The sequence below is a fragment of the Brienomyrus brachyistius genome, chromosome 13 (assembly GCF_023856365.1).
Source record: "Brienomyrus brachyistius isolate T26 chromosome 13, BBRACH_0.4, whole genome shotgun sequence".
Taxonomy (NCBI): Eukaryota; Metazoa; Chordata; class Actinopteri; order Osteoglossiformes; family Mormyridae; genus Brienomyrus; species Brienomyrus brachyistius.
In genome coordinates, this window is record NC_064545.1 from 17,012,676 (window position 1) to 17,134,571 (window position 121,896).

The 121,896-nt window shown below is 46.6% G+C and overlaps 2 protein-coding genes across 5 annotated transcripts; one reads left to right on the forward strand and one right to left on the reverse strand.

The window, feature by feature from the left end:
* Positions 1-23,788: 23,788 nt before the first annotated feature.
* Positions 23,789-93,533, forward strand: LOC125706109 (semaphorin-6D-like). 4 transcript variants are annotated; one of them, XM_048972645.1, is made up of 19 exons: positions 23,789-24,039; positions 82,581-82,741; positions 83,072-83,183; positions 83,323-83,383; positions 84,212-84,274; positions 84,385-84,486; positions 84,576-84,666; positions 84,844-84,963; positions 85,411-85,499; positions 86,033-86,250; positions 86,365-86,496; positions 86,751-86,906; positions 87,019-87,192; positions 87,421-87,561; positions 87,889-87,966; positions 88,058-88,116; positions 88,410-88,466; positions 88,996-89,163; positions 90,116-93,533. In XM_048972645.1, the coding sequence occupies exons 2-19, from the start codon at positions 82,630-82,632 to the stop codon at positions 91,423-91,425; spliced, it is 3,243 nt and encodes a 1,080-aa protein (XP_048828602.1). In that variant the 5' UTR covers positions 23,789-24,039; positions 82,581-82,629; the 3' UTR covers positions 91,426-93,533. The 4 variants fall into 4 exon arrangements, with proteins under 4 accessions (XP_048828602.1, XP_048828601.1, XP_048828604.1 ...); XM_048972644.1 differs by lacking the exon at positions 23,789-24,039 and adding an exon at positions 78,090-78,338; XM_048972647.1 differs by lacking the exons at positions 23,789-24,039; positions 88,996-89,163 and adding an exon at positions 78,090-78,338.
* A 20,159-nt stretch (positions 93,534-113,692) lies between these two features.
* LOC125706191 (myelin expression factor 2-like) lies at positions 113,693-121,614 on the reverse strand. Its single transcript, XM_048972767.1, has 18 exons — positions 121,417-121,614; positions 120,517-120,719; positions 119,745-119,797; positions 118,776-118,783; positions 118,584-118,677; positions 118,286-118,477; positions 118,044-118,197; positions 117,680-117,729; positions 117,505-117,565; positions 117,254-117,385; positions 116,596-116,637; positions 116,377-116,463; positions 116,152-116,223; positions 115,212-115,286; positions 114,980-115,048; positions 114,682-114,839; positions 114,290-114,341; positions 113,693-114,086 (listed from the first exon to the last, which is right to left on the reverse strand). The coding sequence occupies exons 1-18, from the start codon at positions 121,515-121,517 to the stop codon at positions 113,923-113,925; spliced, it is 1,767 nt and encodes a 588-aa protein (XP_048828724.1). The 5' UTR covers positions 121,518-121,614; the 3' UTR covers positions 113,693-113,922.
* Between the last annotated feature and the right edge of the window lie 282 nt (positions 121,615-121,896).

The window sequence follows — 121,896 nt, forward strand, 5'->3', positions numbered from 1 at the left end:
TCCCTAACCCTGCACCCGCCGGCGATCGGGTCCCATCACCCCGCTGTGCATGCAGGCGGTGTCTGACGCAGCCCACACCTGCTGTGCCGAAACCCACACACACTGTCACGCACACACACACACACACAGAGTAATGCGCACACACATACACACACACATGCATATCTTTGTGGGGACTCTCCATTCATTTCTATGGGAAAAACCCTAATCCCAACAATGACAATTTTAACCCCTACCCAACCTTACAGTCAGTGATTTTTATAACACTGAGATTATCTTTGTGAGGACCAAAAAATGTTTTTAATCATGTTGTGGTGAAATCTGGATATAATGCAATGCAATAATTACAAAAATGCTGTACATGCACAGCTGCATGCGCGCACACACACACACACACACACACACACACACACACACACACACACACACAGTTACACATATATACACAGTCACACAAACACAGTTTCTGCATGCAAGGGCACACAAATATACACACAGAGTCACAAATTCACATATACACAGTCATACACACGCACGCACAGTTGCATGCATGCACACAGTCACACACAGTTGCATGCATGTACACAGTCACACATATACAGTTGCATGCATGCACACAGTCACACACACAAATACATGGTTGCATACATGCACACGCAGTCACACAAATACACGTTTGCATGCATGCATGCACACACACAGTCACACAAATACACGTTTGCATGCATGCATGCACGCACACAGTCACACAAATACACGTTTGCATGCATGCATGCACACACACAGTCACACAAATACACGGTTGCATGCATGCATGCACACACACAGTCACACACACATATACAGTTGCACACACACAGTCACACACACATACACGGTTGCTTGCATCCATGCACACACGAGCTTAGCCCACAGCCAGCCAAGAGCATCTCTTACTTGACACGAAGTACACAGCAGACAGCAGTGGGGGGGCGAAAAAATAGAGTGGACTCAGCACCCCCCCTCCCCACCAAAACATGATATCACCAGCATCAAAGCCATATGGCCGCACAGAGCGACCTGACTGGTTGCTTTTATTTCCCACTTTGTTATGTACGCCATGCTGAAGTTGCGGCTTTGTCCCACTTACTCTGGGACTACTGACCAGCAGCCTCCACACAGATCAGTACAGGCCTGTGTCTTTTCCTGCACATGCCCACTGTCCCTGTCACTGCTCACACCTCCCCCCCATGGCACCTGTCAGCATGTCACACCCCAGAGCTCCACCCACATCAGTCCAGACTTTCCCCAGTTCATAGATATTATTACCCTGTTTAATGATAAAACCACTTATTTAAGCCCGACTGAAAGCACTCACACAATGATGCGGCAAGCTGGGGGGAAGAGGGCACATTGCTCACCACCAGCCATCAACCTAAAAAAGTAGAAGACATTTTAACTAACTGTCATGGGGGCTTCTCCCTTATGAGCAAACAAAGGCACAGTAATCCCCTGCACAATGTGGGGTACAAACCAAATAAGAGTGCTGTCACTCCGCTCATTAACTTTCATTACCCAGACCCCACTTTTGCCTGTGGGGGGGGGAGGGGGGGGGCAAGTCAGCTCCAGGTGGTGTTAATAAAATTCTGTGGGGTTCCTCCGGCCAGCAGGAAGAGAGTAGTAACAAAAGCCATACTGGGAGTTACTGAACAGGACCAACTCTTAACACTGGATTAGCTCAGACAATAAAAAAAAACCCAGTACATTGTTATGGCTCCCAGAATTCCACTGTCCTCCATTACCAGTGCCTGGACAAACTCACATCGCTCGGAGGGAGAGGGCCTCTAAAATTACATTTGCAGTGGATGCCGGCACAGACACAGGGCACTTCAGAGCTGCGCGATCTGAATTAGGAAAAGGATTTCTGACCTTCAAAGAATTAGTCCACATAAATCCAAGAGGAGAATTTCACTTAAATGGAGTAAATGCGTGGAGGAGAGAGCAAAGCAGTAAAAGAAAGAGAGTAAATAAATCCAAGAAAGACCTTTTATACTGAACCTCTACAACAAGAAAAACAAGAGACCCTCCCTTGGTTCATTAGAGTGGCCTCCGCCATGGCTGACCGTACTGTAGAGGAGGCTGGTTCTGACCACGGAGAAGCGCCTGACTGTCACTGTGATGGTACAGATCAGCACGCGCCATGAACCAGCCTCAGCACCAGACATCTGGACGAGGAGGGGAGCGAGTGAGTGATGACAGCTTCCTGTCACCTTATATGGGGCTGGAATTTACAGCAAGAGATGAGGGGAAGGCAAAAGCAACAATAACAACGACAGAGGCACTTGACTGACTGCGATTCTGCCCTGTCTGAGACAAACATGTACATATACATTCTTTATTTGGGGGCAGCTTGGGAAATACAGGGAATTGAGAAGCCATGCCAGTTTTGGGTCTGGGAGAAGAAAGAAAGCAGGGGACTCGTGGAAATGAGCAGGAACGGCATTCGGCTGCTGGCTGAGCGCATGTGGGCAGATTTGCTGGGAGTGGTTGGCGCAGGGATGAGAAACTCGCTTCCTCGGAACCCTCATGACTGGGGGGGGGGGCAGCATAACCAGGTGCACGCATATCGCTGACAAGCCAAGGTCAGCCTGCCAGCCAAAACGCCGCTGCAGCAGGCATAACGGCTCCAGACCAGGCCTTTGTGTGTCAGTAACACAGCACAATAACAGGTAAAACCATTGAATGCCAACTGCGAAGGGTAGTGAGAGGTATGAGGGATACAGAAGCAGAGCTGCGACCCAAAGATTACATGCCAGACCAGGAGGCTGCCGTTGTGCATTAGGCAAAGTGTTAAATTTAACTGCAGCAATAAATAATATCTAAGAGCCATAAAGGAATAAAATTCATACTAGGCTGCTCTAGAGAAAGCCACTTGGGAGGTAAATAATTATACTGACAACACTGAAGTGGCTGGTGTTCTCCGGAGCAGATGCCGTGGGTGGTGTGGTGAGATGCCCCCCCACACATGCTGAGGACCCTCGAGCTTTGGCGCCTCCCCAGCACTCACAGGTCAGAGGTCAGCGTGCAAGACACAAGCATGACGATAGTAGCGGTGGGCAAAAATGGAGGGAGTGTTAGCAGACCAGGGCTCCTTGTTTAGCCTGAGGGGGCTCCTGACTGTCGACCAGGCAGAGCAGAGTGCCACGTGATGGGTCACCCTAAGCCAGCTTTTCGTCATCCATCAGCTTTACGGCCCATAACTCCAAGCTCCCCCCCACATACCCCCCTTGCCAAGTAGACGGGATCATCCATCAGGAGTGGATAACATCTCTCCCTGCCTAATGGAGGTATACGTCTCATACGCTCCTCTCGTATACCATGGCATCATCGCCAGGAGTGGGTGAGGAGTTGTTTGTCCTGTGCTGTCAAATTGTGAGTGTGGGGCTGCCTCGCAGCATGAAAGGCGCAGGCAGATCGCAACTTAAGCGCGGCTGCGACATTGCAAAGTTTTTCTGCCTTTCGGGGGGTGAAGCCGACCACATATATTTCTCCACGATACAGAACATTTTTCACTTGAAAGAAGCTTAATGGAAAACCTAAGACGGCGATTTCCATTATATGTTGTAGAGGAGGTAGAGAAAAAGGGAATCGAGTAGCGAGTGAACAAGACAGACATGCATTACACTTTCTTGAAAATGTATATATTTTTGTACAAAACCGTGTGACATTTGTCAGTCAACACTGACCAGAGTCCAGTGGGAGAGGGAGACAGGCTCTTGGACAACTGCGAAATGACTGAAAATGCGAGAAAATGTCACAACTTTGGGTTTGGCTTTTATGCACAAAGCTGTGCTCAGAGGAGAATATAGCTGCTCAGTTTTCCAGTGATTTTCGCCCCCCCCCCCCCACCCCCCACCCGCTGGGCTGCGGAGTCGCTCCTCCGTGGGTGACGGAAGAAATCTCTAACTGTCATTATAAAAACGGAAGATGGCGATGAGTTCATTAGCTGGGACTAAAGGGGCTGTTGGAGGGGGGGAGGCAGGTGACGGCAGGGGGTGTCCGGGGGCAACACTTCCCCGAAGCCCCCTGTTGCTGCTCTCATGGCAATGGAGCGAATCGACAGCATCGTTAGTAGCATCTTAATACTTTTCTTAATTAGGCTTAATTTGGCGCCATGGGAGGCAGACCCCGGAAAGCGCTGGAACGCAGAGGCGTGCACTGGTCTCCAGGCACGTGTCATAGAGGACCGGGGTGGGGGGGGGGAGCTAGAAGACAGGGGCCGGAGGGCGGCCTTAACGCTTGGGGTTTACAGTCTCTGTCTGAGCAGACAGATCACAATGGCCAGTGGCTGTGGTTAGTGCCTCACTACTCCAACCTCCCAATGCAGTTCCAGTTACCTAAAGCCAGTGGTTCTCAAACTCGGTCCTCGGGACCCACTGCCCTGCTTGTTTTCCGGCTCTCCCTGCCCTACCCACTGCTGATTACCTGGATCAGGTGTGTTCAGTCAATCAGAAGCTGAAGGATAGCTGGGACTTGTGTGTGGGGCAGGGATAGCTGGAAAACCAGTAGCGCAGTGAGGACCGAGTTTGAGAACCACTGCCTAAAGTCAAGGTACTGCAGATATTTTGTCTGGACACTCAAATCGACAGTTTGGTGCTTCTGCCAGTCTAAGCAGGTCATGCAGCCATCGGGCAATAAAAAGAAAACAACGTTTCTCCTCAGATAAAAGGGACTCTGGGAACCGTGTGGAATGACAGTCACACTGGTGTCTCCCATCACTATTCCTATTCCCCACTGGCATGGAGAAAACCCACAGCAATGTGGGCGAGGCATGCGGCTGAATCCGCCCCACGTTCCTGTGGGAAAGGAAAGCAGGTCAGGGATCAGAGAAGATACACAAGGCAGCGCAAACAGGGCCTGCCTGAGCAGCTCCCCACCCGGGGCTGGGTCCAGCTGAAGCGTTTACCGTTTGCGTGTCATGGAGGCCGGAGCACGTTAGCATCAACACGCAAGAGAAGCTCTGTTCCAAACAGAAACTAACAGCACCGGTTAGGACCTTTCAGACGATTTCTAAAAAGGCAGCTGTCATTGAAATGCCAGCACAAAGCTGCAAGTGTCTCTGCGAAAGCAAAGCATGGGTCATTTCTTCAATTCAGATTAAAGGAATAACCAGTGTCTACTTTCAGAGGGAATGAAAAAAATAATACCGCACTTTGGGTTTGTAATTATGACACAAAACATCACCGACAATCAGACAAAACTACATAGTTAAATTTTATATTCATAATTAGAGAACGCTGATTTCAGAGTCACACCTGCACTGCGTCTTTAAATGTTGGCGATACTGCAGCAGAGAGTGGGAGTGGGGAAAAGATCATTGATCAACTTTAAAAAGATCAGCTGGCAATTTCACACGCGCTCTGTACTGGCTAGTGGTGGGGTTACAGGGCTCAGCCAGTGTCCTTACAGGCTGTGCGAGAAAGCGGATTGACGGGGGCATGAATCATGCTTATTGGCAGGCATGAGTGGCTGGGAATGAGTGGGACGGGGAGTTTCTAGAACATTTTACTGCTTGATCTGTGCATCACATTCCCCCTGAAAACCCTGATTACCTTACAGAGGCCTGATTTAGGGGAGAGTCTGCAGACTCATTTAAAAAAACAAAACGCCGTCTTGCAGTAAGTAAGCCTGCTGAGCGGACGGTGCTGGAAACATGACAACACATGTCTTGCAGACACTGAAAAAGCATCCAGCCTGCTGTGCTTTAAGCACCAGTGAGTTAACATTAACTGTTAAATAGTTCAGTCGTTCTTCAGCCTTTCCTCTAACTTCATCTTCATAAATATACTGATTTACCATTTCACTGCCTCAAGAGACATACTGCATATTATAATTTGTTGGGAAGAAACAGCAGTGTTACATAGAGTTCACAGGGTGAAATCTACCTGCAGCACCTGATCTTCATAAAATCTATCTTAGGGGGAAAAATCTGCAGGGAATCCGTAAAAATGGAAACAGCCGTGACATGAAATTCAATCGGTCCATGTTTAAGTTTTTTTAAGCATTTTTTTTCATATTGTTTCCTTCCATTGGCATAACACTGCAACTTTACCATAAACAATCATTCGTGTTCATGAAACACTGCAATATGACATTTCAATTACACTGCAGAGATTTGATACTGGGAACACAGGGGATACATGAGAAATAAGGGCACAAGTTTATGAACAAATAAATGCGTACATAAAAGCAGTGTTTGGGGTCGTAAACGTGGGTCAGCATGGACTGGGCATGGTGTCAGATGTACAAAAAAGAAAGCCTGCTTACTTGCAATGCATCCATATTCAACATACCTGACAGAGAATCGGCAGCTGCAGGTCAGGGACCCTGGGGCAGACACAGGAGCGTTGTCTCAGTGTGTCCCACAGAGTAAACCATGCATACCCCCCCCTGGGGTGGAGGGAGCCATCCCGAAAGTGACAAGACGGCCACACGTGGGCCCAGACAAAGCCGGCCACCAAGCCACAGCAGTAGGTGCCTGCTGTTTCCCAAACATCTCCGACCAGTGCAGGGGTCCAGCACAGAAACAAACACCTACTCCAGGACTAGCAGACTGTCTGAGCTTCAGTCTGTACAGGAGCCCCAGAGCTCCCCATCATTACCATCGTCAACACTCAATGGCAGTGATTCTCATAGTACCAATGCACTGGAATACTCTTGAGCCTGTGGTTAATTACCATAACTATTATTAGGCAATGAACAAAATTCAGCGGCTTAATATTCTGCTGTATTGCGTTTAGGGCTGTATTTCAGATATAAGCTACATTATATTAAAAGGGCAGAGCTGACGATAACAGAATGGGTCAGAGAAAAGAGGGAATATATGAGAATGACACAAACCTTGGAAAATGTGAGCAATAGGAATTCTTACAGCAAAACCTGGGGAATACTCTCAGGGAACACTGTCATATACGCTCAGAGAACACTGAGGTATACTCTCAAAGAAGACAGATATATTGTCAAGATAACTGAGGTGAACTATAAAAGATGACTGCCGTACACTCTCAGCAAACACTGCTCTCAAAGAAGATTGAAAAACACTCAAAAACACTGAAGTATACTCTAAAAGAAGACTGAGGTATACTCTGAACAAAGAGTACTATACATTTTACATCTGCTCTTCAGGATCCACCTCACTGCCCCTCCACCTGTTCTTTCATCCAGGTAACCATTGCATCAGCACGTATCTAGACCAAACCAGGCCTCTTGCTCAGTCTGCTTTGCCCTACTGTACATTTCCCCTGGAAATGGGGTAAACAAGGTCCATATTTAGAAGAGCTCGGAGAACACCAGTCTATGCTCAAGAAGCACAGGAGGCATCAATGAGTCTTCCGGGGAAGATCATTTAACACCGGCTGATCACTTGGGTATAAATTATCGATACACCAATAAACCTCACAACTCTGAAACACTTTAAATAAATACTGATAAAATTAAGGCAGTAATTACTTATTTGTGCTTGCTGTCCACCCCTGTAAACAGACGTGAGACTATACATTGGTCTGAGAGTCATTTTTGTTATTATCCTTAATTTCAGACCAGGGGTACAAACCACGGTGATTTTCTTGATGTGTGTCCATCTCCCTAGTCTTGAGGGAGATGTTCACCAGAAAGCTACTCCTCAGGAGGAGTTTGAGAACCGCTAACAAAGGTACCAACAGTAAGGCCGGTAACGTAGGGGTTCAATGTTCTCATACATTTTTTTTATTTTTATTTTATTTTTATCCATCCATGAAGTTGAATATTTTCCGCTATTCAAGGTACCCCCGACTTGGGAACCTCACTGGGTGATTTAACACAGTAACCACAAAGTCAGGGGGGGGTTATTTTACTGCTGGAGTCCTGAAACCAGCTATTTTAACACCTCTAAAAGGTGTAAAAATATCCCATCAGTAGCTGACCATTGGGTAGGACGACACCTTGGTGAGTCCAGTGCAGACAAGAAGGTGTTTGCAATGTGCCTTATGTCTAGTCATACAATAGTTTCCCTTGACAGACCCCACTGAAAGGTCACGGCCACCCGGTCCAGATCCGCATGCCAGTATGCTGCTCCAGACTTCTCCCAGTTGGTCTCCATTACCCCCTCCCCACTATACGACGCACTTGAGTATACCGACGTGCTCCAGGGGTGCTGTTGTGTGGTGACGCTGCCTCGACCGCGACATGTCACACATGGAGCGAAGGGACATGGGGCTCCTTGCTCTCTGGCACAAAAGCACTCCGTTTGATCCCGAACATGCCTGTTCACGGTGCTGGAGGAACTGGGCCGCTGCCATCGAGAAGAAAAAAAACCCATGAAAACCACTTCTCTGCTATTTGTGGAAATGCTATTTCCTGGACTAATTTACCAAAGCTGTTGTACTCTAATTAATGCGGCTCGATATTGACTGGTAATCTCATGCTGTGATAAATAACACTCCACTTATCTAAAACCCATTTTTACCTAATTGAATCAACACAGGATCAAAAAAAAAAACTTTTTTCGTAATCCAACTGTTTTTAAGTTTCACCATAAAATAGCTGAGTAGAATAAGACAGAGATATCAAGAAGGACACAGCCACTTCGATCGAACCACCTGACCGGCCAGGCTACAATGCGTGTCGGTTTTCTGGACTCCTGTTCGGGTCATGTGGTGCCCCTGCTGATCTATAGATGTCAGGCAGAACACTTTACTGGTACCAGCGTAATTGACTTGTTTTCTAACAATCCACTGCATCTCCAGTGCTGATGGATAGAGAGCTGCTCCCCATGCATGCAGTAGAGGTCACGTTTTACTGTGATCCCAACAAACCAGTGCTACCGGTAGGGTATTCACTTTAACACAGAAAGCTGTGATCATGAGATAGTGAGTGATAAGCTGCCTTGATTATGGGTGAGCTCCTCTGAGGCCATACGTAGAATTGAGGTGGGGGAGGGGGCACACTATATCAATAATTCATCAGGAGAGGAGTTCCCCTAACGCACCCAACCCCCCGTGACTAAACACAGACGCTGCATGCGGAACAATCAAATCGTACCTGCGTGCATCTGTAGCAGCTCTGGAGCACGGATCCCTGATTGCCTCTTGTGATTTACTACCCATGAACCCATGCGTCACACCAAGCTGATCACAATCTTACACTTCACGCCCGAGCCAACAGCTTGATTTGTCAAGAGACGAACTCCGCAGCCTGCCAATAACACCAATTCCTACTGAGGAGCAGAAATAATGAAGCCAGCATCAAGTTGATGTTCCCACTGTTTTCTGAGATTAACAGTAAAGATTGGGCCCTTTTAATAGGAAAAGAGACGACGAGAGACCACCTTCAGATGACCCCTACTTTCCATCCACGATAGATTGTCCTCATCACTGCTTTAGGAGAAGTCAGCTGTGTATGTGGGGGGGGCAGGTTCTCCAATGTCTGCAACTCTGAAGAATAACGGTATGAGTTATATTTACTCTCGACACACAATTAGTGCCTTTTTTTTTTTGTGGGTACCATGTGGAGGATGAATCAGCAATGTAACGATGGGCTACAAAGGGTCCTCTTGCAATGCAACCAACAATGTCCACCGTAGCCTAAAATACTCCTGCATACCTACAGCTGTCTGGTTACAGATCAAAGCATCGCGTGTAGGTGGTTGGTGGAGATTTGATTATCCATGATTCCTTACATGCCCAGAAGAAGAATCTAGATGCTGGTGAAGACAGGGAGATGCTGAAAAACATCCAGACGTATACTTATGGCGGACAGTCACTTCCTGTCTCTATTGACCAGTTTTACTAAATTCATTGTGGTCCTTTAACCATGTACCACAGTGTAGTGACAAAGAGAATGAAATAAACTGCACTGTGGCGTCCCTCTAAATAGCACTGGGCCGGGGTGGGTAACATGACGTGAGATTACAGTCGCATCCGAGGTGCCGCATGAGACCCATCTATGAGGACAGATTATCGACTGGCATATTGACTCGTATTGATTGGAGACATGGAGGAGCCTAAGGTCCTAGGATGTTGAAGAAGAAGCATCCCACCCCCACCACCACCATCAGCCCCCCTTTCACACGGTCACTCATGATCGAGGAGTCAGACAGCAGACGCTGTAGCCCAATGGCAGACACAGGAGAGCGATGAACTTCACGGCTTTCTGCTTTCCTTCAGTTTCTTGTGCTTTCCGGCAGATTCACCTGTGCCAGCCGCTCACCTTGTAGCAGGAGCACTAAGGAAATGAGCTGTGAAATGAGGATGTATGCAGCCTTCCCTCAAAGGTACCGGGATACCGATTCCATAACACTTCAGCGGCTCTGGGTCGCAAGGGAGCCATGCGATCAAACGGAAACTTCTGTTTGAGCGTCTGAGCCGGAGTTCTCTCCTGGTGCTCATGGGGAAGAACAGAATCTGCGTGGCGTCCGGCACTCATCTTGAGATGTTATGGGGCGTCAAGAGTCGATAGCAAAAAAGGGGCACATTAAGAAAAGTTAATTCACCACATCACTTGGAGTTTTTTTTTTTTTGCTGTAGTGGGAGCAACTCGAATAAGGATGAAAGTGCCAGGGGTTGCTTCGCAGAGATGCTCTCTTGTCCACTGGTTAAATAACATCATCATCAGAGTCAAAAGGAGGAACCCAGAGAGACTCCTCTAAGCATTTCATAAAGTGCTGATTGCATCTCTTTGTCTTTGGGAAGGATTATAATTGATCCTTTGCTCTTGCGTTGTTCATACACACAGAACCTCAGGGGAACAGGTACGCCACTCTCCTTATGATTTATCATCAACGGCTACATCATAAAAACACAGCACTGCATAATGAAAGCATATCCTTAGCTTAACAGTATTGCTTTCCAGGCCTGGGACAGGAATGTTTATACATCATTGACTTTTTTTGTTATTGTTCTTAAGATTTGATACAAGAAAATGCAAGGAAATTAATTTATAAGGACAAAAAAAAATAAAATAAAAAATTGTAGGACAAATCTTATTACTTCAGGTCCATGCCTCGAAAACTAAATGAGTTTGTTCCTACCTGTCTGAAAACAACATTAAGTAAACTAAAACAATTTATTCTAAAAAAAAAAAACAGTCTTACTTTAAGGTCAAGAACCCATTAGCAAAGCCAAATATATTTTAAACAAATAAGTGCATGAGACGATTTGTACAAGAAAATGTATTTCCCGCACAAGGAGAACCTATTGAGATGTCACCGGGAGAGGCAGAGGCACGCACAGAATGGCAATTAGGCAAATACAGCTTTTAAAGGAGACATAAAACAATTCAAACTCCCACAATACCAAGTCGGCGAAGGGGAATGAATTCCTCATGCATGTGGAATACGATGTCGGATTGATAGTGTGCCTCCTTTGTCTTGTTTGGCCTTGCAATTCCACACTTAGACTCTCAAAGAAATGGGCCATATATCAAGATGCTTTACGGTTTTACACACCATCCCCAAGATCCCTCTAAAATTCACCGCAGTTCCTACCTCAGTCCCAATTCCTATGTCCCTCTTTGTCACATCAGTTCCTGCCAATATGTGAAACCGTTGTTCCAAGTAACAAAAAAAAAACGGGATTAAAAATAGGAGTTGGACGAACATACAGCAAAGTCTGATTAGTTTATTCCTTTATTTACCTGCATCGTTTAAATGGCGATGTGTGATCGCCAGCTAACACAATGAAGCCTGGTGAACATCAGCCCCAGTGCATTCCAGGCTCCTGTATCTCTGCCTTCCATGGAGGAGCGCTGAACTTATGGTCTAACCCTGTCTTCTACTGTGCTCTGTTGTCAACAAGATAGGCTTCAAGGTGCCGATCAAGCCTCTCAGGGAATGTTCAGGAAGGACTGGTGACGCTAACCATACTTAACATCCTTATTATTTTGAATATATTTTCTGACAATCAGTCACCGTTTCGTATTCTGTTGCAGGTCATCGTCGACTTCCGACCATGATCGGTTTCAACAAATCGGTCGCAAGTCAATTTCGTCGTAAGTCGGCCATTTATTTATATTAAAAAGTGCTATCATCTTTAATTCATGTTGTTTGCAGTTTTTTTAACCTCTTTAACCTTAGTTTGTTGTCGTCAGTGACATGCAGCATTCACATGTCTTACCCCTCCAGATACAGCACCCTAGGACAGTCTTTCATCAAGACAACACTCGTCCACACACAGCTCGTGTGTCTATGCACTGCCTGCGTCATGTTGAGATCCTCCCATGGCCAGCCAGGTCCCCCAATCTTTCCCCAATAAAACATGTGTGCAATCAGCTCAGATGTCAACTCAGACCCAGTGCCAATCTGAAGGATCTCGAGGGCCAGTTACAACAGCTGTGGGCCGACTTGCCGCAGGAGAGGATACAACGGCTGTATGACTCCCTTCCACACCCAATCGCAGCATGTATCCAGGCCCAGAGGGGTGCCACACCCTACTGACATGGGACCAGCAGTGTGCCCATACTGCCAACTCTGTTGTCCATTTGATCTGATATTAAAATCATTGCGATACTCTCAAGACCTTTCACCACGTGCAGATTCAATTCATTTCCACCACTCCGACTGGGTGCTTAACTTTTTTTTTGCCACTGAGTGTGTATTTTTCCCCTCTAGGGCAACTGGAAATTTCAATATCTCTTTTCCCGTAACAGCATTCATGGCATTTCCAGTATAAATTCATTTGACTTGTTCCCACAACCCTTCACATATATGGGACATCTGAAGTACCGAAAAAATCTCTCCAAAGTTAAAAACAAACATGTTAAAACAGAATAAAAAGTCAGGAGTTATTACTGCTGGCTTTATATGTGCTTCTGGTGGAGTTGGGTGCCAGAGATGCAGCTGAAACACACTTTGGCAGAGAACTCTTTGCAGCCTATCAAATTTCGATGGTTAAACTCCTGAATTTCCTGGTCATGGTACGTCTAGGAGTCGGTACACAGCATGCACACAGAGAGCAGGCTCAGTGGAAATCAATACGATTTTTGATCCCTTTTAGATAATGTGCTTCACATGACTAGCACTTTCTGTTGTTACTTAAGCCTGATTTGAGTGTGTCACTTGATCACAGGCGTGTCATTCTGGGGCAACACGGTGTTCAACCCACAGGAGAGGAACACCAGAATCCGTCATGTCCATAGGTCTAACAGATGATGTCGGTATAAATCAGAGTCAGATCTCCTTAGCTTGAGGAGGTCATAGAAAGGTCATAGAGTGAGAAACCGCTGATGATTGATTGGTTAAAAGATCTGAAACAATTAATTTATTTAAAGGTAAATTCCTTGCAAGGATATTTTACCAGACCTTTCCCAGATCAGTATGGCCTTAACTGGCTTTTTTAGACAAGATGATGGTGAAGAAACAAGCTTGGCAGGCATACAGTGAGTTAGTGTGTAAACCAGAGGTGAGGTCCATGTACTCTGTAGAACATATCATTATAGAAGAGCTAGGAACGCCGCAACCTAGAGGGATGATCATATTAATATGTTCGCACTGTCGCATGCATCATCTGCAAGTCCCCTACCCACTGCTTAGAATGCAGCCCAAGGGATCCTCTTGGAGCTTACCGGTATCCTGCCTGGATGGAGATCCACCTGTCCCAGGGATTTTAAATTCTACACCTCGTCAACACCCCCCTTCCATTTGCCCACAGCCAGGAGTGAGAAGACGTCGTCTAATTTATGCTTGACCACGTCTTCAGGAACACAGCTGGAGAGATTCAAGCGCAGGGTGCATCTAGTCGGCATAATTTGTCGCATTTTTTAATATTTCACTCTGCATAATCATAAAGATATAACCCGTCCCTTACAAAACACTATATTCTGTGGTAAATTCGGAATCATGGAGATGGAGAGGAATTATCGTGAGTGAATGTGGTCTGAAAGCAGGTGCTACAGTACGATATTAAACAAGAAAACGTCAAAGAGAAACCTGTAGATTTTAAATATATTGTTTGAAAACATGCAACAATCCAAACATCCATCCATCTTCCATAACTGCTTATATAGCACAGTAGTGCAGTGACCTGGAGCTTATCAGAAAAAGTACAGAGCACAAGGCAGGGGACAACTGGGACAGAGTACTGCTCCATCACCGGGCACAAGGCAGGGGACAGCCAGGACACGGTACCCCTCCATCACCGGGCACAAGGCAGGGGACACCCAGGACAGGGTACCCCTCCATCACCGGGCACAAGGCAGGGGACAGCCAGGACAGGGTACCCCTCCATCACCGGGCACAAGGCAGGCGACACCCAGGACAGGGTACCCCTCCATCACCGGGCACAAGGCAGGGGACAGCCATGGCAGGGTACCCCTCCATCATCGGGCACAAGGCAGGGGACAGCCAGGACAGGGTACCCCTCCATCACCGGGCACAAGGCAGGGGACAGCCAGGACAGGGTACCCCTCCATCACCGGGCACAAGGCAGGCGACACCCAGGACAGGGTACCCCTCCATCACCGGGCACAAGGCAGGGGACAGCCATGACAAGGTACCTGTCTCTCTCTCTCTCTCTCTCTCTCTCTCTCTCTCACACACACACACACACACACACACACACACACACACACACACACACACACACACACACACACACAGACAGACAGACAGACGGACAGACAGACAGAGAGAGAGAGAGAGAGAGAGAGAGAGAGAGAGAAAACCCACACATGACAAGTCGAACAAGCTGACCCGACAGGCGAAGCAGGTGGCTGGATTCAGACCTCCAGCTCTGGAGGCACGATGCTACAGCCCTAACCACCCAGGCTCTGTGCTGCCACAGTCCAAATGTCAGCTTTTTCATTTTTTCATTTACATATTTCTGATATTAAACTAAAGTTTTAAAACTACTGGATGTATCACTTATCATGCATCACAGCTAGTAATGTTTTATGCCCCCCCCCACCCCCGCCCCCCACATTGATCCATGTCGCTGACTCTGGGAAACTGCTTCACCTGTTGTAAATATTGCATCTTACCACTTAATTGAAACAGCACACCGCTGCACTCCAAAGCAAGTATTGGAATTCATTTACGGGCCGCTCTTATCAAAGGCACCGAGCGCAGGATGCGGAGCGTCATAAATCACAGGAATTAAAACAACGCAGAAGACAGACCAGCCAGCTCAATCTGATCGAGCAGCTTGTGGGTGAGTTTTGCAACACTGAATCAGACTTACCCCCAGCAGACAGAGAGACCAGCTCAAACAGAGAATGACTGGCTAAAGTCTCTGCTCTTCTGACATGTCTATTATTCTTATGCTTACGTAATTCTGAAGTTAGCTGAAATGGAATTGAAAATGTGACTGAAATTCAAATGCAATTCAAAGGTAACAGATTGTCTGTGCAATAAAAGAGAGACACTTTATTTGCTTGAACCAAGACTATGCCGCTAAAATAGCTACAGACACAGGTGACCACAGCAATAAGACAATATTTTCCTTGTTATCTTGTTAATGGCTGTGGAGTAATTCAATCAAACAGCCTGGGTTTACAAAGCAAAACGCATAAAGCGGAATCCCATTGTGCCCAAGGTTACTGAAAGGCAGCATCGTTTTGTCACTATAAAGAGAGAAAAGCAAGGATAATGCTTACAAAGGGAGAGGCTATGACCTCACTGGGCCGTGTATGGGAACACATAGCAGAGGAAACACTCTTGGAAGGAAATGGCCGATCGGGTTTGAACTGGTTATAATGGACCGAGCCATCTCAAGGCGATAGAGGCAGTGAGGTTGTGGAGCTTCAGGCTGAAGTCTCTTCTGCAGAGATCGGGCATGGACAGAGTCACACGGCAAACCACACCTGATCTCACCGCCATTCCCAGGGTTTCAGGTCGTGTCAGCTCTGCACGCCCACCTGCAGGGGCACCAGCCTCATCTTCCACGGAGTAAGGCTAAGTACAGCATTAGAGGCACTAATGAACGTGGTATTACTCTAAGCCGGACCCTTTAGAAGGACATTTAAAGGCTCCAGTGAAGGGTTTTGTGCCGCTACATGCTACATAGTGTGCCTAGGACATCGATCGCCGCCCGCATGCACCGGAAACACCCCGCCCCCCATTCTAACAACCCGCCCTTTCTCAGTCACAGAGGAATCAAAGACACTATTATCTAACTAACGGTAACTGGGTGGGGGTTGATCTCCGCGGTACACAAGCGGAGCGGTCCTTTCATTATCATAATCATGGGATTACTGTAATCCCAGATTACAAGCGATCCAAGGCAGTGCGTCCTTACTCCACTCACTGAACATCACCATTTTAAACAGGAGGAATACAGGGCTCCTTTCTTCCCTCTAGGTGACCTGTGCTTCAGAACCCGACTGGCATTCGCATAGGGCTCCTTCCCAGAGCCACGGAGACCGAGTTCAGGAAAAAATAAACGAAAGCAATGACTCACCCTCCATCCCACTAATGCCGGGGCCATGGAATACATTAAAGGGAAACAAAGGGGGAGAGATTTTTCCTCAAAACCCCTAAGCGGAGGAGGAGGAGAATGAATATTCCCCTCACTTGCATCACGGCACCAGCAGCCGCTAATTACTTGCTAATTATAACGCAGCTGGACGGCAGAGAGTGTTGTGAACGTGTCATTAAATGGGGACAAAATAACAACAGCTCTGTGGATGGCCAGCGTCGCAGGCCAGGAGTGTGGCAGCCGTGCAGCAGGCTGCGGACGTGGGGCAGCATTGGACAGGGGGGGCGTCGTGCTGTCCCAAGTAACCAGGCAGTTATTCCCACATAAAATTCCAGAAGGTGGTGGAGGGGCCTACATCCCAGCAAAAAAAAAAAATGTCTGCTAGCTGCCGTTAGTGTCGGGTGGAAGAGCTGAACACCCGCTGCCTGCAGGGATGTGTATGACACAGCAGAAGCCAACAAAACAGGTACACTCAGCTTCATCAGACAGCATCGCACGAGACACCCCGGGCAGTGAAAACAGAACGCAGAGTTAATTAAGAGTTAACACTCGTTAAACCAGAAGGACTGGTCCAGCCAACGTGCCTGTAACGTCTACATTTGGAAACTAATCCTTGCCACATGTTCAGAGTAACTGTACGAAAAACTAATCAGCGCACTGCCGAGGCTCAGCGTTCCCGAAATCATTTTCCAGGTGCTTTTCAACAGAGATCTCCAAATTGCATGCACCCCCCCCACACCACCAGACATTGCGGAGGTGATGTTAATGGACCGGCTTTGTGACATTTTGGCACGAGTGACGAGGCTTCGGCAAAAATTACTCTAAAGTTACTATTTCAGACACAAACCCTCCGGCGTTTCCAGCCCTTCGACCAGACCCTCCCTATCCAGGGCTTTCTGGCAGCGTTCTGTGTACCACACACAGGACATGTTCTGCGGTTGAGTCACACTGGAAGTGAAGCAGCAGGTGCAGCAGGAATGAGGCAGGAATAAAGCTGCCAAGCTTTTGGAGCCGAGCGAGGAAGGAGCCCACCGTGCAGAATACCGTGCGGAACGCTGTCCCAGACACTCCGTATGCCGCATCCCACAATCGGGGTAGAAATGCACCCCGATCTCAAGCGAAGGATGCGGCGTACAGCACAGCCCCGTGCCCCTTCATCGCACAAAAGCTCTTCCGGTGAAAAACTCACCCTGAAAGCTGTTTAATCTTTATTATCCTGGACAAAAAGGGCAGCGACAGAGCGGGTGACACGCAGGGTGCATGTGACCTGTGCCCTGCCACAGTGTTTGACACCTCATTTCAGTGCCTGCCATGCATAATGCACCCCCCCCCCCCTCCCGAAAAAGGGACGCATTCTCATTCAGTTGTCACATAAGCAGATTCAAAGGCAATGTGTGCCCTAGCGCAGTGGTTCCACACTCACACACAGGTTTGTAATTATATCTTTGTGGGGACTCCATTTATTTCTATGGGGAAAATTCTAATCCCAATATGAAAACCTTACCCGCTACCCAGACCTAACCTTAACCAAAAGTAACCAAACTAAATACGAGACTTTTGGCATTTTAGTTTTCCCCCCGCTCCAGCGGGCAGGTTCCCCAGTGAGGGCAGGTTCCCCAGTGAGGGCAGGTTCCCCAGTGAGGGCAGGTTCCCCTCATTAAGAGATAGTCAGGGCCGCAGGGGGAGAAAGCTTGCTGACTTACGGCAACACTCTAGAGAGACTCGGCTACGTCAGGACTGCACAGTCCCAGCGTCTAAGACAGAGGGCGCTCTGGAGCATGGAGGTCTGACCGCTTCTCGCTGCGCTGCGTTACCACTCTCAGTGAGGAAGGTACACATCAAAAGGGACAATCGACTCCACATCTCAGGCAATCCACAGGCTGTCATGGTAACTGCGTTTCAGGACACAGCCTCTGCTCATAACAGTATTCTTCTGTAAAACAAAGTTTTCCGAGACATATGGAGCAGCCCATTCAACTGTGTGACGAGTCAGTATAGACCATTAACAGTCAACTTTACATCCTACATTTCCTTTATTTATTGCCAATAAAACTCATTTAACTATAGTCTAGATGTCAGTAATATAATGAAATTACAGTTGTACCGATAACAGTCAGGTGATATTTTCTTGAAGCACAAAAGGACTGGACCTCCCAAACAAAAAATGTTCTGGACGTCATCTTCATAGGAACATCAGCTAGGTTGGCTGGGACTGATATGGTCACACCATCAACAGGAGCTGTCGTCAGGGCAGCCGCCTGAGCCATTCAGAGCCATTCTGGAACATTCTGCTTTGATATATCTTCCTTGGCCCGTTAAGTGGGAAAACCAGCCTGATTCTAGTTGTAAAGTTTGAAACCAGACATTGTTTTGGCATGTAAGCCTCAATGTCGGCTACAAGACGCGTGACCAGATCTCAGAGCCGTAATGGGTGTCCGTAATGGGTTGGTGTAAAAGTCTATCAGACGCAGGCCACAAAGGACCTTTGTTTGGCTTTTATGCTAGAGGAAATGGTTTTTAAAACTGAACTTATATTAAAGGGGGCAGCCATTTACCAAAATAGAAGTCCGCTAAGGGATGTAGCAGGTTGCTCTTTGCTCTTTTTGGACTTTCAAAAGAAAATTTAAGTCACTCCACGCTCATAAAAATACTTAGAATCTGGTAGTTTAGTGATGAATGAAGCAATCAGAGGCATGGTGCGTGGGGACATGTAGGAAAATGAATATCACACTGAGCATACATGGACCTTATTCCTCTGAAAAGGAGCTTTCCAATAACCTTGGCTGTTTGAGCTTAAAGCAAGGCATCCTTAACCTCATGGAGCCGTTAAATGCAGCAGTGTGAGTTTAGTCTAAATAGAAGAACGCTAATTTCACCGCGCGACTTGAAAACGGCTCGCAGGCAGCGCACTTTCCTACCTGTTATAGAGGCCTAATGATAGGCATACTTAAAGCCACAGCTCATTTCAAGCTCACATAATCATCCGCTCCTCTGCGCTAAGCAGATTTCCGTCTTGCTAGTTTTACAACAATGTGCACGGCACTTCATAAACTCCCACGTGGTTAACGGAGGCCTGTAGGCACGGTGCTCGCACTCGCGGCCCTCTAATGGCAGAACACCGTCAAGGAAAGCGTAGAAATAAGTGACAGAGCATGCTTTGCCGTCCCACGCACTGTTTGGAATTGTAATTGCCCACTTAATCTTTCCATGGTGTAATGAGTCCGCAGCTACATCCATAATCTATAGCTGGGGAACTGAGATTAAGGTCCAAAGTGGCAAATCGGCAGATTCGTATGCAAAACAAAGTGCGGGTGAGATCTGCATTAGCATCACCGGCAACCAGAGACCTTCGAGGGTCGGGCTAGCGCAGCCAATCGCGCAAGCCCCTGGTGCCATTTCTCTGAAGATTCCTCTGGGTTTCTGTCAAGAGTGACTCTTTCTTCCATTATAATGGCTCTCTCATCGACCCCCTGAGGTCGAGATACAGCTGCAGTGGGATTCATTCACCAAGGGTCAGGCGCCAATGAGAAAAAAACTATCCCTATTTAAGGAGGAGAGATCTGATAGACAGGACAGTAGGTGGGAGGGGTAACGGTGTGCCTTAGGGACAGCTTAGTGGTCGGTGTCCTCACTGCTGTCGTCCCCATAAGGAAGCCGGACAGGGCTTCCACATGCAGACATCTGTCACACGTCACTGACACTACAGAAGAAGGTTTTACGTCAAAGCGTACTAAACAGCTAGCTAGATATACAGTACACTACACCACCAAGGAACTCCTGGGGTTTTGAAGTATATACAGAGCAAAAAATCTACTGCCACACTAACCTGATACTGAGACTTGTATTTCATGAGGGAAGATTAGGTTTTTCCCAATTAATAAAGAACCTGGTTAATATTTAATAGACTACGTTCGCTCTGAACGCGTAACTCTAGCGAAGCGAAAGTTGGCTTCCACACAACGTGTCAGGAGCAGGGAGGCGCTAACAATGCTACTTTAGGGGCAGCGATGTCCGCCCCCCCGGGGTGCCTTGGAAGAGCAAATTACACGCCTTCGGACATGAAAGGAGGAAGTCGGTTCATATGCAGATCACCCAAGGGGCACCTTGAAATGTCAGCAGGCCCACTGTGTCTCAGCCAGCCTTATTTACATGTAGGCCCAGCGTCGGGGGGGGGGGGGGGGGGGGGGGGGGGGGTTTGTGGCTGGAGAACGACTCCATCTTATTAATGTACGCTTAGCAGCTGTATTTATAACACATATACCAGACGAATAAAGGAAAAAGAGGAAAAACTCTGCACCCAGCAGAAGTGTCAGGAAACCGCCTCCCCCCCAGGCACGGGGCGCCTGCTGCTGTTCCGAGTGATGGGCCAACGGGGGGGACGGGACCCTAGACACCCATCTGACCTGCCTGAATTAAATATTCATGAGACGGCAGGACGGCGCTCACACGGGCACTGCGCGGTGTGAGGCTGCCCCCCGCCGTGGGCCCTGCCCTCGCCCCGCAGGTGGCCTGCGTGGCGGGCCGTGACGACCCCCCCCCCTCGCCCCTCTCTGTGGCAGCACTTCAAGCTGTAATTATTCTTGTTTTGTTTTCCCCCAGTAAAGGCTGGCACAACATATATTAGTCAAGCAGCTTGATACGTTCCTAGCTGCGGCCCATAATGCATATGGATTATCAGCTTGTGAAAATATATATATGGTGTGCATGTCATTTGTATCAAATCGTCGCTAAATAATAATCATGTTGGTCCCCTCCTGCAGTTGCTCTCGAAAGTGATCATAACGCTGAGGCATGCTGAGCAGCCAGCAGCTACACGTCACCCTAAACCAGATCGCTAGAAATGTCTGCGGTTCTTTACTGCCAGATATCAGGGTTATATATCATGAGAGGAGATGGGATTTTTTTCTCCCAATTAATATTGAACCGGATTAATATTTAACCGCTCTCTAAATATTAAAAAATATATATATTCGGTTACGAAAAAAAATGCATGCTATACATATAATTTTATACATTGCGGTCAAGTAACAATAACGATGACAGTAACCCCGTGCAGTTGCTCTCGAAAGTGATTTCCGACTGCGAGAAGACAAACACACCATCGTCTAAATGACGCAGCTGATGGAAGAGCATGGTCCACTGGTAACGGAGCCAATAGTATGAATGGCAGCCACACTGAAAACCAGCTTCCTTTGTCATCGGAAACAGTGTGGAGGATTTCCATGCTCCATATTCCTGTTGGACTGGACTCGTATGAAATCCCAGGCAGGCGTGGAGGTGTCGGAGCCGGCTAAGCGTCTTTTCTTTTCTGGATCCGTGGCTGATTGAGAGCTTCGGGTCTCTGTGGCCGGCCAAGCGCGGATAAGACACTGTCTCCATCTCACTAGCCCATTTGTTTTCCATTCGGGTAGATGCCAGCGACATCGGACCTACATCCCCAGCACTCCTCCGAACAAGAAGCAGGGCAGGGGCACAGGAACGGAGACCAGGCACACCCATAAATCACGGCGGGAGCGACACAGAAGCCTCATGCATATGCAGCCACGCCGGGCCTCGCCGCACACACGTGTCACAGCCCGTGAAGAATGTGAGCCGTCGGCTCCGTTTTGCTGGCCGGAGAGTTAACGATCCATCTGGGAAGGGAGAGCGGCAGGCACTTTCGGGCAGCCGCAACAACCACACACAGAAAGCACGCGATGCCCAATAATGAGAAGGACCTGAAGGGAGACATCTCCCCCCAGCAGAGAGGAGAGGCTGTGACATGACAGAGGAGAGAGCCGGCTGAGGAGGAACACGGCTGCAACCAACAAGTAACAAAGCCGGCCTGATGATCGCAAACGTAGATGACGACAGCTCTGCTCCTGGCTTTTGTCAGGCACATTCATGACAATAATGAGGGCTGTTTTTAATTCTGTAAGACGACCATGTTCAAGAAATCTGACATAGACCACCACTGGTCAAGGAATGGAAAGAGAACATGTTAACAGTGCCACGTCACCAAGCCACGAACCTTCAAAGCAGAGCGCATGAAAATCACCACTGCCCTCATTACAAGAAACACTCCTTGTATCACACTATGCCATCGGGATCAGAAAATATTACCGGGCCGCAGTGAGCCAGAAGGGGGCGCCAGGAAGCACAGTGCACAAGGTGCCCCCCCCCCGGACGCCATGCACACACACACTCACACGCTCCAAAGGAAATGTTGAAGGAAATCCAGAAAACATGGGGAAAACATATGAAGTTGACACATACGCAGTGCCTGGGGCGGAATCAGGCCCAATTAGAAGCAGGTTTAATTGAGGGGGTAGCCAAGAGATTTTGATGTTGCATTTGAGGGATTCTCCCTCATTCATGGGAAAAGCATTGCTATTCCATTATATATTTAATCATTTTTATGGTGTAGAGTTTTAATGACCAATCAGAATTTAAGTAAAAGAAAAAAAAGTTGTGTGGCATGTCAAACACTTGTAGAACCCGCTTTTTGATTGGTTAAGGCAGTGTCACAGAAGTGGGTGGATGGATAGATAGATAGATGGATGGATGGATGGATGGATGAGACAAATATTGACAAATATGTGGGAATAAATTATGACGTAATGACGTCATGTATCACAACACACCCATGTAAAGCCCCTTGGGGAGACTATGTAGTGATGTAGTGAAAAATTTTATTGAACTTAACTGAACTGAGCTGAACTGAATTGACTCTGTCGCACCTGTGAGGTGTCAGAAAAGCCGTCATGGTGGTGCTGTTTGACAGCATCGTTAACATTATCCATACTTTCAAAACTTGAAAACTTTTTTAAACAAAAGTGCTGACTTACTACGAAATTTGCTGGGCGAATAGAGCAATAAACAAAGTAGGCTGCACATTTAATTATCAAGCGCGCGCAGTCAATACAGGACGCGCCGGAGAGTAGAGGATGAATCACTTTATACAAAACGACAGACAGGCCTAAATGTCAACATATCGAAAAATTTAGCTGGGAACGAGTATTATTGATGCCAAAACCATCTTTTCTGAAACATAATGGAAACAGATGGCGGCCGTCTTAATTAGTAATTGTAATCAATGCGCCTATCAGCACGCTCCAGAAATTCTGATCATAATTGTAATTCATTAATGAAGTATCAGAACAGAAATGGATCAGTCTTTTTATAATGACCCATTGTCTGAATACCTTATCTTTTATAAACACATAATATAACGTATTGCTCCGTGGAAAAACAAAGCATCCGCTGTGTCCATTTACATTGGTTTGGGGGCAAAAAAGGAGAAACAGATGACGGCATTATCCAGACGGCATTATCCAGATAGCTGAAGACAGCCGCTGCGTAAAGCGCGCTTGGACCGGGATGCGCTCCGCTCCCCGGAGCGTCCAGAGACTGGCGGTATACGGATCGGCGGTTGCGAGCTTCGCGGAGCCAACCGAGGGGGGGAGTACGGACGCAAATGTGCGCAAATCCCACAGGAAACTACAACCACAAAAGAACGACAGAAGAAAACAAGCGGACTCCGTTACCCTGAATCTGAGACTTTGACAACTATTAATCATCGCATCCCCATATCACTGGGATTCCGGGAGAGGCGCGTCCCTTTGTTTGCCGTGAAGTAAGTGCATCTTTCGATCCACCTGTCTGTCTGCTAATGGCACACCGTGGTGCCAGAAAACTTAGCGTTGGCGTGTGATTGGAGATCGGTGGTTTCGTTCTCAATCAGCGTGGTCATTGCTTATACTCTTACTACACCCGCTGCCTGTGGTGCGATGCATCGCAGTTGTTCACAAAGCGAGGAAGCGGAGGATGAAGAAGAGTATGGGAAGGGGAGGAATAACTTGTTTTCGTAGTGCACGTTATCGGTATATCACCCGTACTGCCTTAAAATTACGTGTATAACAACATAACAAAGCTCGGGAAACGGAAACGGGCAGCATCCACACAAACTGCGGGGCTGCCAGTTGCATACCCAGCGGACGCCGCGGACTGGCCATCAGCCGCGCTCTCTCTTTGTGGTGCCTCTTAAATTCCCAGTCGGAACAGCGTTTGCGGATCAGGTTTCTGCTTCTGTTGACTCAGGAGTGTGAGACCAAGCAATGTATCCAAGGCCTGATTACAGTGACTTTAGGGCGCATGAATAATTTATGGGTTCCAGTTGTAAGCTGTTGTACATCTGAAAAGCAGCTAAGTAACTTGCAGATTTCATGCATTATGATAATCGTACACATTTTGGCGTAAGTAGAAGAAAGGCAAGTTAAGGATTGCCAGACTTCGGGTATATTGACAATAGCTATACAGGGATTTTAATACTGGTGTTGGTTCAGCAGAAATTGTTGACACCTTAAACTAAAGGAAAGTGGGAGGGGTGGGATGGAGGTTGTTTGTTTTGCCCTGAGTTTGCTTGTGATAGATGAGGGAGAGAAAAAATTATGAGTAAGTACCCTTCCATCAGAAAAGGACACCGACTCCTGGCTGAGGGACTCTCCGTACAATGCTGTGTTTCTCTTAGCCCCGTTAAATAGGGTCTCTGGTGTTTTCTGTCCTTTAGCCAAGATTTGCTAGAAGATGGGCTCTCTCTACAGTCTGCCGGGTCCCAGGCCTGCCCGCCGGAACCACCCTTTTCAATGAATTATAAATGCAAATGAGGTTCCGGCAATTTCGGTTGCTATAAACCGGTAAAGCAGTGACTAGCGTAATGAATGCCTCCGTTTATCAGGCCGGAGAGCTTGCTACTGAGCCCGACGGCTTTCTTGGTCTGAAGAATCGATCCGTGGCCATCGTCCTTTTGGCTCAGAAGGAAATTTTCTCCCCGGAAATCAGATTGTTTTATTAATCCTGTTGCCTAGACCTCTCTGGGGATGTAGCCTTTATTCCTGCTGTACTGTATTGCAGCCCTACTTTCTCATGCCTATTTTTTCCTGCACATTTTTACAGTTAATTAATGTAATGTTTTTAAAGTTGACCACAGAAATATGGCATGTAGCTTGTTTACCACGAATGCTACCTTACAATTTCCAACTTGAGCAAAGAATTTTGTTTCGTTCTACTTTTGCTTTGTCAGTTACTCATTCATTGGAAAAAAAACAAGAATCAATGTATGCTCCTTCAGAGAAATGTCATGTTTTAACTGCCTGTCAGCTTTTGGCACTCCTGTCTTCAGTAAGGGCTGCCTCTTTAATTAATCTCGTAATAATCTTCCTCCACGAGGCAGCAGCCACAAAGGCTTGTTATAAATTCTGAACCTAGATGAGCTCTCTGATGATCCTGCTGCTGCTTCTACGCTGGCCCATGATCTTGCTTGGCACCCTCTTGGCTTCCTGTCCAGATGACGGAAGCACCACTGTACCGTTACTCTGTGATATGACCTCTTAAATCCTGCAGTTCTCTGACTCCCCACGCTGAACGCTGTATTATTTGTTTGATCTGAGGTGATTCGCTCAGCCTTATTGTTTACTGGGTGGCGGTGGATCTGCACACGCAGCCATCATCTAAGCCCGTGCCAGTGAAATTCACACCCGCAAGGCGACCCTCTCCCTCTGAGGCCTCATACATACCCCTTCATTAATTATTTGCTTAAGTCGAGTCTTTTTGTCCTGAGTGACATCCAGGTGATTATTTTTATTGAAGCCATTCAGCTTAAGGTACAAAGAGTGCTTGAGACGGCCATTTTCATCCCGGGACTCGAGGCAGAACTGCACAATTAATTTTCACTCAGTCTCTGTACCTTCACCCCCTCCTCTCCCCCCAAAAAGACTGCATGAAGGAAAATACCAAGGAAAGATTCAAGGGACTTGGAGGATTTCTGTGAGTGTCTCTGGCAAAGCCTTGGCTGGGCATTGTTGTGGTGGTGTAGTAGGTCACACACCGTTCCCTACGGGTGTCCCTCAGCGTCAGGGGTGTGTCGCCAGCTCAACAATATGGAAAACATGCGGAGCACACAGCTGTCGCGGCCAGCAGGACCTCCAGCCCATGCGCATCGGAGGTGAGCCATGGCGTAGCATCATCTCATCTGTCTGAGAGGTCTATCGCAGCAAGGATCCCTATCACAGCGGGGAAACACACGCAGGGCAGGAGAATCGGTGCGCCACATAGCCGCGCGATCTGCAGCACACTCGCATGCGGAAGGCGGATAGTGGCTGCCAAGTGATATGATCTGTGTGTGTGTGTGTGTGTGTGTGTGTGTAGACCTGGTATACTTTACATTATGGGGACCAAATGCCCAATTTTTTTGGTCCCCACAAAGGGAAATCCAATTTCATAAAAATCTGCAATTAAAAAAAACTAAAAATGCCAAAAACTTGTATTTTGTTTCTTACTTATTATGGTTAAGGTCAGGGCTGGGTAGGAGTTAAGGGCGTCATGTTGGGATTAGAGTTTTCCCCATAGAAATGAATGGAGAGTCCCCACAAAGATATAATTACAAACCTGTGTGTGGGTGTGTGTCGAGGGGGCAAGCGCCAAAGTGAACACATGACCTCCGAGAAAGGTCAGCTAGCCTCATCCAGTATCCGTGCCCAGCCCCGACAGACACCTACATCTGCTGGGGGCCGGGGTGGTGGGAGGGACACTTTTGAAGGACGGGCAAACGGTCAAGGACTCTCAGGGTATACAGATGGCACACTTTGCGATGGACATAACACACCTCACTGGCCTGAAACTGCGAGAGAGAGAGAGAGAGAGAGAGGCCAGACTCCAAGCTGGTTGCCAGCCGTGATGCAGTGCAGGTTACAACCATGGTAAACATTCAGCAAGTGAAAGTAGAAAAAAGTAGAAAACATAAGTCACACTAATCGTAAACAGATATTTAAGAATAGAAATGAGCGGAAGTTTCTGCTACGGGCAGTGCTTCTTTTTTTTCCCTCTTACTTCACTTCTCCCCCCCCCAACCCCCCAGGGTGATACAAGTCTTTACCTCACCAATGGGACTCTGAGCCCTCTGGCTTCTGGTCAGTCATTGGATGACGAAGCTCACTGCTCTCACTGCTACCCCTGGTTTCTAGACGTAAATCAATAAATGGCAGTATTGGTAGGTATGCAAAATGAGACACATAGCTGATGCAACTGGCCAGATATAGCGAGAGCTAAAGTCTTTTCTAATTCATTTGTCATGGAATACTATTACATTACAGCAGAGTGGTCATTGGTTTATAGGAAAATATCTTGAAGGGGAGCATAATCGGTCGTTTAATGAATTTTTTTCACTCTGCTAATATTCCATCTGTACAGTATTGATTTTCTTTCTCTCCATAATGTCTGTTTATCCAAACTGGTCACCCTGAACGCATTGAAACCATGTCGCAGAACCAATTTCATTTTTAGAATTGATTTTATTTGATCGCAAATAGTTTCACTTGCTTAACATTTTGATGGAAAACATTTGGATGTCCGTCCTGTGCTACACTGTAATGCTTGTCGTGATGAAAGTGAGCTATCAGTGATTTCACTAGTATAACATGCATCACTGGCAAAGAAGTCTTATCTGATAATTAGACATAATCCATATGGTACTTTACAAGCATATAAATAATTCATAGTATGGGAAGAACGCTAAAGGCTAACACCTGTATCACCCACTTAACCAATGTGTGTTTAATTGCCTGCGCAGAGCCTGTCTGGCTTGTGGACTGACAGGCAGCCCGTCTCAGTTTTACTAGTGTTTTATGGCCTGAAAGTCGTTTCTGGCTTTTTAAATCTAACAGTATTTAAACCACTCCGATGTCCTGATAGCACACTTAAAAGCACATTTAAAGCAGTGAATACAAACATTATATACCTGTAAGTCATAACACTCGAGATACAATGATAACAACTGCAATGTGTGCATGTAAACACAGCATTCTGGTTGATAGACAGAGAACTGGAAGCCCCTGGATGCTTGGTACACTGATCTGGAGTCAGTACTTGGCTTTGTACAGCACTGGATCACGTAAGACTGAGAAATGGGGAATTTTCCTGTTTCTGAGAAATAAAGAATTTTTTTTTTAGAACACAGAATAAGCTGAACACCTGTGCTAGATGCAAGTGCAGGGTCAGGACTGGTATTTCATCGACTTTCCTCACACCCAGCTTTATACCGGGGGGGGGGGGGGGGAGTTGTCCTGGTGTACAGGAACCATTCGGCTGCCATACAGAGGTGGGGTCAACCCTGTGTGCTGGCAGCCTCACATGTTCATGACTTATTTGAGTGTCACTCAACACTTGCCTCTCTCCCCAGACTGCCAGGCTCACAATAGCCTCACATGATTTGTCCTGCAAATAGCTACAACAAAATGAAAAGCCAAATGGAATTCAGAACTAAGGCAGCAGGGCAGGTGCAGAGGGCAACATCAGCAGCAGCATCTTTCTGATTCTCTCATGTAATTGATAGCAGCGGTTCCTGACTGGTTCAGCCTCATGACCCAGATTTTTCCTTGGTCATTAAGACCCAAATATTGAAATCTTTGAACCACATTTATTTAACAAAAAAAATCGTGAAGTAATAGTAAATAGAACATTGTTCAGTAACGGTGGCACAATGCCGTCATGCACTGTTGAAAACAAGTCCAGCAATTTTTAACTACACATTCTATGACCCAGTCGGTCCTGAGACCCACTTCCGAGTCGCAATCCACCAGATTAGGAAATTTACTATTTACTACGGTTTACTAAACATGTATTTTTTTGCCACCAAATAATCACTATGTCACTCTCCTTCTCTCAGAAAAAAACTTTTAAATTTCATACACAACATAGCTTAATTATTCAATGTCTCATAACGACACCACGACTGACGCGAAAAATATTCAAGGGGGACTCTCTAGAGAGAAAAGTCCTTAGTTCTCAGTTATAAATAACATCACAAAATAGTGGGAGGGGGGCCATAGCTCAGGTCTGTTTTTATTAGGGGGTCGCTGATTTAAGAATGCCTGAAAGCCGCTTTCTAAGGTAACTGAATAAGAAACCAGTCCATGGGCTCCAGAGATGTTCATGGCAATGAAAACAAACTTAGATCAGCGATGAGGTTCCCAGCATCTCTCTGCACAGTGCCACCTCCACAGTCAGCATGGACGTGATTATTAATGCCTCGTTGCACATAGACGCTACCCTCGAGCCGATCCCACGCAAATGAACCTCGCTCTGAACTTGGAGGCTCCCGGATCCCTGTTGGGGCGGGGCAGGGGAGTTCGGGACACCGCCGCGCCGGAGCGATTGGCGTGGGATTTACGTGCACGTTCCTGAGCTAATTAGTGGCGGTGATGGGCGCCGCCGCCGTGAGATCTCGATGGCAGAGCGGCCGCCTCCGTGCCAGCGGGATCCGTGCGGGTGAGGAGGCAGGATATATACGAAAACGAATGCGCCTCCTCACCCCCGTCCCCACTGTCAATGTGCGACTGTGGGGCCGTTCCCAGCCTGGCGGGACACCGAGGCAGTGCCGTGTACCCTGACAGATTAATCCTGACAGAGACCTACCCCCTCCTCCGCCCCCCCCCACCGGGGGTTACTCGACAGCTGCCATATTTAGCCAGAGGCTGCTGAGATTTACCTGCTAAGCACAACCTCCACAGGATGGCCTGCACCCATACCCCCCAGAGGGCTTCTCAGTTGGCACACATGCCCCAGCTACCCGCGACAGATACGGGGCTGGATCTGAGGCCAGTTTATGCTGGAGGCAAGTATCTAACACTGACCTGTTAAGTGATATTTCACCTGCTGCCCTTTACCTTGGTATTAGAGTAAAGTTTAGAGGTAGATTCAGCTGTACTTTTGGCAAATGCCTCTTGCTCTGGGACACACTATTCCTGTGTACATGGGGCACGGCTCAGGGTAGGTTACAGACTGGCCAGGGCATGGATACCAAGTCCCTAAACTAGGGACATTTCTTCCTGCTCGGGCGCAGAATTGGTGCGTCTGGCATCTGACAGAGCAGAACGCAGACGTCAGTGGCCAAGTGCGGAGGTCACGTGTCCCAGTCAGACGGGGACGGCATTTCCAGGGCCCACAGCCCGAGCACGTGCGAGACGGACGGCTGAGCATTCTGTCCTGTACTGGACCTGATAAGGACCAGGCCCGAGGGAAGGTGAGATACCGTCCATAAATCTCTGAGCTTAAAAGCACCATGTTCAGCACTGCAGTCTTCTGTACCCCAGGAATGACTCTTCACTGAAGAGGAACTGTCTGTCTGCGATATCTCAATACACCCCAGCATGTACAACTACAGTGTTGGGTGATGTAGCTTCACAAAAACTTCAAGTTTTCCAAACCTCACACAAAGTATTTGTACAAAATACTCAAAAACTATTAAAAAAAACTGGGATCTATTACTCATTAATGTGTTTTGGTAGAAATTAACCTTCCCCCAGAATGGATGTCGATCTGAAGACATTCCCTGATGTCAGATGACAAATTTCGGTCTTAACTATCCATGGCCAGTGCTGTCAGGAGAAGGTCCAAAAGCACTTTCCATTTGCTGGCCTGGTACTGTTGACCTGGAGCTCCTTGCCATAGTACATCCCCAGTCCTTCCCTCTGTCTCACAGACACCTAAACACACAAGCACCCACATCCTGTGCATGCAGTCCATTATTGCAGGATCCCAAGAGAGTTGTGCCTCTTTCCTGTCCCGTACTAAATTGCCACTGTGTGAAGGGTAGCAGCCCCTCCCAATGCATGGCAACCCCTTTAGCGTCCCAGCTCATGTCTACCTGATCTTGGGGAGGGACTCACAGGCTAAGGGGTCCTAATCAAGTCCACTATCATGCATGCCAGACTCGCACACAGTGTCAGCTTAAGTGTACCTAATTGGATGGTTCCGGAGAAAAGGGAAGATAGGTGTTTTGTTACATGTGCACCTTTATCGACCTCCTCCCAATTCAACCTGCCCAATTAGCGTGACAGACTACAATCAGATAATTATGAAGAGCTGTGGTTAGTACTGGACACAGGACACTAATGATGACACATAGCTCTTTAAATGCACAACAAAGCGGCCTATAGGCAGGGGAGGCCATGCAAACATGCCAGGGCTCTTCTCATACACTATGGCACACTGCCGTTACTGTTAGCATTACTGCTGTAATTACTGCTGGCGTTACTGCTGCTGCTGGTATTACTGCTAGCGTTCCTGTTGGCACTGCTAATGGTGTTACTGCTGCGATTACCGCTGTCATTACTACTGCTGTTACTGCTGACGTTACTGCTAGTGGTACTGCTGCAATTACTGCTGACGTTAGTACTGGGGCTACTGCTGCTGCTACTGCTGCTGGCATTACTGCTAGCATTTAGCTGCAATTACTGCTGGTGTTAATGCTGACGCTTCTGCTGCAATTACCGCTGCCTTTAGTGCTGCCGTTAGTGCTGGCACTACTCCTGGTGTTTCTGCTTCTTATACTACTGCACTGGAGTCCCCCAACAGGAAGTTTATGCACTGAAATGTGACATACCCCATCTGCCTTCTTTTTTTTGTACTTTATGGCTTGAAGACACTGTCCCCAAACCCACAGAAATTTAACAGAGCCACCTTTTCCCCATTGCTGGGGGGGGGGGGGGGACGACAAAATTTTTTTAAAGACCTCCACCGCTAGCTTCCCCACACTTCAGAACTTGGCCGCCTTTGGACAACAGTGCCTGAAACTCCAAACTGAGAACCTGAGCCAAGGCCAGTGAATTCCCCAGTTTTTCCCTCCAGGTGAACAAAGACATTCTCTCAGTCAGTAGTCAGACTCTGGACCCGTTGAAGCACCTTCCCAGAGACCCAACATTCTCCACTGAGTGTCTCGCTGTTGGAGTTGTCTGTCGTCAAGTGGCATAATCAGATGCTGTGAACATCTCAGAGCCCGATTCTCTGGAACGCGACTGGTTCAGATCTAGTCATCTTCATAATCTACCTTTCAGCTTTCATTATGGTGGTGGACTTGATGGTGAGGAGATTAGTGGCCCTTGACTGATAAACTGATAACTGCAAGAAAAAAACCAATCACTCTTAAAATAATACTTTGCATTCACAGGCTATTTGAGAATTGTGATTAATGGACTAGGGCATCACCAGATAAAATGGTAATTAAGGACTAATTATATGTTTAATAATGCCTGCTTAAAGCCATTTTCTCAGAGTAAGTGGATTCCCACTTTTTGTACTGAAAAATAATTAAGCTCTTTGTTAATCATTTTTGTATGGTTGGTTTAGTAATAATTAAAAATATATTAATAAGAGCATTGTCTGCAGCATCTAGCAGCAGAAAGCGCTGCGGTGAGCGGCTGGCAGCCAGAAGGTGTCGGGCTCTGGGCGTCAGGTGGGAATAGCCGGGAAGCGCATTTGATTGGGCTTTTCGGGTTCTGTAGCCCGCTCTGCGGTTACGGGAGGCGCGAGTGCCACCAAATTGGCTTTTCCGCTGAGCACGGATAATTGAAAACCCTCCAGAGATTAATGAGCAGGAATCACATGGAGTCCTAACACCTGACAAGCCCTAAACCCCTCTCCCCCCCCCCCCCCATGCCTTTTTCACATCTATAGCTGTAATAACCTGGTCACAATTTGACACGGATAGGATCTCCCTGGTAGGTCGACTGATTCATCCGAAGTGACATTTATTTTTAGGTATGATTAAGTACTAACAGCAGAGGTGGAAAGTTCAGGTCCAGAAAATACAAATCCACAACGAGATTTTGTTTCAACCAACCGGTCAAGTACTCTGTGAATGTGACTCTTTAATCTCAGCTGGTTGGTTGAAACAAAATCTTGGTCTGAATTTGTACTTTCTTGGACCCGAACTTTCCACTTCTGACACCACACTAAATCCCAGCTCAAGCACAGACAGAGCATGTGCCGTGGGTCCATGAGACTGACACAGCTCAAGGAGAACGACGCCGTATGGGCTTCCAGGCCCAATCAGATTCCCCACCATCTAGCCCAAGTCACGCAGCTACTTTCCATTGGTGCTTGTAACATGAATTGCTGTTGCTTAACTAACCATGTCCAGCTCATCGATTCCCCTGAGATCACTGCGTATTCGCAGTGTGTGGCTGCACATGCCACACGGCCTTATGTGCGCAGGGTTCTTTGTCCTCAGGGGGATGGATTGTTGATATCAGGTCGGTCCACAGAACAGCTGTCTGTTTATGTTTCCTAAGATTCGCAGCAAATACAGCGAGAGTTTTGTTATGAATATAGAGGCTCGCTGGGCAGATTAAAGCCTGCAGTTAAACTGTTTGACCTGCAGGGGTGCTGTCCATCAGTTTTACATGTACACATTGTAATCAAAAGGCGTGTAAACAGAACTCACTGTGTTTGAAAATTATTTATTTATCTTGGTTTTTTATGAGAATCAAAGTTTTATGTCCTTAGGAACTACTGGAAAAAACAAGGGCTGTTTTCTTGTACATTTCCCTTTTGACTCCCATGACGGAAAAGCAGCAGCCCCCCCCCCCCAGGGAGCACACCGCTTCCCATTATAGAAGGCAGGCGAGCTGCCTCAAATCTCTTCCTGGTGGGTTAACCCATTTTCAACACCCTCCAACCCCCTCCCACCTCATCCACATGGGTGCCCCCAGCCAGCTTTGCATGTGCAAAAGCAACATCCAGATTGCAAATCCGTGGTCCCCCCCGCTTTGCCAAACCCCTGTCATTTGCCGCTGATCAATTAAATAATGGTTTTGTGCAATTGGGCCTTCCCCTGTGTCGTCTTCCCATCTGCACCCTGGAGATAAACAAGATTCTCCAGCAGTATCTGCTGCTGATTCTTTTTTTGGGTGTTTCTCACATACGATGAGCTGCCAGGTTACAATTAGTCATGTTCTGCTCCACAATGTTCAATAGAATCAGGTGTTCTCATACTCGGCGAATTACTGATATTTCAAATGCAGCGAATCAAAAATACTGGATTTAGGAGTCTGCAAGACACACATCGCATCACAAATCCGGCCTGTGTGTGCTAACATGGCAGCGAGCCTAAACATGCACCACAGTGTGGGATACAGTGGAGCACGACAGCTGGAGAAGTATCCACGGGACGACATTCCCGCCATGGAAGTGCAAAAACACACTGTCCCACACTGATGCTTACTGTTATGTACCTTGTAAGTAATGGACCTTTTTAGGCAACATACAGAGGGGGGGGGGGGGGGCGGAGCTTGCCAACAAAGAGAGCTTTCACAAGACCTACAGCAAACTTGTGCTATATAATATTCCTGAAGACTAGCATTTCTGGTTACCTTAGTCTGCAAGACCCATCCCCTCAAAGCCAGCCAGGTTAATTAAGCAGGGCAATTCAATTACGTAATTGAAAATTGAGCACTGGAAGATCTCTCGCGTGCCCTGACATTTCCTATGTCTATTCAGCGGTGTCCCTCATACCTCCCCGACATCAGATCAGCACTAATTGAACTCTGTTCCATCATCCAAAGCCTGACTCACTTCTTCTAACAAGCAGTGTGCGATACACCCCATACCTGCAGATCTTTCAGTCCGCTACCATCCACGGGCACTACACAAAGTTACAAGAGTTTCAAAGCGGCTATTGTTAATTCTGTCCTTTCATCTGATATTACTCTTTCAGTACCCCATCCCCACCACCACGTCGCACACACACACACACACACACACACACACAGACACACACACAACAACAACAAAATTAGAGGCACACTTATGAATAATTAAATTGAGGAGCAGAGAGCCAATTTGGTCTGTCAGGGGATGAAAGGCAGCAACTTGCAAAGGGGAGCATTCACCTAGGAAACACAATGGCGTTAAAAGCGGACAAATCAAAACGTTTATGCAGACACGGGAGTTAATTCGTCCTCTGTGAGTATTGATGTTCCAGCTCTGCTTGAAGCGGGGGCGTCTCAGCCATGCTCGTTCAGAGTCCGTGCGAGACTGACTGTTAGTCAGAGAAGCCCAGGCAGAGCCAACCCCCCTTTTCCTCATGTTCTTCCATCTTCTCCTGCCTGTTTCCTTTTTTTTAATATATACTGGCAGTGGATCCGTACAGATGGGCCAGTGTCCTGGGGCCTGGCGCATGGCACTCCGCGGGCCTCTCCGGCCGCCGTCCACCGTCTGTTGACACCACCCGTGAGACCTCCCTGAGGCCGTGGCAACACGCTGCAAATAGACAGCACATGGCACTCCTGATTTCCGAGGTGCTCCAACACCACTCCATCACCAGGGTTACGCCGTTTGTGAATAACTGTAAACTCCCTGATGGCATGGTCAACGTTATCGTGCTTTCATTGGACAGTTCCAATAACAATCACAAATAAACAGACAATACATAGTAGTGGAAAATAGAAGGGTGTGTCTGGACTCTGCCTCTAACAGGGACGTGCCCTGAAGAGGACGTAGGGACTCTGTCCCTAAAGGGGACATCTGGACAGTGCCCTGAAGAGAACGTTGGGACTCTTTTCCCTTTGTGTGTACCTTATAAACAACCACGTGTTAAAGGGAATGGCATGTTAAACGGATATTTCCCATCCACCGGGCTGAAGTGTTTAGCAGCACGCCCACAGTGCCCTGGGATGGCGCCCTTCCCTTAGGACCTTCAGGCCCTCATCAGCCAATCAGATTTCCTTGATCTCTGATACCATTCCAGTTTCACAAAGAGATATTCCCAAGTCAAAAAGGAGATGAGATCTGAAAAGAATAAAGGGGATTCAGCTCGGGCATGACGCTAGAGGTCCCAACACAGAGGTGGTGACAAGTCGTTGGATGTCAATCAGACCGGGAAGCTTTGTGTTTTTACCTCTGAGCTGAGCACCCAGGGCTGGCTTTGTCTTTCTCTCTGCCATAATGACATGAGTCTGTCATGCTTGTTTAATGGACACACTGCAGCTTTGTTCGCTCAGGCCAGACACTCCACTGCATACCGTTTTGGCCACAGATATGACACACACACAGACACACACCTAAATGGTTGACTTCCATGCAACTGGAAAGAATACAAACCCACGGCGATAATGCTCTAGGGCACAAGTCCCTTTAGAGATGCAGAATTTCACCCCGGAAACAGAGAGGCCTCTTTCCAGAATGTTTATCTGGGACTTAAACTGTAATCGGATATTGAAGCAGCACCAGGCCGCAGCTGGACATCAAACAGTTTATATCTGTCAACTTTTTAACGTTCCCCTAAAACATAGCCGTACTTAGTCTCAGTTGGCAGGCACACAAAATGGATTAAAGTCCTGACTGCATTTTATTTATTTTTTTTCTATGCACTCCATAAAATAACTGCTTATATTCTGGATGAATGAACCTCAGGCACAGTGATGGGGGAAGTTCATACTTCATCACAGATACTTCCGCAGTTTGTAGGCTGAGAGCCACTCATAGTTTCTCAACACACAGATAAGCTCAGCAGTGACATGAAACACGTATGACCTCCAGACAAACACAGGTTTGTAGTTATATCTTTGTGGGGACTCTCCTTTAATTTCTTTAGGGAAAACTGTAAACCCAACATGACAACCTTAACCCCTACCCAGCCCTAACTTTAACCATCAGTAACCAAACAAGATACAAGACTTCTGGCATTTTTAGTTTTTTGATTGGATTCACAGATCTTTGTGGGGACCTGAAAAATGGTGCCCACAATGTCAAAAGATTTTTATTACATTGTGAGGGACATTTGGTCCAAACAATATAATATAAACATAGTCCCTGTGCTTAGAAGACCTAAGTTAGATTTGAATGTGCAGGAAAATGATACTGCAAAGATCTTTAATATATAAAGGGTCTTCTGTGAGGCTCCACAGGAAAATCGCTGAAGGAGAGAAGGAGAAGCTGGTCTTTGTGTGTTAGCCTGTGAATAAGACCCATAGACCCAGAGCAAATTATTTTTGGCTTGTTAATGGGTTCAGGGGAGTCCAGCTCAACAGTTCCTGAGAGTTCTTCACTTTCCAGGCTCTCCACCATGTTTAGCTTTATAAAAAAAAAGAAAGAATGAAAAACAAGTGCTGGCCAATCAGCTTCTGATTGGGGTAACTGCTCACAGTTTGGAAAGTTAGCAGCTGGCTTTGCTCTAATGGGCAGTAATGAGTGTGTGCGAGTGTGTGTGTGTGTGGTAAGTGATTAGCGTTAGCATAGCATGGGCAGCACAGCAGATTGTGGTGGAAGCACTACATCTTTTGGCAATTCCTTAATCACCAATTATCCTCTATACAGTCAGAAGACTTAAACCCTGGTCACTGGAGAATAGAAGCAGGGAAAAGTAAATAAAGCCAAGCATCTATGACAGCAATACTGGTCTTTGGGCTAGTGCTGTCAGCGATGACAGAGGACGTACGGGCTGGAACGGGGTTGCTCCCGTAGGTGATATTGAGAATGTTACTCTTTGAGGACAGCCATGTTCAAAGACACTGTATGACTGTGGTTCTTGTAGATTTTTGCAAGCCAAAGCTTGTTGGTTTCATAAGTTCACATAAAAATTACTGACTGCAGGCTCCCCTGAGTCCACGTAAATATTAGCCCTGTTCTGGAAGAATAATGAAGCATGATATAATTTTATGACAAAACTGGTTCGTGCCTGTGACAGATAGATAAGTTCAGAGCTTAAGGAGAACCAAGCGGGTTCCTTTCACCTTATGAGTGTCTAATTTGTGCCCTAAAACCTGTCAGCCTCTGGTTGACAGACACCACCAAAACATTCAGAAAACCAGGTGCTGAAAGAGGGGCTAAACTCTGCTCTGATTAGTGCTCAGTTTGACCAGCTTGCATGGGGGTCATAGAGGTGACCGCTCCAGCCCTGCTCTCACTTATTAAGCCAGTGATTAAATCCCAGCTGTGGGGCCTTGGGTGCGGACTGCTGCCCGACTTGTCACTGACTCTCCCACCTGCAGACCACCCCACCACATGACTAAAGACCCCAAAGATTATTTTCATCAAGCAGTAGAAGGCCAGGTGGTCCACCAAGGGGAGCTGAAGTCTGAGGCCTGGCTGCTATGAGTCTGCCCAGCTAAAGGGGCCTTACAATGTTCAGTCCTTTGGATTAATTAATTTGGATTAATAAATACAGAAAGTAAACAAGCATACAAGCTATCAGCTCGTATGTGAACTACAAATGCTATTGTAAAACTAGGTGTATACTACATGCCAAAAATTGCTACAAATGTCTATACATTAGTATTTTATAAATGTAGATCCTCCCTCAAGTTCTTACCTGAATGACAGGACTAGTTTAATAAATGCCAGTGTGTTTTCATACATACTGCAGGTGTTGTGAGAGAAAAGGGGCCAGAGAGCATTCAGCCGGACGTACGTCCCTGGGCAGTGACAGAAACATGCTGCTTCCCCCAGTGTTTCTCCTGAGAGCTCAGTCTCCTCTCCACCAGCTTTGTTGTGGATATTGCGTTTCAGCTGTGCCCCTGGGATTGCACTGGATTTTTTCCGGGCCTCGGCCGAGCTGTCGGAGTGCGAGGGAACGTGCTGCTGCGCTCTCCACTGCATAGTTTTCGGAAGCGATTAGTCTCCAAACATGTTCTCACACACCCTGACTGAAATCCTCTGCAAAAAACATTACATAAAGACATCTAGGAAACATTTCATCATCGACAGTCCATTACCAGTGTCTTACTCCAGCTGTAGAAATGCAAATATTTAATTACATATGCAAAATATATGCTTGCAAAAAATAAAATAAGCCCCAACATCACCTAAAATATTTTTTCAGTGAATGGTGTAAATTTGAAGGGAGGTTTGGCTGTTTACTGGGGCTTTTATTTAATTGCCTGCAGGAAGGTGGCCCCCCCATAGTGATAATCACCCCCCCCCCCCCCCCCAACCCCCTTTACCCAGCCACCCTCGCATTCCATTTTTTTCTGATTGGAGAGGGAAAAGGGGGCTTTGACAGCTTCTGGCCCTGGCCCCCACCCCACCGGGGGCCTGTACCAACCATTCAGACGCTGTCCTCTCTGGCTGAAGCCGGCTTTGGGGGCCCAGGCTGGGCATGAACTGAACTGGGGTTAGAGAAGGCAAAATGGAAGACGACACAAAAGGGCACCATTGCCACAGGGCGCCTGACGCTGCAGCCGGGAGTCTTTGTCACGACGCTAAGATCAATGCAGTCCCACTGAGAAAGGCACATTGTACTCCATGAAAAGCATCATGCAAAGCCAGTTAATAAAAATGCCAATAAAGCTTTTAATCCATTGTACCAATTGTTCCCTTTACTACAGCAATAAAAAATAATAAAAACACATTTTTAACAGCAACACGGAGCAGCATCCAGTGCTGGGAGTTCAAAGCTCCCATGTTTAAACTCCACAGAAAATGCCTGCACGTGTCCGAGACAGATGATCAATGAGGCACACTTTAGAAATCAAATTACCTCAGGAGTCAAGAAGGAAATTACTTTAAATGCCCTTTTAATGTACGTCAGACCTCCCTGTGCAATAGCACAAACCTAATGTGCTTCAAAGCTTTGCTGAAGCTGGCTGATATAACTCAATATAGTTCTCAAATGGATGGTAGATTCAGCAGAGCACGTGGGTTCGGGGTGTAAATGGAGCCCTCGGACAGCACGCTAGATTTTACGGGAGAGCTCAGAAACACGGTAAAAGACTAGAGAGTTGATTGCATAGTGACCCTTGGTGTTAGCATTTACTGACACTACTTTCTTTGGCTCTGTTCCCCAGACCTGTCCTGGACTTGTGGTGCACAGAGACTGTGCTGCCATCGTTAGCTGCGCACAGAGACTGTGCTGCCATCGTTAGCTGCGCACAGAGACTGTGCTGCCATCTTTAGCTGCGCACAGAGACTGTGCTGCCATCGTTAGCTGCGCACAGAGACTGTGCTGCCATCGTTAGCTGCGCACAGAGACTGGGCTGCTATCTTTTGCCGTGAGGCCACTTGTCTGATTAGGCTGGAAATGACGTCTCCCAATCACTCTTCCACATATTTCATATATATGGAATAAAATCCTAGTTTGGGGCCTTAGAGTAAAACAACAGGCTGATGGAAAGTAGGGAAATGCTATTAAAGCAAGTTAATATGTGGATTCCTATCCAATGGGGGAAAAAACCAGTCATTAAAAACCCATGTTGATGCCTGAAAAAGACACATTTTTTCTAACCATAATCCTAGCTTCAGTTCGCTAACCCTAATTTGAGGCCTTGGGGTGATATATCAGGTTGTTGGACAGTAGCAAATATGCTACTAAAGTATGCTAATCTATGGTTTCCTATCCTATGGGGAAGCAGAACTGTCATAAAAACACAATCTCATTTCTAAAAATCCCATAATTTTTCTAACTCCAACCCTAGCCTCAGTTTGCTAAGCCTAACCCTAATTTGGGGCCTTAGGGTGAAACATTAGGCTGTTGGGAAGTAGGAAATATGCTACTAAAGCATGCTAATCTGTGGTTTCCTATTCTATGGGGGACAAAACCAGTCATAAAAACCCATGTTGATGCCAGAAAATGACATTTTTTCAAACCCTAACCCTAGCCTCAGTTCGCTAACCCTAATTTGAGGCCTTAGGGTGATACATCAAGTTGTTGGACAGTAGCAAATATGCTACTAAAGTATTCTAATCTATGGTTTCCTATCCTATGGGGAAGCAAAACTGTCATAAAAACACAATCTCATTTCTAAAAATCCCATAATTTTTCTAACTCTAACCCTAGCCTCAGTTTGCTAAGCCTAACCCTAATTTGGGGCCTTAGGGTGAAACATTAGGCTGTTGGGAAGTAGGAAATATGCTACTAAAGCATGCTAATCTGTGGTTTCCTATTCTATGGGGAAGCAGAACTATCATAAAAACACAATTTCATGTCTGAAAATGCCATAGTTTTTCAAAGCCTAACCCTAGCCTCAGTTTGCTAACCCTAATTTGGGGCCTTAGGGTGATACATCAGGTTGTTGGACAGTAGAAAATATGCTACTAAAGTATGCTAATCTGTGGTTTTCTGTCCTATGGGGAAGCAGAACTGTCCTAAAAACACAATCTCATGTCATGTTTTCTAACCCTAACCCTAGCCTCAGTTTTCTAACCCTAACCCTAATTTGGGGCCTTTGTATGATTGTCAAGTTATGGTAGATTTCAACAGCTCAGCTTTTGCCCAAACTTGAAAACGGCCAGTTCTAGACTGAAGGATGCAAAGGACAACTCAATTATCATCTTCTGTATTTAGAAGCAAGATTAGTTCAAAATCCATTTATGTTGATAACCTTTAAGGATAAACAACAGAAAACATTGCTTAATAGGTAGAATCTACGAAAAAACTAAACATTTATATAAACAGTAGACTCAAACTTAAACATAAACCATAGTTTTTTTTCCCACATCCATAAACTATAGCTTCTAAACATAAACGTGCATACAGGAAATGATGTCTCCCAATCGCTCTTCCACAAATACCATATTTACTATCCTGGGGAAACGTGGATACAGGAAATGAGATGCCTCAATCGCTCTTCCATATGCACCATATATACAGCCCAAATGAAGCAATCATACAGGAAATGAGATCTCCCAATCACTCTTCCACATATACCATATATACCATTCAGGGAAAATGCCCATTCAGTACAATCTTCATGGAAGACTTGAACCAGTGTAGATCACAACTTCATAATCTCCAATGAAAGCAGTAAGAGGCTTTGGGCCTGTAGGCATGGGAGATAACTGTCTCGATATTCTGGCAGGTTGGGAGTAAGCACACTGCAGCGTTTGTTTGACTAACTGCAGCTCACAGGCTACGTGTTACGGAGGGCAATGGGCTCCACATATAAAACCACAAAGACTGGCTTCCCAGTGTGCATTTAATCAGTGTCTTTCCCTTCAATTCATGTTTGTAATACCTCATAATTGGTCTGTATTGTGCAGCCCTAACACCATATCCCAATATTTTTAGGCAGAATAGCAATACATGATTTTATATTAATATATACATATATTTTATAGCAGCTACTGTGACTATCACAGATACTTGATTAAAACAAAATGTGGTCAAAATACAGGGTTTCCTTCCCTGTTTGCAAATATACAACTACAACAGTTCAGCATATATATTTTCATTATTTCAAACAGAACTCTCAAAACAAAGACAAAAATAAATGATGCCCCCATCAGTGTTGCATGGGTGAAATAAAGCAGCTACAACATACTTTCATCACTCCACAATGTCCACCAATGGACTTTTCCTTCTCAGTTTAGCACACTGCTCTCAAAAAAAGGCAAATGTTTAAAACCTATTTGGCAAATGGCTCTAAAAACAAGCCTGATAAGCTATGAAAGTGCATTTAATAACTGGATAGAGCTTCCTGTTAGCTCTTAACAAAACAAATATTGCAAATTACGATATTTTTAACCTGTTGTGATGTTTACGTCCTGGAAGGAATACTATTAGTATCTATTAAATATCTTTAATACAGCCCTAGTTTTATTGCACAATAAAAGTGTGAAAACAAATGGTATCATATCATGTTATATCTCATTTTGAATACATACTGATATACCGTAAACATTTCATATACCGTCCAGCAATTTATCATAAATTAAAACAAAAAAAAAAACACAATAAGGACAGGAGTGCACTTTCAAGTAATTTAACAGGAACACAGAAACCATAGATGGGCGAGCTTTTAACAGTCAAAGCTACAAGATCGACTGAATCACAATTAACAGCACTTACAAGCCGGTTATGTGTGTTGAAGAAGAGGGTTACAATTCTGATATTGGTTTCCTCACTGGACAGTAAATAAGTGATTCGAGTGATGAAAGGCCTTTTCGTCATATAAATAAACCTCAGTAGAGGCCTGACGTGAGGAGGATCCCCACGACGACGTAAACACGCCGCCACTCCCGACATACGCTGTTGACTTGAGTGTTTTTCATCCTACATGGATGCGTAATTCCGGAAACGCTAATCTCAGGCCGTTTAACCTCACAGGACTGCGTGATCGATATGGAGCGCGCCAGCCGCCCCTGGGCCTCGGCATGCCCTGAGCGTCAGAGGTCAGGCCTGGCTTGGCACTCTAATGGAACCTGATGTATGGGATGGTGGCCCGTGGCTTGACTCGGCTGCTGCGATTCCCATGGGACACCCCTCGAGGAGGGCTCATCAGCTAAGTGTCACAGTGGCATGTTACAGCACGACTCGTCAGGAGCACGCCTCCCCCGTCTGCACACCCACGTGGGCTCTCGGCCTTGTCCTATGCCTTGTGCTGGCCCGGAGATTTATACCCTCCCAGTTAACATCCCCAAGTGCCTACACGGGCACTCCAAAATGTCTGGTAGCCAGCATTTCATGGATTCAGTTGTTCACCGTTTAATTATTTTATGGCCACTGAGAAAATCACACACCAGCAGTAATGGCATGCAGGAAGCTGCTGTCTGTGACGCATTCCCGTAATGGAGTGTGGTGCTATAACAAATACCATATTAATTTTGCTGCTACTGACTGCTTTATTTAGTACCAGAGAAATGGTGTGGGTGAAACAGTGAGAATCGAAAAGCAGCTACATCTGATCCTACTTTCTTTCTAAAGCAGCATTTCCCAATCCAGTCCTTGGGTACTGCCAGACATGCCATGTTTTTGCTCCCACCCATCTCCTGTTAGGGATCTAGGAGGGAGCAAAAACGTGGACCGGCTTTAGGTCCCCAAGGACTGGATTGGGAAACACCGATGTAAGGCACTCCAAAGGTCCCCCATACTTAAAGGAGCTTCATTTAATGCTTTGCAAATTCTGACATAGTTACTTCCCCAATTCTTATCTAAGGGGTGCTTTGGAATAACATTCAAGGAAAGGAAGAGTAGGAAGGCTTAGCGAGTGCAAGGCTCAGCACCGAGAAGGTCACTTTTGCAAATTGGGTTCAGTAATCTCCAGGCACATTGCTGACCCTCTGGGGGCTGACTCCAATACAGCAGATTAAAGCCAATCACGTGCGTGGAGATTAGTCAGCAGTGAAATTTTGGTAAACTGATAAAGAGAGGTTGTACTTGGTCTCCTTTAATAAGACTTGTTAAGCTTAAAAATTGTTCTGGGCGGAGAAGGGATCATGATGCTCAGATCAGTTTTTACTGCATTACTGAGCAACTATTTTTTGGTTGTGTTTTCATTCTTTTTTTGTTTTATGTAAGATGGTTGACACCATGTTCTAGGATGGCTTCTTTTAACCAACAGGAACAGACGGTACCAATCAAATCCCAGGTTTTGAAACAGGCCACTCGCAAGACACAACTCATGTTCAGCACCGTGTTCTTGTGTGAGACAGTGGCCATATCCTACCTACTCAAAACCCAGTTACAAAAAATAAAATCAGGAAAAAACCGGTTCCAGGGTGCCCATAAGCTACAGCAAGAAGTAAAATTATCTTGTGACCAGAAGCTGGCGAGTTCAAGAAGCAGTGGTCGACTTGTGTTATTTGGTAAATATTGAGCTGCATAATAAATTAGGTGTGATTTGTGTGAGCTCTGTAACATATGGAGTATAAAAGCTTTCTCTAAATACATAAATTAGTTCAACTATTAAAGACCCTATGAACTGAGTCATATGTGACTCAACTCTTGGACAATATTCTCCAAATTGGTCACCATCTCTCGGCCTTTTCAGCAAAACAAAAGACAGCAGGAAAATTGAGCCTATAGCACAGAGCAATTCTAAGTACCTAGTCCTTAGTGATAGTGTGCAAAGAAAAATCAAGCCACCATGTCTTGTGAAAAGCCAGAAAACCTCATTCCAGGGAAGGCCGACAGGCTAAACAGGCATGTTAATTAGGTACTTTGTTCTCTAAATAAGGTCATCTAAATTTCATCAACAGCTTTGGTGAACTTCCATATTCCGTATGGCAGCCTTTGTGTGTGGTTCCACTCCTCTGTAATGATGCTCATCAAAGATTTAGACTCCATACAAGGATCAGTGGCTGCTTTTTGTCCCCCTTTAACAGTCATGGCATGCATGGTCAGTGGTGTGTGCTGGAGAGTGCTGTCCCGCTGGACGAGCAGGCCAGTTCACTGCTTCAGTCTTTATTCACCAGTACAGTCGGCATACTGGTCAACACAATGGACCGTTAATTCCAGGTCCAAGACCAAGTTTCCATAGGAAAATAAATCACCTTGATTTTTCCCAGCATGTAAAAGTTTAACAAAGAAATGTAAATAGCAGTGTCTGCTTAACAAGGAAGCAGCCACTCATAAAATTCATTGTCATCCCAGCAATTCCAGCTTCACAAAATACATAAAGTTTACACAAGCCAATCAAGCAGGAGCGTATTGTTAACATTTCATATAATTGTGGTAATGTGGCAGAAAACAATTTCCTTGTTTCCAATCAGCCACCCCAGATGTACATTTGATTAGTTTGATTGAAAAACAAGTTAGATTATCGCCATGTAAAGATCTTTTTTTTTATCATGTGGTTGCTGTAAATAATGACAGAATGACTTTTTAAGATACTCATGGGAAATCTGCTACACTCTCTCTCTCTCTTTCTCACACACACATTCAGTGTTTCATCTAGCCCAGATTCAGGTAGCTTGTCAGCCACATTAACCAGGGGCTGATAGGCAGCACCGAAAGGTCCAGTGCGAAGACTATGGGCCACTACCCTTTAAAGCTCTCAGATCTCATCACATCTGTTGATTGACGATATCTGTAGAGGCTAGAACCAGCCTCTCAGTGTGTGTGTGTGTGTGTTACAAAGTATAATTCCATGTCAACAGGAAGTCCAACTGAGCAACCTTACACTGTTCAATGACATGGGACATACACTCCTGAAAGCCGTTTCAGTCTACCACAGGGTCCAGTTACCTCCTGTGTGTGTGTGTGTGTGTGTGTGTGTATATATATATATACGTGTGTCTATGAAGGCCGGCGAAGAAGATCAAATTCACTGCTTGACTGCTCTGGCCTATTAGCTGCAGTTGCAATGAGAATGAGCTGTCATGAATTCAACATGGTTTTCTGTAGGATTTCATTAACTGGGTGGCTAAATAAATCATTAAAACAAGCTTTTGCCCAGACTGGAAATGATGTCTTGTTGCTCAAATAAATACCCCGACCGCCAGAATATGCTTAGTGCTGATTGCAAGACAGGAGGAGTGTCTAAGAGGGCAGACGGCTAATTTGGAAATCCACTCGACTCCAAAACAGCTTCCACACTTCTATTTCATTAAATAAAAAAACCAAGAGAAGACTTATGGCAGATGTGCACACTGAGTAAGGGTAAATTAATGTTTGTGAGTCTGCATGCAGACCTATCAGGTATGACATCATAATTGCCCTGACATCACAGCAGCAGACCTCCAGCCGGACTGAATTGCATTATAGATCTCCTGTCGTCAGTGACAATTCCATCAGCAGCCTCGAGCTTGGACCACAGAAGGCCTCTGTCTCGAACTGTCAGAATTCCTGCTGTTTCCATCGACTAAGGTTGAAGTACTTCCATACGTTCTCTGGGCTGTCTCGCAACTAACCATGACGTGTGACAGATGCAGGTTGGAGGTAGTGTCAGACTACAAGCACCTACTCCCTCAGAGTACTCCTAAAGTGGTGTCTCGTTCTGGGCCCCGTGTCACAGGGCGGTGATGTGGTTCTAGCTGTAACCATGTAGGACAGTGTTTCCCAATCCGGTCCTCGGGGAGTCACAGACGGTCCACATTTTCGTTCCCTCCCAACTCCCACAGCAAACACGTGGACATCCTGGGAGGAAGCAAAAATTGGGACTTTCTGGCAGGGAGCTGGGAGGGAGCAAAAATGTGAACTGTCTGTGGGTTCCTGAAGAAGGGGTTGGGAAACATTGACGTATGAAATAACCGATTTCCCTAATCTCCATCCGCGTCAGAGTCCTCATCATCTAACACTCTCTCTCCTTATGATGAAAACGCCATGCTGGCTTGCAGAGCCTTGACGTTAGCCGCCGCCAGCCGGAAAGAAATGACACTTTTTATATTAGGCTGCCAGAGCTTTCGGAACTGTTTCTGAACAAATTAAAATTTCCTCACAGCCACGTCAAAGAAGGCTGACGCGTGCGTAACAGGTCACAGAATAGCCCACAGCGACCCTGAGGAGCAGCACGCAGCACTATTACACACACAGAGGAATATTTGTTTGCCTGATTATCTTTAAAGCATGAATGTCCCAGCGGCTGATGAGCTAAAGAATCTGCACATCACTGAAAGTGAAGAGCAGCGGCATAAAGAACCAACGGAAAGCAGCGCTCACTCCCCGCGTTCCCTTGGGCCACTCGCTTTATTACACCTCTCATTTTCACCAACATAAATAATTCATTATCAATCATTTGTTTTACGTTATAAACTTCTAAAGATTGCCTATCGCCTCCATGAGTTAAACGTTAATTAGATTTTACGTGGCCTTTTCCCCGGCACGGCCAGAACGTACACTTGGCTGGATTCAGACTGAAAGTAAATAAACCAGGCGGCCAGCATGAATGTTGTTTACGCAGACTTTTTTCTGTTTTCTTTTTTTTTTTGACCCAGTGGTTCTGGTGGTAAGCAAAACCCCCGCTGGGATTTCCCCAGTGGAATTTGGGTGGCCGGGATTAGCGTGGTGGTCACAGCCCAGCCAGCTCCACACGTGGGCAAATGACAGCGAGGGGGAAGTTACTGGTTCTGGCTGGGGTACTGCTGTATTACCTTTCGGGGCTATTGGGTTTCCTTTTACAGTCCGAAGACACACTTTTCGGTTTAACTGGTAGCTCAAAATCGCCATCAGTGTGGAACTGTAACTGTAACTGCATCTTTTGATATGAACATTGTATCTTTTCTAGCTCACTTTATATTGCCCACATTTCATTATCCATTTATTAGTATTTGCATAGACTGTGCCTTCTCTAAACCTACTTGCACTGCTAATCTAACAGATTATCACTTTATATGGCTAGAGATTCATGCAAATTATGTTCTTTCTCAGCCATGCTTGTCCTAGGATTTGATCCAGCAGCTTAATGCTGAACGTTTAAGATTCCAAACCAGGCCTCCTCAGTACTGCGGCAACCTTAGGGGAGCAGAAGCACAAGTCAGCATTGCCCTTTTCTCCTTGGCTTGCAAACCACACCAGGTCAATATCACGGCTGTTAAGTGAATTACAACATCTTGTAGACACAGTGTTTTATCGAATGGCACAGTAACGGAACGGGTGATGAATCAGGGCTGAGGGAGACTGGGGGCACTCAGGAGGAGCGCAGCACACCTTGGCATGATGTCAAATGGGCAAATTATCTAAACAGAGGCGGCAGCGATCTCCTGGTGAACCGATGCAGGCCTGCCCTGTCTGCTCTACGCAGCGACTCCACCGATATCCGAAGCACGCTGATCATTTCTTATTCAGAATCCCTCTTGCTGAGAACAGACACAAATAAATAATGAAACTAATTAGCCACAGATTCTTTATTAAAGATTTCTTATTAAAGTGCGGTTTTGAAATTGTACATATATATATACACACACACACACACATACATATTATATACACACACATACATATTTTTTATATATATATACATATACACACACACATATATATATATATATATATATATATACACACACACATATATATATATATATATATATATATACACACACACATATATATATATATATACACACACACACACACACACACACACACACACACACACATATATATATATATATATATTTATATATTTATTTATATATATTTATATATATATATATATATATATATATATATATATATATATATATATATAAAATCAGCCAGATCTGGGAGTGGAAAAAATTGATAAGCATGGAAAATTTCAATTATTTTCATGCATATCTAACAGAAAGAACAGAAAGTTTAAAATCCAAACAGGATTAAGAGAGGAGTACCGTGCCATAAAATAAGATACCCTTTCCACAAAAAAACTGAGAAAAACAACTGTTCTTACTTGAATTTAAATTGTACAGATAAGTAACTGTAAAGATAAAGCAAGCACACAGTTTGGGTGACAGAATCATAAGCTGGGATAACTCTGTGACTCCCTTGCAGAGGGAAGTAAATAGTGCAGCAAGTGTCCCCGCAGCTGTGAAGTAATTCTGATTCCCGACGGCTAATGCTAATAACGAGGGAGAGCAAGACGATCCTTCAGCAGAGAGCAGTTAGAGGACCTGGGATTACAATCTGCCCGCATGTGCAATCAGCAGTAGTGCTGACCATAATGCCACCCCCTCCCCCCGGCCCCCACACCCGTCACCCAAAGCCATCCCTGCCAGACAGCCTGGAGAAAAACACTACAGGCACACATCAGGCCTGCATATAGCCTTTTGTGTGGGCGGGTTCAGCCAGGAACTTCCTTTTTACCTTATGCCTATTGTTGTCGGCGGAATACTACAGCCGCAGGCCGTACTATCTACGGCGAGTGAGCTGCAGGCGGGGATGGGGGGGGGGGGGGGACGTTTACTCATGCCCCTCGTGAGTACAAATCACTCAATGCACATCAGACTGCTCTCGTCAAGTTCATCTAAAGGTTGGGAATGTCGCTCATCGGATGGCACTACGGTTCCCGGGAAGCCGCTGTAGATCCGCGATGACACAGCACATCCGCGACCCCGCCGCCTCAAAGCCCATCAAAGTGACACGGCATCGCGCCCCATTCACTCCATTACAGGGTGCTGTGGCCGCGGTTCCAGCATCTCAGTCACTCTCTGATGGCAGCAAGCAGAGCTCCAGCAGGAATAAATGAACGGCACAGTGTACAATAACCAGGTTTCAGCATTTTCAAATGATCTCAGCGTAGCTGCAAATCACCTCCATCACATCATATTGATTGGAAGTTTACTTCTCTCTTTCTCAGTGGAAGGAGCGGCATACCAACACATGAAAGCAGGAGGAATCAATCAAACTGGCAAACAGAAGCAGACTGACAGGGCCCATGATTGGATTCTATTATATTTGTCATTTAGCTGAATACTGTCACATCTAACAGCTAAATAAAACTCTAACGGCCTCGCCTGCTCTTGACGTTGTTTTTGTTAGATATTCACATTAAAGGTGTGTCATCTGTTATCTGGGTAATGTTAATAGTTCGAGATGCAGCGGTAATGCATCGGTTTATCGTTCGGGTATGACTCCAACATGCCTCATACCATTGCAGGTAGGCAGTCACGAGGGACAGATAATAGGCATCAGTCCAAGAGAATATTCTTAAAAATCACCCCTGGCAGCCATTAGTGAGAGCCGTGCTGGGTGTCGTGCGACCATATCCGTCCTGTAAGGCCCAAGCATGCCGTATTCCCCAATTTGCCCTAAGGCCCCTATAAATCAAGTCTATGCGTTGTCAAGTACACGTGTAATTCAATTTCCCATTTTGTCCAAGCGAGCCCTCCCTCATGTAATCCCAACACAACGTGGCAAGTGACGGGAGCAGCAGACCATGGAGGAAAGTTGATGGATGTGGTCCCTCTGCATGGGGGGGTTGAGGATAGGGGGGGTCAGGGTCCTATGGATGTGGTCTGTTGAGATCCCAGTGAGAAACGAAGCAGCTGAGACACTGGGCAGCGTAGCATTACTTCCTTAAACAGGATGCCCCCTGGCTGCCCCCCCCCCCCCCCATGTCTCCATGCTGCTATTAGCGGAGGTTTCTCTTGTTAATGACCTGACAGTGTTCTTCTCCTGCAGACTGCGAGAAGCAGGTGCGTGGTGTTTCCAGCTCACAGCGTGTCACCCGGCAGGCTGCGTGCACTGTGTAAGGAGATGCAGGCATCCGGCTGAACTTTGACCCTAAGGTGCTGGACATGTTTTTAGTTCATGAATGTGAGGATGAGAAGGCAATGGATGTGGCCAGAGTCAGATGTTGGGTTTCTAAAAAAATGTCTAAAGTAATTTTTTGTGCATCATTTTTCTGCTACCCTGTAGACATTAGCTATTGTTCATATGTCCTTTTCCAAGCTTTCCATCCATCACAACAGCTTCTTAACTTTCGTGTTTTTTTGTGTGGTGTGTGACTCCTTATCCAGTCACCATTACGATGCCTGCTTCTGGTCACTGCCCCAACCAGAGGGATTCTCTCAATAAGCTGACATCTTTAAGCATGGCACGGCTCCCTCTTCCCAGACCACATCTCGTTAGCTGAGAATTCCTGCACTATTCCCACGCTTTCTCCGCAATCTGCCATCTTTGTTGTCCCTCCGGATCAGACCTGACGGTAACTGCAGTTGATCAGACAAGCCTGTTTTTTATTTTTGTTCTTTCACGTGTCCTGGACACTCGTGTTTCTCTTGGAAAGCCGAGCACCTGAGCACCAGCAGACCTGTCTGGGTCGTATCCTGAGATCAGTAAAAGCGGATTCATCCCGAGAGGCATGCACCTGCTTTGACACCTGACCTCTCTGAGCCAGGGGTCACCCACACAGAAGGCAGGGAGAAGGTCAGCTGGGAGGTAACGCTAAAGTAAGGCGTGTCCCACTTCCTTTAAGAGATCATATTAATGGAATACATAGATATACTGGGAACCTGCAGCAGCATTGCTGGCTTAGCTATTAGCCTGAAAAGCTAACGCTATACCTCTGTGAATAGCACCAGACCTTCGCCAGCTCTAATTAGCCCCTATCACTGGCCAAATTATTTGACTATCATGAATACATAAACCTTGATTGATCGCATATAAATCATCAGTACTCAGTCTGCAGATTCATTAAGTGCTGCTTTTATTAATGAACTTCAAATTGGGCAACTAATACTGGAAAAACCCGTCCACACACAGAGCACTTTCTCAGAACACAGTGCAACCAGAGACACCGAAGGCCAAGGCTCTGGGCGCGGCTTTCGTTTCTCTCCCTGTTTTGTGGTTCATTTCTTTTTATTGCAAACGGTTGTGGCATGCTGTACAATTACGCAAACAGCACAGATTTACAATGTAACTATTTATCAACCCTTTGACAGCTCCTCTTATCCACAAGTATAAGACTTAATGCAGGCAGTAAACGTAGATTTCAGGCATGAGTCAGACCTCGACATTGTTTGGGTTCACCATTCGGACTCCTGTTGTATTTATGAAGCAAACGAGGCACTTGAGGCAGGACCCAGATGATTCTACTTTTGTATTAATCTCTCAGGCAAACCGCTGGAGGGCAGGGGGGTGTTATTTAATTAAACCACTGATAAATACGGGTGAACTGAGCAACTTGGGCAGAACTAGTGTGGTGGAGTCACGTTCCATTAATGGTATTCTTCTTCCTCCTTTTCCAAGTCCCTTTCTCCTCGGCACTCTTATCTACATGGAAAAAGCAGTTTCCTTGGGGCGGGGGGGGGGTCGGTAATGTCAAGAATATGTCACTGTGCAGTGACGTGTTTCGGATGGGAGCCCTGTTTTGTGAGCTCCAACAGATCCATCTGTCTGGTTTTTGCTAATCACTCAGCGCCTGAGATGAGAAGAGGCAGGAAAGGACTCCAGGTGTGACTTGACGGCCTTCGTCACTAACACAGGTCTGAGACACAGTTTATCGTAGCGTTTTTGGGAACCAGCCAGGTGGACGATTGTGTGCGGAAGCTGCAAGGTGTCTGATGGAGACAGCATGTCCCTTTGCAGACCGGCTGATATACTCGCAGCCCTCGCACAGCAATCAGCAGGCTAATACCAAGCTCTCGAAGGTGACAACTACACCAGTACCAGGGCTGTGGGGAGGTTTACATGCCCTGTCAATCGATCACTACGCTCTTCCCATTGGCTTAAATCATTTTGCGATTGACAACATACTGACTGCCTCATTCCTCCTAGGAAAGCCTACGTTAAACACTATGTAGGGTAGTTCATCCTAGTTCATTTTGCTGTATCACGGAGAGTGATTCTGGCACAGAACCACCTGCTCCTGTGAAGCTGCAATAACACCTTTGCTTTTTACTGAGCTTTAGGAAGTGGGGCTTGGCAGGACGTTACAGCTTGCATATGGCAACATTTCTTGCCAATGTCAGAATGTAAACATGAGCCTCCTCTTGTCTGTCTCCCCTTATGTGAATGGCATTTGGAGCATCTTCACTGTGCCTCCGTATCAGTACGACAGCAATATGTAATTCTGTGAATGTACTAATAATATCCTTCCATCCCCCGCATTTAATATGCACAGAAAGTTAAAGACGCATTTTAACCTGAAACACCCTCATGGTTCATGAACACACGCAGGCAGAACCTTTCCAATAAACAAAGGCATCCAGAATTGTGTCCCACGTCATTATAATGAAATACATCATTATAACAATTCTAGTATAAAACTTGCTGGTGCCCATATACACATAGGTTCTGGTCGCTCATTAACCCAAACGAGCCTGCCAGACTGTTTTCCTTTTGGCTGCATTCCACAACAGTTGCCATAAATATGCCTGACTGTCCCATGAGCTAACAGGAACGTTAGCGGATGCTAACAGTAAGAGGATGGGGAATGACCAGAGCGGTGTGCAGGAGTTATCGCGGCTGTCACAGCTAAGCGATTTCTCTAGTCCAGTTTACCCCATTAATGAACCCCAAATGCTGGCATCAGTCTTTGGTAACAGCAGTCTAAATGTTAGAACATAAAAACATAAGAAATTTCCAAATGAGAGAAGGCCATTCAGCCCATCAAGCTCGTTTGGGGAGAACTTAACTAACAGCTCAGAGTTCATTAAGAAAAACGGCTGGAGGCTTCACACGTCACAATGTAGTCTATCCAAGACCGGTCTCCGCTCCACTTTGTTTTGCAGATACTGTATGCATCTTCCAACTGCTTTTCTACTATTGAGTCTCATGGAGCCTGGAGTCTATCCCAGTACATAGGGCACAAGGCAGGGAGACACTGTGACGAGATGCCAGTGCATAACACGTACACACACATTCTCTCTCACCTGCTGTGGGAAACCTGGAGATGCCAATTCACCTAATTGCATATCTTTACACTGCGGCAGGAAATAAATACAGTACAGGAAAAACATGCAAGCATTCTGACACGGAGCAGAGGTGGGATCCAGAGCCCCAGGACTGGTGCCGTGGGGTGACCACTGCTACCCACTGAGCCATTATGCTGAGCTGTAGGTAACGCAGGGAATAGGGCTAAAATAACATAAATGGTTAAGGCCTGGGCAGGATGCATACACCACAGAAATCGCCAAGAGCATCGTACTGAAGAGGATGCCATTACATAGAACAGCTACGGGAACTGCTGTAACCAAGGTCAAGAACAGTCAGGTTGCCAGAGTCAACAGCCAGAGTGTCACATGACACTAGGGTCATAGAATTTGATTGCTAAAGGAGCATAGCTAGACACGGGGAGTTTCTGAAGATGCATACTCAACCATACTCGTGTTCCCACGTACCCGTTCAATGCCATCTTCCATCCTGAAAATCAGTTCCAGTATAAAATAACAGTGCCGAGGACGGTGAAAATCCCTGAATGTCATTGTTGCCCTGCCCCAAATATCAAGAATATATTGGTTGCATCATTGCCAAATTAGAATAATCCCATGATTCCTTGCAACCCAATGTCTTTCTTGGGAGGCAAGTTAACAAGACCGCTCTGGCCAAGATCACAAGTACGATCTGGTATTGAGAAACACCCAGGAACAAGGTTAACCTCAAACTGTGACTCAATTTTTCAGAAACAAGTCCAATTACAATTAGTGACACTCTGATAAATGAACAAAGCATAAAAAATCATAGAATCTGCAGGCAATTAAAAGAGCGTACTATTTGCACGCAGCACAGATAACTCAACTATTACGTAACCTAACATAATGCGCAGTCTCATTTTAGGGGACCGTTATGTGAGATGCGTGGAGAGCAGCACGTTGGCAGTATGACACTGGGTGCGGTGGCAATCAGTAGGGGGCAGCGATGATGCGTGGGGTGGCTCTGCCAACAAATCGGTAAGGGGTCTGCAAGCTCGCTGGTCATCTGTGCTGGTTCTTCACACAACAGAAAATCAGCAGATGCTGCGACGGATTCCCCCACTTGATCAGGAAAAAGGCATCGCAGGGCTCTAACACGGTGATCTGGCTTGACTTAGAAGCCTTTAAACGGACTCTAACCTGCTACAATAGTGCCACTAAAATGTCATAAAAAGATAGAAAGAAAAAATGTAGGATCCACATGTCACTCGGGAACACAGAGCTCATATACGACCACGCTGTCACTCAGATGGAAAAACCGGCTGAGGCGGCCTTGTGGCTGATGGGTAGAGCACAGCAGAGCACTACACACTCTGGAGCAGGTCTGTTGAGTCACTGCCTGGCCCGTCATGCCACATGGCCGTAATCGACACGCCCAAGTAAGCGCCCACCTTGTTGAGGGAAACCTCATTAGCTTCCCCGTTTCCTGGCCCCTTTCCTGGCCCGCGTTGCCCTCGTACGCCTCCTCGGTCCAACCCTGCGGGCTGATCTGCGTCTTAGAAGGCAGCCATGACATCAAACGGGTTGTGAGGGAGGGGAGGGGCACGGTGTTGCTCAGCAAAGCTCGCTTCCCGGCATTGGTGGCCTTAGTGCTATAATTACGCAGAGCGTGATGCAGCCTGCTTCAGAGTTTCTGAGGAAGATCGGCCACAGTTTCTGAAATGCGTCAGGGATCCATCCATATCGTGACGAAAGTGCACCCATGTGGAGGCTCCTCCCCCAGGCATGCATACGTTTGTGTGCTCTTATGGACACACCTAAGCTGTATGTCTATACCTCTGCTTGAAATGAGAGCAGCACAATGAGTGTGTCATATCCCAACTATAGGGGATGGATGTCACCTTGGGGGCAGAAACAGATAGAATTCCTGAGTGTTAAAAGAGAAAAGGCATCGCAGTGTAAATATTTTGCCAGGCACTGACTCCCCTGATCAATAATTCTCTCACATGAACTAGAGCTTTGTTGACTCTTCGCGCCGTCGCCACAGAAAACAGAGGGGTCACGACAGAGGCTGTATTTAGATGACCTGCAACGACTGAATATGTTCTGGTCTGAGCAGAGAAGAGTCAAAGGGTCGGGTTCTGTGGTGCCAGCTTGGGCCAAAATCCGAGGCTTAACAAGCCGCTGTTCAAACAGATTTGAACCCGCAGTGATCAGGCTGCCCTCAGAGCCGCAGTATGGAAATGCGGATCTCAGTACAGCGCTGGAGAATAATGGCTGGTCTGAATCTTCGTAGACAAGGAGAACATTATGTGAGCTGTTGGGCAAACAGATTCATGTATCAGCTGTATTTGCCAAGTTATATTAAACTAGATTAAAAAGCCAAAAATGGACAAGCTCAGTGATGCCCCCCATTGGGTCACTACTGGAGCATAGTCTCCCCTGAGTCTGAGGGAGGTGCATGGGTGACACTCCTCCCCCCCAGAAAACATCTGAATATTATCCTGACTTTGCTGGCCCCAAAACCGGGGGGTAGCCCATGAGCAGATGGCGGAGAGCGTTACACCACCAGAAGAGTGCTGGAAGCTATCGCGTCTAGACAACCAACGTGACGAGGACCGGGCGTGTTCCTCCTCAGACCAGGCCCTGCTACAAAGTCGGCCCCTGAGGAAGAGAGTGAGAGGCACTTTGACAGTGTATGCACCCCGTGAAGATCACGCGGTTCTCCTGTCCGTATCCAGGCAGTGTGGTCCCACTGGAGCCTGGCTGCTGTGACATTATGCGAGCAATCAGCTCGCAATTCAGGCAGCGGAGAGCGAGGCTGAATTATGGCTGGCGGGGGCCCCAGGGCACATGGGAGGCACGGCACAAGCCTTGTTTTCTTGAAGGATGCAGCCCGTAAATTAAAACGCAGCGTGCCAACGAGGGCTGCCGCCCCCGCCTGGCAAGTGACACAAAGGGTACGGAGGCCGTGAGCGGGCTGCCGCTGTGCTGCCGATTCCCTTGCACTCGCACAAAATCACAATGGCTCATTAGCCATGAGAGGTCAACCACCGATGTCAGAAGGAAAAACAGGTGTAAACAAACACAGAGACAGACACACTTCGCTGATTACATCACGGTGTGAATTTCCAAGCATGTTCCTCACAGAAAATGGAACAAACAGGTCGCTGTGGGTTAAGCTCTCGACAGTGCAGGGTTAGGGTTAGGATCCTTCTAGTGAATAAAAAGGACATCCCGCAGGTTCTCTGGTGAACCACACTGGGATTTGCACTAGAAAGACGAGGTGAGCGGAAATATAAACCGAACATGAGTAAAATCTGTAGTTTAGACCAGATACTTCCTGGTTAAAAGTCCCACGACAGTGTGAGAGAACGAGTCGATTCCTGTAAGTCCCCCCCACCCCCACCCTCTCTAAGCACACCTTCCTGGGAGCGTTGTCCTCCGAGTCTCCCCAACATCCCTCTCCACACGCTGGAGGTCAGAAGGTCGAGCTGTGGTCGTAATCTGTCTCTAAGCAGATTTAGGTGATCGGTACATCGCTGTCCCACCTGAAGCTGCATGATTAACGGCAGCAAGGATCTCCCGAGTTCGGCCTCTGGCTGTGTCTGGCTTTGTCCTCCTTCCACCCAGGGCATCACAGTTCCTCAGAAGAATTCCTTTGTGCTGTTTGAATGGAAGCACAGGGGACTGTCCCTCATTCACATGGCCCACAATGAGGTCTGTCCTTGGGCAAATTCAAGAAAGGGTGATATATGTGAGCCCCCTGAAAATGCCCAGCCGCGGTACGCTTAAACTGAACCAGGTCCTACATCATTAAGCTCATTTAACACTCAGATAAGGGAGGCTCCTTCTGTGGCATTGATCTGTTTCATTCCCATCTTTATTTAACTCACTACGGTTTATATAACCAGCGAGTGGGTCTGGGAAGGCAAGCTCATCCACAAGGTGAAGTCATACGTGGGTCTGCCTTCTCGCGTTCGTGTTATGGAAGAGGGAGTATGAAGCTTGGGGCCGCAATTCCCAGTGGGAGACGAGAGCCCCTGGCCTCTCGTGAAGCTCTTTTTGGCTGCAGCTCTTGGCAAACAAACCATTTGTCTGCATTACAAGGGGGCTCCAGCACTCTGCCGCTGACCTACGACCGAGCCCCAGCGCTGAGGGCCTAGTTTGGGGAGGGCCGAGAGGCCCCCACCCATTTCCTGTTTCTATTTCTAGACCAATGGGAGGTCAGAGAAGGAGAGGCCTCATATGGGCCCTGCGGAAGGCAAAGTAGGAACGGCAAGCAGAGGAGGTGTGTGGGAGAACAGCAGGACAGACTCCGGCGGATACGCAGGGGAACTGGGACAGTTTTACGCTTCGCTTTGCACGGAGATGGGTTTTCATGGGAATCTACGCTGCACGCCGTCCGCTGACTGCTCAGACAGGGAGGCACGCCAGAAGGCTGAGGAAGGTAAAGGAAAAGGATGTACGAGGCCCAGGAGGAACCTGCTGCTGTACCATGGTGCTTCACATGCACCGCACCATTGAGCTGCTGTGTTAATGGTCTTTATATCGACTTGCTTTCTATAAAAGTGTCAGCTGTGGAAGGTAACTAAAGGCAAACTGTTTGGGGATAAGAGCACCAATCAGTTGATATAACAAACATTTAATGTGAAATATTTGTTAGAATATAAATAACTCTTTTCCATTAAAAAGCAGTTCCCTCTGGATGACCTTGAAAGAGCTACAGAAACGTCAGGTCAATAAACTGCCAGCCAAATCACAAGTTTGTGAGCGGTACCTTTCACGTGCGATGTCCCGGAGCCGCTGCGGTGACCTGGGCGCCCCCCAGTGCCCGCGCAGGACACCCACCTCACCCCCACCATCTTTAAAGGCTTCCCCGGCCCCGAGCCGCCAGAGGTACCCTTGATCCTCAAAGTGGGCGGCGCTCCTCCTCCCGGGTAAGAAGGCGACCGGCTCTTTCTAGAACGTTCTCAACTTTCACTCTAATCGGACCCCTCGGGAGGTAAGGGAGGGAGCTGTCGTCCCCGTGGGCTCTGTGTCCCTCCGATGTAGCGGTTTTCTGCTAATAATTACTGGGGACAGGCGATAAAGCGAGCTGTCATCGTCCCATTTCCCTGTCATGGGCAGAGAGGAGCCCATCCTTACACCTGGCTGGAAGATAAGCCGAGCATGCTGCTGATGGCACCTGCTGGCTCTCTTTCCCGTGATTACTGTGCCGGCCCAGGATCCCAATGGCTTCCTCCATCTCGCGGTAACACGCTGTAATGAGGGCCTTTGCTGTCCCTGTGAGACAGGACTCATTACTCTACTACCTCCACGCCACAGTCCAGCCCCTGCTGTCCCGCGGTTTTTGGAGCAGGACAGTTTTACCATCACATCCTGATCCCCGGACTTACGTTCCTTGGGGACGGTCCCTGTCCCTGTGTGGAGTCACTTTGTCTTTGCATGTGACAGCAACAAAACACTATACGCTACAATGGCTACGTGGCAGAGTGCTACTGGTGGATGGTATCTGCATCGTGACAGGGGGGGTCCTGTGCTTGTATTTTCTCTGGTATAACAGAACACATGGCTTTCAGGCAGATACAGTGAATCTCTCTCTCTCTCTAGCCATATCAATGCCCACAATATTTAACGCCTATAAAAATATCCATGGCGTTCAAAGCACGGGCTCGGCCCCCCCAGCCCCCCACGGTACTTTAGGATACCGTAATGAGATCAGACGCGCATTCTAACCGACTACATAAAACAGCACTCACAACCCAAGCATGACATGCTTTATGAAACTGCCACAGGTACCCCACACTACATTATTAACGATTAGCGAAAGACAACATACGTTATGATGCAGTAACAGAAGGAGAGCAGGATCCAAAGCAAGATCCAAAACACCGATAGGGGGTGAAAGATGATTTCCAGAGTATGTGTGTAAAAAATGAAAGATCTCAAAAAATTCCATTGTAACTGTAGAAATCTACTGAGGAGACCCCACCTCCCGATCGGCGTAATCTGCTAAGAGGAAATACCGTCCCCCCCAGGATGGCAAAATGGGGGTCACAAGTCCCTGGCACGTATTTTATTGATTATTTTGGGGGGACCTAGGCTGAAAAGTTTATGAACCCCTGGCTGTACAAGGAAGGTCTATGGCTATGAGTCACTGCTCGTTCAGGTCATGGTGACCAAGACTGTAACCAGGATGGCCTTGTGTGGAGAGCTTAATCCACAGAAGTGGGCCTGTTCATAAGTGTGTGGGTTTGACATGACATTACACGACAAGCGCTCATCACTGGCAGCACATTCTGTAGCCATAAAGAGGGCTTGGGAGTGTCACTGAAAAACTTTCTTAAACTTTCGGGACGCCATGCTGTTGTAACCCCAATTACTTTCATAAACATCATGTCGATTACATTTGCTATATTTGGAAAATCATTGCCGTGCATGACCTCAGCAAATAAATAATGTCAAAGACATCCCCCACGTATGTCGCCAACATTCTTGTCACCCAGAATGTATTTCTTTATCACTGCCTCAGAGCTTGCGTTGAGTGGGAACCACTTTAATTACTTTAAGTGCAGAGGTTATAGTAAATATCGGAATAAAGCCTAGACTCCTAGGTCCCAGTTGATGCTAACTCTATTCCGTAGACTGAGTGATGTTTCCGTGATCGATACGGCCTCTCTCTCATGAGGGGACTTTATTTATGGCCTGTTCCTTCAGCGAGCCGGCAAAGACACACCGTCCTTAATGAGCATTTTCCAGAAGCAGGCGTGTTAGAGATGGCTGACGGGTCTCTGTCATTAGGTGCTACCCAACACCCAGTCTTCCTCAGCGGTGTACTGCGTTTCACCTGGTAGGGTCTTTTTAATGTTTCTTTTCAGATGTTAATATGGAATATGAACTGAAATCTCACCACCAGCATTGATGAGAAATGATCGTTTTCAGTGTTTCTCGAACTAAAGTCCCAGGCAAAATCAGAGGTACTGGCTCCCTGTATGCATTTCAGAACCAAGGAGAGATGGCAGACCTTAATTATGTACCTGCTACAATGTGTCACTCCCCCAAGCCTTTCAGCTACACACTCCCATCAGCTTCACAAGTTCTACCTGGCCAGTGCCATTAACATCTGGCCATGTTTCGTTCAGAAAGTGCCTCGTTAAACCCTCTGCCAGCCCAGCCCCCAATCTCCGGTTCCTGCACCATCTCCACAAATGCTCTGCTGCTCACTAATTCAGCCCACCGGTGCCTGCCTAAGGTTGGGACTATAGGCCTGATTATTACCGTGAAACCCGAGGTGTTATTTCCTGTTATTCGAACCGGTGCTAATAAGCAGTGGGAAAAGGAGAATTTTACTGGCAATTAATAAAGTCTTGATGTCAACATTATTAATGAATGCCATTAAAATATTGGATAATAAATGCAAGAATGGCCATGTTACGAATGTCTGTTCATATATGTACAGGGGTGGCGTATGCTAATCAAGCACCCAAAAGCTAGGAAACACCGCTGACTGAACTGTAAGCAAATAAGTAAGAGTGCAAATAAATAAATAACAGAAAAAAATCAATACATGAAAAATATATCTAGCACAACACTTAAAATGCACGATACACACCATTGTGTGTACTTTGACATGGAATCCACCGCTAGGGAGACGCATTCGTTACGATCTCTCCACAAAGGACTTTGCGGTACCACAATTAAACCCAAACAGCACCTTGGGCAGTAAAACTAATTAACAGCCATATTAAAGTGCGGAAATTACGACCCCGAGTAAAGACTACGAGTTGGATGTAAATACAGTCATGTTTATTTTCCTATAATCCTTTATGCATTTGGAGCAGAGGGAATAAAATGTAACAAATGGAAGAACAGACGATGAGGACAACTGAAGAGAAGGAATGTGAGTGTAGCTGAAATAGGAATAAAGTGACTTAATGACAGCTCCTTCAAGTCTGTGCTTGTCAGAGTGCAGTCAAAGCTTACCTGTTGCCTCAGTGATGAATGACAATCATATCAATATCCATCCATTTTCCAAACCGCTTATCCTATTGGGTCGCGGGGGGTCCGGAGCCCATCCTGGAAGCAATGGGCACGAGGCAGGGAACAACCCAGGATGGGGGGCCAGCCCATCGCAGGGCACACTCACACACCATTCACTCACACATGCACACCTATGGGCAATTTAGCGACTCCAATTAGCCTCAGCGTGTTTTTGGACTGTGGGGGGAAACCGGAGTACCCGGAGGAAACCCCACGACGACATGGGGAGAACATGCAAACTCCACACACACGTGACCCAGGCGGAGACTCGAACCCGGGTCGCAGAGGTGTGAGGCAACAGTGCTAACCACTGCACCACCATGCCGCCCCCATATCAATATCTATTGTACTATTGTTGTATATAAACATACATACATAAAACATCCATCTATCTAGATAAATATAGGCATATGTGTATATAACAACAAAAAGCCAAAAGGGAGAGTGACCACTGGACAAGCAGATAGAGTGACGAGTGCAGGGTCACACTCTGGTTCAGAAGGGCACAACCCACTATGAGTCTGCTGCCTCTTTGGGCGCGACATCAGAAGGTCACTGGTTTGAATCTCGGGAGGATTGCTGTGCCCAACACGAGCATCCAGCAGCATGGGGGAGGGATTTTAAAACTACACATGTAACTGCAGGGTGTCTCTTCACGTTTTAAAACCATAAAGAAGTAGAGCAGAGACCCCCGCCCCTTCCCCAGAGTCTGCTCGGGGAACCAATCCACTCTCACGGCCAGAGACAGTGCCCCCCCCCACCACCTACCTAGGCAACGGCAGCCGGGCAGACCCGGCGACAGTGTGGCTCTTTCTCATTGGACCCCTGCTGGCTTGCTTCACTGGCCGTTAGCAACACTGTAATAACAGTCCGGGACACCCCCTCGCTGCTAATCACGGCTGTGGCCATCAATCAGGCCCAAATAAGTGGGCACACAGCAGGCCTGCACTGAGAGTGCCCCCTCGCCGAGACCACTGACTATCCAGCTGCACTTTCCAACTCGGTCAGGGAAGGGGGCCGGACTGTTTAAAGGAATAGGTGCATCTATGGACATGGCAGTCTGACAGCAAGCAGGGATAAATAAGTGTAGCCTTGAAAACCATACAGAACACTGTACAATACCATTCTATATAATTAGTACCGGCTCTGCCTCTGCCAGTATTAACCTATTTGCTGTGAATTCATACAACTTTTCTCATATCTATGGTGGTTATATATCTATCATTACCTATGGTGGTTGAATGTCTATATTGATTAAATATCTATGGTGGTTTAGCACTTCTGCCTGACACCTCCAGTGTTCCCACCTGCAGCTCTGTGTGTGTGTGTGTGCGTGTGCTCCCCCTGTGTCGTGGGGGGATTCCTCCCTGCCTCCAGGCTCAGTGTGACTCTGTACTGGATAAGCCGTATCAAAAATGGATGGTTAAAAATAACCACGCTGAAATGTTTCGTATAGGCCCTAACCCTTAAAACGCTGGGATCTCGGTCCCAAGACGAACGCGTCGGCCAGGTAGGAACACAGCAGAGGTCGCTGTTAAATATAAATGCATTAGTACAGAGAACAAGCCCAGTGGTGAAGCGGCGCCGTCTGGATGGATTCTGATGGAGCACCGGGCTGGCCCGCTTATCAGGAACCCGGGCCGTGTCTGTCTGCGCGTCTCAGCCAGCAGCCCTAGAGCTGGCCGGCCATGTCCTGCTGGGGGACAGCACTAATCTAATGGAGGACACCGGCACCTGCCGAGGGTAGCAACTAAAAAAGCCGCCGATTTCCATAGATCTCATAGATCCCAGAGCCGCTCACCCAGGACAGGTCTGAGGTGAGCCTGGAGCAATTCCCGGGAAGCTCAGAGGACACCCCAGCCTGTCTGTGGAAAAATTAAACAGTCACTGTTTAATTCTGAACATTACAATGGATAATAGTTCATCCCCCCCCTCCCCCACGACTAAAGTGGCTACTTTGTTCTGGGGCTATAAATTCAATAGCCTGCTATTCTCTTTAGTTCATCTTGTCAGCAGCCCTGCTTGAACAAATCCACCTCGAGTACGGCCTCGCTCTGGCAGCCTGCAGAAAGGGCTGTGTGAGCTTTCCTTAATAATAAAAGGTTTCTCCGTGAAACACATTTATGAATGACTCTAGCCATATATAAATAAAGCTACAGGCAGCAGCAGTGTAAACACGTTCCCCATCAGTAATGAGGCAGCTTTAATCCATTCATGCGGGTCAAGGTCAAGGGGTGGTCTTCAGTCTGTGCCAGGCAGCACAAGGCAGCAGGCTGGGGGAAGCTTGGTGGAGATGCCAGTTCCTCACAGGTACCCACTCAATCCTACCCTACGCGCAATTTTTCGGAGCCATGTATATCTATCAGCTGGGGCTAGAACTCATGCAACGCAGGGAGAACATGCAAACTCCAAACACACACACACACACACAGAAGAGGTGGGATTCAAACGATAACTAACTCTGACTAGCTGACACTCAGCCAAGTTCTCTGTTTTGTGGAAAACATGCAGAAACTCCGCTGCAGATGCAGGAAGCGGCTCTAAGGTTTTTACCCGCTGGGTCTCTGCTTTCGTGCACCATGAAGATATTTTGGAAAATCATCTCAGACGTTGTTATCGTCACCCCTGCTGAAAAAATTGGGGTATTATTTTTGGCCGTCACCCACCCCTAATACACACACGCATGCATGGTGCACAGATCAGTTATCTGCATGCATATCTGTGAGCCTGTTTCCAATTTCATCGCCCCCCCCCCCCCCCCCCCAACCCCACAGCGTTTTTTTTTTTTTTAAACGTAGCCTCTGAAAGGTCGTCTAACGCCTCCTCGTTCCAGCAGAGGCAGAGCACTGGAGAGAGTTACTGGAAGGGTAGAATACACATTTGGGGGGCTTCCAATGGGGCTGGGTAATATGTCTTCAAATCAATATCACGATAAATTGAACATTTTTCCTCGATTACGATTAATGAACGATTACTTTGTTTTTGGTTTTTTGTTAGTTTTTTTTTGCCCTCATAATTCATTGACAAGGTTTGTGCTGTTAAACTATTAAAACTATTAAAGCTGGGATTTTTTTCTAATGAAAGACTATCTATATAATGTTAAAATGATTGAAGGAAACACACAGATGAACCATTATTTACTGAATATTTTGAACTGAAATCAAAGCACAAAACACTTGAAATGAAAACATATTATGAAAAAGGTCACATTTTAGTTTTAATGTATAAAGTTCCCCAAAAATAGTAAATAGTAGTAAAAGTGAATAGTAAACAAACAGTTTGCATTTCTTGCAAACAAAATATATTGATATTTATAGTGTTCATGTCTGTCTGGTGTAACTGATCACTATAAGCTTCTTTGTAATCTCTCAGGCAGACAACCATCTAATTGACATTTGCATATTTATTACACTAATATATGTAATAAAAAGCATGCCACCATTTACTGAATTTTATTAAGTCTTTCAAAATGCAGCATGGCCGTTTGAAAAACACTTTTCAAATTTCTGTACTGCGCACAAAGGATATTACTGAACGGTGTATAATTCAAATGTGCTATAATACAGTGCAGTACTGTACACAAAATACAGCTTATTGTAGCTTCACTGCTGCATCTCGGTGGCTCATTTCTGGCAGTTTATCATAAACTTTGATGAGTCTATATTCGAAATTGAGAGAAAAGTCATTTCTTTTGCTCGTCATGTTTTCTGTGCGCGCGGCGTTAGCCTCGGGTGGAATTATTGAGCAGTTTTATTTTTTTCCATATGTTGTTAAGCACAAAAAGACCCAAAATTAACACTTTCAGCAGATTACTTGATTACTATAAGCAGTTGAGCACTATAACCCTGATCACTATAAGTGGCTTCCGGTATTTGAAATATATATATTATTTTATATATACAATATTATATATAATATTGCTAGTGTTGAAACCGATTGTTGTTATTACCTTTGATAGCTGAATCTGTTTTTCCGCAGTGTTTACATTTTGTTCGGCGGCGTCTTCACTAAAGCCACACTGTGCCCAAACGACGGTGTTTCAGTTCTCCTCCATGCTGCTTCCATGTCGCAGACTGGATGGGGCGGAGTCACGTGACAGCATGCGTGGTAGTATGTTTTTAAGGGGATAGCACATGTACACACACACTGAGGAAAGTGAACTGACATGGGCAAGATTATGTCAATTAGAGGTTCTGAATGTCTGTTTTGATTATTAATTGCCAAGCCCTAGATTCAGCTTATCATTCATTATCATTTGTGTCTGTATGTTGCATGGGGTTTCAAACCTCACCCTTGGTCCCTCTCCCCACTAAAGAGCTCCCCCACATCATCCTTCCCAGAGCAGTGCTGCATTTCTGCCTCGTCCTTCCATTGACACATCCCAGAACCCCAGCTGAAAGCAGGGTTGTCCTAAAAGCGTCAGTCATTTGCTCATCGGCTCTCTGCTTCTTGTGGACGCTCATGCGGTGGGTTTGGGGGGGGGGGGGGAAATACTGAGAGGTAGGCTAGGCTAGGCTACCACTGCAGGAAGTGCCCCCAGCATGATAAGTGCTCTCCCGACCGGAGGATGGCGCACAGGAGCATCTCCTGAACACATAAAAAGAGAACAGGTCTGCCCACGAAGCCGTGCTTACATGCGGGGGCCCTCCTCCACGAGTGTGACTCCCCAGGCTCACTCCCAGCCCTGTCCCATTCCTGAGGGGCCCGGCTTTATCTGGCGAGGGGGGGGGGATTTCAGTGGCAGTAAGCTCTCCATATAAACCACTCTCCTGAGGACCACAGAGACACGAACAGTGATGGGAATCAGCAGTCATCAAAGGTCATCTGAAGGCAACAGCGAAGTGCTCTGGTTGACAGCCAGACCCAGAAGTCTCCCTCTCTCACCCTACTTTGCAAAGGTTTGCCAAAAAAAATCCACCCACAATTATAAAAATCTACCTTTTCACCATATACTAAATCTGACACCCAGAGTTACACATATGTGTGCATTCATGCATGTCAAAGAATTCTGGCTATGAATTTAATGTTTAGACAATTTTTCACCATTTAAAGAAATGCTTTTCACTGTGGCTTAATTTGGGGGAAAAAAAACAGAGAGTCTCCCCTAGATGGACTCCCTCTACAGAATGAATCGCGCCCAGGGCAACCTCACAGCGACCAGGCCGCGCAATGCGATGCGCCGTCAGTGGCCACGGCTGCCTTGTTTTCGTTTCTCGCTGCCGAATCGACGTCAGAAAAGATACCATTGCGGGGTAACTACAGCACAGGCTGGGGGGGGGGGGGGGGTCCCAGAGTCCACCACCGACTTGCCAAGAGAGCAATTGATCCCATGTGAGTTTCCTGGCTCTGCTCTGACTCAAATCTTTTATCGCATACTCAATCCCACCACCCCCCCACCCCCGTGCTCTCCCCCACCCCCCCACCCCCAGAGAGATTCTTCACCGCTCCATTAATCACGTTCCGCGCGAATGTTTTTAAAAAACCGCACAGGGATGCTTTCGGCTTACAGCTGGATGGGGGGAAAAAAATAAAAACAAAAACAAAGGAAGAGAAGGTGGCTTGCATGAGAAGGATCCATTTGCAGCGCCCTAGAATGGCTCGGGCTCTGAGACCCAATTACACGCAGTTCCCGTAGGGGCAGTGTGACCGCGGGCACCGCGAGCGGCACGCAGCCCGGAGACCGACCTCAGCACCTCCCTTCATGCTACAAACAGACCCACCATCTTAACAACGTCCCGCTCCAGTCAGAGACTGAGGAACTACCCTGCAGATTGTGTTCCATGACACTTATACGTGTATGTTTACGTTGGGAAAGCTTGGTGGGGGGGGGAGGGCGTCATGCAGCCTGGGCCTGCGGTCTCGTAAGCGATGCACCCCCCCATTCTTTTTTTTTTTTTTCTTTTACAATGTTAATGAAAGTCAGTTTGTTTGGGGTTAAGCGGCTCTGAGAGACAGCAGGCGACGTCCATCTCCAGGCTGTAAAATCCCACAAGGATTCCAGCCCGGGGGGGCCGTGATAAAGAGCTCAGGGGGATACGGCAGCTTGTCAGCTCCTATTAAAGCAGAGGGGGGCTCACAGCCCTGCCTGCTAGGGAGGGCTCTGCCTGTACCACCCCACAGGGCCACCGGCCGGCCAGCCGGCCCAGCAAACACGAACATGGGGAAAATGAGACTGTTTTGCTTGGACTGTTTCTCACGTGATACTGAGAAATTAAGAGGCTGAGATTATCCTAAAAACCGCCCAAGGCTTTTCAACATTCCTGTTCCAGGAGTAAAAAAAAAAAACACTAAAGAAGAGTGCGTTTCGAGGCCCACTCTTGAAATGGGAGGGTTCGCGCGTTTGCTGAAACGCTCATGCGTCTGCAGCAGCTAAGGGTGACAGGGGACAGCCCTAGAACAAAGAATGAACTGTGTCCCATCAAGCCCAGATCGTGGGCCGGCCCCCACCAGCCCACTGGTCAGTTGCACCTGGCCAGGTCACACCTCACACCCTCCCCAGGTCATGCCTGGCTACACCTCAACATCCCCTCCTAACTCCCATCATTCATCTTGCACGGCTTTAATGACTTTAAAGGGTTTCCTTTTTCCAACTCATTTTTAATTAAAGGTTCCCAGAGAGCTTGTAGCCTCACTTAACAACAGAACTCTCCTCAGTTTGGGGATAATTACTTCCCACATCAAATCCAACTCCAAACTTCAGACTGGACTCTCCGCCTGGCCACGCCCACTGAACTCCGCGTATGTGTGTGTGGGGGTGGGGGCAGTCATCCTCACAGGCCTCGTGATTCACACACAGATATCGACTCATCCTGCTTGCTCACCCGCGCTTTCCGGGAATCACTGGGTCTCACTGCTTGCCCCCCAAGTGAGTAATGTCCCTGGACTGTTCCTGCCCATGTGACACATAGCCCCCCCCCATCCACACAGGTCCAGAACCGCTGAGCTCAGATGTCAGGGTGCAGACCTTTAATCCATGTGAGAGGAGAGTCTCGGGTAGATGGGATGGGACATGCGATGTGCGTTTGTATGACCTGGGCTGTAAGCGTATGCTCAGTGTGCCTCGAGATATCAATATGAAAACGCTATGAGTGGAGAGCTAGCTGCAAGTGATACGTCAGGAGTGTGGAGCTTAATCCCCTGAAAAAGGATTTACACCCAGGCGGTGGGCTGCATAAAGTTAGCAGTGATGGTGTTCAAATACTTAGCAACTACGTTTATTAGGCAAAGTGGATTATCTGAGAGAAGCGTCACGTCTGCCCGGCCCAGGTCCCCTGGAGCAACATAACAGTGAATCAGGCACACAAGGGGCTCCTCCAGGGAGCACAAACGGTGTCTCCCTTCTGCTGTCCTCAAGTCACAAGCGGCTGAAGGAGGCTGATGAGGGACACAAATGGGGCGTGGGGGGGAGCGGCTGTTTATGTTACCGTGGCCTGACGCATTCGAGCAGCGCTGCACTTTTTAACACTCCTCCAAGGACAATTAGCAGGCCGCTCAATTTCCGCTCTAAAAAAAAGGCAGCAGGGGAATTGAACCTCAGGAGGTCGGGCAAAGTCATCAGAAGGTTTGGGTGCCTTATCGGTGGGGGGGGGGCAAACCCTGCTGATACCCCCCCCCCCCCCCCCCCCGGCGTGAATGACTCCACTTAGTCTGTGGAAAGGGCATAACCACAGAATGGGAGATAAAGTTACCACCCGAAGGCATCTGGCACGAAAGGAGAGCCCATTCACTCTCCATTCACTTAATATTCATAGGGTACATTAAACAGAGAATAAAATAACAATATAAGCTGCTGCATAGAAATGCTAAGTGATGATGTTTCCTCATTTGGCCTGTGAGTCTGACATATGTGGAGATGAGGGAAAACAAGCAGGATATAGATAAAAGATAAGCGTGATGAAATATCCATGCTCATGAGCACACGCACACAGACACACACAATACATGCACACACATGCATACAGACACACACATACGCACACTGACACACAGACACACTTACATACACCCAAACAGATACACACACACAGACACACACACCCAAACAGATACACAAAGACACACTTACACACATGTGCACACACGCTGAGCCTTCCTCCTCCAGCACTCCTCACCTGCATGTGACAGGCCTTCAAGGGGAAACCATGTTGGTGTGTGAACTTCCTAGATCCCTGTATCATTACAAAATCAATACTGCATTGTTTTGCATGGGAATGCGTCACCTCACAGCAGCATCTGCCTGGATGATTCTGGTTGATGCACACACAGACACACGCACGCACACAGACACACAAACATACAAACATGCACACGCACGAACACAGACACACAAACATGCACACGCACGCACACAGACACACAAACACAGACATGCACACGCACGCACACAGACACACAAACACAGACATGCACACAGACACACGCACATCGAGGTGAATGGGTTTTCCCATGTCGCCCCTTTAAGCCGAGCGGTTAAAATGGGCTCTGCCTCTCCACCCTAACGAGGAGTCCTGATGGGAGACTGAAAGGTGTAGAGAAAAGAATTTATGACCATCGAACATCCAGACTGACTAGATGTCCGGGTGAAAGAAACACTCATGTGAGGACTAGTGTCATCAATATTTAGCCATCCTAGGTGCTTAATGTCAGACCTCTGAGAGCATTTGTATCCCAGAAGTTCCTTTCCTGATAGTTACCCAGCCCCCCCTTAGACTGTAGCCCCCCCCTTGAGATGGCACTGTGAGTGTAGGTGATTCTCACTGGAGGAAACACACACCTCCTGTTCCAGAGGTGATTCTCGCTCCACAACATCTGTCACAGCATTAAATAGTACAGCCAAAAAAAAACAGCGGTTTTAGGTGGGAATGTCCCCGCACCATGCGCTCGCTCCTGCTGGATTCAGAAGCACCAGCCTCTCACACAACATCCCATATGTCAAGGCAAACTCCATGAGTGGGTGACGTGGGCTTCTTGGCGCCCTGTAGAGGTTCGGAGACGTAACTCCCCCACAGCATTGCAGTGACTTATAAAACGGGGATGGCCCGTGATACGGGGCTGTTTTTATTAGAACGACCCAACATCAAAGAACGCCCTGCAGAATGTAATTACACGCCCGTCCTACCTGCCCCATGCAGAAGTAAAAACAGCTTATCTGTCAGAAATCTTTCCCCAGACATGGTGATTATTATTTTCTTGCTAAGTCAACATTTTTTTTTTTTTTTTGCAGAACACCTTATGGGTGCCACCCATTTTACACACTTGGCAGGATCAATGAAGGTTAGCTAAGGTTAGCACCTTAATAGGGGGCTCTGAAAGGCGTGTCAAAGAGCTGTCTGCTGCCTAATGCGACGTGAATAGATCACTGGGAGCATTATGGCATCAGTTGTAAAGGCTCTGGCCACGCCCCCTTCCCCCACTGATGGCTGGGGGCCACGCCCCCATCCCCCCACTGATGGCAGAACTCTGGGTTTGGATGTTAAGCTGTGATGACGCCACACAGCAACGCGCCATTAACTGCGTGTTCTATAACCTCTTCCTGCTCACAACAGCGATGAGCGATCGCGCGTGGCCCCCTAGAGATCCTAGCTGGGTAGCAGGGGTGGGGGGAGCAGAGGATGCACATGCGTTACACACCGATCTGCATGAGGTTAAAGAGGTGCGACCTGTTCCAGTTTGCCCCTCCCCAACCCATCGGGGCGGGACCCAGGGCACCAGGTGCAGCCGCTCACACCTGCAACATGCGTGCGATGAAACGGGACAGCAGCCTGTTCCAACTCGCACGAGACCGGCCCTGCGCCTCGCAGGGATACATCAGCATACAGTGCTATCAGTGTGCCTGAAAGAAAAGCCTGCATACTGAAAAAAATACAAAAATATTTAAAAATCCAACACTTGTCCAAGTAAAGGATTCTCAGCTGTGTAAATGGACAGAAAAGTCACTTTAGGAAAAAAGAAATAATAATAGAAAACTGCAAAGCAAATAAGGATATGTAGTGTGGAGTGGAAGCCGAATGGAGCAGATTAAGTAGATTACTTTTTTATAGAATATCTGGGCCCTTCTAGGGTTTCCTTAATCACCTTCGTATGCCTTTCTCCTGTACTGCTAAAATCTGTGTTTTATATGGATAACATTCTGCACACATTTCTCCGTACGTGGGGTAGGAGTCAGCATGAGGTACATTTGCACGTGCAAAGAGCTCCACACAGGGGAAAAGAACATCCACCCTTTACAATTCAATTCCAGGCTATGCAAATGCTAATGAAGGGGAGCTTTATTATGCAAGCCGTCCTGTTAATGCCTTGCTGCTCATTTGCTCTTCTGCAGATACCTATTTGCACGTGAGCATTTGCCCCAAGAACCATTGACATTCCTTTGGACTGTGAATGTAAATGTCAGTCACGATGCAGGGCTCCGGTAAGCCTGCCGCTTCCTGTCCACATGTCAGTGCCTGAGAGGGGCCTCGCTGTCCCAGTAGATGGTGCGTTCAGGGAGAGATCGTGGTCTGCAGGAGAAGTACAGGGTCTGCCACGCCTGAATCGAAGCTAGTTTCCCAAGTTCTAAGCTGTATTTATCACTGAGGGATAAAAGACAGAGACACACCTATTCCATAAAGTTAACCGCCACACAAAATGAAGATGCCCATTTTGTCTTTTTCTCGTAATATGACTGTTTGTGAGTTTTTACGGGAAGCAAAAGGCTTTAAATTTACAAACCTAGGGTTTCAGAAGAGCATAAAACAAATAAAGGTGGTTTTGAAAGTTAGTTGATAAAAGGCTTTTCTTGTAAGACACTCAGTGTGTCAAAGGCAGCCAGCGGTTTATCCGGGGGGGGGGGGGGGGGGCTTTCCACCCACCGTATGGAGCCCCTGACCGCTGGCTGGAGCTGCTTTTCACGCCCGGTCAGTTACAGGGCAATTTGGCTGCCCTGAGAAGGCCGTTCCAAATTGGGGACCCGCGGGGCAGTCTGAGAATGTGCCAGCTGCCCACAGCCAGCCCCCCCCCCACCCGAAGCCTGTCACCACTTCTCCCACCAGCACCTGTCCAACTAGGGAGGGGTAGGGCTGATACTGAACCACAAATAGATCTCTAAATTTACAGTGGGGGTGGGCACTACTGGCTGCAAACAGGGTTACTCTGTCTGGTAATGGTGGGGGTGAGAACCTGAGCCACCCCCCTTCACACACACGCATGGAAGCGGGGGCCAGAATCCATATTCCAGGGGAATGTGCTGCTAAAACAGAAGTAAAACATGCTGTGTGGATAATCGTTACAAACCTCAATCAGGCATAGGGTCAGCAGGTGCACGTTCAGGGAAGAAAGGTGGAGGCTGTTTGATGACAAGTCTGAGGCGACAGTCAACGTATGTAGTAAAAAAAATATATATATTATTTTCAGATATCAACCATGATTTCACAAAACGGAGCCTCACACAGGTGACATTTTCTGACCTCTGAATCTCACCGTTTTCCTTAGTGTGCTGCACAATCACATAGAGAAATCGTAGATCTCACGTATAAGATTAGGGCAGAAGTCTGATAGGCTAAATACTTAATAGTCCAAGATGTAACAGCTGACATGGAACACAGTGCGAAGTATTAAGAGCAGAGGGCTGTGAGACTTACAGCAGGATGATCTATCAGGCCGGAGTCACATGCATTTCTGCACCGACTCGTCTCTTTCTGAGCTGTAATGCAACCAGTGGAACGAAAAACAGATATGGATTACAGAGAGACTGGTGAAGAAGAAATGACCCGAAAATGTCAGGCACATTTCTCAAGTAATGTCTCCATTTCCTCTGTATTTTGTGTATTTTCTTATTACCCAGGGGTTTGGCAAAGAGCCGTATATACCTAAAGTTAGCAAACATAAATGAGATTACAACAAAATGTCACTTATTGTCTATTTGGCACGCCACGCTGACGGCAGCCGGACGTCAAAGCCGAATAATCCCGGGGAGTTTAAAAGCATTTTCCACCACACCTGCGTAAAGCTAGTGTTCTGCCTGCAACTGAACTGATAGCAGATTGCTGTGTTTTGAAGACAACACACAGCACTGTAATTAGTGACAGGTAATATTGGATTTTTTTTTTTTTTTCTAAGAATATGCAGTTGTATGGCTGTGCGCTCCGGTTACACCTTTCTTTGCGGTCCAAATGAACCATTAATCCGTTTTCTTAATATTAGTTATGTTGTAGGTTCCTTCCGCATCATCAGGGAGAAGCCATTGGCGAGACAGTCAGATTTACACCAACACAGGAAACAGAAGACCCCCCCCGTCCCCCCCGCAGACTTTCTCCTCCCCATAAGTAACCTGGGGATTATTCCCTCCATGATTGCTTCTGTAAAAACAGCACTTCAGTGTGGGTCAGAAAGGCCCGCGGCGCCGCTGCCAAGCCAGGATGGCCCGTCTTATCGATCCGTCGGCACTCCTTATCCCGCTTGAATAATTACTCTGCTGCGCTGTCAGCCTCTGCGACACACCGAATTTCCACGACACGCCACAAAAAAGGAGCACAGCGGATGCAAGACATGTTAGATGGGATCATTCTCCTGCCTCTGTGCGGAGGCCTGAGATAACAGCTTTGGCTGGACCACAGTGAAGATGGATGCTGCGGTCGCTGTTTGTTATGCTCGACCTCTGAGCTGCGCTCAATTACGGGAGAACAAGTGATGTCATCCTGAGGACAAGCAGCCAAAAATGGCCACTGTGCCGCTTCCAGTAATACCACATGGCGTCGTGCCAAATCAGTGCGGTTCCGGGTCGTAACTGTTATGATTTCAAAGTTCTTGCCAGACAGACATCTTTGTTCCAAGGCTACATATATAGTTTAGTATTTAGCCCTTTTATATAGCTAAAGTGTCCTTCTCAAAGGACTGATTGTTTTTATCCACTGGGATTTAAAGTGACCTTTCTTGTAGCCATAAATTAACAGTTACATTAAGCTGTCATCCTATTTAAACAAATAAATTGATAAATAATTGTTTCAGCCAAGCTGGGTGTATACTAACTTGTATGAACCTGATCCACTAACAAAGGGTGAATAGGATTGAATTCCTGAAACAGACGCAGTGATCCAGGTGACACACACACACACCCTGAACACACGCACCCTACATGGCAAGATGTTAGTGTTCCATTTGTTTCCATGCCAACCTTGATTCTACAGTGGGACAGAAAATCAATGGTGCTTCACCACTGGACACTGCTAGTTGACGCTGCTGGACTTTTTGTTTGTGGGAAAGACAGGGTTTTGTTTCTTAATTTGGCGCGATAGGAACTGGCTCTCGATGTGTCATTCGTATAACTTTCTAACCCTGCAGCCATTTTCTGAACCACTTATCCTGCACCGTGTGGCAGCTCGGTTTTACATAATGTTTTCAATGAGGAATCCTCCTCTCCTTTCACTCGAGTCCTGTGGGAAGAAAGGCCGGAAGCTGACACACGCTGAGGTTTTCGTGAGAGTGCGTCAGCGCTCATGCCAGTCGGGGTGGCTGGCCTCCGAGCAGCCATTTCCATCATGCATGTCACATGGTATATTTAAATCGCATGATATGTCAAGCTTGTACACATCTTACACGTCGACATTTAATGAATAACAATCCATCTTAATTCTTTTCTGTTCTTGGAATATTGCGATTATATTGGCTATATTTTGCTCCGACTAGATTTTCTTGAAGTTACTGAATTGAGTAGCTTCCCTGGATTTAGGTTCTAACAGTGCACTGTATAGTTCCTTTCCAGTCCTATCTTCCACTTCATACTGGTCACTCACGGGAAGTTCATTCTAGCAGCACTTGTAACCAGGTTCGCTCTATGATTGCTGTATGTTTGTGATGCATTGCCTGCCTCATTCATATTAGGTAAATGAGTGTAAATGTGATAGGAAAGACAAAACAACTTTTTACTTGTAAATCAGGTTTCTTACCCACTTGGCCAGTAACGGTTGTGTCACCTCCAGGGGCTATGGGCCCCTGCGGTCGGAAGGGGAATGTGGTGTTTTTTTTGCCCCCCCCCCCCCCCCAGATGTCCTCCATTCAGAGTGGCTGGCGGGCATGGTACCTCTTTGCATCTATTGACACAAAGTGCTGAAATGGAATTTGGAAGCTGAGCAGTTACTGCCAGATCATCGCATCTGAATGCTCACAGATGCTAACCGGGCTCCGTCTCTCAGGTGCAATCTTAGAGGGGTGGGGGTGGCTGTTCTTACATCTGTTAAGTCACTTCCACATTTGCCCCGAAAGTGCCGGTAAGCGCAAGCCAGAGGGACCAGAACAAGCTCTCCTGTGCGAGTGAGAAAGGGAGAGATCTTCCACACACATGCCGGAAATAGACAAATCACACAAATAGAACAGTTGCAGCGGAAGCTTGTCTTCCCCAAGCGGAGCCCCTGACCTGTGCTGCCATGCTGCGCCGCCTGGCCCGGACCTCCACTACACCATGCTATGCGTGATTATAATTCATACATGCATGCACGTGTGTGCCTTCCTGTAACCCTCACCGCCGGCCTGCTCTCCCTCCATTACCAAACCTCCCTGTCGGCTGACGTTTCTGCCCTTCTCGGAGACTGGGCTCTCGCCATTCGTGAACGACAGGCGTTTGCTACGTGGCCCTCCTGAGGGAGACACTGCAAAGTGTCAATCACACCATCTTCATAATTACAATAGTAACGCAAAGTCATAGGCTCTTGTGGACCAATCGCCCGCAACCCAGATTTTCCAGGATAGTCTTGCCGACAGCCTAGTCGGAATAGAATTGCTTATGGACGGCGTTTCCATTTCTCACCCCAGTTTCACACACTGGCCAGGCCACCTACACAACTGCCCCACAAACTAGGCTAATGGGCTATATCCTGACAGCTGCCACTGGAGCAAGGCGTTCGCCCCAAAACGAAGCGAGGCACATTCTTCTACACGAGAACACGGTTCGGAGTTATCGTTGCTATTATTACTCCATATAGGAATTAGAATGCTACAAACGTTTCAAAGTAGCGTAAAATTTCTTGCATTCACCACGAGAATATTTTGTGGATGTCAAGGTATTGGGGAAGACATTATATTACACATCCTTGCCTATAAGTTAGATGTTACATATTTATAGTGGGGAAAAACAGAAAGCACAAACTAATTTAAATGTGTAATATACAGACGTAAATTGCGTTTCAATTCATCTATACTGTTTGAACGCTTCTCCGTATTAAGAGATCTATCGATTTCTACATCTAAAGAAAACAAGATCAAAGAAAATGAAAGGCGTAAATAGTGTTTTACAAAAAAAATTGTGGAAATTGTTAAGCATACATTATAACCACATTAGTAAACGCTACGGTTGGCTGCTGAATCCATGTCTTGTAATTCACGAGCGCAGATCTTTAAAACCGTTTATAACTTATTTTTACTTTGTTTAAACAATACAGCCGGGAAAATAACTGAGCATAGACAATTTTCCAAAAATCCACGCGCCTTCGTTTGTAAATCTACTAAAATACACTTAGAACAGTTGTTATTAAAGTAGATTATTAGATCAGATTATTAACCTGAACTCTGCACGAACTCTTATATTTAAGTCAATATATAGGCCTACATCATACATCAAACTACCTTTCCAGAACCTTTACATGGGACTGAGCGTCTTCTGGGGAGAAACGAAAGGAACAGATTGCTTGGCATTTATATACTGGGAACCGTAATAATTGGGGGAAAGTGCAGTGAGTATTGTGACTGCTCCCTATCACCCCCTTCTCTGGAAAAAAAAAAAAAAGATCTGTTGTAAGGTTTTACTGCCTCCTTTATGTGGGGGATGGGTTTAAGGGGGGGGGGGGTCAACGTGGTCCGGGCGCCTCGCTGATCGAGTAAAAAAGAAGCAGCCGAGCAGGAAGAGGAGCCAATATCCAGGGTAAAAGCAGATGAGAGGGGGCTGGGGGAGGGAGCCGAGCCCGTGCACGTCGCGGCTTATTGGTAGGCTGGTCCCTTAATGGACCGAGTCAGAATGGATCGGATTACACCGCTCGCCGTGGATCAGTTTGTTTTCATCCCGGGTTAGTCCTCACAGCCAGAAGTTGGGGCGACTTCGCCGTTTGGATTTATCTGATCTTTTCGAAGCGGTACGTGCCGAAGAGAGATACCTAATCAGATGAGGTGAGTGGCGCATTTGGACGGGTAGTGGCGAGAAATCCGCTGCAGGAGCCTATACTGGACCCGAAGCCAGAAAGGTCCGCGAAGTGTGCGAGAAAGTGTTACTAGCGGAGCCGAACCTGACGGGAGAAAGCGGGCTCTCACAGCCTGAACACAAGCATTAGAGAAAGGGTACAATCTGTACGCGGTATATATACTGTGCCATTTTCATACCAAAGTATGCAAACTGTTACCCTCCTTTTAAGCTGCAGTGGGATCTCAGTGCCAGAGCTCACTTCGTATTTTGTTAAATGGTTTTGTGAACTTAATGGCTGGGGGATGGTGAGGTGAGGGGGAAGGGGGCTGCCGTGGTGCCATTCGATCGGTCCCGGGCTTTGAAGATTAGAAAGCTTTAAACCCAGCCTAAGACCGAGTGGACTGACGAGTTTGCAGCAAAAATGTAGTTTTTTAGAATTTGGTGGGTCCGTAACTTGGATTAGGAAAGAAGCGAAGACATGTCGTGGGAGCCGGGAGGAGAAATTGGGAATTCTTGCATCTGTTGCCACGGATTATCAAAATAAACTCGCCGTACTTTCAAGGAGACCCGATATATTTTAGGACTGTATGAAAATCTCCAGGTGGACTGCTAGAGCTCTTGTTTGCCCTGTCTGAATCCGAGGAAAACATACGAAGTTCACTTGGACCAAGAGGGTGTGTGTTATTATTGCTGCTTTTCCACAACAGTGGTCAAATATCTTTTAACGATGATCTTCCAGTAACTGGTAATAAAATCGATTGTTTTTAACGTAGTATTAAGTACACTGCGGACGACGTGTAGAATAAGTAGTTAATATGCGTTTGCAGTTTGGAGATTGTGTAATCAGACCGCCCTGAGTTGTTTTATTCTGGGCATGGTACAGTTTTCTGTTCAATACGTTTCGGATCATTTACATTTGGACGCTTTCCTAAATCAGTGGGATCCATTTGAGTGTAGTGCACAGGGTGCAAATCAATTTTGGCACGGTTATAAGTACACACTATACATACACAAGCAGATCACTGTGTTTATTCATGCGCTATAGAGGGCTGCAGATGCATGCTATTAAAATCGTTATGCTCCCAATTGCCATTTTAAGGGTGTCTTCGTACGCAGTTACACAAACGATATTGTCACAGTGTGTTAAAGGGATCGCCGTGAAGTTTCCACTCCCGGCGCATCCGCTCGTTTGAAATCCCTGCAGGTGATTACATTGTAATTCCCCCGCTAGTAGCGGTGTGTTGGGGAACAGACCCCCTCCTCTGAGCCGCGTTTGGTGCTGAGCCCCTCAATCCAGCGCTCACAGCCTCCCCTGTGGATAAAAGGCAGCCATATTCAGAGTAGCTGCCAAATCTTTAAAACTATAACATTAGTTTTGGCCGTGTAGTGAAGAAGCTATACGTTTTCTTTGGTTTGTGGAAGCGCGGTCGACTTCAGATTAAAACACATTTTGCCAATGACTATTTAAAAGTCTAGTATTAAGTTATGGTGAACTTTAACTCTATGAATGTTTGTGTACTTTTACAGCTTGTTGCTCTTTACAGTGTCAAGTCTTAAATCCTAAAGTGGAGGATACCTACGAGTTCTCTTGTTTATCCCCCACGCACCCACCCTGGTGAAGTGTGGGGGAATATGTTTACCAAATGAAAAACATCCACTGAATGAGGCTGTTTCCCCATATTGTTTCGACATAGCGTACATTTTAACTAACCTCAGATTAAGTGTGCTCAGTACATAATATAGTGAGTTTTGTTTGTTTAATGACTCTTTTTGCCACATCTATTGTTAAATGGCCCTAATTATCATATCAAAGGCCACCCAAATGAACTTCTCTTGTTCGGATCCCAAACACTATGTGAAAAAACATCAATCATCCAGTCTCTAACCACAACAGGCTACCGGGCCCAGAATAATTGGGGGACCTTGTGAAAATCGCCAGGCTGTTAACAACAGACTTGGCGAGGGGCTGGGGGTCTCCCCTCCCCACACACAGAGCCCCTCACCACAGGAGCTGACATCCCGGCCGGGACGCCGCCTCTTAATATGACTCGGACATCTCTAGTATAGTTGCACCGCCTTATAAACACAGATTTGGGGGCAGCTGCATTAGCGGCTACTTGTTGAACTTTAGACCTTTAAAATGGTCGGATGTTTTGTGAAACCACTTAAATATTTTGCTCACTCGGTAAATAACAGGTCTGGCTTTTGAGGCTGAAGTCTTCAATATGCTTTATTTAAAAATTAACCACTCTTCTTCCTGGGTCTGGCGCACCACACCGGCACTGTAAAGGCGGTAAGGTGTAACTCTCATTTCGCCATTATGCAGATGCATGGTTCATTTGGGGGGGGGTGATGACACTGTTACGAGCTTAGCACTTTGGACAGTGTACATCCGGTCACCCACCCTGTTCTGAAGACCCCTGCGCATCTCCCTGTCCGCTCTTAAATGGAGTGGCTGCATTGGCTCACCTCACACATTTTTTTTTAACCTGCAGGGACCCCGTCCCTGGCTTCACTTGGCCTGTTTGCTATTGTCCCTCTTAATTCTAGCAAACATCTTCAAGGCCAGGCTCGGTTCGGGCTAATGTAAACTTGTTTTTCATTTGTTTTGACATACGAGGCGTTGTTTAAGGCCAAGCTGAAGCCGTCACAGAGGAAGCGGGAATGGCGTGTCTGTGGGCGGCTGGTGAGACGCATAGTGGTCACGCCCTTCAGCAGACGGGGGTGGGGAGGGCAGTGCATTGCGTGACTGGGACTGCCTCCGTCTTTGGGCTTGCAGAAGCTGCAGCACCTGGGGGCGAGAAGTGGGGGCCCTCCCCCTTTGGAAAGCCGAGCCTTCGCCGGCCTGAATAGTCATTGTGTATGTGAAATCTTCACCTTTCACTTCTGCCTTTATCGGGTTATTCAAAACCCAGTGTTTGCCCCGTCTGCTTCACTGTTTCGTGACTAACGCGTAAAGGATGCTCGTTAGACAAATGGTCCATTTTGATTCCCAGGGGCCTTTGAAATAATAATAATGCTCTTTAGATCCTTCTGTCAAACAAAACGTCTTAAGAACCCAAAGAAGAGTCCAGCCTAAGTAGACTAAAAGCTGGTAATGACTGAAGTTTAACTGCTGTTATTTACCCAGTGACTTTCATCTAATATGATGTGTGGCACACAGGGCTGCGTGAACTCCCAGGGCTCGACTCGTTTCATGGTTTCATGCTTGTCTTAACAGTGGTTAAATGTTTAAGCTGAGACTTAATTAGGGTTTGCAGACGGCCACCAAAACCAAGTCATCCTTACCACCCCCACCCCCCGGCTCACCCAGTGAATAATTGGTTACCTTTTACACTGGTGACTTATTAAGCTTTCTGTTTTACATGCTCACCCAGTGACACAGTTCAAGCTTCTTGCTGAACTGAATGATTCCCTTAAAGGGTCAGAGGGGAGGTTCCTCCCGGGGATGTCACTGAGGGCTAGAAGCTAATGGCTGCCCATACTGCTCTTTATTAATGCGTGGGGGGTGGACATTATCCCCTTGCCTGTTCGACTGATTGCTGTGTCACGAGCCTTGCGTCCCCAAACCCACCAAGCACAACCTCAGCTGGCCAGCTTTAGGTGTTGGGGGGGGACTGTGAAGTGTAGAAAGAATTTGAATTAGCACGTCGTTTACACCTGAAACACCAGGTGATGCACTTCACTATGGCAATAAAGACCTGAGAGAGAATTAAAAATGTACACACCCTGATGCCCCCTGGGTCCCGACTGGAGCCAGGGCAGGGCGGTGTCCCGATTGGGAACTGGGGCCATTTCACACATCTTCAAAGTACTTTATTGCCGTTCAGGGGCATGACAATTACAAACGAATGCGATGGAACCTGAAGACCTGCATTTAAATAAGATGCACCGTGCGTTTGGCCCTTAGCGCATACCCAGCGCGCCTGGGACTCCTGGTGTAAACACGCAGGAGCCGGGAGCCCTGGTCAGCTCCATCCGGCCACCTTTCCTTCCTCTTAGGGATTCATCAGATGTGTCGACAGACAGCTGCCACTTTAGCGACTCGGAAAGCTCAGCATAAAATTAGCGTGTGGTGTCACGGGGAGCGGGTATGCTAATCATAGCCGTCAGCCACGGGGGATTATCACGTTAGTCGAACCGAGGCACTTCCATTCCTGAGATGGTGGAAACAAAAATAAGTCCTTTTTAGTTTACAAAAAACCGACATTCCCATTTTTCTATCCCAGGTAACATCTGCTCCATCTGTGGAATAGAAAGTCGGCTTTCCGCGTCGTCATGGGCCCCAGCGTCCGGCTCTTCCTCGCCGCACTGCTGCTGACGGCACCGCGGGCTGGAGTGGCCGGCTTCCCCGAGGACAGCGCGCCTATCGACTCGGTGGACTACCACTGTAAGTCCTGCCCGCCGACGCCGGGGCAGTCCCGCGTGCACAGCACACTGGGGGCTTGTTTCTGGGGGCACAGCAAAAGGGCGCATTGTGTAACTGCTTCATTTAAATGAGTTTGGAAGAACGTGGGTGTAAGTTTGAATATCGGGCATGCTGATCGGGAAAGCACAACCCTCTCCTCTGATGTACTGTGAGAAAATCGTGCCGAGGGGTTAGTGTGAGGATTCTGGCTCCCAGCATGTCACAGGTTTTGCTATTTATGGCTGTACTGGGGGGGGCATCAATGGCCAGTATTGACAGCAGATAACATGGTGACTCGTTTCTCCCTCTCAGACTCGAAGCAGTACCCTGTGTTCAGGGGTCGCCCCTCCGGCAACGATTCTCAGCACAGGCTGGATTTCCAGCTGATGACAAAGATCCAGGACACGCTGTTCATCGCCGGCAGGTAAGAGGGACGTCACGTACGGAAAATACTGCCAGCTACCACATGATTTCATGCCCCAGCAGTATCGATCCAACGGGCCGACTTCACAGCATTGCTTTAAATTCCCAGCGCTAAAAACAGCCTTGCCGTCTCTCCACAGGGACCAGGTCTACCTGGTGAGTTTGCGGGAGAGCTACAGGAACGAGATCATCCCATACCGGGTGAGTGCGAGCTTTGTAATGTCGTGTTTCTGTGCTGTGAAGATGGAGTGCTGTTTATTTCATTTTTTTTTAATGGCTGGGAATATCTGTGGAGCCTAGATAGTTGAGGAAACGCGTCACATGATCCATTCTCTGAGCCAACATCAATCCCCATCTGCCTCCAGGAGTCATCCTCCTGTGAATTTCACCTCCTTCACATCTTGCTCCTGCTCTCAATGTGTCCTTAATCCATTCTCTATGCTGCTCTGCCTTTAATCACAGACAAACGGCCATCTTAACTCCCCATCACTTCTTTTTCACGCTGACCTTTGCCGATTCTGTTTTCGTTCATTGTGCCATCTGCAAGTGTATCGTCTGCCCACTGTCCTTTGGGATAGGGGCAGAGGGTCAAGTGTCCAGTGCCCCTCATTTCGTTTGACGGCGACCGGCGCCATACCCTGTCCTCATCCCTCGGCACATCCCGTCCTCCGCTCCCCTCTGCCAGTTTGCTGCTCTCTGGCAGATCGTGTACCCGTCCGTCTTCCCGTCTCTTTCCCCCTTGAGCTTTGCCATTTAAATCTGTCTGACCTTCTTTCCCCTCAGTTTGTCGTTTTGCATTTGAAATTTAAATTTCAGTTGTGCTCTGTATGTAGGCCGCGAAACATCTGCTGCCTAATTGTAAAATTATATTTATTTATCGTGTGGGTGAAGAATTATGCCAGCAAACCTCCATACGCTTTGAACAGAAGTGTGAAAATAAAGTGTTTGTCAATTTACTAATGAGCCGCCTTCTGGAATCGTGTAGAAAATACCATGATGAGTGCTACTCCTTACTTTCTTCCACTACAGAAGTTAACGTGGAGGTCAGGACAGGCCGACCGGGAAAACTGCGCCATGAAGGGGAAACACAGGGTAAGCGTGGGAAACACTGGCGTCCCGGCCATCTCGCCGCGGTGCTCATGGCGGCGTCATGCTCTCCGCTAACCCTCCCCCCTCCACCCCCCTCCACCCCACCGACATAGGACGAATGCCACAATTTCATCAAAGTGCTGGTCCCTCGGAATGACGACTTGGTGTTCATCTGCGGCACCAATGGCTTTAACCCCATGTGTCGGTACTATAGGGTAAGTTCCCATTGTCGCTGTAAGAGAACACAGGTCTGGTTCTGTCGGCACGCCAGACCGCAGCTCATCTGCATATCTCCGTGTCCCAGCTGGACAACCTGGAGTTTGACGGCGAGGAAATCAGTGGCCTGGCGAGGTGCCCCTTTGACTCAAAGCAGACCAATGTTGCCCTCTTTGCGGGTAAGCACGCCCTACCCCCCACCCCGCCGACCGCCTCCATGGGCAACCCCTGCAGGGAGCCGGTAGTGGGATCTGAGGCGACTCAGAAACGAGTCACGAAGCGTTACCATCGCTGCATTAAAAAGGAAGAGAATCAGACAATCCAGGGCTTAACTAGAATGTCATCTGCCCTTTCAGAGGGGAAACTGTACTCTGCTACTGTAGCAGACTTCCTGGCAAGCGACGCGGTGATCTATCGCAGCATGGGGGATGGATCTGCCCTCAGGACCATCAAGTACGACTCCAAGTGGCTAAAAGGTAAAAAAAAAAAAACAAACAAACAGACAGTACAGTCCAAAGTTGATCTTTTTCCAGTCATCTGGCAGCAATCCCTTTTTTTTCTTTTTTAATATGTTGTTTACGGTTTACATGTTTTTCTTGTTACGGAGCAAAATACTGGAATGTTTCTCTGAGCACTGATGGATGAACCAGGGAGTCGCTCCTGTCACATGTGAAGTAGCATCGTTAGCTTAAAGGTCGTTCCAATTCCAGCAAGTAACGATGACAAATGGCACTCGCTTTAATAGCCCAGTCAAAGCTTAAGCCACACGTGGGGATGTGCAAGCCGGCTCTGCACAAAGCTAAACCTGCATTTTCATGGCGCTTATGGGATCGTTGCCTTCCCTGCACTGTAAGCTGAGGCAGCTGGTGAGCCGGTGCACGGCCGACACTCTGTAATGACCGGCGCGCCCAACACTCTTTCAGAGCCACACTTCCTGCACGCCGTGGAGTATGGAGAGCACGTTTACTTCTTCTTCAGGGAGATCGCGGTGGAGCACAGCAACCTCGGAAAGGTACGATCCTGAATAATGGATGGGCTCCCGTTTGACTCGCCACATTTTATTGGAACCATAAACCAAAAATGCCCACCATCTGTCCAGAAGTCCGATTGCTCGCCATTTCCGCGGCACGTATCCCCCAAATCGGCCTTCCTGTAAGCCTCTTGAATCTCACAAGTGCATCATGGGAATTTCACACTGGATTTAAGCACTTCCTTATCACTGCTAAATATTTCAGCAGCACTAATGCTATCTGCACTGTGATGTGGGTTTGCCCTGATGAATTATTAAAGGGCGTTCCACGCAGTTAACTGAAGCACAAAACTAACCACCCTAAATTGTCTCCTCCTGTTTGTGTGGATGAAGAATTATGCCCCCCAATCCCCGGAAAGCTGAGGGCTGTAGCTCGCAAGACACCTACTGGTTCAGTTCAAACCAGGCAAGCAGGGAGTTCTGGCTGCTCCCTGCGTGCAATGCATAATGCAGAGGCATTAGGTGAGCGCCCCCCTCATGACTCTGAATCCTGGCTGTTTCATATGCGTCTGCAGGCCGTGTATTCCCGAGTGGCACGCATCTGCAAGAACGACCTGGGTGGCTCTCAGAGAGTGCTGGAGAAGCACTGGACCTCGTTCGTCAAGGCACGCCTCAACTGCTCCGTCCCAGGGGAGTCTTTCTTCTACTTCGACGTCATGCAGTCAGTGACAGACATCATCGACATTAACGGGACACCATCCATTGTGGGGGTGTTCACCACGCAGCTGAACAGGTGTGGATGGGGGGCGGCCTCCCAGCTTGACTGTATGTGCAAAGCTTTTTGCACTCCAAACACCACCCCCGGTGTTTGTGTATAATGGTTTTGTCCCCCCACCTCCCTCGGCAGTATCCCTGGCTCAGCCGTTTGCACATTTTCAATGGAGGACATCGAGAAGGCCTTCAGGGGCAGATTCAAAGAACAGAAAACCCCAGACTCAGTCTGGACAGCCGTCCCAGAGGAAAAGCTGCCAAGACCCAGGTCAGAAGTAGCTCTGCGATACTCTTATCTCGCCGGCACTTTGAGGCTGGGTAACGCAGCCCATGATAGTACAGACACATCGCGTGTTTAACCTTGCCTTTGGGGTGTGCCGTGCATGTGCAGGTGTACGGTTACAGGTATGTGGGCCACTACAGCCAAGCACTGTCATCGGTCCTAATAAGCAGCCGTTCCCGGCTGCTTTGAAAGCCGACTCCTTCTGGATTTGGGGAATAATGCACCCTTGTTCCCTCCAGGCCCGGCTGCTGTGCGGGGCAAGGCCTGGCCGAAGCCTACAAAACCTCCATTGACTTCCCAGATGAGACGCTGCTTTTCATCAAATCCCACCCACTGATGGACTCTGCTGTCCCATCCCTCGGCGAGGAGCCCTGGTTCACAAAGACCCGTGTCAGGTCAGAACAGGGAGAACGCATCGCCCTCACATGCCGGTTGAAGGAGGGGATGGAACCCGTTGGGTGATTGGGAGAGGGCTTTGCTGAATGGAGGCTCTACTGGTGATCGCAGGTACAGGCTGAGTGCCATAGCTGTAGACACGGCTGCTGGCCCCCACCAGAACTATACAGTCGTTTTCATCGGCTCCGAAGCCGGCGTGGTCCTCAAGGTCCTGGCCAAGACGACCCAGAACTCACTGAACGAGAGCGTGGTGCTGGAGGAGATAGACGTCTTCAACCCAGCAAAGTAAGAAGTCACTCGGGTTCACACACAGAAAGTTCAACCTCTCCACCTTTACCAGTTGCTTATCTCCCTTCACTTTCGTGAAAGCTCAGAAAATTCATGACTTTTTTTAAATTAGAATGATATGGGTGCCATCAAAAGCTTAAAGATACTTCATGACAGATTGGGAAGCCAGCTGGAAATGTTAGAGGAGATGGGAGGCTGATCCTGCTCTCTTTCCATCTCCGACAGGTGTGCCTCCAGCAAGGAGGATGACCGGAGGGTCCTGTCGCTGCACCTGGACAGGGCAAGTCACGGCCTCTACGTGGCCTTCTCCAGCTGTGTGATCCGGCTCCCCCTCAGCCGCTGCGAACGCCATGGAAGCTGCCACAAGTGAGTGTGCCCTTCTCCGTGACTCACGGCTGCGATATCTAAGAAAGTCTAAGACTGTACGCTGTCAATGTCTCTGTCCAACACAGTGCCCACAGGCCACAGTTCACCTATTCTCTGAATACTTTAACATGTCAACTCGCTAAAGGGCAGAGGACAGTACTGTAACCACTAGATGCAGCTAATGTAGCTACATCAGCTATTTGCTAGTATAAACCAGGGGATATTCATCAGCCTGAACTATACCGCACTGTACTCAAACCACCATGAGTCATGAATCTTCGTAGATGAATTGAGACATCTGATGACAATGACTTATGGGAATTGCAGGGCTTGCATCACTTCCCGAGACCCTTACTGTGGATGGATGGCTCACGGCTCCTGCGAGAAGATCCAGCCAGGCCAGCTGTGAGTTACTGATCCATCCCTGAATGGAGCAGACACCACCTCATCCTATAGATCTTCTAATGCTTCTCTGTAAATGTTCACCCCCCCATAGGTCTGGATATGAGCAAGACGTGGACTACGGCAATGGAGCAGGGCTGGCAGATTGTCACGGTATGAGCCTAGAGCTGAATCACGTTCGTCACCACCATTTCTGGGCCAGTAGTGACCTCCACCGTGTTCTTCTGCACACACACCTTCAACGTCCAACTAACACCACCCCCATAGCACCTGAACATTCCTCTGAATTATAGCTACAGCCAATGACTTTCCCCTCACAGAACATCATGTAAAGCCTCTCTCCCTGGTGACGAGTTAATGGTTCAGTCGGGACTTTGGTCTGACGGTTTCTTTATTTGGGGTTTTTTTTTTCCTACTGATTTTTCTTGTTCCTTTAATTCCTTTAGAGTTTTTGCCTACAACATCTACGCCAGATTACAAATCATTTGGCGACCCAACATCTGGTTAGTTTTTCCTTTTTCCCCCACCCACGTTCAATTCTGTTTCTTTCCCTGAGTTCAACGCATCTCAAACCCCGTCACCCCACCACCTCTGTCAGCCGCTTGTCAGCCACTGGTCTAATAAGCTTGCCTTTGTCTTTTGCTTAAGATCATGAGTTTCTTGCTGGCTGACCATCCATCTCTCTACCAGCATGTTCTGCATGATCACTGAACTTTCTTTCACTCGAGTCTCTCCATACAGCTTGGCCCACCTCATCAGTCTATGTAAAAGTCTCTACTAATGCATTTCTCGTAGTAGCAATTAACCTTCCTGACTTGCCAAATCTCAGCACTTTATTAGTTTGAATATGATCCCCTAAAATCTGGACAGCAATGAAAAACAAGCCATTTAACTGCTTTTTAATACCATGAAAGATTGAAAAAGACTAACCAAACCAAGTGACTGGCCACTTACTAACCAGCCCTTTTCCGTATGCTTGGCCCAGGATGTGCGCGTTTGCCATTTTTGTTAACGGTTTGTTTGTTACCACAGACATGGAGTTGCCATCACCTTCAGTCACCACCCTGCCATCTGGCCTCATGTCATCACCTCAAATCACTGCCACTCAGAAACCTGAACTGTTTGGTTCAAGGAAGTCTGTGCTCCAAGATGACCCAGCCACCTCACATTCTTATGAGTCTTTACCAGTTGTCCCAGAGGGTAAGGCCTTTGTAAGGAAGTGCCCCCAAGGCTGAACACAAGGCCAGCCGCTAACGGCCGGTGTCTGAGCAGGCTGTAATCTGAGACCAGGCGTCATTGGGCCCTTTCGAAGAACAACGCCCAAGTGCTAACTTGCACGCTAGTCATAAAATATCTGCCTGGAAATCACCTGAAAGATGTTATTCTCCCAAGAAACATCTTCCGTTAGTGGGACTTAATTACAATTAAAGCCTTCCAGGAATTCTAGCTATATGATATGGCAGTGATTTCATTTTCATATATTTTTTTAGCCATATGTTCTGTGATGTTTGTGTTAAGCATTTTTTAATTAAGATGTCAGTGTTTTCATTTATGTGGTATGATTTAATCACCGAGCCTTCCTTTCTCTGTCTGTTTTCACTACCGGTGGAAACCTGTCATTGTAGCATTCTGGATCTTTCAAAACCCTTCACCTAACATCTTACTTTTTACTTGGTTTAGTAGGTTAGAGGACTAACTCCTTTAAAATGTCTGTGGTCACTAACAAACATAACTACTAACATAACTGCTAACCGATTCTTAAAGACCACACACTAACCTAATTCAGTTTTTCTTCTGCATTTTTAACTGCATCTAACCTCTCAACTGAATTATTTCAAATAAACCTGCATTGAAATAGCTGTGCAACCCAATGCTTACAATGTTTCTCCAAAAAAAAGTATGGTGTTCTCGTTTCTGATGTGTGAATACTTTCAGTAACCCTGAACTATTTTATCTGTGGGTTTCTAAAGACATTTGTCTCGCACTAACACGAATGTTCACATTACTACCCAGCCTATGGCACGTGTCTGGAATGCCGTCATCTGAAATCCCATCCATTTGCTGTCATTTGTACCTAGAAATCAAACAGTCCTGTAGAACCAAGCAAGTTGCCCTGGTTTATGGATAATAACATTGATGCTCCGTGTTCCAGGTGTGTGGGAGGTTCAGTCTGGAGAGTCCAATCACATGGTGCACATGAATGTGCTGATCACCTGTGTTCTCGCTGCCTTTTTGCTGGGAGCACTGATCGCGGGAATGGTGGTCTACTGCTACCGGGACGCCTTCCTACAGAAACCGAGGAAGATTCACAAAGATGCAGAGTCAGCCCAGTCCTGCACAGACTCTGGGGAGAGCTTTGCAAAGCTAAACGGCTTGTTCGACAGCCCAGTGAAGGAATACCAGCCAAGTGTGGAGTCTCCAAAACTCTACACAAATTTGCTGAGAAATGGCAAGGAGCTTGTCTCCAATGGTGACACGAAGACCATTTTGAGCGGCCAGTGTCACCCACCAGAGCTGGCAGCCCTTCCTACACCAGAATCAACACCCATCCTTCCACAGAGGAATCTGCAGCCAATCCGGAATCAGTGGGAAAAGGCTCATGGCAAGTCCTGCTCTTCCCGCAGGGAGTCTCAGCCGAAGGGCCCCCATTATTTCTCCTCAAACGCACCTTCCCAGTCAGTACCACCACATGCCCCGATTCCCAGTGCTGTGGTTCTACCCAATGCCACACATGAATACCGGGCTTCCTTCACCAATGCTGATACACCGCGGTCTGAAATCAAAGTCCATAATGGAGATCCACACACAAGTGGCAAGCACTGCAAAAGAGACTTGCGGCACTCGGTGGATGCCCGAAACACCCTGAATGACCTCCTGAAACATCTGAACGAGAATGGCGGCAGTGTCAGCCCCCAAGCCATCCTTGTCGAAGGGCCAAAATCCCGTCACCACATGATGCTGGACCCCATGAGCGTAAATGAAACCCCACCAAAAGTCCCCAGCAGAGAAGCTTCACTGTACTCACCTTCCTCATCCCTGCCTAGGAACAGTCCAACGAAACGGATGGATGTGCCCACGACTCCGACAACACCCACAGGTCAAATGAACACTTTAGAGAGACAGAGGGGCTTGCACAGGACCCCTTCACAGAGGCACTCAATGTCAGCGCCTCCAAAAAGCCTTAACTCTCCCAATGGGGTTGGCTTATCACGCCAGCCCAGTATGAACCGGGGGGGCTACATGCCTCCTACTCCTCCTTCAAGACTTGACTCCCATGGAGCACCTCTGGGGGGACACAACCAGCCTTCAGTATCCCGGCAGAGTAGCTACAATGGGCATGACTCCCTACCCCGAATGGGAGTCAAGAGGACACCTTCTTTCAAACCAGATGTTCCCCCAAAACCCAATGGGTTCCCCCAACAGACTGCACAAATCCGGATAGTGAACAAGTACAACTACTAAGAAGTGTGTACGGTTGGGTTTTGGTCTGGGGAGCCAACCGCGAGGCCTAATGAAGGCCTCGGTCTGGTCAGGAGGCCTGGCTGACTGCACTCAGAGGGAATTCAGCACAAGGGAATATCGGAAATTGCTTAAGGAAGATTCCTTGGGATGTGTGATGGTGATGGTGGACAGAGCCATTTACACCAGGGAAACTACTTTGAGACGATCTGACTACCATTCCAGCTCCAGTAATGGGGGGGGGGGGACTTGAAGAACGGGTCCTGTCATTTTCTACCACTGTCTTCCCATTAAATGTGAACAAAATGTATTTTGTGGGTGTAGAGACTTGGAGGAGCCCGGGGACAAACCCATCCTGAATTTCAAAACAAAATACACCTGTAGTGGGTGGTAAAACGTGCAGTGGGGGGAACTGGAGAGCCTGTGGGCCAGCTGTATCGACCTGGGGTGCGGATAACAGTATCTATCGTGGTACACAACCAGAACAATGCGGCACAGCTATTCGAGCACTACTTCCCAATGAATATGGGTATCAGATTCTCAGTGAACGTCCAGCGTTCTGCAGGGATGAGTTTCAACTCACTGGAAGATCATTAATCATGCTCGCTGCTATGGATTTAATCCCAAATACAGTCTGTGTCCCCTGGACTTCAAAGTACCTCTGCCACTGAGATCTGGTAGCAAAAGCCCCTCCCCATCATGATTCAGTTGTGTGTGTGTGCACATTTTGAGTACAGCAACAAGGGAATGTAGAGGCTGATCAGGCGTCACAGCGTGCCTGGGGCGCAAGGGAACAGTCACGCTATGCGAGGTCCAGACAGAGCTGAACTGTGATTTCCGGTGAATTCTACAACCCAACCCCCAACGCCGAGGAACATCTGTGCGCAGCTCAGTATGCCAAAACGGGAAAAAAAAAGCTTTCACCCTTTTATTGTTTGAGAACTCATTTTTTCATAAATACTGCAAAACGTGGTTTGAGTTTCAAGAAACTGTTTTGAGAACTGAACCCTTTGAACGATGATTGTGCAATCTCCTAAGAGTTCTAACAGTGCCCCGAGAAGTCATGCCGGTAATGACAGAACTGTATATACAGAACCCTGTTTTTTTTAAGCCGTTTCCCTGAATCTGTGCATTGTGTGCCTTATTCAACACGTGTTGGTCCGTGGTTAAAACGTCAGCTCCTCAAAGGCTTCCTGTGTCTCGAGTTAGTTTTTGGAATTCAGAGGCAGTGAGCTCTCATAGTGGAGAGCTGGCGTGGAAAATGGTGGCAGCTAGAAACAAGAGTTTGGTCAGGCACAAAACCCCCAAGGTAAATCCCAGTCCCAAAAGATATCCCCACAGTTTCGGCAGGATGTAATTGACGTATTATGCAATGTGTGCCCTTAACAGCCAAATCACAGCAAGTAGATTTTGCTCCATGCTCCCTGTAGTCTGTTATTGATATGGGATTGTAATGGATCCCCACAGAGATATTACAGTATGTCAGAGGTTACTTGCAATACTTGCATTTTCTAGCCAAAAACTGAACAGACATTAGAAATCATCTAATGAGTGTACTTAACTTCCTGTGTGTGCCTACACGCGCGTGTATTTCCAGATGGCCCTTGGGAAATCCTCACACAAGATTGGCTACAATGGAGTTATTTTTTTTTTTAAATTGAGGCCATGTATTATATTTCCAAGATACAGACACCACTAATTTGCTTGCCTGTTTAAGCCCAAAGTTATTTTGTGAACAAGCATTGTGTGTATTTAAAGAATCACCTGTTCAACAAGACTGGATGTTGCTACCTGCTAATAACTTTCTCTAGCACAAAAGGAAAATATGTAATCCATTTTAAGGGCTCTGTATGAGTCCAGCTACCCTGTAGATTGCAGTATGAACCCAGGCTTATTGCAATTGGACCTCCAAGTCTTTACATTTCAGTCAATGCTTTGTGTGAGAACAAACCAGACTGACTTAATCTTTAATACTGTGCACATTAGTGGCCGAAATAGTATGTCCTAACGTGTAGATATTGTAAAACTTGTACTGTGAATGTGTAAATAGTTTTTGTTTTTTATATTTTAAAAAAAGCATGTATAGTCCAAATAAACCATTACTACCCAGAGGATCTTGCTGTGTCAAAATGCCTCAGTAGGATGCCTTGGCTTGCCTGTGCTTTAACAGACACACAGAGCTGGATCCAGGCAAAAACCTGTGGGACGCGGATTGACCAGGCAAGAGGCAAGCCGGAACCCCCCCTCCTCCCCGTGACCCCCTTCTTTGGCACGATTTAAGGGGCAACTCAGTGCTTTTGGCCCTGTTTAATAGATCTGTTGCAGCTGGATTCCTCAAAGCATTGAGTCGGACATAAATCCTTCCCATAAATCTGTAAATAAATCTGGTTTTGCTTAGTTAGTAGTCCAGGCAATGCGTTGCACAGGCACGGGCTTTGTGGGGCGGCAGGTGGAGGGCAGAGGCTGGCACAGGCCAGCACAGGCGCTCGGTCTGCAGCCCTGGCTCTGACCATAACAGTCCGACAGTAGAGAGGTGTGTTTACACAGACAGCCTCCAATGCTCAACATGTTGCCAGTTTATTTCAGCCCCAAAGACCTCAAACAGTAAAGAGTGTAATTTTTTTAAACACGTTAAGTATGGATTTAAGTGTTTAACAAATAAATACAATGCCAGATGATTGGCAAAAACAAAGTGCTTCACTGGTAAGCTGGATGGGATGTGCAGTAGGGTGTGTTGGCAACTGATTGCAAAATAATGATAAAACTGGAAAGTTATTAGTGCAGGGACCGTCCCGGCATTTTAACCAAGAACACTACTTTGAAGGAAAAAGATACCTTAAAAATTCTAACTATCTGTCCATCCATCCATCTTCCAGCTGCGTATCTCATGTAGGGTCACAGGGAGGTTCTCGCTAGTTATAATCCTAATATGTGATTTTGAGCAGAGACTGTTCAACTTAAAGAAGGATTCTGCCAGTTAAAAGCACAGATTAGTGCAGGGGAGGTGCTTAAAAAGTGAACAGCTCTCCACCCCTGATAGCAAAAATAACCTGACAAAACACAGTGACGGAGCCTTGATCTACAAACTCTTCCTTGACAAGGCTACCGAGTAGGACCTGAGGAGTACACAGAGAGGTCACATTCCCATCAATTTGAAAGCGGTAAACAAGCGAGATGACAAGAATGCAGCAGTAACACCCACGGCAAGGTCAGACCACAACGCCAGGAAAAGTGTTTAAGGAAATGTATTATGTATTACCTTCTAAAATGTATTCTGAAACGCTGGAAAAGGTTGAGATCCCATCACTATATTTAAATATTATGCAAGAGTTTCACATTTGAAAGTTTTAAACATGCTCTTTAATCACAGCAACACTGGTTAGGCTTTCACAGGATGTAAGCGATGGATGTCGTCAGTTTTGTCTATAGGGAAAAAGAACGTATGGGGGCGTACAAAGCCAGCAGTGTGCAGCTAACCTGTGGTACGAGGTGAGGGACCCCTCTACATTGGCCACAACTTGGTGGGGCACGGTGCAGTGGGGCACGGCACGGCAGAGCAAGGCAGGGCCCAGCGTGACAGAGCATCAAGCCACTTTTGTGCCCCTCCTTTGTGGTTTTCTCGTTCCATTTAAAAAAAAAAAAAGTGGGTCTTCATTTGCTTTCAACAGAAGGGTTTGAAAAATCACACCTCACAGCTGCCAAGGATCCCCCAGGTCCCATTCTCCGGGCTCTCACACAGTGCCGACAGATTCCAGCATTTCTAGCAGGGCCCTGCCGCGGAGCAGTGGCGTTCGGGACGGGGGGAGGGGGACGTTTCTCATGCAGGCCACGCCGCAGCACCTCCGCTTCCATCCCACGGATAAATATGGGCCAGCCATGCCGGTTCCTCTCCTTTCATTCAGATGGCCGGGAGTGTGACCACCTGGCTCCGTTTTGCTGACCATTTCACGGTGACCATTTCGGGGGAGGGGGGGTGCTTTTACTTACAATGTGAGCGGCAGTCTGATGTGAGCCAGGTCAGCTGGCGTACCGGAGGAAATCACCCAGGTTCAACAGCATCAACTAGTTATTGGTTTAATTTTAATTTGATGAGGAAATGTAATATGGCAATAGGAGATAACTAGGAATCAGCCCCGATTCAAGTAGACTTCTGAAGTGGGTCCCGGGGGCTAAAAAAAAAAACAAAAAAAAAAAAACACACACAACACTGTATCACCCACCCCCAAGCCCTCCAGCTTTTTAAGTCAGAAATCGCACAAACGCCTGAGGATCATTTACGTGCAAATGGTTAGGGCAGAATACAAGGAGTTCAGTGAAGAGGCCTGAAATCTAGGCAGAAAGTAAATGAAATCTCTCTGAGGTCTCCACCTGATTTGTATGCCAAGGCCCTGCGAGAGGAAAGTCACCTGGTAGTACATGAAAGCTACTTTTAGAGCACTGAGATGAAAGGGGTTTAAGAAAAAAGGACAGTTTAGCTGATGTGAAAGAGGTCCTTTAAAGAACAACAACCCCGAGGAGAGGCAAAGCGGCCATATTCTGGTTCTGAAATTTACATGGAAAGCTGACAGGAAGTCAGGATTAATGAAAGGGGTCTGTTTGACGACTCGTTTTCCCTGCAGTCAGAACTTACGTAAAGTAGTAAGACTGGGGAGGGAAGTCCAGAGGCCCACTGAGCCAGGATGAGGGTATCGCAGAAATCTGATGGATGTTAGTGTTAAAATGTCTAACTGCGAATCGCTTTCCCGAAAGTCTGAGAGATCACCCAATAAGCTCCGATCTGAGACACAGCAATAAGGATCCTCCATCAACTGCCCCCCACCACTCTGAAAAGTACTCCTCCTTTCATCTCTCTCTGAATGCACAATGAAGTAACTTGGGCTGCAGTAAGATTTTAATAAGATTTCCCCTCTACTGGATGAGAAAATGTTTCACTTGACAGGCAGAGTCAGGCTGTGTTCAGCCAGAAAAAGAATGGGTGACTCGGATTTATGTTAAAACAACAAAGAAATAAAAAAGAAATTACAAAAAAAGCTGGTTTCACTGCACTAACGAAATGCAAAGGCAAGAACCAGGAGACTCAATTTATCACAAAAAAGAGTCGTGAATGGAAAAAGGGAATGGAAATAATCGAAAGTGAATATTACTTATTGATTCATCTCCTGTTACCATAAATGACCATAATTCTATTTATGCACTGCCTTGGGCAAACCATACATAGAGTGTGACACACACAGACAGTTATATGCATGACTACTTTGCTTATGGATTTTGAGGGCCTTCCTTGCTTACCATTAAACCCAGAAATTCAGTGTATAGCTTACAAGTACAGTTTTGGGAGAACAGGACACATTTTTTGGAGTGTGTCCATAACAAGGATTGATCAAATGATCACTCATGAAAATAGGTCCAGATCAGCAAATTAAGGGGTGGTAGCTATAGACGTAGCAGTAATCATGAACGAACGTGTCCACGTCGCCTTTCTGACACTGCAGTGCTCGTCCCACGACTGCACACCCGCTGTGGGAGAGGGCGCTGATGCATCACATTAATCTGGGTCACGGGGAATGGAAGCGAGAGAAAGGCAGGCAAGGCTGAGGAGGCCCTGCAATTAAACTGCAACACAGGGAGCTCACCTTTATGTCAGACCTCAGCACAGCCTCGTGAACCATCTGCGGTGGAAGCCTAAATCCCACATTTCCCAGGCCTCGCCGTAACACCTACATGCCCCATGTGGCAAGATCCTGACACAGACCTGATGATTCTTCCCCAGTATAAAACTGGGATTTCTTCATCGCCTACAGTGACACCCCAAGCCCCAGGAATAAACTGACAAGACCGGGCTGATTTGAGCCCTGCCCTTTGTCACACACCCATAAGGGTGTCTGGTTTCATCAGCAGGGTGCTCGAGGTGTGCCAAGCGAAAACAGACTTTGCGCAGAGGATCTGCGTGCTTGTCAATCATGCAGCATGCGGGGCGCATGAAAAGCAAAGCATCAGCGTGAGAGACCATGACACAAACAAGACTCTTTTCCAGGCTAAGAGTGCACAACCGAGCATCCAGGAGAAAATGGCTCATTATTGCTTTTGATAGAAGCCTGTAACTTATGATCATTTAGGGTTAATCTTCTCAAGCACTCAGAGTTGGGACGAGGACTCAATTTCCAACTCAGGCCTTTCCCTTTCTTTGTAGTAAAAATCATCATTTATCAGTTCGCCTGCTCACTGGAAGAGCTTGGTGGCACACATAAAACATTCTGGAAGAGAGGACTCCTGAGGACTGCAAAAACACACACGTATACACACACACACACAGGTACAAAATTACACTGCAAGTTGAGCCTTAATCTTTTGTTTTAAACAAACAGGTGCAGCTTGTAAAAAAAAAAAAAAAACAGGCGTGGCTTGTAATAAAATGGGCGTGGTCAAATCAATCAAATCAACCCACATGCCAGTTCCCAGCACCAGGGACGTCCCTCCTCTTAGATCACCACAAGAGGCCTACAGAAGTGCAGTGAGGATTCCCAGCACTCCGCTTTCCCTGCAAACACCGCAGCGTTGTTCCACAGGGCTTACAGGCGACTCGGCGTAGCCTGGCGGCTGAGACTGAGGTAATGACTGACAGCTGCCAGCTGCGGGGGCCGCCTCACAACGCCACTCTGTGAGCAAGAACAGGCCTGGGATTCATAGCGGGGTGCGAGCAAACAAGCGAATGTGGCTGGCTTTTGTCAGGACCCACCATTAAAAACAAGTCAATAAAACCGACAGAACAGAGAGGTCAGGATGGAGTTTCAGCTGGGCCAGCTCAAAAGCAGGTGGGCTAGAGGCAGCAGAAGTGACAGCATTAAGGGCAGCATGAGTGACAGCAGGACAAGGCGGTACAGACTCACAACCCAGCCCCACGCACCACAAGGCCCCATTCCAAGGAGAGCCACAGGATTTAAGCTAAAAGTCAGCCATCCTGTGACACACACCACTTCTCTGATCAACAGAATGAGAACTGTGAAGTCTCTCGGCACAAACGGCACTGCGATGCAGAACGAACGCAAAGCAATTAGGCAACACATCTGCCTTTGGTGGCTGCAAAAGCCTCCTCCTCTTTGCCTGCCTGTGGCATTTCCAGCATACGAGCAAATCTCTCCTTATTAAATGTCATTTTAAGGGCCAAAACAAACCTGCCAAACAACCACTCGCCCTGCCATTATAAATCTTGATTTAGCACAAAGCACCGTCTACCCTCAGATAAAAGGCACACAAATATTGATACAGCACATTGTACTCCAGCTCAGTTGATTCAGATCAAAAACAACACATGAGAAACACAGCTGAGAAAAACAGTTTTGTTTTACATCTTCAAAGGCTGGATGCAAGACCAAATTGGAGGCTCAAATGAAGTGGTTACTACACCAGACTGGCAAAGATAATGAAGCAGCGCGCTCACGCCATTGAGTGACGGTGGTTCATACATGACACGTGTTGACAACCGACACCAACACCATCCTCTTTAAGCTCACCGACAGGCATCCAACATCCAACCCACCACCAAGGACCTTAACACGCCCATCGTTCTCGTCCAAAAACCCTGGATCATCAGGCAGTCACGGAATTTAAAAGGAAAGTATCTGATCGTGTGTAAGCAGGGCCTGCAGATGCCAAGATAAGGGTACTGTCATTTGACCATGAGACAAACTCTAAACTCACGTTCCACTACCGAGTCCCATAGGGAAGCCGAGCAGGTCGAGAGTCTTGTAGGAACACATCGGAAAACAACAAGTACTAGCAAAGAGTAATGGGATTACTTGGAAAGAGGTGCTTTGTCAATCAATATCCACAACTTTGTTCTTGCCAAACGTTAACACCGAGTACCAGCCTGAACACATTCACCTCTCGCTGTCTGGCAACATAGGCATGCACTTTGGCGTTGGGCTTCATGCATGCCAGAACTCGTGGCGGGGCTGAGAGAGTCAGTACAGCCACTTCACACATCCCGCTGCCAGGTGCCTTCCAGTCAAACACACACACACACACACACACACACACACACACACACACACACACACATCTTTATGGAGACTCTCCATTCATTTCTATGGGAAAAACCATAATTCCAACAATGACAACCTTATCCCCTACCCACCCTAACCTTAACCATAAGTAGCCAAAGAAAATACAAGACTTTTTTGTTTGCAGTCACAGATTTTTATAAAATCCAGTTTCCCTTTGTGGGGACCGAAAAAATGTCAAACATCAAAATATCAGGTTTTATCACATTGTGGGGACTTCTGCACGCACACATATGTGGCTGACCTCACTGACCAAGCATAGACATGGCTATCTGGACTGGCCCTCCCCTCCATTACCGGATTTGCATCTTGATCAGATAGCAGAGGTGGTTTTGATTGAATTTCTGGATATAAACGTTTCTGACTGACCATGATTTTTCCAAGTTGATTTTTTTTTGTCATTTACATAGCTCACAGATTAAATTTTACATCCTTGGTTGATCACATTAAACTCACAGCCCAGGATGAAATTACACTGAGCTGAAATCTGACTCGCTGATCACTGGCCTACATGAAGCAGGGCCAGCTCCATTCAAGGTGGTTTCCGTATCGTGCTCAACTGGAAGACGCAGAATGGACCAGAGTTTCAGCAAAGTGTGCTTCCTGTCTTTACTCTCAGTTCAGTTTAAATCTGAAAATTGTTTGTTTAGGCAAAACAAACTCTTCCCCAGATCTTAAATGTTTAAATATGTAAACATTCGTGAAGCTAGTCATTCCCATTGCTGCTGAAGCACACCTCCCATTTCTGAGAAGATGCATTTTTCATTTTGGCATTGATGTCATGGTTTTCTAAGAGGAAAATCGTAAGGTCAGACATTACGGTAGCCAGCAGGTCATTAGCACCACATCAGAGGACAAGTTTCCTTTGTGTGGCTTCTAGCACATATTAAAAAAAGAAAATCATACAGCACAAGACGGCTGACACATAAAGACAGGACTGAGATTCAAAGAAAGGTTGGGATCCATAAAAATGCTAAACTGTCCCAGTCTTTCTCCAAAAATAGCATCAGACATCAACAGTTCAAAGCATTTATCCATTACCACTTAACCATTCATTTAGTGCAGAGCTGTAGTGAGTCTGGAGCCTAATGCCAGCAAGCAGAGGGCATGAGACACGTTACATGGGATGTCATCCCATCACTAGGCACCCACACACTACGGACAACTCAGCAGTTCACCTAGACGGCATGTTTTACCTCTGTTAGAGGAAGCCCACTCCTACTCAAACGGACTGAGGCAGTGTGTTGCTCATTTCAAAGCACACGTGGCTTGAACTATTCCTCAATACTGTTCACACCCAGTCCTTCAAATGTGGCGCCCACTACAGTCTACTTGCTCAACACGTTAACAGCTACTCTTTCCTCAACTTCACTTTCCTGCTGATAAAACCTTAACATTATTTATATTATTCAGTTTATCTTTAGCTAATCCACAAGCAATTAGATGTAATAGTTTAAATAGTAATAATGAGGGTTTAAGATAATAAACCAAGAATGACTACAATACCAACAGTCACATGACTACACACAGCCAGCGCACTGAACACGCACTACTGGCAGCTCTTGCCAACTCAAAGTTCATATCGCCTGCTTTCCCTTAAATTACCACCCACTTCTGTGGGAGTTCATTCCTGTGGCAGCCAGACCCTGATTTGATTTTAAGTCTGCTGCCATTGGTGCTGCGTGAATCGCACCAGAGGCCCTGCTTCATGCCTGCTGTACCGCGGACAGATAAAGGGCATGGGGGAGGGTGACATTTCTTTGGAAATGCGATAAAAACAAACCCTTTGGCCTTGAAAACAAACAGAGCTTCTGTGTTTGCTCACATACCCACACCCAAAATTTAACACCTGTGATGAAAAGCTGTAGCAGGAGGCTTGGAATGGGAGGGGCACATGTGGGCTACACTAAGAGGGCAAGTGACAGCACGCCTGGCCCGGTCTATAGCAAAGCCATTCACTGTACTGACATGGAGCCTCTGCCTACCAATTACATGTATAAGCGATGGAGGGCTAATTTGATCCAAGCCTTGGCAGAATAGCCATGTCTGTGGGCTCTTTAGCGTGGTCCTTAACCCGCAGCTCCATGGGCGCCGCCGCTGCAGCTGGCTGCCCTTCACTGCCAAACTTGCTCTAACCTATATGTGCGTCTGTGTGCCATGGAGAGCAAGATGGGGTAGGTAGAGACAGAAATTTCCCCACAGGGATCAATAAAGTTTCATCATTTCATGATTCCAGAAACATCACCTCTGGTCACACCAAGGTGGTCACAACAGTCACTCAGACAGTCAAATGTGACTGAATGCACAGGGCCCAGCTTGGATCTAGAGCTAAGCTCAGGTTCACACTGCATCAGTGACTCAACACTATCCTCTAAAGCAGCGCCTTAACTAAGAGAACCGTACCATTGAAGTATCTTCTGTTCTAAATGTTTTCCGGAAGTATCCACTAGACCGGTGTCCGTACTTGAGAGGGTTCCTGCCAGTCAGCAGAGCCACGCTTCTGCACCAATCAAAATTCAGTCAGATCAGGTCAGGTATAATAATAATAATCTCTCTATAGTAATACTATCTATCTATGTGGATACGCATCCGCGGGGGGGGGGGGGGGGTCATTAATGCAGGGCCCTGCAACACCAAAGCCTGACATGACTGGTCCCCAAGACAAATAAGTTTGAGAAAGCTGCACTAAACCTCCCCAACGGACATATATCATTTGGCTATTATTATAATCAAATAACTGCAAAAATGATTGACAAGATAGACAGGATTCCAACCCATTACACACACATTTTCATCTTAACCAGTTCCCAAAATAGTGTTTCTATCATCTTGCTAAAGTATGGTGTGTGTTCATATGGGATTCAGTGCAGAATCCCAGACACCGAGATTCCCAACCTCCGACTGCCGAGCCCAGCCGTCCGTTAAGTCAGAATTCCATCTCAGTGACGAGGCCTCATTTGAACCCCACAGCCCACTGACTCGTCTTTCACAAGCACAACGAGTTCTGGCAGGGCGGCCACAACATGTGCGCGGTCATCAGGTGGTCTGACGGTTCAGGACCGATGACCACAGTGTTGCCAGGTCACATACTGGCATGTTTCTGTCGCACCCTTTAGCTAAAGGAAAATTAACCCAAACTGCGGCAGCAAAAATTTTGCAAACCGGAATGCAGGGGACGAGATCTTGGAGGCCACGATCTAAGGGGCCTCGGGCCCACAGAGGAGAAACTCCATCACAGAAGAGCCGGTGCAGAGAGTGCTGCCATGACCCCACTCCTCAAGTGCCACGTTGTTATCGCAGCTCTGCCCCTGAAAGTGGCAAACGTGACAATGCCCGCTGGAGGCGGCACCCAAAGCAGCCATCGGCACATGAAGCAGAGCAGCCTGCATTAATTAAGCCTTTAAAGGAACGGACGCCCTATTTCTAGAGAGATGTTTATAGCCCTATAAATATAAACCATTTACCTACAATTCCCATGATTGCTTTTCACAAATCAATCCCATAATCAGTTTCCATCTCTCCTGCACCAGCTTGTAAGAGCCAGCTAATAAGGCCGTCTCACACCCAACCAAATCAGCTACTACTCCAGAGTAAAGGAGGGCTGTCCCCCATGCACACGACCAGGGTCTCCATAGCAGGGTGAGCAAGCTGCTCCCAGAGATCGCTAATTAATGGTAAAGTGGTAACACTTCACCTAATGCCATGTTTTTAGAAATTTATAAACACATTCATAATGCATTCATGAAGCATTATAACCATGGCTATAGTTATAAAAAAGCATAACACATTACAGCCATGTTTATTATGCATTATGGATCCTCTATGAAATTCTAATCTATAATGCACTGTAGATACCTTCACACTGCATTTTAATGGTTGGTATAGGAATTAAGGTTTCTATAATGTATTATAAATGAGAGCTTCATAAATCATTCATAATGCATAATACACAAGGCTATAATCTATTATGCCTTTTGATAAATATGTATAGCCATGTCTATAATGCTTTATGAATGCATAATTGTTATGAATGCATTTATAAATGACTAAAAGCATGGCCTTAAGCAAAGTGTTACCGATAAAGCTGCAGCCCCTTCATGAGCAGTACAGGAAGGGCGCTGTCTGTGACCTTGAAATTGCTCTTTAAACACTTTCATCATCAACAGATGGTCCCTCGGTATAGGAGGTCTAGGGGCCAGGTGTCCCCCCAGAATGGATTCAACAAAAAAAAAAAATCATAATAAACACAAAGTCATACATATCTGGCTAAATATACATTCTCCATGAGAGAAAACAAAAATACCTGTAGATAAATTCCATAAGTACCATAAATATACTGGGGCAACAAACACTCAATTCATACTGAAACCTCAAGCACCATCCCAGCATACTAGCAGGGCCAGACCCCGAAATTAGGTGACACCTGCCCAGTACCCAGAAACCCAAATGCAGGTGCATGACAGGGCCCCCTGGAACTCACACAGCACCACCATTGGGAGGAGGATGGTATTTTCCCCCCCATCAAATGTCATAGTATGGTATGTAGGGAGCGGCAGAGTCAGCTGTGCTGCAATATGGTTTGCACCTGAAAATGGAGCATAATACCATCAGTGTATCAAATGACACAACACTCTGTATGACATAATGGATTTTTAACATTCCTTGTTATTGAATACATTACTTAAACAAGAATGAAGTTAATTAAAAGGACTAAAATTCACTGTTATGTGCAACTCATAGGTTCAGATACAGGGAGCTAAGTGTGGCCAATTGCTATCACACCGTTCCACTGCCCAGCCACAAGGGGGAGCCTGTCAGTCACACAGCTAGACCACCACTTTCAATCACAATGGGCTGCAAATTTCCCAACTTATTTAAATATGACTTTCCATTAAGATCCGGACAGCTGGCACAGAACCGACAGGACATATGGCCAGCTTCAGAGTCCACTGGCTGGCTGTGTTCCTTCTGTCAGGACACCATAATGGGGGATGGGTGTAGTCTTTAAAATTGGACTGCTTATTCTGACAAACAAAAAAAAAATGTTTTTGGCGTCATACCCCCTTCACTGTGAAGCACACACTCAGAGATGCAGTGCTGCATAACCAATAGATGTCAAATAAGGACAGTTTTTAATTGTGGGAGAGGCCTAAAAGGGGAACCAGACTGCAGGGAGAACAGCCACACTCCCCTACAGAAGTGGGCCAGCCCACAGGTTAATGGAGTTCCCATCAGCAGTGCTGCCATTTCAGGGGAGAAGCCTGACACCAGACGTGGGCCTCACCACAGAGACCGCCTTGCCGTCTGGGCTGACAGGTCTCGCAGCGGCACGGAGGTCAAGGACAACAAATTCAGGACTCCCCTGCCGAGTCTGGCACAACAAGAGGGATCACTGACCGGAAAACAGTGGTAAGGATCAGAGTTTGTGAGGAGCCTTCTTCCTGTTGATAAATATTCCAAGCTTTCAGTCTGACAACTTCTTCACATGACAGCAGGCAAGCAGCAGAAGAATCGAGCTTAACTGTCATACTCGAGCTTCACATCACCAAAGGGACCCGCCTTCATAGCCTTTCAAGCGCTCGTAAACTGAAGAGACATACATTTTAGGAATCGCTGAATATACGGTGTCTCACGAAACCTTCTCCCTCACCATGCAGCCTTGAGACTCGCCATGTCTGTCGTCGGAATAGTATAATAAAGCAAAAAACATTTAATGCAGAATATGTAGAGTAGGATGTGGAATGTGCTGCAGGGCTTAGACAGTGTCATGGTGAGAGTACAGCAACAATAATCTGTACTACTGGTCTACATGTGTACATGTAGACACACACCAACATATTTATATTATTACGTGTGTTTCCCAACCTGGTCCTCAGGGACCCGCAGACGGTTCACGATTTTGCTCCCTCCTAGCTCTCTTACCAGGAACAGAAATGTGATCTGTCTGGTAGGGATGTGGCAGGGAGCTGTCTGTGTGTCCCCGAGGACTGAGCTGGGAAAAACTGATATAGGTGCACCGTACATGTAGGTACAACAGAAAGCTCCTGAGCCAACACCTGGAATCACCAACTGGACAAACAGCTGGAATCAACTACTTTCCATCCATCTATCGAGTCCAGCAGCAGCTGAAACAGGAGAACCAAGAGAGGCAGACATGCCAAAGAGTGCCAGCCACACCCTGAGCCAGTTTATGATTTCCATTGAGCAGCTGGATCTCTGCTGAAACAATTATGGATGGATGCCCCTTCAGAGGGTATGCTGGTTTCTCCAAGGACCTGATGCAGCTCCTTTCTGGGTAGTTGCTATAGCTGAAAGTAAAGTCTCCCACCCTCAGAGAGGGCACTGCAGCGTGTCAAATGCACACTGCGACAGATCTCAAAGGAACATAATAACCATTGTTGGAATTTGAACCACAGTGAGAAAGCAATTGCCCAAGGAGGATATACGTGTGCAGAAGGTCCTCATGCTGGAAAATAGACTGTTGAAAGACTGATAAAAGACTGAAGGCAGCATCTGATACAGATTCAAACACAAGTATGGAATCAACATTTAAAAAATCTAAATGCCCTTCCTATTACCCATCAGACCACCTGCCTACTGATATCATTATAAAGCCCATTCACATTTGTCAAGCCCTTATTTGTCTTAATCACACTTATTTGTTCCACATTAGACTGATGAATTAAAGGATGAAACCATTCTGGCATGCAGATTTGATTAGGGTGCCTCTGACCCAACCCTAATCCCTGCAACAAACCGTGGTCCCCAGTAAAATAGCACCCCCTGCATGAGGACCCAGCAATGAGTGAGGAACACAAACGCACTTTACAGGCGACACACTGGTTGGTCTCCTGTAAGCAGAAGAACAGGCCTCGACTAGGGGCCATCAGTGTTAACTGGCTATCACAGGTCTCATTCAACTTTTCTAAAAGCAAAAAGAGCAAGACACAGCTAAACTCAGTTCAAAATGTCTGATATACAGCAGCATTTAATGTGAAGGTAATTATTATCATTTTAAACTGAAACCTCTAGTATATCCTAGGCGCACTACACAAAACAAGATTGAATTTACAAGTAGAGAAACAAAGACTGTACATCTGAAACAGGACTCAGACCAAAGACGTGACCACCAGAGTGAAAGCAGGCCAAACCAACCAACGGGGGTCTTAATTGATGGCATGAGTCTGCGTGGGGCAGACTGCAGACAATGAGCTGCATTTTCCAGCAACAATGACGATGCCTAATTGCTTCCAGCCCACGTGGAGCAGCAACTAATTGAACTGGGTGGAGAGGACTTATAAAATAAGAGAGGCATTTGGGCTCAAAAAGGAAAAAGGGGAAGAATAGACCCCGTTAAATCGGGCCAGAAGGACCTAACTTTATTTCTTTAGACAGTGTTGTTCCGAAATGTCGGTACAGCCATTTCAAGACCGTATGATCCCATCATGAGCTTCTTCACTTTAATTCAGCTTCTTGAGTTGACACCGAGCTGCTGCCGGTCAGAGTACGACCTCAGCCAAAGACGGTCCCACTGGGGACCACGGGTGGAGGCGGAAACAGGAGGAAGAACCCGATGCGGTGCACGGGTTGCCCTGTAGCAGACTGCGCAACAAAGTCCTGCATGATGCTGCTGCAGCATCGATTTCACTTCCTGCAGGGCCTTTTCCTGTTTGTGTTTCCTGAAGGGCCAAATCTCCTTCTGTTTTACTTGGAAATGTCATTGTCCTGAAGGTTAAGCTGCACCCGACCGCAGAATGAATGGCACGCGGAACTGATCGCACACTGAACGCAATCGCACAGGGAACGATTTCCAGCCAACTTGCTCTCTGCTCTCGGTCCCATGTAACAAGTCTGCTGTTGGTCCCATGTAACATAAGGCTACAACAGCATGAGTGGCCGAGCTGAGGCCTTCTGGTTACAAGTTAAGAACTCAAAAGGTTCAGCTCCAAACACTGGCATCAGCATTTAATCCACAGGAAGGCATTTCACATTAATCTTTAGTCCCATTGTTCAAGCACCCTGAGCCTATGAACCATGAATGCACACAACACTAACACTCCAGTTGTATGGAAAATAAACGCATTACAGAAGCTCCCTGGGTATCATAACCAGGGATAACCATATGATACCCAGGGAGCTTCTGTAATGCGTTTATTGTCCATGTTACGATATTTGAACTTTATGAAGGGTATTCCAATTTCTGTTTTTCACTTCCAGTACATTATTCAATAAATTATGAGATATTCAATACTTTATTATATACAGTAGGCTTGTTAATGATTTTCCACAACTGTAGACTAACAAAAGTGTTCTAAGCATGTTTAAGGTAAGGTAGAATAGGCTATAATATGTATAATATATAATAATATGTTTGTTAGGTTAGATGTACTATATTAAAAATGCATTTTCAGCTTAGGATGGGGTTACTTTCCCGTAACCCCATCATAACCCAGGGAGCGACCTGTACTTCTTTCAGACGTGTGTGTTCCTGATAACGTACATCACTGCACTCACCCCTGGCACCGAGTTTACAGGGAAAACTAAACGGAGCATGGTTAAAGTTTTTAAACAAAAACACACAGCCTCGTTCTACTTCTGCTTACTACAAAACGCACGATTCACCAAAGCACATCAATCCACCACCCCCCCCCAAAAAAAAAAACGCATCATGAGAAATATTGAATAGGGACAAAGCCCTGCCTTGCTAATTAACTGCTAGATTGTGGGGTGAGCGTCAAACGGGGCAAAACCAGCAGATAGGAGCGTGCCAGCAATGGAGTTCAGCGGGGATGTAAAGGACATGATCGGAGTGTTAATTAAACACCAGCTTGCATACAACACATCACACACGCCTCAGAGCAGCTAGTCACTTCTAATCAAAGCATGATCACTGATCAGTGTGAAACCAGGAAGAATGAAAATTAAATCATAGTACTACAGACTGCAATATTACAAGACTGTCATTCTTGATATGACATAGGACCAGTTTTTGTAATCTAGCATCAGATAATGCAAGTGTAAGTACAGATTTAGTGGATTGATACAGAGTGGGTTAATATTTCCCCACCACTGGCCAAGGCAGCTTGTGCCACCTGGGCTGACTGCAGCTACAGCGCCTCCAAGGGGCTAGTGGGGGGACTTGCATGTTGCCAGCTGTCACCACAGTACATACACGCTGTTTACACAGCCATTCCTAAACAAGCCGGGCGGTTCTGTGGTGAAGCAGACAGCTATCATTTACCAGGCACGTAAACACATCAGGCACCTTAGGTTGTCACTTCACTGTTCAGTCAGGTATTACTAAGCACTGCAGACCACAAGGAATAAAGGAAAGCATAATAAAATAAAATAAAAATAAAAAACATACCACCACCACCCCCCCCCCCCAATCCTCCCTTTTCGGTCTTAACACTTTATTGTCCTGATTCTCCCTGCATGCTGTTCCTCCATTCCTCAGGCACAAAGCCACCAGTATCATCGTCTGGCACTCCTGCAGTTTCCACAAACACAACAGCAGGACGAAAGTTCACTTCAGGTCCTGAGAATAATTTTTTTTTCTTCCCAGTGAGCAATTCAAGAGCAAACAGCGTTTCACCTATCAATAAGAAACAATTCAATTTTTCTGCAAGTTTTAATGTTTACATTACAGACATCTTGAATTTCCCCTGAGGTCCCAGTGTATCGCAGGGTGGTCAAGGGCAGCCAGAACTGCTAGAGGGAGCATCTGTCCCTGCAGCAGGCTATGGAAAACATAGCAGAAAAATAGCCTATACATCACTGAAGAGAATACCAGCTGGAACAGGCCCTAATGCAGCATGAGGAAATTAAAACTCACCTGCTGGAACACCTTTTCTAAGTAACATGAAAAGCATTTTTTTCAAATAGGGCTTGCTCGGATTTGTAAATGTTCTATTAAACTTTCAATGTTATTCACTGCTGGGGGGGCTGATGTCTTACTGTGCAAGGGGTGGGAGGGAGATTATGTTTCCACATAAACCCAGTGGACAAAAATGTAATGAAACCAAAACGTGAAAATCACATACTTCCACTTTATCCATTGACCGCTATTCCTTAGAGGCTTTTAGTATAAACTTTTAGACTCATACACTGGCCTGGTGTGTAATGGTCCACAGGAAGGACACTGTACCACCAGCTAGTGCAGAAGGAAAGATGAGCTTTTCTACTGAGCCGTCTAGCGAGCTCTAAGAAGCAGAAACTCCCAGCTCCTCTCTCCCTTGCCTGGTCAGTAAAGTCAACTCACTCCATAAATACAGACACAGCAAGGCTGTAAAGCACATCATCTAATCAGCTTAACTCCACTCTCCGGAAAGGGGACATCTGATATACTCCGCTGTGGGATTCCAAGAAAATATGAAGAGTGAAAGAAAAGCCTGGTTTCCACACGTCTCTCAGGAATTAAAGCGAACTGGTCTCAATTGCTCTGTTTTATCCGTTTTTTTTCCCCTTAAAGGTTTTTGAAAGAATAAGTGAACAAATGAATAGACAAGAACAGTGCACACCACAACTACATACTCAAATAGTGCCATAGCCTTGGTTCTGCAGAAAGAGTGGGAATTAAAGCAATGCACTGGAACAACCCAAAGTAATTGAGACAATTGAATCTTCAGTCCCATGGTTCAGGTTCCAAGGCTAAATTTATTTGTTAAATTATGCTGCCACCTGCTGGACCAGGGAAATGGCTTTAAAATCAAGCTTTACGTGTAAGTTTAGTTGCTTACATTCGATTTCTGTTTATTCAAAATGCTAGAGGCAAGTTATTTTCCACACTGATCATTTAGCGTCTCCCTTACAACATTATAAGTCATGTCATGGTAGATGCGGCACATATGTAATAAGAATCATCTCACTTATATAAGTTTTGTGGCATGGTAGCCAATATTTTATAAGCAATTAATGAAAAGAAGCTAAAAGGACGACACATGCCATGAAATAGGGGTTCCCAGTAAAAGCCAACAGTTATCGTCCCGGAAATCATTACCCACATCATAAAATGTAACCGTGCGGGGTTGTCTGTGAATGTGAAACGTCGACAGACAGGTTTCCACTGCAATATCGCACCCTGACGTTCGGTCTCCGCTACTACACGTAGACTGGGCTTTAAAAACTGAAGCTGAACGCTATAAAATGGAGCTTGCTGAAAAAAAACACAAATTTCTAGCAAAGAAAAAAAACAGCAACAGACATAACCAATTAAAATGGGTAGAGAATCTACCCATTTAAGGTTACCAATCTAAATGTACTTTACCTTCGTTCACTTACATTTAGCCCAGACTATCCGACAAGTTACCTGGCCAAGCAACATACACAACATGATACATACACAAGCTAACAGCATGCACACAGCTGACAGTTTATATCGAAATAATTTTCTAATTTCAAGTAAAGAAAGTAAAGGGGACTACATGGATGTGAATTTTCAGCTAGTGTTCTCAGAGACTAAGAAAGCGGCAGACATGCATCCCATCATCCTACCACGGACATTTAATTAACCAATTAATGCATTTTCAGCAGAAATAAGGTTACTCACCCGTCAAATGATCCGATGCAGATCTGGAACCATCAGCCCATGTGTGTCGAGCAGAAGGAGACCGATGTTCAGCTCCATTTTACACGATTCCGAAAGAACCAAACAAATCATTCCGTTTTGTCCAATCTGCATGACCTTACGATGGTTTACTAATAGTAAATTCTGTGACCCAGGCTCCAACTCAGAGGGAGACGAATAAAACAGAATCAAAGTTGATGTAGTCACTTTTGACGGAATTTGCGAGACCTGACGCATACTGAATTGGCAATAGAAATTGGAAACCTTTTTACTATAACAATTATTCAGTTGTTGACACGTTCACGAAGCGATAAATTTGTGTCGATAAAAAAATCAGTGGCACGACTTCAGTCTGAAACACCCACTGTGAACTTCGGCGTGTTTGCATACACAGGTTCTTAAAAGACGTGTACATAAGAAAGACAAGTTTCCCTGGCAGTAAGATTTGGCTGCAAACAGCTCACTGAAGATATTCTGTTATAGTTAAGTAAATTGAAGAAAGATTACTTGACCAGTTTCCTGCTATGTTCTGTTATCCGACAGAAAACTAACCATTAAGCCGGTATATTTGGTTACACACTTATCAGCTGTTACCGGTGCACCGATGGACGCACAGTTTGCCTCAGGTACCAACTTACGCGCGCACGGCGTGGTCGTGCACCTGGGAGCAGTGGCGCCCTCTGCAGTGCCGGCACAGAACAGCTGCGTGCGGAGCGGCGAACGGGAAAAAGATCAACGGGGAGGCTTTAATGCTCAGTGGCTTTAAGCCGATTAATACCATTTTAAACTTGGAGTTAGCACCCGTTCGGTTCTGTACGCCAGTGGGTCTCAATATATTTTTTAAATGTTATCGTCAGGGAGCCCCACGCCACTGGACAAATTTTATATTTAATCGTGGAACATAATTGGATTGGTCTGGGTTGGGGGCCGAGCATGAGAGACTTTCACGAGGTCCAAAATCAAATGTCGGGAGGATAATTTCAGTAAAGCAGCTGAGAGCTGCGATTGTTTAAGTTATATAGGCCATCTAACTAATTCAACTTGATCGAATTAACTTGGGGAAACCAAAGTGCTTTTTTGTTTTTTATATATATATATATATATATATATATATACATATATATATATATATACATATATATACATATATATATATACATATATATACATATATATATATACATATATATACATATATATATATACATATATATACATATATATATATACATATATATACATATATATATATATACATATATATATATATACATATACACATATATATATATATATATATATATATACACACACACATATATATATGGAATATACATACACACACACAAATGGCATGCATGTGTAACTGCACTAATACAGCTGCTGATCATCAGATGTACTGCAAAATCCATAGGTACCCAAACAGGACATTAAGTTTCTTTGGGGAATATAAAAGTCAAGCTCTTAGTTAACTATGGTTTTAAAACTGTTAGTTAAAAATGTTTATTAAAGGCTACTTTATTGAGCTCCCCAGAAATGTGAATTACAAAATGATTTATTATTAGGCGTATTACTTAGGCAGAATGCATCTTAAACTGATGTGGACAAACTAAAATATGAGCAAATATTTTTATTTCTTATAAGCGCAAATGTTCAGCAAGGCTGTCCAACCTAATAAGGATACATTATTTACCTTCAGTACAGCAGTAGGGAAACCCATAGATTTGTAGAATTATGCATGAGTGCAGTTCTAGGTGAATACACTGGGATGTTGGTGAGAATAAAATAATTATCTAGCCATTTAGGGTGTTTAATTGGCCGTTTTAGTTTGTCCATTACAAATAAGGATCGGTGTTTCCAATCAGCTAAGTAACCCTATTAACTGAAGAATAATGACTCAACATGGTGATTAAAAAAAATCGAATTAATGTTTACTTTGAGACTTGCAAGTTGTTTTTCGGTTGTGTTACTGCAACAGCACATAGTAAATGCAATATTTTTTTGCTTGAAAGATCATCATCTTTAATTAAATAAGTTGTACATCTTGTTTTTTTTCCCCCCAGAAAATGAATCCCAATGCTTATCCTACTGTACTGTTTCCAGAGGTCGTTTTTCAGAGAACAAGGACAGAATGTATTATATTCATGTCAACTGTTGTTGGCTGTATAATAGGCTTAGCACCGTCTCTCATAGTTATAAGTATATATGCAAGTCTTTTGATTTTTAAGGATATTGACTCCTCTTTCAGCCTAATTAGGATGTAGGGCTGTGGTGGTGCACTTGTGTATTTTCAAATACAGGGCGTGTAATTAATCTCCAGGTCTCCATCTAAGGATGTTTCCAAGGCTACACTGGTGGCAGCTGGGAAACTTCAGAAGCACCAACTCATTAAGGAACAAGGGACAGACAAAGACTGGTCACATGTGACACCAGGGACATCCCTGACAGCTATGGGCCTTACTGATGCAAGCATTCCTGAGTCACCAGTATCATACTGGAAAAGGGGTTACACTTCAAGGGCACAGTTAAGTACTGGGATCTCAAACACATAACATAAGTAAGCTAGTACAATTTCTTCCAGATCGCTGAAACATCCTACACCACAACACTCACTGGAGATAAAATCAAATCACTAGAACAATGCTAAAAATTAAAAAAGTTTATTTATTCAAATAAACCGGTGGCCCACAAATTTAAAAGTATTTAAAAAAAAAAAATGTAATTATATAAACTCACCCATGACTCATTCAGGCAGAGGGACTGTCAACCATAACTAATATTGTTACAACACCAAAGACTGAGGAAATGCGTTTTTAAAACAAAACCAAAAGTGGAAGGACTGTGAGGACGCGGCCGGGCAGAGGGCAGGGGGCTTCAGGCATTTCGGTCGATGCGGACATCCACCTCCCTGCCATTGATCTTGGTGCCATTCATCAGGCGGCAGGCCTGTTCTGCGCTCTCCGGGGAGTCGAAGCGAACCGTGCCACAGCCCTTAGACCTTCCATTTTCCATCTTTATTTCAGCAAACATCACCTGACCTGCATCAACATAGGTAACATGGCTTGGCATTCTGCTACGGAGGTGGGCAGATACTCATTTCGTTGGCTCAAAGTGGGACTCCTGTCTGTCTGGATTCTAAAAGGTAATTAGGATACATTTCATATAGAGGCTCAGCTGCCTCTAACAGAGGCACACGGCTGAGTGTTTTTAATCTGATGCCCTGAGTGCTTTCAGCACTTACCACAATGCCTGAACTTTTCCTTCAATTGCTGCCACGTAACGTCATAGGAAAGCTGAAAAACAAAAAATTAGCAACATTAAGTTTTAAAAGGTCCAAGCAGCGACAAACCTCTTACACACGGAAGTGCGAGTTAAACGACAATTCAAGATGGCCGCCACTTCAAGAAAGTCCTCACAGCTTCTCTCTCGTTTATTCTCAGATATTTTTCCTGAAACTGAATGTATGCACTGCCCCCACCTTTACTCCTGGACATGGGCCGAGTTATTCGGTTACGTTTACTACCATCACCACTTATTGACCATTACTTTTTAAGCAACATCTGAGGTTGTGAACATCTTTGTGTGAAGAATTTTCACTGAGGACACATAACATATAAAACCGGAGGCACTCACATTCCGTACAAATATCTGGCAACCCGCCTTGGACCCAGAGCCTCTGTCTGACATCACGGCACCCATGTGGGCGGTGCCAGTGCCATAGCCGCCGTAGCCACGGTTCATGTCCATGCCGACCCGGTCAAAGCTGGAGCCCATGCGGTCCATGCCACCACCTGAACAAGCCACACATGTTAATGTAAAACCCTCGTTCCCCCCACCACCACAGGTTAGTCTCTGCTGAACGCGACAGAGAAGCATCCTGCAGCTCTCTGCTGAAAATTTTACAGAAACTACACAGAAAGTGTGGAGTTACCCAATCCGGAGCCCATGGGCCCACCCCCCGTGCTGGCCATGCCGCCGCCGTAGGTCCCCATCCCGCCACCTGCGGGAGGACAGCCCAGCTGAGAACACGGCACCAGACAGCGACCGGGCACAACCAGGCTCGCGCGAGGCACACCGCCTGGCCCTCCGTGTGTCCATCAGGCGTGTATGCACTCACTGTCTCACACACAATCAGGCACATATGCGCTCATACACACACTCACCCATTCCCCGGCTCATCGACATGTCGTTCCGGCCAAAGTCGCGGTTCATGCCTCCCATCGCTGAAGGATACATGTCTGAAAGAGTAACAGGGTAGATGAGATTCAGTCAGCTGCTCTGACTGAATTTTACGCAGCATTATATCTACATGGGGCAAAAGCTGAAGAAGAAGAAAAAAAGATTTGATAGTGACGGGCTCCTAACCCTAAAACTTCCAATGTCACGTAAAAGGGTATCCATAAGAAAGGAAGCTGGCCCTGAGCTGGGGGGGGGGTCACGTGGTCAGCCAGTACTGCGCCTGCTGGACCAAGGCCACAGGGCGACCGGGCAAATGGCCACAAGTGCCACAGACCATCTGGAGTGCAATTAGCAGCCCTGGGGCATGTGACCAACCCAATACAATCCAGCAAAAGCAGAATATTAACAGGGAGGGGCCAGGTTCTAAGGCGACATTGCTGCCTTAGAAAGGGTGCAACGTAGGGCTACGAGAATGATTCCTGGTCTTAGAGGAATGTCTTATGGGGAGAGGGTAGCTCAGTTGAATCTGTTTAGTCTCGAGCAAAGGAGACTAAGGGGGGACATGACCCAGGTGAATAAGATTCTAACAGGCGTGGATGCTGTTCAGCCAAATGGCTATTTCAATGTTAGCTTAAATACTAGAATTCGTGGCCATCGGTGGAAATTAGTGGGAGAACATTTTGAAATGAATTTGAGGAAGCACATCTTTACACAGCATGTAAGGAGTATGGAATAGTCTTCCTGCTAGTGTGGCGCAGGCTAAAACCCTGGGTTCCTTTAAATCAGAGCTAGATTAGATTTTAAGAACTCTGAGCTATTAGTTGAGTTCTCCCCAAATGAGCTTGATGGGCCAAATGGCCTCCTCTCCTCTTTGTAAATGTCTTATGCTTTATGGGGGGGGGGGGGGGGGGGACAGTGCAGTACCTCCCATGCTGTTCCCCATGCCTCCGAGACCCATCCCGGTCATGGCAGGACCACCCCTGTAATCATCCATTCCTGGGTAAGAGAACCAACCAAATCAATCAGTTCATGGCTGCACATGCTTCCCCATCACAGCACACACAAGGTCCAGAATGCGCCTGGGGTTCAAACTACACACTCCGCCAGGCCTTGTACCATCAAAAGCAACACCGTGATGAAGATCATTACCTCCCATTCTGCTCATGGGGGTCATGTCTCTGCCTCCATAGCTGCCCATGCCATCCATACTGTTAAAGGCTCCTGTGCCTCCCATCCCTAGCAGAATGAATTTAAAGTCCTGATTAGTTAGGAACTCCAGACGGCACAAACAGAAGGACTTCATGCCAGACAGACATCCCTGGGGTACGAACGGCGCATGGCGATCTGCGAGGGCAGACGGAGACACACCTGACATCCGGCTCATTCCTCCGTATCCAGGTCCATCCATCCCTGCAAAACATACAGTATTTCTGCAAGATGCACAAAATCATTCCAGCAAAATAAACGTTTGCTTACACTACCCACAGAAAATAAAGGTGGACAGCTTTGTAATAAGTAAGGCAGAGCAGAAATCAGCTTTCAAAGTGGCATATAGGCCATTTTCAAATCTGCACCTAAATTTTGTGTGATGCATTAAGATTAATGAAAACGGCAATATCGTCATCTTATTTCCTCAAGCTTTGGTGATGAGAAACATGACTGATATACAGGGATTGACATAACTGGTAAACCGGCAATCGATTGTTGTAACAGCGTGAACGCGTACCTATTTTAAGCGCATTTGCAGCAAATGACAAATTATTGTGCATTTGAACTTTTACATCCTGTCATTTCATTTGCAGTATAGAGGTTAAAATGCATGGTAATTTTTTGTCAGATCACCGCAAATGCACTTAAAATACGTATGCGTTCACACCATTACGTTAATCGATTGCCGCACGTATCGCTTCTAAAGGTGAATGCGTACTCACGTACCAGTTTTGTCAATCCCTGCCAATATAGTGTTTAAAAACAGCTATAGCAGGTAGAGTGCAGAGGTACACTGAGAGAAGCAGCACGCACTAACCTCCCATGTTACCCATGGCTCCGCCTCCGCCACCGCTGCTGCCGCCGCCACCGCCGCCGCCACCGCCTATCCGACTGGCGCTGAGCGGCTGCCCCCCAGGGCCCAGCCCCATACCGATCCCGCCGAGACCCCCTGCACAGATCACGGAGTTCAAGCTCATCCATGACACTTCACGCTGCAGCAATATTTGCGGGACGGATTCATTGTAAAGTTTACAGCGACTAGAAGGGGCCGGAGAAGCGAAGACTCACGAGGAAGCTGCGGAGATTTCTCCATGCCACGGAAATCATCGGGAGGAAGAGACTTGTCATCCTGGAACGAAATGTGAATTCACTGTACTCTGCCTCACTTTCATGGAGCCCCCATGGAAACACATGGGTGGTAAAGGTTTTTTAAACAGCCCGCGCAAACAAACAAAGACCTTACCATCTTCACATGCATAGGCCTGTCAAACAGCATCTGACCGTTGAACATCGCTGAGAGGCGTCAGTCAAGGATTATCAAAACCACCAAGGCAAAAATATAGAGGTACCTTAATTCAACCATATACCCTGGAACGTAAAGGGTCATTCCACTGTACTTAGAATCCCTAACAGTTATCTGAGCAGTTCAGATTATGAAAGTAGCTTAGAGGTTAAGGACCAGACAGAAGCTGAGAAACACCCAAAAGCGGCTCTATAAATGAGCACCAGCTGGAAGCGGCTTCGGGATATTTAGACAAACCAAATGCATTAATCATTCATTTGAAACACAGCCCATAGGTGCCCTCTAGACAGCAGGCGGAGGATACAGATGGCCTGCACGGCCTCAAACGGCTGGTCGAAGGTGACAGTCCCCATCCCGCGACTCTTCCCATCTTTGTCTTCTTTTATGTCGGCCCTCTTGACCACCCCTGCCATACTAAAAACCTCCTTCAGCTTCTTCCAGCCAACTTTGAAGTCAAGCTGAGCGACACGGAGACAAATCCTTCAGGGAATATCAATCAGCAAATGGCTTTTTGAATTATGAGCCGCCAGAAATAAGACAACTCACATTGGCAACAAACACAGTTGAGCCCAACCGGCCAGCCTGGAGAGAGTGTATGACCTCGGGAGGGATGTTGGGATTGTTGGCGATGGATGGGGGCAGGTTCATCCCATAAGGACCTCCCTCGGGGCCACGCCCCCCTGAGTACATCCCAGCACCACGCTGGAGCACTCTGCGAGCGTGCTCGCCGTCGGGATCCTAGGACACATGCACCGGGAAGGCCCGTTCACAACATTTCTACGGCTTCTTTTACCAGCAAGGTAGGACAGAAATAGCCAATGTAATCACAGCTAGCAGCTCCTACCTCCTTGATGTTCAGAGGTCTGCCACTCAGGTCATACCGGTTCATGACATCCAATGCTTTCTTCACAAATTCTTCATCTTTGAACTCCACAACACTACGAGAGGAAATGCAAAGACTTAGCATCCACACATGCTTGCGGAGGGGGGGGATGAAGCCCAGAAATAGCGGCAAAACTCCAGAGGTTCAACTTACCCGCAACCCTACAGGCACCACATGGAAGGACCAGTTCAGTGGGCAGGAAGGAGGAAGAAGGAGGCAGGTTAGCAGATGTAGTGATGCAGGATGTGCACCAGTGTGCCTCAGTGCGGTGCACAGTATCACAATCGCTTCCCAGAAATTTCTGCAGTACCTGTAAACCTGTGAAGCTGTAGGAATTAGTTGACCTTACAGATCTGAACCACTAGGTTCAGACAGAATTCACCAGGATCTGAAAATTTCTCTTACAGGAAGGAGGAACTCCGGATTTAGAAAACACGGGCCATTGCTAGGCGATACACAACTGCACAGGTTTACAAGCTGATTAAATGCCAGCGTGCCTACTACTGGAAAAGGTTTACTCATTTGCAGAAGGGAGAACTAGACTTCATAAAAGAAAACATTACATAGAGTATATAATGTGCCGGGAAACGAAACTCGTTGGACTTCATTGGCAGAGTAAGAGTGTCCATAAGACTGTTTTACTGCAGGCAACAGTTGCAAGACACATACATCTACCTTGCAGCTCAACTTCTACATTGACAAGGAGAAAGGCACTCTTCCCAAGCAAAGTGCAGTGTGCCATGGACCTACCTTCAGATCTACATGAGAAGTGTTGGAAATGGTCAAAGACAATCTCAGACACATTCTGACAACAGATGATCCCACTGGTTCCCCTTCAGGAATTACACAGCCCAGCTGATCCATCAATTTAAGACTACAACACAACTTTAGGGTCCATTATGGAAACCAATTCAGGTGATCATTAGCCGACATATTCAGTAACAAACCACCCCTCTGGCCAATCTAAAGCAGACTAACAGGCTCTAACAACAAGAACCTCCCTGGTTTGAGAGCAGTCCCCATACACATGGCCTTGAAACTCATTATCTGACAAAACACTTGATAAAATGGAAAACTGCTGAGATTTTAAACCTCGTGCAGCAAGTAGTCCACATCACTTACCCTTGACTTCCCTTCAGCATCCTTAAAGAGCTCCACGTATGTAACCTCACCAACTACACGAGACATACAGAGGGGAAAATACCACAAAACATTTGCATGTGAAACACCAGTCGTCACATCACCGCTGCCCCCTGGTGGCACACTACAGATGGAGAGAACCCATTATTGATTATGAAGTCGGTCTGATCGGACCAAACATTCCACCACACAGGGGCCATGCCATTCTTCTCATTTACTGAAACAAATGCTGCTAAATACAAAGAAAAAGGGCAGCTACATTGAACCACAGATGTAAGAGACAAGTTCAGCATTACACAGTTATGTTGCCCAGAGATCTGAAATCATTTAAGTTGACCTTCCACCTCTAACTGCAAAATAAAACATCTAAAAGCTAAATATCAATACTTCAAAAAAACTATACACAGCAAGGCACAATTCCCATTTTAAATACGTGTAATCTTAAAGCAGATTCAAACACAGGTTACCACAAATGCAGTACTACATGTTTAGAAGCAAATCAATACTGGTAAGCAAAACCCATTAACAAACAGGTCCAAAACAATCCATGACACACACATACAAAGATTCCTGAGTAATTGGAAACAAAGAATTACTCCAAAATTACATCGCTATCTCATACACACACTCAGAAAAAGGATCCGATTCATTTTGAGTATCCAAATTTTATATTTTCAAATTAAGGCGGCTGGATTTACTGAAGATAAAACACCTGGAGACAAAGGGGTATTGCTAAATGCCCTGTAAAATGTACCTTTCTCTCTCATTAGATCTTTGATTGCCTGCCACTTCATATCATAGGGGATGTTGCTAATGAACACCCGGTTTCTGTTGACACCCTTCTTGTCCCCAGTGCCGGCCTGCTTTTCCTTGGAATAAGGGTGAAACCGATTCGACTTCCTGTGGCCAGTTTTTTCTTTCTGATCCGACTTCTGCTTTGGGACTTCATCAGCATCGCTGTGCATACGCAAAAGGGAAAGAGTTAGCCACACAAATGTCACAGCTCTCCTGTATTGACTTCTACTTAAACAGAAGCGCCTCTGTTTAATGCAAATGCAGGGCGTTTTTTTAAATCCTGCAAGAATCAGTCAAATGTGCAATCTATTCAAAAGCACGCATCGGACTTGGATGTAACCAGATACACGGTACTTCCGAAAGCAAACTAAGGCTGAAAACCACAAACACAGCAAGCCTGCCAAAAAACAAGCGCTTACTTTAATCTCTGCTGACTACTAAAATGCGTGTGAAGAACCTCAAGAACGCACTAATCATTCACCATGCCGATTTCAAATGATATACCTTCCGTAAAACAAGATCACGGGCATAAAAATGACTTTAAAACATGAACCTAGCTAGCGGAAAGCCCATCCGTCTGCATCCTACAACGGTCATGCATTACCAGCATGGTTAGGCACTCGGAATAGGAGGGAATTCAAGTATCTGATGTTTTAGCGAGATGATCGGATGGTTTGGCTACTTTGAGGGAAAAAATACATTAAGTCTATAATCTGTATGTAGACAACAGCACCCCATACTAAGGACTAGGCCAGGCGTGATCGTCGGCACGTTAGGCGAGCCAAGGCCAGCGCTCACGCCTCCATCTTGCCCCAACAACCCGCCGCATCTAATAAAGCGACACAAAAGGCAGGCTTACGCTTTCACGCCGTTTTCATTTTCGTGCGATTCATTTTCCTGTTCAGCTACCGTATCCAACACCTCCTGCTTAACTTCAGACTCCTGCACAACATCAGCCATAATTACAACTTTCAACTTGAGTTAGGAAACGTCCGACCTAAATACGCAGATCAAATCCACAATAGCCGGACGAAGGCCCCCTCGAAATATCGCGGGAGTTTACGAGATTGATGAGACGAGCGGGAGGTGTGTGACGTCACTTCCCTGGCAACTGCGCCGCTGATTCGCGCCGTTATATTCTGTTGCCGTTATTTTAACTTGAACAGATAACTAACCTAAGTAGACTGATAAAATGTCATGCTATTCTTCTCGGGCAAATGAATACGTTAAATAATCACATATAATTTAATCCCGTGATATTTACCAATTGTTTCTATGTACATAGCCTCTATATATGTATATGTGTGTAAATTGTAATTCAAATACTTATATAATCGAC

Excerpts from the sequence above, each read along its gene's own strand:
- LOC125706191 (XM_048972767.1), bottom strand. The coding sequence starts at position 121,517 with ATGGCTGATGTTGTGCAGGAGTCTGAAGTTAAGCAGGAGGTGTTGGAT. Across the intron at positions 119,798-120,516 it reads AGATCTAATGAGAGAGAAAG|TTGGTGAGGTTACATACGTG; the intron begins GTACATTTTACA and ends TGTCTCGTGTAG. Across the intron at positions 114,087-114,289 it reads GGAAAAGTTCAGGCATTGTG|GTCAGGTGATGTTTGCTGAA; the intron begins GTAAGTGCTGAA and ends ATGTTGATGCAG.
- LOC125706109 (XM_048972645.1), top strand. The coding sequence starts at position 82,630 with ATGGGCCCCAGCGTCCGGCTCTTCCTCGCCGCACTGCTGCTGACGGCA. Across the intron at positions 86,907-87,018 it reads TTCACAAAGACCCGTGTCAG|GTACAGGCTGAGTGCCATAG; the intron begins GTCAGAACAGGG and ends TGGTGATCGCAG. Across the intron at positions 88,467-88,995 it reads ATTTGGCGACCCAACATCTG|ACATGGAGTTGCCATCACCT; the intron begins GTTAGTTTTTCC and ends TTGTTACCACAG.